Source organism: Pseudopipra pipra, chromosome 3, assembly GCF_036250125.1.
Source record: "Pseudopipra pipra isolate bDixPip1 chromosome 3, bDixPip1.hap1, whole genome shotgun sequence".
Lineage (NCBI taxonomy): Eukaryota > Metazoa > Chordata > Aves > Passeriformes > Pipridae > Pseudopipra > Pseudopipra pipra.
Window position 1 is genome coordinate 78379678 of NC_087551.1, and position 144179 is coordinate 78523856.

The 144179-nt window shown below is 36.3% G+C and overlaps 1 long non-coding RNA gene across 1 annotated transcript; it reads right to left on the minus strand.

The window, feature by feature from the left end:
- Positions 1-39040: 39040 nt before the first annotated feature.
- On the minus strand, positions 39041-98758 carry LOC135410603 (uncharacterized). The gene is made up of 2 exons (XR_010428773.1): positions 98671-98758; positions 39041-39392 (listed from the first exon to the last, which is right to left on the minus strand). It is a non-coding gene; the product is annotated as an uncharacterized LOC135410603 (long non-coding RNA).
- Between the last annotated feature and the right edge of the window lie 45421 nt (positions 98759-144179).

Genomic DNA, 144179 nt, shown 5'->3' on the forward strand with positions numbered 1-144179 from the left:
TGTGCCCTTATTAAATAGAGATCTTGCTATAGGTCTTACTATAGCATGTGGGACAGAATCACCCAGGGTGCATTGGTTTTCTTTTCTTTAGAGGTGTGAGTTGGAAGCTATTTTTTTCACAATGACCTACTGATTTCAAATGGCTATTTGACTTATTGTTCATTAACATTTCATATCTTCATTGATAAGGGAGATAAATACCTCCCTGGGCTAGTAATTGCCTATGGAGTTTAATGCCTTCAGATGAAAGAATCCAATACACTACTGACTGAGCAGATTAGAAGCTCTTTTAGGGATTTGGGATTAGTAGGGCTCCATAAATGATCTGAACCTAAGGTCAGTTCTACAAAGGGGCTTCATGCAAGTCTTTGCAATGTAAGCCTCTGGGTTTCTGGTACTGAAGGTGGCATCCAGACTCTGCATTAGATGCTTTTGTTACTTGTGTTATGCCTGAAGAAAGTTGGTACCTTACACTAGAAATCCTAAGAACCAGAACAGTGAGGAGTTCACTAAGACCTCCTGAAAGCTGGCAAGTGCAAAAGGCTGGAAAAGAGTGCTTGGTTGCACTACTCAAGGCAAAGCAGAATCTCCCTTGATGGCTCTGTTGGCCATAGCCCAAAACCTTCCCAAGCAGAATTCCTTCCTCACTACTTTTACGATTGGGAAAGTAGGGTATGACTGGTACTTTTGTACAATTGGCAACTGAATAGCACCAACAAATACCCTGAACATGGGAGGTCTGAGTTTGATATATACCTCTGCCTATGAATTTCCAAATATGCTTTCCCCATCTTCCTGAAAAGTGTTCTAGTTCCCAAGCCATTAGCCTCAAATGGTTTATGAAGGCATCACATTCCATGTACTGTGTCTTCCTTGTACAGAGCAAAAAGACTGCAGAAGAAAAGCAAGCCACGGGAGTGGCCAGTGAACATCTCGCAGGACTGAGACAGTTGGACAATAGCTGAGCTATGACTACCTGCCAGAGTAGGTGATACAACCAGCAAATTTGGCAAACACAGTAAATGTTTGGATGTTATGGGAGAAGGTTTCAAGGACATCAGCTAACACAATAGTTCTCTCAACAAAATAGAGTGCTATCTCTTGTTTAACAAAGAGATAGCCAACTAGTCTACTGTGCTATTTATATACCTGTTTTCCACCTTTTTCACTCCCTTCAACACCTTACTGTTTCATTAAGCCAGTTGATTCATCATTTGAGAGTGGAAAAGTACAGCTCACTGAGCACCCAGACAGTTTAATTTAATTTTCTCAGGTTTTTAGATGGGGGTTCAATTTGTTGTGACCCCTAGAAATTGAACCCAGCCCTTGCTGTTGCTAATCAAATCCTGGCAGTCTGTTACATCAGGGAGAAGAGTTTCAAATTGTAGTAGCATTAGTTTGTAGAAAAGTTTATTTTCTTAGACCTGACATGATAATGAACCTTCTCTTTGTCCATTTCAGCAGATAGAAAATTTGGTATTGGATATAAAGAGTTATGTAGTGAGGAAGGAAAAATGAGTCTACTTCCTTATTTAGTTATAGCATAGTAATCTCAGTTCAAGAAGGACAAAGTATGGAAGAGCTGACTTTCAGACATTAGGGCTTTGTCTGCACTTTCTAATTTTTGTTTGTTTTATTTGTTTATGTAATGCTATTTTGTGCTTGAAAAGTTAGAATTACTATTTTTCTCTTATCCAGGTATGGTTATCAATTTCTGTATGGAAAAGCCTTCATCTTCATGTCAGTAATTCAGATAGAAAGGTGATGAGTTATCCCTTATGACTGTTTCAGCATTCTGCTAAATTCATCAGGGTATGTATGATTTTGACCACAACAAATGCAATGTACAGACTTTATAGAAAAGTAAAATTCAGTTATCTAGTAGGGCAGAACTTGTGCTAAAAGTAAATACAAGTTGATACAAAATTAAAGAGCTGTGCACTTCAAACAGGGATCAAATTTTCTTTTGAATAGATATATTTAACCTGTGGAATTGATATTTCACAAAGTCAAACATTATTTATGACATAGATGATAGTTTACTGTATAAGATTTTTTTAAATATTAGTTATTCATTTTAATGATGTAAAATGTGTAGCTTTGTGAATAGAGTCAATATAACACTCATTAGTCTTCAAGCAGAAGTCTGGCAAAGTAAAAATTTTGCAGCGCCTTTCCAAATGGTTTTCTGATCTTTCACCTTTTCTTAACTGGCAAAATGTACTTTAAGGGTTTCATTTTTCTCTGAACTATGAATCTGCTGCCCAAGGCAAGAACGAACAAATGTATGGTCAAATCCAGTATAGCAAGTCTTATTTTCTTTGATAATGGCAACTTTGATCTGCCCAAGAAACCTATTCAGGGAAATGTTCCATGAGATTCCCGCTGGTGCTTTAATTGATTAAACAAAAAAACAGAAACAGAAAAATGCTTTGCACTGTCAAGATGCTCAAGAAGAGCTGGCAATGTGTGCTTGCAGCCCAGAAGGCGAACCATATCCTGGGCTGCCCCAAAAGAAGTGTGGCCAGCAGGTCAAAGGAAGGTGATTCTGCCCTTCTACTCTGTTCTCATGAGACCCCACCTGGAGTGCTGCATCCCAGTCTGGGGTTCTCAGCACAAGAAGGACACAGATTTGTTCGAGACAGTCCAGAGAAGGGACACAAAGGCGGCAGCACCTCTCCTATGAACACAGGCTAAGAGTTGGGATCAATCAGCCTGAATAAGAAAGGTTCCAGGGAGACCTTATAGTAACCTTTCAATACCTAAATGGGACCTACAAGGTAGCTGGAGAGTGACTTGTGACAAGAGCCTGTAGTGATGGGACAAGAGGGATTCAGCTTTAAACTGAAAGAGAGTAGGTTTAGAACCTACTTTCTTTCAGTTTAGAACAGTTCTGCTCATATATTTCTTCCCCTCACAAAAATTTCTGATATTGTAATAACTTAAAATCAAATGCAAACAATACAAATATATTCATCTGCTAACAAAATATGGTTACCTCAATAAATTACCATGTGTTAGAAAAAACTTTGGTTTATTAACAAATTGGCAATGAAAATACAGAATATGTCACCTTCCAAGCCCATTTGAAAGGGATAATTTCCTAAGACTACTAGACATTAGTGAGAGACTTCTCTGACATTGATCCCTGATTTTATTTTTTAAAAAATGTGGTTTGGTGTATTGTTTTAAAAAATGCCAATGATGGGGGAAATATCAGCAAAAAAAAACTTTATTGTTCCTACAATTTTATCTTTTTTTAATGACCAAAGACCATTTTTATGAGATCCATTAGCACTGAAGGCATTCTGCATACCTTTCAGAATTATACATCTGAAACCTGCAGCAGAGCAAGAACAGAATTTTAAGTTCTGAATGAAAAAACTTTCATGAATAACTATGTTTTCATTGTTTCTAATATTAAAGAGAAAAAAACCCAGTAAATTAGTTTTGGATTAGAAAAAATATTCTGTTAAACCAAAAAAAAAATGTCAATAGTAAGCAATATATTTGTTTATTTAAAATAGATAATTTTGAGCTTTTAGCTTATATGGGGTTTTTTTTCAATGTAGCAAAAGCTAAAGTAACTTAATCACATTTTTTAACTGAAAAATTAAAGCTATTTCAGAATGCCTTAAATTAGTTTTCAGGAAGATCTTTAAAAAGCCTCAAGTGAAACAATTTTGCAACTGACAAGAAATTATTAAATATTTCAATTCCAAAAGAGGAGAAAAAAAAAGAGGAATATTTACAACAGCACTTTAGAATAAAAGTCTAATTTTGTTGTTGTTGTTCTAAAAATGATCGCACATCATCTCTTCAAAAGATTAGTGCTTTATTAATTTCTGATATAGTTCTTGTAATGATTCCATTCAGCAACATAGAAATAGTGGTGCATGTCATCCAAGATTTATCAAATGATGTGAAATACTCAGTGATCAGTAGTGGACTTTCCTCTGTATTTGCTTAATATATAATGGTTTGCTACCTGTTTACACACTGCAAATGCACTGCAACTGCATCTCTTGAATTAAGAAGAGAAATTAAAGGTAGGTCTAGACTATATGTGTAGCCAACTGTAGCTACAGGATTGTTCCCATAATTAATGCCCCCAGATGAGGCTATCTTGCCTGAGATTTCAAAAACCTCCACAGAGTCCAAGCGTGATTAGATTGCAGAGATGAGTCAGGCTGCATGTGTTGGTACTTCAGATGGATTACTGGATTTATGGGACCAGTTTAGAATAAATCGCCTGTGCAAGATCTCTGTTGTGCCTTAACAGACTTAGGCTAACATCTCAGTTTCCAACAGTGGAAACTAAGGGGCACATTCAAAAAACCAGGTGCCAGTCCACTGGGAAGTGGCCTACATTGGAAATGGTCACAAACATACACACGTGCACACATGACTGGAATTGTCATTTCCCAGCTGAAACTGATAGCTTGTTGTGTGAGCGTTTCTCTCCTATGTCACACTCCTGGTGATGTCTGTGTTTGATTTCCATCCAGCAAGGCAGAAGATGAGAGACATTCACATCAGCAGGCTTCAGTACTCACTGTAGTCTGGTGGTATCCAGCTATTTGCGGCTTCCTCTGCCTTTCCTCTCTTCCAGTTCAATGGTTAGCAACTCAGCTTGTAGCATCCCTCATTTGAGAACAAACCATCTCACTTTACACTGGTGTGGATCATGTGAGAAACCTCAAACCAAACCCCACCAAGGGAGATGGAGACTTGCTTTCTCCAGTGAGAGGAAAGCTCACAATGGCTAGGGTCCCAGATGAACACATCATCTATTTGCCTTAGTTGGATGCTATGACAGATCTGTAACAAATCTTCAGCTTGTGCTGAGAATTCCTAGCATCTTTTTAGAAGAAGAACAGAGAAAAAGGTTTCTGCTGCAGAAAAACTGCATGTCTCCTTTTTTCTACTGCAGTTTTAAAACCTCATGTCTACTTTGTAAATAAATTCTGACAAGACATTATCTGTTACCATTTTGTTTTCCAGTCAGAAAACTGGTCTCACGTGTTAATCACATGTGTAGGACACTGCATATTTATTCACTCATTTTTTGTATTTTATTTTTTTCTGATCATCTGGAAAATATATTAAAGCCATTCTATGACACTATAGTGATATATATCGTTTGTGCAACTTCATTTTTCAATCAATGACAATTAAGACTAGAACTCTCACTCTGTTTAAAATGCATAGAAATTGTGAACACCTTGTTTCTAGGCTGATGCTGCACTTTAGTGTCCATGCAACATATATTCAACAAAGTGTTTTAGTTCTCAGATGAAATTGTCTGGCTGAGATTGGAGCTCAATTGCCCTTGTGTCAAAAGACAAACATAGTACAATTTTTCACACTTCTCTAAAAGAGACTTTATGTGAATAGCAAATCAGCTGCACAAAGACAATGAGTAACAGAATTTACTAGAAATTTTTAATCCAGAAATTAATTACAGCTCAGACCTTATAATGTTGAGAAACAGTTACTAGTGCCATAAAGGAATGAAAAAATAATTTAACTTGCACTGGTAGAATGACTTTTTATGTTCAGAATTCCTTTATTTCTGTATGAAATTTCAGTACACCATTTTCAGCTAATAGAGTAGCCCAGCATGTATCAGCACAGGGATGCACATACTAAAAGACAGCATGCATAGACGATCAGTAATTTGATCTTAATCCTTTTGCAATCCCAAATCTGCCCTGATGTTTACACTTTTTAAATGTCTCTATTTGCTAGAAAGATCTAGAACAGTGTCTTCAGTTTTGTTTTATATTTGTTTTTTTATAGAAATTTATTTGTGAAATAGCATCATGATATTGGACTGATGCTTGCACTAAAATATATATTCCACAACTCATGGACTTAAATGCTACTAGAATTACATTTAAAGAAATACTTGGGTTTATTACACAGAAAGGACTCTGTTCCTTTCTTTCGCTGACTGTGAAAATAGAAAATGTTCAGTTATTATCAGAGAACAATAACAAATAATGATTTATTAATTTGAAAATCAAAGTTATTTTAAAGAAAAAATTCAGGTCAAATCAGTCCAAATTTTCAAAGCTTTGCTGACTGCAAGAATCTTGCCAGACCTCTACTAGCTATGACTCCTGCAGGAAATACACATTTTTTAAATGGATGCAGTACAAGGATGCAGCACAGAGCAATATTTACTTCTTAACTTTCCTCCCAGTTTTGAGAATGACATTAGTGTGATTCAAGCTTGTCTTAAACTGAGCTGTCAGATGGCTTCTTGTATTGACTTCTTAAAAGCTAAATCTGGTGGGACACGGCACTGTTTCAAACCATTCTTGCCTAACTATTATCCGCTTGGTACTTTGACATTGGTTGGCCTTGACATTTTCATCAGGCTTCAATAAGAAGTCTTTCAGAGTACAGTTTGTATTTCTAAGATGATTTCTTAGAAGATAACACAAATTAACTATTTTGTCTTTCATGCATTCTGAATCTGTTCTGTGAAGCAGTTTTCTTGGTATAAAAGAAGCATAGGAGGAACAGGAAACTCCATTTGGATTGCCAGTAAAGACTCCATATGTTTTCTTGGTCCTGCAGGGGATTGATAAGATTATTTAAGAACAGATTGGTCAAACCAACCAACATCTTCCCAGTATCCATAATATTTCTGACAGCAGCCAATAGTAGATGCTCAGGAAAGAATATTAAAAAAATTCAGGGATTTTAGTGAATGTCCTCCAGAATATTCTGCCAGCAAATCACTACTTAGAAATTTCCTCAGCTAGAGGGGAGGTATTCTTCACCTCGTGAAAACATAATATTACAATCTGCCTCTCAGGCAGGGTAAATGAGGTTCCTGTTAATAAATCCCTCAGGATGAATTAGAGTGAAACAATACTGCATAACTGGGGTATATAAGAGGCAGATTTATTCTAAAAATATTTAATTGCAGCAATACCAATATTTGATTGAATCTTTGCTATAGAAATATAAAAATATAACAAAGAAAATTTATAAGAAAAAGAAAGAAGGAACCAACAAGAGTAGATGCTGGAAAGATGTCACCACCCATGGATCCAGTGATGAGACTTGACTGTTGGAATTTTTATGTCAGTGGTAGGAGTAATGGTCTCAGTCTTGATCCATTGAGGCTGGGGACCCATGAAACAAGGCGTTTGTTGGGTTATATACCTTCCAGTTAACATGGAAATGCCTAGATACCTCCCCAGAGAGGGAATTCTTATGTCTGATATAACTCTATGAGGTATGCAAAGTTTTCTGATGGAGTGTTCCCAAAAGAGTTGGGGGATTCTTTGGGGTCCTTGGTGTTCCATAGCTCCCTCTAGGGATATGACCACTGTTTGACCATTCTTCTTGCAGCTGTGTCTTATGGTGAAAAGGGAGAAGTTGGCATCAAAAAGCATTACTCCACTTCCATAGGATCTGCTTCTCACTAGTGGTTCCTTTAAGTTGGTTTGAAACAGCTTGTTTAAGACATCACATTCTCAAATGTCCTGGATGTTATCAATCATCGAGCAACCTAGACAATGGTTAGATTGTAACACGTAATTTTGTTTTCTGAGGACCTTGGTTTTGAACAAATAAAAGGCTTTTGTATCCGCACACCTTGTGGCAAGGAATTTTTAAGTTGAACTTCATTGTGTGTGAAGGATGACGTATAACATCTTGTTTATTTTAGACCTGGTCACCCTACTTTGTCTGCAAGGTCAGTCATCACTGCAAATATCTCTATTATATCATTCTTCTAGTTCTCTAAGATGAGTAGTCTGCATCTATTTGATCCTTTCCCTTAAGGAAACTGCTCTGTGAATTTGATTTCTTTAGTCACCTTCCATTGATTCCTCTTCATTTCTTCCATATTCCTCAGCTGTAAGGGATTGGAACTACACAGTGTGTAGGATATGGGAAAACTATGGGTTTATGCAATTAGATTAAATATTAAATTTAGATTAAAAATAAATATTTTATGCTTTGTTCCTTACTCCTTTTCCAGTAGTTCCTAAAAATTTTCCTCTTCTTACTGCTTCTGAACAAGGAGCTAGCATTTTTATAGAACAGACTAGTTCTGAATTTCAGGGGGTATGCAGAATTTATGACTGTTTATTCCCATGTTCATTAACTTAAACGTGTTTGTACTTAATTTTATGTGCTGTTTCCTGCTTACCCTCTATTACTTCTATGTTGATACCAATGATGCTTCCTTGTTGAGTCTAGTTACTTGACTTAGCTGTGCAAGGTAGTTATGCGGTTGCTAAAGAGAATGATAGTCTAAAATGAAGTTGACATCTCAGAAACGTCTGATTTTATTAAATAAACATAGACAATATATACACATATCTGACCTGTTGATTCTTTTACCACTCTTCCAGCTCCCTGCTTCTATTTCTTTTAAATGTTCAGAAATATCACAAGTACAAAATGAAGATATAAAAATGATATTCTGTGTTTCAAATGAATATGAGACTTGGAAATCAGTATACTTCATAACACTACCAGTCTTGGACATTTATTCTGCAGTTTCACAGATTTACTAAGAATTTACATCTAGGTTAACTTTTCCTGTGTGTGATATCTCATTTCTGTGCCTCCGAGCTTATGTGTAAAGATTATCAAATGTCAAATGCAAATGTAAAGTGGATCCACACTGTACAAAATAGTCCCTTACTGATATTGAGCTGACTATTCCCTTTAAATGTTAATGAAACTGCTGTAATTACCGAAATACCAAAACAGCCTAAGAGCTGGAGATCACAGCTGTAGCCCATTACTCATAAATTACTGGCACAGGCACGATCTTGGCAGAAACAGTTGTATAAGAACTTGTTCATCATGCTTCCTTTTAAAGTAAAGGATGGAGACCAAGTACAAAGAACACAGCCACAAAAGTGAGGGACTTCGTTCTACTAAAGAAGTATAAATCTTATCCCCAACCAGGCTCTCTATATTCCTGTCTGTGTGTCCTCCTCCCTGCTTTTTTTTTTAGAAAGACATGGAATCCAGATTATATCCTAAAAACTATTGAACATACAGTAAAACAGTAAAATAGAGTGAGCCTCTCCAGAATTTTTTTTAAATAAAGATCCACTTATTGCATTTTAATCTGAAATTTATAATTATGCTTGCTTTTTCTCTTTCTTTCCTTTTTTCTTTCTTTTCTTTTAACAGGAAAACTTACTATATACAAAAGTAGACAGGCAGGATGGGAGGAAAGTGAATTAAGTAAGGGGGAGAAGGGCAGCACTGTCACATTTTTTGTGGGATATTTTTTCGGCCAGCAAGCCTGTGGCACAGATGCAGTGAAAAGGAAAATAGAGTACTTGAATGAGGAAGTAACCTCAAGACAAAAATGTCTAAGGGCTATGCAAGCATAACTAGGCAGTAAAGAACCAGTGATATCTATACTATAGAAGGCTGGTGACACCTTGATTCTTTGATCTGTGAACTGTGTGACAGGCTTGCAAACGGATAGTTTATTATCTGGGAGGTGAATAGCAAAGTCCTGCAGCGTTTCACAGGGTTAATATGTATAAAAGAGCCATTTAGGAATAGAGCGTGGGAGGAGTTTCCTTCAGCATGCAAGGAAGTCGTACGTGCGTCTGTGTCTATATGTGTGTCTATGCGTGTGCTTGTGTGGAGCACTGCGCAGTACCCAGCTGGTCACATCAGCTGCAACTGGAAAGATGCGCACCGAAACTGACCATGGAATTGCCAAATATTTTTTAATTCACCTTCTGATGACATTTAAGGTGGCCCAAGCCCGATCGGGACCTTGCTCTTATATTCGCGGAGAATCGCAATTGTTATACTCCATTTAAATTCAGGAATAAGCATCTCATGACGCCATGCCCCACTGCATCGGAACTGTATGAGCAAGGCGGTCTTCCACAGAGAGGGAGAGACAGAGAGAAGGAGAGACTTACCAGGCTGAGAAGAAAAAGAGACATTATCTGGTTTTGATGTCTTTTATTTTATTTTTTTTTTTGTAAGAAATCTGCAACTTGAAGGTATTGGAGTGATATTTCTGTAAGCCTTGTCTCAACAGCAATAAATTCATCTGTATCAACAACAGAGCCAGATAATTCTGCTCTTGTTCTTGCAGGGATCTGTTGTTTCATGGATGACATAGGAATTTCCAAAGAGCAACAATCTTCTGTGTTACCTGACATTATATGAGCTTAGTCATCCAAGGCAGATAACTCATCTTTGAAAGGAGCTTGCATCTCACCTAAGCGTATTTAAGTGGGCAGTCTTTCTTCAGGTGCACACACTCGATTTCTTTTCTTTTAGTCATTTTTGAAAATATGTTTGGCATGCAATGTACTATTGATGTGTGGTTACTTTTTGTGGGTTTGGTTTGTTTGGGTTTTTTTCAAGAGGTCTCTTTTTTTGCACACAAATAAATGTGAAACTGCAAAACAGTAATTATTGATTCTGGGATAACAAAGTCCTTTGAAAGCATATTGGTATGTCATGAGTACAGGAGACTGCCTGCATTTTTTCATCGTCATTGCTCCACATCTGTGTAACTGTGGAACAGTCAAAAGCTAGTCATAGTATTTGGAAATAGAAGTGGTAAGAATATTGCTCGATAAATGAACATTAGCATGATAAAGCATTAAGGATTTGGGGTTTTTAAAATATATATAATTTCTGAGGCAAAAAATGAAGAGTTCATCATTTTGAACAGTTACAACTGGATACAAATATGTTTTGTAAAGAACAATACATTTACAATGGAGATCAGGGAAAAAAGATCTTATACTTTCGATATATGAAAATAAAACTATGAAATACTCAAGCTTACATTATTGAAACTAGTTTAGTGATTAAAAACTGAAATGAGAAAAAAATTAGAACAATGACTTGCTTGCCTGATATGGTAATTGGGTAATAAGATATATTTTACTGCAAATCAATTTCCTCATTCCACTTTAGAAGTACAATATAGCTCTGGCAAAGTAGCATCTTTACGGTCCTATGGATTGACATCACAAAGCTATAGTCTTCTTTTGAAATCTACGGAACTGTGATAAATCTTCATGGCTCTGTATTCTAAAAGAAAAAAGGATTAAAGAAAGATTTTCAAGAGTGGCTTATTACCTCCTCTACACTATTTGGAGATGAAAGGATTGCATTATGGTGGACTAGCAGTTATCAGTTTTTCATGGAATTAATAATTAAATAGAATTTATAGTAACGGGAAAATAGTGTTACGATATAAAGATTTAAACAATGAAAACCACTAGGGCTTAAAGATAGAATTTTAGGCTATGAGTATAAAATGTATGTATAGAAAATCTTCCTTTAAGATATATGTTTTCATAATTGTATTCTTTATCATCAACAGAGAGAACAATAGAAAAATGACCATCATAATAGAATTATCTTTTTTTCTTGATGAATAATGTCAAATGAGTTATAAAAGACAGTAACTGTCATGCACAGATGCAGACTGTGTTTTACCTGGATGAGTTGCCATTCTCTAAGAAGGGGTCTATGATTAGTATTGCTTTCCTTATAGCTCCAGGAGTCTTTATTTGGAATCTCACCTAGTAAATTTTTGAAAACTCATCTTTGGGAACAACAGTAGAAAGTAAGACCCAGCTAGGGACAGAGGCTGCTTGATGCAAAACAGTAAGTGTGCTTTGGTTTGCAAGGACCGGTGGACAAAAATCTGTGTGGTTTCTTTGATAAAATTGAGCAGGTCGGGAGTTCTCGCTTGTTCTCTCTTGCTTGTTTTTCAAGTTGCCTGGGAAATATTTTGCACATGCAGGCTTTGGGGAACATTCTACGAGGTGATAGAAACTACATGACTTTTGAGCATGTGAATGTTGATTCCCATCATGGCATCTGGCAATGAGTTGCCCCACTTATTTGATTTCCAAGGTGCAGTTCAGCAATGTATGAGGGTTTTTTGTGTTCTTGGATCTCTAGGCTGAACACAATTTTCTTTCTCCAAGTTTACTGAAAGTAAAAATTAACAATGAGGAAATATGCTCATCATCACTATAAATATTTTAAATCTAGCTTTTCTTAATATTCTAATCTTGTTTACCTTTGTAAAAGGCTGTGTTTAATGTGTTCTTAGAGTAAAAATTTAATTAAATGCTTTGATTAAACTACTGAGGTAGGAGGTTTTTATTTTGTTTTGTTTTTCTTTGTTTTGTTGCTGCTTTTTTTCCAGAATTCATAATTTAACCTTATTCTTCTCGTTTGGCACAAAGAGTGGATGTCAGCATCTATCATCCTCTCTTAGTGTATCCAAGACTAAAATTTCAAGCAGATACAATGAATTGTTAACAATAACCCCAAATTTTTTTCCATAGCAGAATACACAGGCTTCATTACCTAGGGATACTTTATACCTTCAAAAGTAGGCTAAAGTTAATCTGAGTTTAGCACTACTCGATAAAGCCACATCAAAGTTGGATGACAAATTCCTTTTATAAAGTCATTGAAAGTTAACATGAATTTTTGTGAGGTTCTATTGCTCTTACAGAAAAATAAACTTACAAATATGAAGAAGAATTTAATTACCACATGTAAATATGTATGGAGGTATAATGATTACAATGCATTGATTATACTATGTTTAGTTTAACAGTTTATTATTAATGTTCCCTATAAAGAAACTTGAAAATTAAAGTACATGGCACTAAGAACACAGTTGTCAAAGATTCGACTATAACAATTTTAAGATATTTTAACTAATTTTATAAACTTGCTGTCTCTTTCAGATACAGGTCTTGTATCTGAGGGTCCTGTAACAAATCATCCTCTCACATAAGGCTATGCTTCAGCATTATTTTCCTTCCTAAATTGGTGACATTAGCCTAAGAAAAAAAAGATTTACAGGGAGTTCAAAGGATTCCAAATAGGCGTGAAGAAAATGTCTGAAGAGACTTCAAGGTCTCTGTCAGGCCATGGAAATGAACAGATATTCCTTGATCTAAAAGTAAAGTCCAAACCATCCTCATACACTCAGTATTAAGCTCTGGTTCTTTATTATGCTTGTGAACTATCCACACATAAGAGAAGGCTGAGGTTTTTATCCAGATAGTCAATTTGTTCCAGTCCACATCTTTCTTTCAGCTGAAGAAACCTATTAATAGCTCAAACAGGAACTTTTCCAGTTGAAAACACATGTAACATTTTAGTAATCTAGATTTATGTCAGGTAGGTCATGAGCCTTTATTGTATTCCTGTGGTAAATAACATAAACAAGCAGAAAAGCTGTTGACCACTTGTAGTGAACTGGCTCCCCTATTTCAGTTTCAAGACAGTTTAAATGAAGCAAAAAGAAAAAGCTTGCATAGAGCTGTAGAAGCCACAATAAATTGATTTTTTCCACTGCTTTTGTTACCTCATGGAATTTCTACAATATGAGAGCCAAACTTAATTCCAGTTGAGATGTTTCCTTCTATTTTAAGGAGAAATTATACACTTACCACAAAATATCTCACACATATCCAAATTCTAAACACTTTGGGAAAACACTTTGGTTAAGTGACAAAATAAATATTTTTCTACTTCAATTTGTTGTTCATTTGTTTGCTGTAGGATTTTGTAATCCTCCAGCTCACTGAGTGGGCAGTTTATATAGAGCATTCTTGAACAGATTGCACTTTGCAAAGGATTATCTGTTTCATACCTGAAAGTACCACACATAGGCTTATAATTAAGAGCACAATTTGTGAAGCTAGGCCAGCAAAAAGCTTCTAAATCCCTGGCATCTGCAAGCTCGTGTGTCATACTTCCTCCAGTAGCGTGGGCAATACCTCCAATCCAACTTTTCTTCTTGAACTTTTCTATATAATTTGAGGCTATCTCAGGTGTCTAGATCTTGTTTTGCAGTACAGTTATATTCTCAGGACATATCTATATTGCAATCAGAAATTTGACACCTCCGTATATAAGCACACCTGTCGTAGCGTTTCTGTAGCTGACTCAAATGCCATGAGAAATGCTGCAGCATTTCAGAAGGGACTGTGCTCGTTCTTTCGAGCCACATGATATTTAAAAGATCAGCCCCACCTTTTTTACCTACTATTTATATTTGATTTAGAATTGCTGAATTTATGCATGTTTTGAACATATATGTGCAGTCACATTTGCACTTTCATTATGGCTTTAACCTGAGTTAAACAATCAGTAGAAATATGCACCTCCAACTGTCAGTTCATCCTATCCTGAAATATAGGAGACAAAGTATGAAACACCATCTGCAAGGACTTTTTTCCTCCAGTGACTGTAAGGTGAAGATGATTAGCACAGATGATTAGCTTAGACCAGCTGTCTTACTTCCAGTTGGATGAAGTTAGATAAGGTGAATTTCATCCTGAATGATTAATTTACTTCTTTGCTGAACTGAGTCTTGAAGTTGATAAAGCTATTTAGAAAAACTCTGATTTCCACTGGACAGACGGGGATAGTTTTGCCTCTGTTTACAAATGCACAGAGACATGATAGAGCAAAGTAAAACCATGGTCTCAAAAATACTCTTTTTTGGTGTTCCCTTAAGTGTTGCAACAGTGAATATGCTGTTTGTTGTGAATCCCAGTCAATGAGTCTGGCTCTCCTCCATTTAATACTGAGGAAACTTTAGAACCCCAAGTCAGGACTGAAAATTCCAAGTCCAGAGAAGGCACTTGGCTTTCAAGCACCACAGTGCTGAGCAACACAATTTCACACACCTTTTCTGAAGCCAAGCCCTGCAGCAATCACACCTTTCCCCCAAGTTGCAGCTGATGTGGGACTGGATCCATCCTTGGTACACTTGTTTTACTGTACTTCTCAAATGAGGATACCAAGTCATCACTGCTCCTAGTTTTATATTGTTTAAATGAAGATCCAGACACTGATTTCCTCTTGGCAGCAAAATCCTTTGGAAGAGCCTTCTGGGTCCTGAGCAGTTCGTCCAAGTGCTCCAACAACTGCCTGTGAACATTCCCCACCATCCTCCCACCTCTCAATGTCAGCTCTTTGGACTGCAGGTTAACTTTTAAGGAGGGACGGTTGGCACCCAGGCAAAAAGGAATCAAGTACAGATGCAGAGTGCAGAAAGACATCAAGGTTGTACAAAGAAATTTATTTGTCTGAACATATACCACCACCCCCAAGTATACATACACATGATCCAAAAACTGAACAAAAATCTGATACAACAGAGTGTTTTGTTGTAGAGTTAGCTTTTTTTTTTTCCTTTTTCTTTCCCCCATCCCTTCCCTCTGGGATAATATTGCTGGTATAGGAGGGCATATCTTTTATTCTCTTTCTTTGGAGAGAAAATCCCCAAAAAATGAAAATTTTGGAGTTTTTCTGGTGTGAGATTTCATTTTATGCATTCCCATTTAAAAAATATCTGTTTATTTTTACTGTGAAAACATTACTTTGCCTTAGTAAGTCAGGTATGATAGTCACCCCCAGTTCTAAAAATTATTTTTCACTATTTACAAAGGCTATTTTAAAAAGTTACTTGTAATTGGATTAGTGAAGCAGTTTAAGAGACTAAGCAGATATGTTATGTGGGAACAAAAATGTTTAATCTGGAATGATTTACAGGGAGACCCACATTTAATTTTTCTTCCAATGCAGTATTCCATAGTCCTAATCTTTGTACTCACGTATGTCAAAATAACAGAAGATAATCTTTCAAATTAATAGAAAAGAACAAAAATCCAAAATCCATCTCTGAATATTCTTACATGTGCTTGCAGGCATCTTATTTGCATGCATGTTAATGCATATGTTATGTGCGTGTGTGGCAATGACTATAAATGTTTCCAATGATGAAAGTTTACAAGGAATGTGACTCATATACATGAAATGTTGATTATGTGTATCTTTGTTAGCATCTATTTGTATGAGCTGCAATGTATGAATCAAAGCTCTTTAATCTACAGAGTTATTCCATACAACATGGATTTGTTGCCATAGCATTTATCATGCCAAGTCTAGCCCTAGTTCATTGCCGAATTAAATAATACATCTCCAAGCATCTATATATACAGCACAAATTTTGTAATATATTCCTTGGCAGAGAATCCATGTCAATATAGCAACCATTCTCACCCAACGAACCATGGAATGGTTTTTTTAATGTCTTCAGTTGTGTCTGGGATGCAGAGAGTAGTATACCTTTTGCCTCTTATGTATACATATTTTTTTAATTTTTGACTCCTTTTAGCTTAATTTAAAGCTTAATTGAAATGGCTTTTTCTATTGCTTCCTCGTATTTTTAGTAACTAAATAATAGGCATCATTTTCCTCATTCTCTTACATAATGTCTGTTCTCTTTGAGTCAAAATCTGAACTATATTTTTATAGGACCATCAAATGTTAAAGGAGGGTCAGCTCTGGGAAGTTAGATTCAAGCTGTCATTCTGCTTCAGATTTCTTATATGGACTTTGGCATGACCATAGAGTATCTAAGCATCTGTCCATGGCATTCATCTCCTGTAATTGGGCAGAAATGCACTATGCAACACCACTGGTGAGAACAGAGTTAAAATCAATCCTTCCCTAGAATTTAGGCATAAAAAGGAATAGAAGAAAAAGAAGCACAGTGAAGAAACAGTCAGGATGGTACTAACACAATATCTAGGTTTTAATGGTGTATTCTTTCATGCACATTTTAAGAGAAAACTGCAAATGCTTTGAAGTTTTGGATTAGAATTCAGTTCAGCAAAGTTTTGAGTCATGTTCTGTGTCATGTAAAAAAACTGGTAGTAAATTTATGTGAAGAATGACTAACAACTAGTGAGGGTTATGCATGCTATAGGTCTGAACTATTTCATAGAATCATAGAATCAAGTAGGTTGGAAAAAACCTCCAAGATCATTGACTTCAACCTTTGACCAAACACCACCATGTCAACTAAATCATAGCACTAAGTTCCATGTCCAGCTGTTTCTTGAACAATTCCAGGAATAGTGACTCGACTACTTCCCTGGGCAACCCATTCCAATTCTTAAACATTCTTTCATTGAAGGATGATGCTTGCTGATGTCCAGTTGAACCTCCCCTGGCACAGTTTGATGCCATCTCCTCTTGTCCTGTCACTAGTTGCCTGGAAGAAAAGACTGGCCCCCACCTTACTACAACCTCCTTCCAGGTAGTTGTTGAGAGTAATAAGGCCTCTCCTGAGCCTCCTTTTCTCCAGGCTAAGCAACCTCAGCTCCCTCAGCAGCTCCTTGCATCACCTACTCCCTAGATTCTTCACCAGCTTTGCTGGCCTTCTCTAGACCTGCTCTAACCCCTCAATGTCCTTCTTGTAGTGAAGGGGCCAGAAATGGATACATTACTCAAGATACAGCCTCACCAATGGCGAGTACAGAGAGACAATCACTTCCCCTGGTCCTGCTGTCCACACTATTTTTGATACAGGCCAACATGTCATTGGCCTTCTTGGCTACCTGGGCATGCTGCTGGCTCAAACAGTACTCCCAGGTCCTTTTCTGCCAGGCAGCTTTCCAGCCATTCTTCCTCAAGACCTGTATCACTGCATGTTGGGACCAAAGTGCAGGACCCAGCACTTCACCTTATTGAACTTGATACTGTTGGCCTTGGCCCATCGATCCAGTTTGTCCAGATTCCTCTGCAGTTTTCCTACCCTCCAGCAGGATGACGCTCCCATCCAACTTAGTGTTGTCTGTAAACTTACTGAGTACTTACTTGTACTGATTAAGGCAGAAACATACAATGTCTGAAGCAGAAAGTGGTTCTTGGGCTTGCAGGAATGCTTCTTGCTTTCGCCTCATAAATTCTGCCACTCTGCCATGACAGGTATCTGAATAATTTCTCAGACAGCTCTAATTTTTATTACTTATATCCGTCATTACCAACAGAAATGTGACAAGAGACCTGTACTGGTTTTGTAACAGATTATGACACAGATGACACAATTTTGTTTTAAACGGGGAGTTTATCTCAATAGTTGTTTTTCCATATGAGAAGTAACTTGCTGGAAGATGTGGTTGGGAAGGACAAGAATGCACAAAAAATGTCTTCAAATAGCACTGTAAAAAGTACTCCTTTTTATAAAGGAGTTCATTAAAGGTTCATTACACAGATTAAAGAGTTGTATTATCTAGCAGCAACACATGTGCTTTGTCAGAGGTTTAGAAAACTTTTTTTTGCTTGAGTGGCATTGAATAAGATTTATAAGAGGGGAATAGCATCTTCTGATTATAGCAGATGAGACAGCAACAGATATCAGTCTAGGACATAAATTCTGACAGGTGTAGTGGCTGAGCGATACTTGGAGCTGTTACATTAAACTGGGTTGTGTTCCCAGATGTAGCCTTGTCTGATCTCAGTCAATGTATTCTAAAAAAATACACATGAATGTGCACATGTAACATGAATGTTGTGGGCAACCACAGAATAATGGTTTTAAAGCGGACAAGAAGTAGTATAGACTTTATAGTCTACTAACTCAGTATGTTCTCCTATAAGCTGGAGCAGAGATGTTGGAAGTCAGGAAAGTAGCAGGAATCATACAGCAGCAATACTATTGACTTTTTACCTAATTTGTGTTTTAGGGATTCGTCTACATAAAGAGATTATTCTTACTACCTATAATTTCATCAAAATTGCCTCAAATTCTGTTTAAATTCTCCTCTTAAAATGTGAAAATGTTGATGTGTCTGTATAATTTGCTAAGAAATTTGCCTGCCTTCTTTGAAGAAACACAATCATTTGTCAAAACTTAATTCTTTATTGCTTTTATTTATCCTAGCTATCGTCTGTAAATCACAGAACACTGATTTATATGAGACTAAGCTAACAGTGATATAGCCCAATAACATTAAATTAAAAAAAGGAACAGAGCATGAAAGAAATACAGTTAATTGCATCAGATTATGTCATTAGGCAAAAAAGTGCAGGTTCAAACATCTCTTTGAGCCCAGAAAAGAAGACATGAAAATGCTGGCAAACTGAGAAAAATATGACAGAAATAAGATCTAAAATTATGCTGATGACACAGCTTTTTAATAAAGTTCTCTATTTCACAATATAGATTAATTTGTATTTCTTCCTGGACGTTCATTATAAACTTGTGTAATTCCTTCTTCCAACCTCATCCTATCATTTAAAGAGCAGCTTTCCAGCAGTCCAAAGAGAACAGTCATGCAGATATAATGACAGGAACAAAGTAGCAGATCTGAAATATCTCGTGCCAATCATTTGCATTACAGCTGCACAGTGTTTAGAACACTGTAAGCATTTATTTGCTAACATTATTGTGTGATAAATATAAACAAGAGAAATAAAGTTATTATTTAAATAAACTCACTTGTTTTGTTTTTTTTTAACAACAAGTGAGGGGAAAAGTTGTAGTATATGATTAAAATAAGACATTTTAATAAAACTCATCAAAGCTTCAGAGAGAATGAGGGAAAAACATTTTGACATTAACTCTAAACTCAGAGAAAATTTTTGGTTATGACTTCTGCTTCTCCTTTCAAATCACAAGGAATTAAACTTCTGTTCTTAAATACAAAATCGAAATTGAAAGCATCCAATAATTGGTTCATTAAGCTTACTAGGAAGAAGTGGTAAGCTTACTAGGAAGAAGTGAGAACTGTACTGATATGCATGCTAGTTTTATTTTGACTTTTGCATATTTGGTGAATTTTGTAACATGGTAAAATAAAAAGAAGAGGCAATAATTTTCTCCAATAAATCTTCATTGTAACTAGCTAGATAAAACAGGTGAGAAGATGGTCTTTTTGCTTACAAATGTGTTGGCGATGATGAGTAGACTCTGAATTTTCCTTACAAAGCATCATAAAGGTTTGGAATATAATGGCTTTCTTTGTACTACCATAGATGAACCCCAAGCTCATTTTGCCAGCCCATAAAAAATCAATATGTAGTATTTGTAGGATTACCACAATTTTTAATCTATCAGTTTAAAAAAAAAAAAATCAGACTTGCATAAGCTCAGTGTTCTGCAAATAGGATTCCTATTATATAATCAGTTTTAACTCATATCACAGTTTTGATTTTGTCTTTTAAACACATCTGTATTCTTCTTATATTTTTGTCTTGAAATAGTGAGTGTTCATCATATAGCCATGGAAACAAGAATATTGTGTTCTAGAGTCTTTAATAGTAATCTTTGTTAAGTTGAATTAAATTAATAGTTGTTTAACTTAAAAGATCCAAAAGCACTAAAATTCCACATACTGTGAGCCAGGAATTATTTTTTTATATTTTAAAGTGAAAGGTTTCTGAAGTGTCCTTTATATATGTATTGAGGTTGGGCATGGGGATTATACTCATTTATGTCTCAAGCTAAGATCAAAACCATCAATGCTTCTATGTGAAGATGTCAATGAGGAAATAAGCAATTAAAGTTTTAGACACATGAGGGGCTAATGGTCCAAGGTTCAGTAGCCAAGCGACAGCCATGCAGAGCAAACAACATGCCCTGTGATATTTTGTGTCCGTAGGAGATATGGGCAAATGAGTCAGGATGTATTTGCAGCAGGAATTAATACTTTATACTTAATCTACCAACACCACAGTTAGATTCCACCAAAAACAGTGGACAGGGTATCACATCAGATACCCATCAATGTGAGTCATAGGGGACTTTCCTTATATGGGTGTAGGATCTAGTTTGAGGTGAAGTATCAACCAGAGCAGTTTTACTTATTTATCTCAAGGATAATTTCAAAATTTAAATGAATAAATAATTAAAAACCTACTTGTTTTAATATCTGCTAAAATCTTAAGTCAGTGTTTCTCACTGAGGTCCTGAGCTATTTGTCTGTTGAAAAAGAAGAGGCGGCTCAAGATGCAGCAATATGATATTTCTATTGATAATATAGCAGTATAATTATTTGTCTTGGAAGGCAGGGATTAAGAATGAGGGTGGTAAAAAAGTATGTCAGGATTAGTGCATATAGGGAAAAATGGATTTTGAATTTTGAGCATGTATCAGTAATGGGATTATGCAAATGCATAACATTTGCAATCCTTCTGCATTTACTCTGTATTTCTAAAAAGTCAAAATTACATGGTTAAATGATAATATTTGCAATTTTTTTTATTCAGCATATTTTTATAATAGACTTGTGTATGCAGACAATAGTAACGAATAGTTTCTTTTTATTTTAAAAGAAAAAGTTGAACTAGACCTTGAAGGATATTGCCTTCTTTTTCTCCTTTTTTCTCTTCCTCATAGGAAAAATAAAGACCTATACTCACTTTCAAAATACATAAGAAAAATGTTATAACAGGCATTTAACTAAACCATTCTGAAGACCATTTTCCTGATATAAATATTTCATATGCAGATCATCTTCTATTTCTACAGACTATACATAATGACTAAAATTAATTGCAGTGATTTAAACCAGCACCTGCGTTTCTCTCATCTCGTAATATATAGAGAAATACATTCTCATGTTTTGATTTACTAATCCATAGTACCTGGTTTGAATGATCCCAACAAAGTTAATAAACTGTAAAACTAAAAGTATGTTATCAAACTTTTCATCATACACAGGAAGACATTTCATTGACTTTATCAAACTATTATTTAGAGTCAAGTGTCTATTTTTAAGATATATTTTATACTTTAAAAAAACCCTGAAATACCCTAAATTATTCTTCAGAAACTAATCTTCCAGTAAGCCTCTATTCTTGGCCTAGCATGAGTGAAAAAGGTTAATTTAGAATTTCACCTTACTTGGGAAGCCCTGTACTCCCTCCTAAAACAGATGGCCCCAGTCACCATTAAGCTCCCTTTACTGCCCATGATTCTGAGGCAGCACCTCTAGTGTCTCTTTCTCTTTTTTTCTGCACTTTAGTTTACTACTCAGTTTTTAGTTCATTGTGTTCTTTCTTTCCTTCTCTCTCTCTCATTCACTTTCTTCTTTTTTTTCACTTTCTCTCTTACTGTCTGCCTGTTTGACCACCCATTCTGTCTATCTCTCCCTCTCTTTTGATTTAATCTGTTTAATCATAGCAGATTATTTACTGAAATTAGTTCCTGGCACTGATTAGTTCTAAGATACAAGGTTCTCTTTTCATCTACTTAGAGGCCTAAAATTACTGAAAACTAGTTACTTAGTCTGCTGAAATCTATTCTGCCATGCTAAATGGAGAAGAAACTCTCCCAATATGCAACAGACACATATTTCAGAAAGCTCTTCAACAAACAGCTTCTTCTCAGCCTGTTGGAAACAGCTGAATCTCCTCAATCATAGAATCATAGAATGGTTTAGTTTAGACTGGTCATTAAAGATCACCTAGTTCCAACTCATCTGTTATGGACAGGTACACCTTCAACTAGACCACGTTGCTCAAAGCCCCATCAAACCTTGCCTTGAACACTTCCAGAGACAGGGCATCCGCGACTTCTCTGGGCAACCTCTTCCAGGGTCTCACCACTCTCACAGTAAAGAATTCCTTCCTATTATCTAGTCTAAACCTACTTTTTTTCACTAGTTTAAAGTTCAAAGCTGTTTGGAGCTGTTCTCCCTTGTCTTATTTGCTACATGCCCTTGTAAAAAGTCCCTCTACAGCTTTCTTGTAAGCCCCCTTTAGGTACTTGCTTTACCTTACCCTCTAGGAAGGCTGCAATAAGTCTAATATGTCAGTGGGGACTTTATCAGATCAGCCAAGCAGCTGTAGAGATTTCCTCTTGATTGAACTATTTATTTTGCACTCTAGTTTTCAAAAAACTAGTCAGTTTAAGCTCTGTCCTAACTCTAAGAAAACGGAATGCAAGGAATGTGTTACATCAAAGTTTGTATATAGTCTGCCTGTTCAGGCGGAAGAAACCTTTCAACAAAATAAGGCATCAATGAAATTTACTAAGATGTCTATTGCCAAAGAAATTTATATCGATGCCCACTTTGTAAGTGTAAGTCTTATTCAGTCTGATATAAGTTCTCAAGCGAGCTCTTCTACAGTATTTAATATCCTGGTCTGGCATAGCTTTACATTTATTGCTATGATAGTGTAGAAACCTGAGCCGTTATCCAGGGGACAATTAGTATAAACAGCAGCAACTAATCCATCATTTCTAACCTAACCTTCAGCAACTCCTGGCACCAATTAAATTACCTGTAGAACCAACATTTGAATCACAGTCAGGGTAACAGATAAGGATCAGTTCATTTAAAAGAAATAGGAGAGAGAAACACTAACACTCTCAATCAGCGCTGTGGAGTACATGTGCTTCAGTCATATGAGGGGGTAAAAGCAACACTGCCACAGAAATCCGTTATCTACACATCCAACCATGGAAACCATAAGCAAATCTGATCCTTATTGCAGCATCTCAATACCTGTTGTACATTTTCCTACACTGAGAGAGGTTAAGTGGTTTATTCAATGTATTGAAGAGAAATTGACTTTTTTTGGCTCTTTGAAGTACAACAATCTTTACTTGGTTGCTATATCTCCCTGACAACAGTAGGTTGAGAATCTGAGGAGGATCGTGTTGTAGTCCTCTATAGATCTTTGGTATCATACTGCCAAGGACCCAGCCTGGTACTTTCTGATGTACCTTGCTACTTTTCATTTATCTTTATTAGGAGTGGATCCTGGCAAATCTATGGATGATGAGTAAAAATTAGCTTCTCCAACAAATGCCAGAGCAAGAAATGTGAACAAGTGGCTTTCCCAGTTAAAAGTGAGCATTGAAAAGGGAGCAAGACATGCTTAGAAGATGTGAGCTCTTCTCTGATGAGGATTCCACACACTCCCTCTCTAAGGTTCTGGGCTGAATTATTTTGTGAGTGGAGCAATGACTCTTTATTTTCACACAGATGCTTATGCAATTATTTGGTTGATAGATGTTCTTCTTGCACACTTGGGAATATTTCATCTTCCTTTGGACATTAGACCAGACATGTGCTTTTCCATTTATCATTATTATTCCTGGAATTTTGAGAATGTTGGAAAGAAATTCAGAAAATACCATCACAGCAGTATGAGTTTAATATTCTCAATGCTTAGATCTGATGAAGCTGTTATTAGAAAAGCAGTCCTCCAGGTGAATTTTGCTCACCTACTTCTTCAGAACAATGACCAGGCGGCTTCCATAGAGAAAAAATGCTTTGGAGCCATTGATACTACTTGTTTGTGAAAAACATTCACAAAAAACTAACACTAAAAAAAAACCTTGCAGTGATAGGGAGTTAATAGGTCTTTGAGATATGAGACACCCTGCATTACCCATCACCTCTGCAACCCCCACCATCAGTTTTTGACCATGGTAATCAGTGGTAGTGAGTCTGGATTACCTATGGTTGTCATTTCATTGAGTCACTTTCTGAAGCAAACTGTCTGTGATTCCTTTTCCCTCCTGTGACAAAATTTCTGAAAAGGATTCTCACAGTTTTTCACCATTCAGACAACCTTTTTTTCCCCAAAGAAAACATTTCCATTTCAACAGTGTTACTGTTGGCCCATACAAACCCTCTTTTGCTGTGGTAATGGCTCTTATATGAACCTGAAAATTTCAGCTGCTCAAAAATCTTCTAATATTACCCTGAATTTCTTCTATATCAACCTTTTATGTTGACCAGTTTTTGAATCCTCTCATTCAATATTTTGTTGCTCAAGACGGCTATAGTCCTGAGCTAACCATGTAACAGTCCTTTCACTCAAGATGATAGAACAGAAAAACATTCTGACCTCATGAGTAGTTTGAGTCACCAAAGAGAGCACATAGATTTTGGTGTGTAACTGCTTTTAATAGTACCACATATGTCCATTCTTGTAAATAGCAATATGACTATATCTTGACTACTGTGATAGCATTGTAATACATCTGAAAAAGTTTTCCATCATGAAGATATTTAGAAATCCACTGTTGAGTTGGAAGTCCTCTCTTATTCCAAGCATTTGGATTAAAACTTTACAAATCAGTCACAATTCTATAAATGGTCTAGACTCTAGTTGCACCAATTTTGGTTCATAACTTACTTGCTAAAACAATACTTAGTTTGGGCGTATTATGAGAAAACAGTTTCAGTCTAGAAAAAAAAATCCCAGATATATAAAATGGTAAATATTTTGGGTAGTTGATACAGCTGAAGTGAAACTAAGTCTAATGGTTACTCATTTGCACTGGAACTACTTCAAATCTACAGAACTTCAAACTTTACAGACCTTTTTCCCCCCATTTTGCTGTAACTACTTATCATTACTTGGTCCAAATATTTAAATGATTGCAAATCTTATGACACTGATTTTTTCTTTCCAAACTGTAAGCACAGCTATAGATTGGTAGACTGGTGTTCAGGCTTGATTTCTGATCCAAAACCATTATCTTCAATGGCCTTTGGATCAGATCCTTAGAGATCTTCTTTTCAGTACCCTCTTGCCAGTAATCTGTACTGCATAATTAAGTGCAGTCTCAAAACTGGCCCCCATGTCCTCTGTTCATTATTCCTTTCAAAATTAATATGTTTCCATGCATGGCTACATTTGCTCTTTCTCTTTATCCCATTTTCTATCTAGCACCTTGTCTTATCTGTGGCTCCTTACCTAGTTGGTAATCTCTGATGTGGCACCTTGCCAAAATCCAAGTGTACTGTATCTAAAAAATTTTACTTCTCTGTCATGTTAGTGTTATTTTCAAAGAGTTCTAACAGGTTATTTAAGTATGGCTTTTCTTGACTGAAGAAATTCTGGCCATATTTAATGAACTATACTTTAACTGGTATTCTCCTACTAACCTCCATCAAGATTTTGTTTTCTCTAAAGCTCGTGTTAAAATATGTGACCTACACTTTCTTGATTTATCTCTTAAGATTCTGTCTTCTAATAATGTACTTATATTTGCCATTTCTCAGTCCTCAGAAATCTCTTTCATATCTAGTGAACTATTAAAACAGCATTTAAAGAGACACCAGCATCATATTTTCTTCTTTCATGAAAGGCATTTTAATGTGAAACATCCAAATGTGTGCATACCTTTGGTTCCTGTTGATTGTCTTACTACAGAAGAACTTGTAAAAATACTGTGTTAATAACTACACAAACATAAGTGTAGAATGAATATTTACAAGTTATCTAAATGAGCAAGGAAGGTTTAGGAGGAAGGAGAAAGGACATCCAAGTCTCAAGATACATCTGTCACAGATGAGCAACAGATTTGGGGATTCTCCATTGCATGGCAATTATTTCTAACCAGGTATAACCCTCCCATATACATATATTTTTTAAATCATTGTCTCTATCTGCTTTAGTTTCCCCCCTAAATAAATAAACTTTGCTTCAATAACTCTTTGGCTTTTTCATAGATAAACCCCCAAATCTATAACTGAATAAATATTCTGCCATTTCTTTCTTCCCATAATCTTCACTGGCAATATTTTAAAAGTTTGGACTCTTTTATATTTCAACTAGATTGGCTGCAGTAGACAGACAGAAATTCAACTCTCATTTGATTTTTTTTTCTTATAAAAGGAAATGTGGACTGGATAAAAGTTGGCATGAGATATTTTCACCTCTCTCATTGAATATTTTTGAGATTTCATTTTTCTGGTATACTGGCAATTATTCTCAAGCCTTATTTTAGTGACTGTTTGAACACAGCCCCAGCAGAAGAAAGTGAAAAAAACATAGGGAAAAAACTATTTTTCCAGGTCAGTACAGATTTCACCATTGGGCTGTTTCAACAGCAATTTTTATTCCTGCCTTTTTTTTTTTTTTTTAAGACAAATTCCATTCTGGAGCTTACAAAACTTTAACTTTCTAAAATGTTATCTTAAAAGTAGTATAAACCTTTCTTCCTATGTTTTCTCCAAATTATTAAGAAATTGTCTGAGAAACAGAAAATATTTCTGTGGTTGAAGCAAGAAAAAAAATTCAGAAAATAATTAAATTAACTCCTTATAGAAGTCATAATGGCAAAAATCAGCAGTTTTATAGATCTTTCCACCTTTAATTAAGTTGGGGAAAATGTGATATCATCAAAGGATGATAAAATTCTACAAAGCTTATGAGGAAACTGGATGGGGCACATCTAATTCTGCCTAGTGAAATCTGTGACCAAGCAGTGTCTGAGTATATTCAGAGTCTCCACCATCTCTAAACCTGAAATTGGTGCAGTAAGATAAAAAAGCAAGAGTATCGGACCTGACAATTTGGTTCACTAGGTGTGTTTTGAATAGGAGAAGCATTGGTAAAATCCAATCTGGCAGCTATTAAAGCCAAAGACGATAGCTAAGGATTTGGGAAAACCATGGATACACGCAGTATGAAACTAGGTGGTAGGGTTGTGAAAAGGAACAAGAGTTGAACAAAAATTATAAAACCATAAAACAGTGGTATAGTGTTTCCAGCACAGAGAATACTCAAGGATGTTTGTAAAACAGGATTCTTAAAAACTGCTCTCAAAAAGGCAACAGAATCTTTATGACTCAACTGTGAGGAAATGCAAGAAGTGTTAAAAAGACAAATTCTTAACAGATTATACACTAGAAGATGAGAAGGCCTTGATCAGAAAGACAGAGAAATTATGAAACAGGAAAAAAAAATCAAGAGACTGGAAAGTCTCCTTGAACATAGACTAGATATGCACTTGTGTTGTGCCCAGCTCAAAATGGAGCATTCCATAGGTCTTGACCATTATCATTTTGTTCACACTCTGTTCATGAACACTGCAGTTACTGAAACTCATATACAGGAAGGAAAATGCAATAGAACTGCCTTATTATGGTCATGAAAAGAGCTAGGATGAAGTCCAATTGCAGTGCAACGGATATTTGATTTGCATTTTTAAAGACAAACAGCATAGTATCATAAACAGGCAAAGCCATCCTGTGATTATCTCCTCAGATCAATATTTCTCATGCAGTGGAAGGAAGGTCCCTGCAGGAATCACAATGTAGTAACTGTTAACAACTGTTGACTATTTAAGAGAAACAGTCATCTGGAAATAATCAGCTGTAGAAGAGAGAGCAGAGAAGTCCAGCTGGTGACAGGTAGTCTTAAAAGTAAGTGGTTCCCTGGTATTATCAGAGAGGAAAGGAAATGTGCCTATCTGTCCTCTTAGCAAAATATCTCGCAAAGATGATGTGAAGTAGATACTTCATTGTTTCAGTGAACAGTTTTTGACAGGATATTCCAGTTCAGCACTTTGATTTTTTTTTATGAGCTTAAAGGTATAGTAGTCATTTGATTAATTACAGATATGTCTGTCTTTGCTGCTGTTGGCTGTATTTTGTACGGGTGGTAGTTTGGTCTAGGCCTTCCTTGGTGACCAGTTTGTAACCAAGGAAGTGCCCAGATTTACCCAGTATTCCCTACGGTTTTTACGTAAGCCAGGCTATAGGAAGAAAGGAGGAAAGGTCTTCGCTCTCTTTCCTTCCAGCGGCTTGGAGGTGCAGGTTCCCTGCTGTTGAGTCTGTCGTGTTTGGGGAGTGAGGCCTGGTGAGGCCTTGCCGACCTTGGGAGATGGAGGTTGCTGGCGGTCGTCCCAGTGTGACTTTCCGTTGTCCCAAGGAGAGCAGTAAGATAGTCTTTTGCTAATTCTTTTAGTTGCTAGATCTTGGGCTACTGATCGGGAGATATATATATATATTTTATTTTGGTTTTGTTCCTTTTTTTCCCTTCCCCCTTCCCTTTCTCTTTTCCTTGTGAAATTGTATATATATTTCAATTGTATATAACTGTAATATAAGTGTAAATATATTTATATATATTGCTTTAGCTGTCTCTCTCTCGTTTCAGTTTTCTTGTTTGTTTTTTTTTTTCCCCTTCTCCCTGAGGTTTGGTGGGGGGGACTTCTTGTGGTAAGGTTTGGAGACTTGGCAGGGAGCCAGCTTCAAACCATATCAGTATGCTCTGACATCCAGTTTTTAATGTATAAATAAGTAGACTTTGAACATCATTTGCACCATCTGTAATGTCACTGTGCATCTTTTCTCCCTTTTCTAGGAGTTCAGTAATTCAGTGTTTGGCATTACAGAGATTCAGGTAAAAGCTATAGATAGTACAAGGGTTTAGACATGTTTTACTGCTATTCTTTTCTCTGCTGTACATCTTTCAGCCTCCACTATTTAAACAGTGAGCTGTTCCCACACTGAGAAGTGGGAAGTTGTTACAATGATGCTGGTTTTTTTAACATTTATGGAAATCTTCTGTGGAGAAAAGGGGAAAAAATCCATTTCCTCAATGTTTCTCCACAGTTGCAACATTACTATAGTTTGTTTCATTGCCAACTGAGTTCTTGAGCTCTCTGGTATATTTAGATGTTCTCAACTCCCTAATTTTTGAGTATGTCCAGTTTTTAAACTATTTCCCATTAGATAAGTAGTATGAATCAATCATATAGCACATTAAATAGAACAGGACAAAATAAAAGAAGATAGTTAGGAGTCTATCCTGCAAAGAAAATGTTCCTGCGAAGAAAATATACCTACAAGATTATCCCATTGTCTTTGCAAATGTAATGCCACCAACATCATCACCTAGGTATTCAACCCAACTCAGCCTTACATGATTTCCTTAAGTCCTTCTAAATCTTTCTGGTCAAGTCAATTTTCATGGTAATAAAAATCTTTCTTTAAAGCCAGTACTTTAAGTGGTTACACCATTTATTCCATAATAAATTGTTTCTTGGAAAATGCTATTTACAAGCTGAGTTTCTATGCTCTGGGCAGACTGCCACCCTATTTTGGCTTGTTTCATAGGACTCTGCATGGAAATATGTCTATAAATTGGTATAAATCTCCTGTAAGAGTCTCCTACAGCTCTCCACCCAGAAATACAATCTATTTGCCCTCTTCAGCTTCTGAGAAACAGCACACCATTCAAATACTCGTAGAAAGTGTCCTTCATTCAGCAGAGATAATTAGTTTCAGTTACTTAAACTGAGCAACTATTTCCCTTCAAAGAGGATATTATATTTGCCTAATTGCATTTAAGTGCTAAACACTGTAAAGGATAATGTTTCCCAAGTATGGCATTTCTTTGGGTCTTTGCTAGTAGCAGGCTAGCTGCCTGTTACAAGGGTCAATAGAAAGCTACAGTTTGAGTAAATGATTAAAATTCACAGATCACTGAGCACAGACCTATTTTTTTCCCAAATGACTGTCAGTTAATCTTTCCCATACAATTCATATCCTTATCACATGCACTAAATAAGCATGAAAGGTAAATCGTTGGCATTACGTCATGTTATGAAACAATCAAGATTGAGCTGAGCTAAATGAGTAAGATACTAGTTTGCAGATTTCCATGAAAGACCTACTGAAACATCAATTCTACCAGGCTTTTTTTTCCCTTCCATTTTCCTATCTTACTTTTAGAGCCCTTTCCACTAGGTTGTTCCAGCAAAACATTCACAGTGCAGATGCTGTGGTTTCATTCCAGTCAGAATACAGATGTGCTACACAACTTTGCCTTTAATTTTTGGCTAAACAAACAGGCAAACAAACAGTAGATGAAACTAATGGAGAGCCTAATTATATCTATCCATTAAGCCCTAAATTTGCTTCCTTTCCAAATAGCAGGCACTGTCTTTAAATCCAAAAGGACTGATGGCAAGATACCAAGTTTAAAATTCTCCCACTGTCATAGGCTGTTTTACTAATTATCCAGATTCCAAGGCAATCATACAACTGAAATCATTCACCTCACGCCTGGAAACATAAGTCTTGTTCTTTTGATGAATATTTATAAGACAGTGTAAAGCAGTCTACTTTCTTTTCCCCTCAGGCAAGACAATTTGGAGTTCATCAATATGTATTACCAAGGACTTTTATAAAAGGCACTTCAAAGGAAATTCATCAGGCATTCCTTTTGTCTTGATTTCTGTTAGACTGATACTTCCTTTTGACAAGTATCAATAAATTATCCTCTGAAGGCTAGAAACTTGATGTCTTATTCAGAAACTTCCTCACACAGCAAAGTCTGGTCCTTAAGTTTCCAATGAAATTTTTAGCATCTAGCTTTTAATTTAAGGATAAAGGAGGACAGTGGAAGAAAATTAAGCATAAAATAATCAATGTATTTATAAGTGGTTCTATGACATATTTTGCTTTCACAGATGACAGGAATTTTCCAGTTAAGAATTTCCATGACCTACATTCCTTTTTACTTTTTCTATTTGACTTTTGACCATATTTGGAATTCCTTAAAAGAAAAATTGAGGTTTAGTCCCCAGTGCTTAGAATGAACAATAAGCAAATTAAAACCAGATTAGTGCAGATATGTGGTGTTGAATGACAGAATGTCTCTGTCCCAGTTGGTTATTACTTTTCCTCCTTTGGACATTGACACAAGGGCTCATATTTCTGGGAAAGGAGAGTGGGATCTTAAAGTGTAATAGAAAAAAAAAGAAAGCTTTTCTGATTAACATGCAATATAAATACTTTAATGTTGCATATTGTTCCCAAGGAAAAGTAAATATCACCTTTATGATTATGTATTTATTTCTTTACTTTGCTAAATATGCATGCACGAGAAAATCTATCATGGAACATACAAAAATGCATAAATTAGTATGTGATGATAAGGTAAGTACCAGCATTGTGCAGCGATGAGGAAAATAATGGGGATAAAAATCATAGTTTAACATTTTCCTCTTTTATCTTTTTTTAAATAAATGGGATTATTGCAAGAAAATTTTATGGATGTGTGCATGTGAATTGCAGTGTTAGATTTAAAAGTAAGGCTGATCTTTCCAAAAGTAAAAGTGAACTCTCCGATCATGTTGTACTGTAAGGAGCCCACATACCATGGTCAGGTTAGTCTCAGTTCCTTGGCAACAGAAACATCCTGAAGGGTTGGCCATTCAGGGCTTTAGTAAAGTGCATGTAGCAAGTGTCCACTTCTTCTACCATGCCTTGTGCTATACTAGTATCATTAACAAAACTATTTTGAACTATAATTTCTTGTCAGAACACAATCCACAACTGAAGTCTAATTTCTGTGTGCACTGGGGGAAATGAGGGACGATGGTCTTTGTTCTTCTAAAACACATATTTTGTGATGAGTACATCAAAAGGTTCTGTCTTTTTTTCAGTATTTCTGGAGGAATTTGTCAAAAATTAACTCTCCTCTATGGCTTTTAGATAGAAAAGTATAGTAAAATTAACTTGAGTACTGACAAAGATTAATTTATCATTTAGGTTGAACTTATTGGATCAAGATTCAAACTGCACAGAGGCTTTCTGAACTCCTCCCCAAACCCATACCTGAAAAACCAGCCAATTTTTCCTTGACAATAAAGACTTACAATACAAAGGAGGTATACACAGCAAAAGATGAGGAAGGAACAGCACAGAGTAGTTGTTTGTGGAGATGCCCTGAAAATGAACTGACAGACTTTTCATTACTGGATTTGAGTTCTCTTTAAAATTTTCTTTTAATCTTCTCAGAGTACAGAGAGACCTTTTAGATCTACAGTAGGTAGGTAATAAGAACTGTAACTGAATATGGAAAAACAAAGCATCAGAATGTATTTGCTGTCATGAGTGATATTATATGAGGTAGAAGTAATTTCTGTGTACCTAGAAAGTAAAGTAACTTGATAGAAGAAGGTGAACTCTAATGTCTGATACTTATCAATTGCTTAGCACTTAAACCAAAATAAAAAGTAACCAGCCATGGCACATGAGCAAGGTTTACTATACCAAATTGGTAAGCTGCTGTGCTTTGATCTCAGCTAAATTGTTTACCAAGGGAAATAGGGGGAAATTATCTTTCTCAATCTTTCCCTGAAAGAAAAAAACACATATTTTCCTCATAAATACATTCTTTGTGCCACATAAAGTGTTTAATGTTCAGACTTGAAAACCTGGTTATTGTGAACATCTAATTAGAATAACTCACTGTCTACATTATTGTGCTTAATGTGTTGCTCTGAATAAATATTTAATATGCTACCTCAGGTGTTCCCGTCTTGGGATTTTGATATCTGTTCCCTAATTACAGCAGACCAGTTGTAATACCGAAGTTTATGTCATGGCCAGTAAAACTTCTAAGGAGAAGTTGAACATGCATTTTAAAATATTCATTCAAGGTTAAACTGTCAACACTTGTGAAAATGCAGGATGAAAGCAGGTTACTATTGCCTCATGCTACTTCTGCTAAAAAAGTGCATATTAATATATGGAAGAAACAGCCCTAGGGTTCAGTTTATGACAGGCAACATTTCTTGCAAGCCTTGATTTAGAAAAAGAAAAAATCCAAAACAAAAACAAGTAATGCAAGACAGGGTAATGACATATGTCTGTCGGCCTCCAGACGTTTTATCTCCATGAACTTATGATGCTCCTGGCCTCGTGCTTTCAATTTCATACAAAGTTTTAAGATCAGCAACAAGAAACAGCATCCTTGAGTGACCCTTGAACAAAAACACATCTGAAGTCCTACATCCTGGAGCTCTCTTTCTCATGTAATTCTGTTTTGCCTGCTCTCTTTGGCATCATGACTTTTACAATCAATTTGACATATCCATCTACAGACATCAATGCAGAAAATTTCTGTTTCCTCACGGTTCTTTGTCTACCACAAGGGACATGCTTCAGTGCCTGACTCTAGGAGCTGTACCACTCCAGCCTGAGTAAAATTTTAAACCTATCTTGGCTGTGTCAGATATTTCTTTCTAATGAAATATTTTGGATTTTAAATCCTGTGTCAGAGACCCATCTCTGAACCTTGTGGGGTGGAGTTTGAGTGTTAAGTTCTCTTGGTATTTTCATTTGATGTGTTTACATCTTTCTGTTTAAGTGTACTGCAACTTCTAGGCTTTGATTCAACTTCGTCATCCACCATATATATATCTGAGCTCTGGCAGATGAACACAAAAAACATGAATGCAATGATGCTCAAGAAAGCTATCTTTGCAGCCTTTTGTGAGTTTGAGCTGAGTGTTTCATAAAGATGTTTGCAACAGAAAGAAAAGGACTAAGAAGGAAGTAGCATCTATGACTAAATCAGTCCCAAGTTAAAGATGAAAACTTGTCTTATTTATTTAATTTATAAAAGTCTTGTCCTGATATTTAGGACTTTCAGCAGAGTTCACATCAGCTGGTATAAATAACTTCTTCACCAAAGAAGGGGTTGCACAAGACCTGGCCACAAGCCCTAAAACCACTTGCACATGAAAATTTTTAGAAGATATATCCATAGTGCATACAGTTACAGATTTCTTGATTTTTACACTTGACATTATACATTTAAAAGTGTGCAAAGACATGAGGGATTCTGGGGCAAACACCCTTTTGAAACCTTTATCAACATGCCTTTTTAAGATCTGCAGATAGAAAAAGCAAATACGAGTCCTGAATTCAAGTTTTACAAATAAAAAATATTTCCTCATTAGTCGTGCCCAAGCTGAATATCGAAGAAAACAAAATTAAAAATAACAGAATTTGGAAAATAATTAGAGTAAAACTCTGCCTTACCATCCCAAAAGCTTTGTATTTTCTCTTCCTTTTTAGTTTATAGTTTAGAGCCTCTGCATCAACAGCTTGCACATCTGGAAATTAAAGAGTAGGAGGAGACAAAAATTAGTGACTGATTTCATACCACTTTTCCTTCCAATGGAACAGTCAAAAGCTCAAGAAATCAAAACAGAAAAAAAAATAAAAATCAAGGAATCTGAACTACCTGATCTAGGTAACTTATGCTGAATATGAGGGTACTTTTCCTTTGTATCAGATTTTAAAAGCTGAAGAGTGGCTGAACTGTTTTGTTTGCAAAATGAGATATTGTTTTCAGATTAGGTCAAGGGGGTTTTTATATTTGTGAAAATAATGAAATGAAAACAGATGAACTTGTGAGAGTGAGTGGCTGCAACCATTTATGACAGAGAGAGAAAGAGGTTAACTTTCTCTCTTGGAAGTTATGTCTTGAAAGCTTTCATAGTAATTTCTGCAAAATATATGAAAGCCTTCTTCCACCAGATTATAAAAGTTTGGCCAGCTCTCTAAACCATCAGTTTGTGATGTCTATCCTCCATCAGGACTGCACTCTTTCAGTCACTACTAATATGATGACCTAGTATTTAATTGCTAATAAATACTACTGATGGACAGCTATTCCCATCCCCTTTGCAAGACAGAGATACCTGCTGTGTTCTCATTCACACAAGGATGAGTTATCTCCTCAGAAGGGGAAGAAATGCTCTCCTCTCAGAGGTTTTTCTGCTCAGTGACAAAGGATTATGCTTTTCAGGTTTTAGCCATGTAATTCTAAGTAATGACTGATAAATATTCAAAATACACATGTATTAAGGTAAAGAAGTAATAAAAGGGAAGGTTCAAAGAGGATGGAACCAGGGTCCTTTCAGTGCTGCCCAAGTGACAGGACAAGAGGCAACGGGTACAAAGCGAAACACAAATTCCCTTTGAACATCAGAAAAAAAACTTTTTTAGTGTGAGGGTGACAAAGCACTGGTAATGGTTTCCCAGAGAAGTTCATCTTAAGAGATATTAAAGAAAAATGTCTAGGCACAGTCCTGGGCAACTGGGTCTAGGTGGACCCTGCTGGAGCAGCAGAGTTCAACCAGGTGATTTCCCTCCCAGCCTCAATCATTCTTTGTTTCTGTGAGTTGGTGAAGAAAAAACATATAAGAGAACAAAGAAACAAGGACAGCCTTAGAGTGGAAGGTTTTCTGTTCTGTTGTTAAATGTTTGTGAACCTGACATGGAAGGTTTTGTGTCAAATGTGTGTCAAGATCAAGAAGCATTTTTACTATATTTGATACTTCAGAGCAATTTTGTGAATAATTTTAACTTATGGGTTTGTGTATGTAAATGAAGTATCCATGTGGAAAAGGAATTGGCCTGCTCAACAGAAATAAGTTATACAAGATTTCAAAAAGAGAAGAAAACCATTCTGCTTTTATTTCTAGGATCTACATATCTCAGGGAATAAACTCCAAAACTATATTCTACTGTGCACTGTTTCAATAAATTTATTTTTTATATTACAGTATTAGGTATTGTTAGAAATCCCTAATAGCTCCTTAAGCAATGATCATCATGTGCTTTTACTTCCTCGGCAGTAGTTTCCTCTTTTAGTTCAGTTTTAGGTGCTTGGATTGCTTTTCACTCTTTTAATTCCTCCACCTCTCCCCAGTTCACATAGACACATGTCTAGGACATAACATCAGAAGAATAACAGTCAATGAAATATGCCTTTCATGTGCAACAAATTATGAGGTCCATGATGACCCCTTGGTTATTTAGGGACCTTATTCTGCTATATAAACCCAGGAAAGTTTTGTTTGCCAAAGAGCTACCCTCCTTGCCCTAGCTACTGCATCAATAAATCATATTTGTGCATCCTGAACCTTCCTTTTTTTGTTCCAGTTGAGGCTGCAGATATTTTAAATCCTGAACTGCAATGTGAGTTAGGGACCCAAGGAGAGCAAAGATATATCAGTCATTTTTCAGGTTGCTGAAAAGACAAGCTATAGTATTCTTTACTTGTGGCGGTCAAGCTCAGCCAAGGGAAGAAATAACCCGCTCATTTTTGGAGTCTGTTAGGATTGGACAGAATTTCACAAGGAAACAGAGATATGAGGTTTTGTTATCAGCAGTTACTGCTGCATATTTGGTGTTTGAACTTAACTCTTTAAAGGAAATCTGAGCTTATGGTCTGACATAGGATAATATAGAAAAGAGCATGTGAATAAACATTAGAAATAGAATAACACACAATTTAGCATATGAGTCACCAAAACTATATGCTATTGTAATTACAGAAAGTCAAATAGGAAAATCAAAGATAAAAATATTCAGAAAACAGAAATAAGCTACATTTGTCCCAAATAAGATGTTATAAATTCAGATTAATTGTAAACAAGCTTTTCAATGTCCAACAACACTCCACAGTGTTCTTCACACTGGTATGATCATACCAGGCTTGGGGTGGTCATGCTGGTACATGTGTAGTTGTATTAACTGCAAATGGGTTATATCCCATCTACAAACTGAACACAAACACAATCCACAGCAAACATTTAACTGTTCAGCAGTATACATTAAATAGGCTGATCATCTGACTACCTCCATTAGGGCAAATATCTCAAGAATCTGCCTTGGTATCGCTTTTGACATTAGTACAAGGCTTGCTGATGCTCAGAGTAAGAACCTCAGCTCAATGAATGCCTCAACATAAAATATCCACTTCATCAAAAATATCAATAATTCATACCATTATTAGCAGCACGGGACAAAGTGTATAATACTGCTATGCAAGCTGTGCAACATTTCTGAAAAACTGCAGAAAAGCCAAAGAAATCCTTGTTCCCTTCATGTCCATAGCTTAGCTACATTTCGTACTTAAGCAAAAAATCTCTGATGTATCTGAGCATTAAGCACTCTCCTACACGTTTTTTTTTTTAAATTACTGGAAAAAAAAAAAAAAAAAAAGAAAAGAAAAGATAACCAGAAAGAGTTCTAATTTTTTATATATAGATTAGCAAGTTTCCCAGTACAGGAAGGTGGAGGTTGAATGCTCTGTGATCATTGTAGAATTACTGGTGTAAAGGTAACATTACTGACTGTCAAGCTTTTGGGGTTTGACTGTGACATTTTATGTCTGTGAAAAAGACACAGATGGGGGAAAGCAAGCTCCCCCATTCCCACTCTACTCCCCTCCCCTTCCCCCCCCCCCCCAAAAAAAAGTGAGCTTTTTTAAGAGCTTTCTCCTGAGGTCATGAAGTGATGTACTATTTTAAAATTTCATTCACTGAGGATTTTTGCACTCTTAATCACATAGTCATGGCTTGTAGTATATCACCTGTCTCTGACCTGCAGATCAAAGATATCAGGAAGCCTGTTTTATATTTGCACTTATAACCTCTTGCTTTTTTGCATATTCTGACTAGATCTACTCTTTAAAAGACTCTGGATATGTGTTTTTAAGCAGACTACCATTGTCCAAATTTTTTAGGGAACTTCAGAATCAATTTCTTAGAATGTGCAGAATCTCTCCTTTCTCTTCTTTCATCTTGCCTTCTACATATACATAACTTTTTGTACTCATCTTGGATAGTTTTAGGCCTATTAGGTTTTGCTTTGCAGAGATGTAATAGAGTAAAATTTATCCTGTCACAGAGTAAAATTTATTTACTTCTCAACACTTTTATCTGTTGAATCTATAATAATTAATAGTGCAGTATAAAACAAATAGATCCATTTACATGCTTGGTACTAAGAGGAAAGCAAAGTTACTGTTACCCTAAATTGTGTGTTCTTTTATTCTTGGGGAGGGGGTTGTAGTGATTTTTTTGTTTTTAACTTTTCTTTATCATAGATATAGCAGGTAGACACAAGGACCACTGAGTTATCTTGAAAATACAGTTAAGCTTTCTGAAAAGAAAACTGTTATGTGATATATCTGGTGTATTAATTATAGACTAGCTCAATGATTGATTACACTGTGGAGTGGGAATTGCTCTCAACGCTCTCCTCTTTGAGAATAAACCACAAAGTTATCATTAGAGCACCTGCATTCTCATACAGGCATACAATGATACCATCACTGGTTTTAATCTTCCTGTAATTTTGGGAACGTGCTGTATGCTCTCCAAGGTGCAAGAAGGACATGTTGTACCCATTAACCTTTCCACACAAAGAGTGTTCATTGCATGCAGCAGTCTGACAGAGGCCCAGTCAACTACTGGATACGACTAAGCAAAAAAATGCATGTGTTTTGTACAGAATATGTTATCAACTAACAACTTGAAAGTCATCTTCCACATGGAGAGAACTTAAAGTGAACAAATTAAAGCTCATGTAGTAAATAAATCATCATGATAATGTCTGTTCCTGTTTGCTAAAGGAATATGGGAAGCAGGGAGAGTTAAACGTGAGGATTTTAAGGGTTGTCTGAGTGACAAATTCTATGAAGTAGGTAGATAAAAAGAAAATATCTTGTAGTGGTGAATTTTTCATTAGAAGTCAATAGATTCTGTAAAGCTGTCAAATGTTAACTAGCTTACCTTCTGCTCTTTGCAAAAAGGTTAATGGATACAGCACATTTGCTACTGTGACACTGAAAACAAAGCATGACAAATGGTATGCTCTTGTATTTGTTTTGTACTCTTTTTTAAATTCTTAATTATTATTTTATTTTAGGCCTGCTATACGTAGAAGTGGCTAGAGTATGAATAGATACTAGGGCTGCTTGAAAAGCCTTACCATGAAGCCATCACAAAGGCCAAGGAGACAGATTTTCCCAAGACTAGGTGTGCATGTAATACTGAAGGCTCTTGTCCTCTCTCCATTCTGTCCTTCTGAACTTGTGCAGATCCTGTTGTTTCTCTTCTGCCTTGTCCAATTATACTGGGGGCTTGCAGGTCAGAAACTCTCCCCAACAGTTTCATGCAGCAGGTAGCACAATGAAGCTTTGATTTTTGTTGAGGTTTCTAGGCACAACTGTAATACAAACAATAATAATATCATGAGTGTTGTGAGAAAAGCATGTATGCATGTTTAGCATATATAATTTTGATGTTGACGGGAAAAAGAAAATTAAAGACTTCAGCAGACATTCTTTTCCTTAATTATGTCAATTCCATTCAGTGTGTTAATCCTTTATCTGAAGTCAGGCTCAAATTTTGCCACACATTATGGAACCTTTTTCTGAACTCCTAAGATAGTATGCAATACAGTCTTGGTCAGAAAAGAGTAGGATTTTTAACATATGGCTGCCAAATCTGCTTTTTCTACACTCTATCACTGCTATATATTGGTCCATGAATGTCACTGGACCTAGGACTTCTAAGTGAATAAATTTAAGGACTGGATATTATCTGGCATTTTTACGAGATGCATGATCTCATTTAAGAATAGGACTATTTGTTCCTACAACACATACCCAATGTGAAAGCAATGAGATTGCAATCAGTCAAAGAAAAAAGTCCAAAGTGCCCAAGGAAACTGGACCAGCTAATAAGACTACTAGAAAGCTTCATAAAATTTTGTGAAAAATCACTGAAGATTGGTAGGTGGGGTCACTTGGGCATTTCTCACTTGCCTAAATCCATGAAGAAGTACTATTAATTACAGAATTTCTCTTTCATCTATTGCCTATTTGGGGAGTGATACACTCCAGTCAGATTGAAATATTTGGGGTTTTTTTAGGAATAGTTTGAGATAAAATTAATGACCTATGACTTTCAGGAAATAAGACTAAATGATCTTTTTTGTCCTGAAAATAGTAAGGTTAATCATCTTTTGCATCTTTTAAGCCTATGATTTAGGATGTATATTATCAATACTTCCAAGAAGAAAAATCTCAAGTCAGACTCTTAATTCAAAAACAGAGAAATTGACACAGAAAAGTGAGGCTCAACCATGCAAAATCTGCTTTGGGTTGGATTTTTTCCCCCTTTTCAAAGTACAAGAACCTTAATCAGGCACTAGGTGGCTGTTCGCATAAGCCTTAGAAATCTTTACAATCAGGCTTGATTTAAAAAGATAAATTCTTGAGGCTATGCAAACTTCAAAAATATCTTACAGATAGTATCTAATGATACAATGTTCTGTTAATTTAGTTGCAAGTATACATAACAGTTTTTAATAAAAACCAAGTGGGTTTAAAAATTGTGGAAAATTGAGATGGGAACCTGAATGCCATTAAATACTTTTAAGTGCTGTAAGGAATCTGAGTTTACTAAGCCATTAACAGTTTTGGTTTCTGTGGGGAACAAAAGGACATTTTATATGTTCAACTAGTGAAATATACTGTAAAGTTTAAAGAAAAACAATACCAAAAGAAACTCAATGCTTTCAAGAGTTAAAATGAAGCTTTGAATCCACCTGTATATGGAGAAGATTTTAATAAGGTTTGGCAATGCAATTGTATGTTGGAATTTCTTATTTTCTTAATTCAAGAAATAGGATTTTCTGAGAGTTTGCTATTATGCTCAGTCCATTCTCTGAAGAATCCACTGATTATAGGTAGAAATAATCAAACAAAACAACCTGAGAATATTGGAGAAATTAAATAGGATCATATACTTTCAGTGGAATTTTCTAGTAGTCTTCCCCTAGGATGAAAATGGAGAGAAGATTCCTGTGCTGGGAAGAAATAAAGCTGAAGGTGGAAGTCCAAGAACTAGGAAGCCAGAAAAATTGTGATGGAAAGCCTTAAAGCACTACATTGCTTGGCCATCCCTAGCAAAAACATTATTGAATTACTACTACAGAAAGGACCATTGTAGTAGGTTTATGCAACACTAGCATGGGAATTATTTTCCAGAGAATCTCTAAAGTCTACCAATTCCAGACTGTTATTTCACATTGAGGAAATGAACTACAACAAACAACTTTCAAAAAGCATGCATGTGAAAGCATGGAGCCAAGGCCACCAAGGGACAAATGTGATAATATTTTTTTTTTCCCTAAGATGAGAGAAATGTAGAACCCAAGCAACTACCATAAAAGGCACATGCAAAATAGAGGTTGCAGATACTTATTTGATTGTTCATCTTTACCCAGCAGCTTTAGACATACTTAAACAGTGTTTTTCACTTGCTAAATGTAGCCTATACATGCATTTCAGATCCCTTGGTATCCATTTTAAACAATAATGCTCATTTATAATGTGAAAGTCAGAAATTCCTCTGCAGTGTACTTATGCATCCTGGGATAAGAAATAAAGGGCATTGCGGCTTTTAGAGCTAAGATAGTGTCCATCTTCTCCTACTCTCCAAATTAAGTAGGTTCCTATAGACATCTATTGTTCCAACATTGTAAGATTCACTCGTATTGAAACTTCTTTGGGGTTTCTGTGACTCCTCTCCCAGGCAGCTATCAATAAGACAAGAGGGCACAATCTTAAGCTCTGCGGGGGGAGGTTTAGGTTGGTTATTAGGAAGAAATTCTTTACCAAGAGGGTAATCAGGCATTGGAATGGGCTGCCCAGGGAAGTGGTGGATTCTCCATCCCTGGAGGTTTTTAAGATGAGACTGGATGTGGCACTTAGTGCCATGGTCTGGTAACCACAGCGGTAGTGGATCCAGGTTTGGACTTGATGATCTCAGAAGTCTTTCCAACCCAGCTGATTCTATGAGTCTATGATTCTATGATTCTTCCTTCTTGGTTCAGCCTTCTTCCTTCCGAGTGTTTTTTCCTTGTGTCGCACCACTGCAGTTCTGCTTTCTGAGAAATGCAGTTAGGTTTCCCTCTCTTTGCCCCCTACACCCTTCCCACCTTAACTTGGCCACTCTGACAATTACCCAATCTATATGGTTGACATCTAATAATCTCCTAAGACTTCAATACAAACTGTAGTAAATAGTCTTTTTGAGTATCTGTACTCCAGGACTTTTTGTGTCTGCAGTGAGACAAAAAACAACAGTAAGCTGTTTTCTTCTCACATGATATAGTTTTTGTGCATTAGGTGCTTGCAAGCTCTTGAACAATTCTCATTAAAGGGCAGCAAATAAAAGATCAGTGGAAATAAGTTTTGCAGAAACAGGCATTATTCCAGAAACTAGTTTAAGGCTTAGAGTAATATAAAGATAACATATAAAGGCTGTGACCTTCATTCTTCATCTCCTTACAATTTGATAGCTTATTCCTTCAATTAAATCCTTCTGGCTGAAAAAGCTAACAATATCAACAACAAAAAGAAAGCTGGAAGAGGTGGTTTTTTTTAGACAACCCATAGAACAGGTCTCAGAGTTAAATTTAGGATAACAGATTTTTTTTCTTCAAAAGTAAAATTTGTTTTGTTTGATTTACTCTCAAAAGCTTTCAGCATGTACCAGCTCATGAAACCAGTTCATTAAACAGTTAAAAGCATATTAGAAAACAGTGTCACCTAAAGAATAGGAACACAAAGAGATATAACTTACAAGTATTGTCCATATCTGTCTGTAGCTTGCTTCTGTCCTGTGCCTTCTAACAGGCATCAAATACAGTTTCAGAAATGAATAGTCAAGTGCTTCAAATAAAGTAAATGTTACAGAAGGAGTAAGACAAGAACAAAGAGGAAACATGGGAATTCACATAGAAAAAAAGATAGGAATGTGCCTCCATTTCAAATCAAGGTTTCCTTGTGTCTAATTTCCCTCAGTAACATTCTGCAGTTGGGGTATTTTATTATCATCATTATAATTATTACTATTGTTTCTCCTTCAAAACTGAGACTCAATCTGAAAATAGCACAAGAGAGACTTCATGTACGCAACCAAGAGAAACTGAAGGCCTCACACTAGAATATAAATCAGCATGATAAGAACTTTTTCTTTTTTATTATTTTACCTTAAGACCTTAAAACTATACAACATTTGGGTAAATCAAGTAAGGCTATTATGATATTTGAGCATCATTCAAATGTATATCATTATTCTACATCTCTACCCACTGAGTTTTTCACTTGTGCACTTTTGGTCTTATTTATAAAAGCAGTATTGACTTGAAATTGGATAATAGCTTTTTACTGCTTTTATTGAGTTGGGGAAGTTTTCTTGTTTGCTTGTTTGTTTTTTGGTTTTGGTTTTGGTTTGGTTTTTTACTTAAGTCAGGAACAAAATCTTTTCCTTTTTTATGTGAATGGTGAGTATAACTATCTTATGACGCCAACTCCCTTTGATGAACCCTGTCCTTGATGTTACGGTAGCATGGCCTTTCTCATATGAACAAGTAGTGAGGAAATACAGATTATGGAAGAGACTTTGTCTCAGTTATGAATCAATAATGTAGTAGCTTATCTCCAGTAAATATTTCCTTTATTTTTGTACATCTCTCTTCTCTCTTTTTGATACCTTTGTTTCTCACTATTGCCTGTAAACTTTGTTATCAGTATGAGTAATTTCATATAAGTCCTTTTTTGATAACTGGTTAACATATTCATTTCTATCATGACTGTAGATCTAGCAACAGCAGTTATTCCTTAAAGAAAAAAAAAATAAAAAATAAAAATCAAAAAGCACAGCTTTTTCTGCCTAATCCAACATACTGAGTGGAAAAAATTGATTCAGTTAATATAATTGATCTATTAAACAACAAATGTACACGAATAAAACATATCCATTTTCCTGCTTGTAGACACTGATGTTTCATTGACATGGAAACTGTTGTTTTCAACAGTCTCATGACATTGTTTACAGGTGTTGCATAATGTTATTAACAAGAACAGTGTTGTTTATATATGCAGAATCACTGTGTGTAAAATAGTCTCATATCTATGTGTGCTTGTTCATGCAGTATGAGCCTACTTACTGCAGGCTACGGTATTTGATCAATAGCTATCAGCATTCAGCTGGCAATTTGATTTAGAAAATATAGCCTGAAAATAGCTCCATTTCACATATATTACTTTTGTGACTGCTGCTGTGATTGCTCAGCCAGAGTCCAGCTGCGGAAATGTTAAAACTATTCATCAGACATGAATATTCATCAGAGTGGTATTCTTATTTTCCTACACATCAGTGGGATGGCAGACACAACTGCTGGGTGAGAGGTGTGAATTAACCCTCCAACTGTCTTAAAAAGTAAAATCTCCCACGCACACATTGAGGCACATCAGGAAGCCCAGGGAATCATGCCTGTGCAGTTGAAAAGCAATACCTTCTGGGTTGTCCTAATGCAGCTATATTCAGTGTGCTTTTTGTCATATAAATAGATCCGTCTGAAAGAACATGGCAATCCAAAATAATTACAAAATCACAATTCACACTCCCCAATGCCTGAGCTCAGTTTAAAATCATGAAGGTTTTTTTAAAGGAATCATTTATACTTGCTTTTATAGACTCAAGTCTTTAGGGACTAAATGACAAATTAAAACATGCTGGTTTTAAATAGATGCTGAGACTGACAAGTAATCAGAGGATCTGGAGCTTCAAAAAAAGCCAGTAAAACACAAAGACTTGTAAAACTAAGCTAAAATGGTGAAAATGCTTTGCTAGAAATATTCACTTGTTTCAGCTGGATCGGGATTTGGATCCAACCACAAATAAAGGCATATTATCTCAAAAACCAATTCTGTAACCCTTACTAATTTCATGCCATATATCCCATTGAGTTCAAAAGATTACATAGGGTGATAACTGTGTATCTTGCATACTGCATTAAAACACAGGGTGAAGCTTTCTACTTCCAGCAGTGCAATTCCTGACACTGAATCACATATGACATTCTCGAGGCTGAGTCCTGGCACCAGACCCACAGTTGGCATAAGCCAGTACAACTGCATTGATTTTGGTGGAGCTACAGTATTTGACATCGACTAAAGATAAGGTCCATTAACTTTCTATTGTCTCTCGAGCATCTGCCTATAGCTTTGTCCTGATACATATTCATATGGTAATAGTGTTAATACAAAAGTCATTAGACTACAATAAAAATATTTCAAAGCTTGTCGGTCGATATGCAACAACAATAAGATCCACTCTGTGGCAGGAGTGCTGTGCACAGCCTACATGCCATTCCTGTCCTAGGTTTTTCTTCTATGCATGTTTTGTACAAGACTTTTCTTTAGGACAGATTTCAACTCCTATTGAACGTTTTTCTGAGGAGAAAAACAAACAAACAAGAAAGCAGACAAACAAACCATCCCTAAAGCATTTTCCTAGTGTCACATGGAATTAACACAAAAAAAGGTACTGCTTTAAAAACAATGTGCTTAAGGTAGTTCTTTGTCACTTACAGTTTTTGATTCAGATACGTGAATCTAATATTGAAGAAAAAATTCTTGTACCTGGTTCTATTAGCATGATTTTTCAGATGTCACCAAACTGAGCGAGAGTGTTGATCTGCTGGAGGGTAGGAGCACTCTACAGAGAGATCTGAACAGCCAGTGGCATGAGATTCAATAAGACGAAGTGCCCAGTCCTGCGCTTTGGTCACAACAACTCCATGTAGCACTACAGGGTAGTGCTACATTCTTGGGGTAGAATGGCTGGAAAATTCTCTGGTGGAAAAGGACTTGAGGGTGTTGGTCAACAACCTGCTGAACATGAGCCAGCAGTGTGCCCAGGTGGTCAAGAAGGCCAATGACATCCTGGACTGTATCAGCAATAGTGTGACCAACAGGACCAAGGCAGTGATCATCCCCCCATACTTGGTATTGGTGAGGCTGCATCTCGAATCCTGTGTTCTGGTTTGGGCCCTTCACTGCAAGAAGGACATTGAGGTGCTGGAGCATGTCCAGATAAGGGCAACAGAGCTGGGGAAGAGTTTGGAGCACAGATCTTATGAGGAGTGGTTGAGGAAGCTAGGGTTGTTTAGGCTGGAGAAAACGAAGCTCAGAGCTTCTCGCTCTCTACAGCTACCTGAAAGGAGGTTGTAGCCAGGTGGTGATCAGACTCTTTTCCCAAACAAGTGACAGGACAAGAGGAAACAACAGGGAATATATATCAAACAAGCTAAAAACTATGCACTATTGATAGTATTGTAGTTCAGGGAGAACCAGTAAGATTTTTGAAACTATAGAAGCACCATTTCCAAAAGAATTTTACTTACAGGGGATCATAAATAGTATTGAAAGCCAGAGGGACTTAGGCTAGATTGCTTTCAGTGGGAGTTAGTCATTCTGAAAATCTCATTAGAGTACCTGTCTACAGCTTTACACTTCTAACCTAAATTTTTTTAATATTTGACTGCTAAGTTTCTTTTCAAAATGAATTCTTATGCTCTAGAACTGCATAGACATAGATTGTTAAAAATATTTATTATCTTCCATTGATTTCAGAGGAAATGAGGTACCTAGACATCATTCAAAATTCTAACCACTATCAAGCTAATAACACCAAGATTATGGGTTTGATCCCTGTATGGGCCATTCACTTGAGTTGGACTTGGTGATCCTTGTGGATCCCCTCCAATTCAGAATATCCTATGAAATTTCCTGTGAAAGTTAAATTTGAAAAATATGGTTAGGTAACAAAAAGGATTTGTAACAACTGAGATTATATATCATGTTTCCCTGACCATTGTTCTTTTCACTTTGAAATGAATGCTGTATTGTGTTCAAAATTAAGCCACTGTTTCCTGTATTTGTGTACCAAAGAGACATATTGCACTAATTGGGAAGAAGAGAAATCAATGTTCAGACGTGCATGGAAGCTCAGAGTAGTGGGCTCTGCCATCTGCATAATGGCTCAGAATTCCATTGCAAATCCAATATGCAGTGACTATAACAGCTCAGAATCAGCATGCAGTGCCACTGCATGACACGCTGAGGAGCTCAGAGCAATAGGCTGTGCAATTGCATTCCTGGAGTTCACACACACATAGATGTTTCTCTCAATTTTTATTTAGAGTAGAAGAAGAAAAATGAGGAAATAAAAACGGATGAGGGTTCAATGTTCAAACATAATTCCAGGTCAGGGTTCATATTTTTATATGACCTGATCACTCATGAGCTGCATTAGTTTATGCAGAGTTTGGGATTGCTTGTTTATGCTGTTTCTGGGAGGATTTATTTTTAATATAGGGTTTCTGCAAAATGCTCTGTGGTCTCCTCAGTTTCTTTTGGAAAATAATAACTAGATTGAATGGAGCACTTTAGAAGATATTTCATTTCTTGGCTTTTAAAATCAATATTTTCCACACTGTCATGAATATTTTTTGTAGAAGCTTGGCAGCTATTTTTGTTCATTGTAATTGTGGCTATAGGTGAAGATGGAGTACCTTTCTCTCATTATTAAGAGCTTAGTAGCCCTGAGCCAAAGGCTGCAATTCTTCATGTCACCACTGTGGTGGCAAATAAGATTTTCCATTTAGTTTCTAGTAAACTCATTTGTCAAGGAGACTGTATTTCAAGTTTATATAGATTTAAGACAAACAAAACTTGATAGTTAAATATTTTTTGTTATAAATTGAATCAATCCATTAGCAAAGAATTAAACTAATTAACATTTCTGATAGGCTTTGTGTTAAGGTTTGTGAAGTTAATATAAAAGTTAAACCATATTTTCATTAATGACAATTTCAGCATGCCACCAGCACACTGTTATATACTGACTAAGTGTCACCCAATACTATGGATACGGTTTTCTCCACAGAATTTTCCTCCTTGTTTTATACTTTATGTTTTTAATTTTTGTATGTCTGGGCATGTGGGCACGCATGCAACAGTCAGGAGTGTGAATCATATGAAATCTGTCAAAAATGTTTAAAAAATTTTAACAGGAGAATTCTGTTGAAAAGAGAGATCTGTTCTCATGGTTTCCTTGTGGGATTTTTTTTCTTCTTTTTTTTCCCCCCTTCATTACCCTATATTTTCCCAGTGGTGGTTGAGAAGAAAAAGGTCGTGTTAGCAGATAAGAAAAGCTTACTCCCTCTTCATAGGACATGCCTTGTGTGCTTGGTGACTAACCCCCATCAATGGATTGTTTGCGCTAAGGGGCTCTGGATGAAGGTTCTAATCAATGCAAGTGTAGAAATCACTTTTGTACACACTATCTTAGCCAGTACCATTTTTCACCTGTTTTAGATTGTCCCAACTGAAACTCATAACTGCAGGTCTTAGCTGCAGGTTTGTGATTCGATGCAATTTAAAATTCAGTGAAAGCTTGAAACTGCAAATGACTCACAAAATGAAATTAGCTTAGCCTGTATATCATCTTGCACTCTGTGTTTTCTTCCCCCTTCTCTCACATCTATCTATTTCTGTTCATTTAGGGTTCTAGGGAAGCATTTGAAAATTTGAGATCGGACAGTACTTTCCACATCACAATACAAACACTTAGGGACTCCCAAAGGCTACTATGAGAATTAGGATTTCTGAACACCCAAAACTTTGATCAGGCATGCTAGAAAGTGATATGACATTATACAACCATCTTTATTCTACAATGCTTCTGTTGAGTGCAAACAATGAAAAAAGCTTCAAATTTTTTATAGTGGAGTTTATGGTTCTGAATAAAACTGGGTCATGTTCCATCATGATAAAGGCTACAGTAGGAATCATTTATCATGTCATAGCAGAGTGAAGCAGTTCATGACTTTCTATGTTCTTTTGAACACTTTCTGGCTGTGTTTTGTAGACAAATTTTCACCAATTTCCATTTTATACTTCCTTTTCCTGATCAAAGTGCTTTCAGTCTTTCAATATAATTATTGATTCAAATTAAGGAAAAAATGAAACTTATCAAAACTTTTCAGGTTGTGTGTATCTTATTGATTTCTCATTATCTTGACCACAGAAAGAATAAGAAAGTAAAACTCTAAGAGTTAATGTTTTCATTTTATGTTTTATTTAATTCTGCACATTTTTTCAAAAAATGTTCATATGGTAGACTGAGTATACTTTAATTGTTGTTTCTTCTTGGGAATTGAAATATTAATGACTAGACTTTTGAAAATCCACTTTGTCACTGTACAAGCATTTACAAAATTATTAGATTTCTATAGTAGAAAGGTATTGGATTTCCATCATTACTAAAAATGCTATTTTATTGAAAGAAGTAGTCTGAATAAATGAATTTTAGATGAAGAAATTATTTTGTTTTCAGGGTTTAATTGAATTTTAATTCAAAAATTGTATCTATCCTTATGTTGCTGCTGTAAAGCTTTTTGATCTGACAGAGTTAACATTTCTTTTCCCATTGCATAACGAACAAAACAACAAGAACAAACCAAAGTTTTACACATTCACATTCCTTTAGCAATCCATTTCTGAAACATTTTTAAAATGTCAGAAAATTCCCTAGATATTTTCTTGTAGCAAAAATTGCTGCTATTTTACAGTAGCAGTAAAATATCTCCTTTTTCAACTATTTCATTTATAACTTTCTATCCAATTATTTACAAACTCAAATACTTTAAAGCCAAGAATAATCTCTTAAGGGTTTCAAAAATCTTACCTAAACTCATTTTTTATTATAAAAATGAATGGAGAAATGTGTTCCAATCACCACACAATAATGTGAACATTGATTTATCAGTAGCTGTTTCTTATTTATACACATTTTAGTTACTATTTTGATTCAGTTACTCAGGTTAAATTCCTAGGTATTCACAGGTATTCACAGTGGCCACCTTTACTCCATGGGAAATTTCATAGATTTAATTGGTTTTGTGTATGTCGAAGAACCATTATTACTATTTTTATCAATACTAGCAATAGACTAATAGGGCTTTAGAAAGTACCTTTTGATAGACAAAAAGAATATGTACTCCCTTTCCAAAACTTTTAACCAAAAGAGGAATTAATCTCATCATATTCATATTCCTATGGGCCACTCATTTAAGAGTTGAATTGGATGATCCTTGTGGGTCCCTTCCAACTCAGAATATTCTGTGAATTTCTGTGAACTTCCACTGCATGATTAATTTTTTTTGACTGCAATTCTCCTGACCCTGAGATTGTCTCAGTTGGTTAGAGCATGGTGCTAATAACACCAGGGTTGTGGGTTTGATCCCTGTATGGGTCATTCACTTGATGATCCTGTGTGGGTCCCTTCCAATTCAGAATGTGATTCTCATTCCTGTTTCTTTCATGACTTAAAAATCTCCCTGAGAATCAAATGCTTGTTCCCGGCTAGTTAACTGAACACTAGATTTTTCCAGTGCTCACTGAGTGCATCTTTCTTTCCTGAGCCTGGTGGTGCCCAGGTACGGAGCATTCGTGCAGCTGGTAGGAAGTCAGACTTTGCCACCTTTATGGCTTTGCTTAGCAGGCTGCTGAGACATGGTGCCTCTTATATTCTCATAAAGGCTTTGTTCTCTGCAGATAAGGAACTGGTTTTACTACTGGACATGGATAAAGCAGTGTTTACCTGAAAGCACAAATTTCAAAGAAGAAGCAAATTTACAGTAGATAAGGTAGCTATATACGTTCCCAAGATTGTGTTTAGCGACAAGAATATTCTGCACCAGCTTTAGTATCTTGGTTAGTTTCTAATTCTCTTTTCTTCAGGTTAAAAACTTGACTGACTCCTTATCAAGCTGTGGTTTCATCACCAAAGAGGCTGCCTCCACATCTAACAATGCTAGCAACTCTTTCTTATGTCCAAGCATCACGTTGCAGCTCCATCAGGTTTGTGGGCTCAAGCATTGATACAGCCATACTGTAAACAAGATCACAAGTGCTGCCTAGCAGTCTTCATTGGCAGCCAAATAAGGCATTTTCTGAGAGAAGTGCAGATCTTCCCTGCTGACAATTAAGGAGAGGGATCTTTATAAGATATATGATTTTTGAAGCACATTCATTGATTCAACTAAATCCTTCTGCACAGTCATATGCTTATAAATGGATGCATTTGTAGCAAAAAATGCAATCATTGGCTAAGTATTGTCCCATTTATTTCAGCTGACGTGACACAACACGTACACCTGAAATTAGATGAGTGTTGAAGCTAGCTTAAATTTTTTCTCATCTTCTGAAGTTTCCTCATGATCCAATATTGACATAAAATACATGTTTTGATTTAAATGAGAATTTAAATTCTGAGTATTCCACTCTGAATCTCATCCAGAACACTAGATCACCATTAGCTACAAATCTTTGCACAAAAGACAAAAAATATATTGTTATAGCCATTTTTAAAATAATTTTGTCACCACAGTATTCTGCATATTCTAATAGTCTCTTTTTTGTAAGTGATATTAAATTTAAAACAGCTCTGGGAGCTTTCTTGATGAATTCTCAATGGTAGGTTCCATTAAGCAAAGATTGGTTTGCTTCTCTGAAAATGAACCAACAAAGTGTTCAAAGTGTTTTATACATATTCTTCATTGGAAATATGTTATTATTATAATGTGTTATTTGTATTTTTACTATTTTGAAAGGGTAGATCAGTTATCTAGTCTGCATACTGAATAATTCAAATAAGTGTTCTCTATTAAATATTTAATCTATTCAAAATTATACAGTCCCAATATATATCAGTTAAATGCATACATTTATGTAAGCCCACTTTTATTAAACCAAATTAAATATTGAATCAAATTTAATAATTAAACTAAATTACTTAATGGATCAATTTAACATATAACTTCAATTTATGCCACCATACTCAAATAACAGAGGAATAAATATTGAATGGGTTAAAAGTAATCATATTTATCTGCTGCTGGAGGTATTTCTTCTAAACTGAAGAACTGTGAGGTAGGTGCAGGTGAATATGAACAGACATGTACTTCTTTTTGCCACTGATCTTCTTAAAGAAGAAAACAGAAAATATCTGCCACGATAGGGGCCACTACAGGCAGAAAAAGACAGTAAAAAGAAAATGTAGTCTATATACACTTGGATTATAGGAATCTATTCTTGAATTATCTAAACCTAATTTACTAACAAAGAACTTTTTAGGGGTATTCTTTTTCTTTTCCAAGCTCATCTTCCCTTTCTTATTTCCAGCCTGAGCTATGCACCATTTTACATAAACCAAAATATTATTGATAATATTCTTTTATTATTCCTTTGGATTTGGTTAAAGGCAGCAGATTAAATCTTACGTATTTACTATCAGAGATGCTAGGAGTTCATTCGTACCTGGACATCATTTGGCAAAAATGATCTCATAAGATGTGATGTCCTGCAGGTTACTCAGCTAGACCCAGGGAAAAAACATTATCATTTGAATTGAGCACCCAAAAACCTAGTAGTTTGGTGTATGACACTACTTTCAAACTAACTGCATCTTCTTTATGAAATATTTCTCCATAGTCCATTTCAAATTGTAGTTCAGCAAGGAATTGACCTTTTATTATTTACCTGCTGTGACAATTATATGTATATGACAAGTATATGAGTCTAATAGCTTCACTCATTCCACAGATATACCATATCAGTCAAAGCCAGAGATGAACAGCCACATAGGATTGATTCAGATCGCCAGTACTTGGACTTTGATAGATAAAGACATACTGGCTTGTCATCATTTAGCCAACCTTGTAAAATAACTTATTCAAACTAAATATATCCTACATAAAAATGACAGGTAATAAAGAGCATCAGTTACAAGAAAGATGGACGAAACAGAGCTAAAATTGAATTGTCTCAGCAATGGGAGCATTAAAAAAAAATTAACATTGGTATCATACCTCTGGGGCAAACAGATAGGAGAGAACAAAATGAAGGGAACAAAACTTCCTTGCTCTAATCAGCAACTGCTAAAACAAAGTAATATATGGAAATCAATGCAGAAAGAAACGATCGGTTTTGGCATCGTGAGTTTAATGACCAAACAGAATAAACTTCTTTAAAGGCAGGAAGTTCATGCAAATACTTTCATGATCCAGATTCTTGTGAGATCTATCCACAGAAAACCTCTCTGTGACACATATTTCCTGAATCTGATGTTCTGCAACTTTTCCGCAGCAAGAAAATCAGAGAAGAAAGTGCTTGAGAGAAGACCGGTAGCCTAACGATTTACCATATTTCTTTAAAATATGTAGTAATCCCACCTAAAGGTGTTTGTTCTAGTTTTGTAGTAAGAAAGCAAATGACCAGCAATTTGCAACTGTGGCGTTCTCTGATGCCTTCAGTCTGACTATGTTTTTGCAGTGCCAAAAGACAACTTTATTCAATGGGATTGAATATTCTGAAAAAAAAATAAAATCTAGGAAACAAAGTTGTTTCAGTTATTATTATAGATTAACACGTTTGTACCTTCTGATATTTTTTGTTTCATTAGACAGACTATAAGATTCTTAAATTAATTTGAGAAATTTAACTTAAATGAAAAAATAAGGAAATGCTTCCTTAGTCTCAGTGCGGGCCCTGGCTGAATCTCAGCTGCACAATGAGGAGATATGGGACCCTTCAGCTCAGAGTTTGTCTAAAGAAAAACGGAGTGAGCAGCTCGCTAGTGACTCACTTTAAGGGATATTTACTTCATGGAAGAGGGGATAAAATAATATACTGTGGGAAGTAAAAAATCAACTGTGCACAGCAATTTTTTGAAAATAATGTAATACAACTTCTTTTAACTTCTTCATTTTCTGAAAGTAACATATCAGAAACACACATCTGCAGGCTTCAGCAAATATTTGCATTTAATATCTGAAGTCCATAAGTGAAACTAAATCAGCAGAATTTGATGGTGCTCTACCCTCAGTGCATCTTCATCTCTCTCCTCTTAAGCTGTACAAACCAGGAGGAAGAGACAACCATCATCATTATTCTTTTGTAAACAGAATTATGGTACAGTATTGATATTTCTCACTTTGGATTTTGAAAACAAACAAATTTTCTCTACATATTTTATTAATGATGCAACAGGACAAGAAACCACCATTTTTTGGACTGGCATATTGGAGTTTTTTTTATATTTTTGCACACTAACAAAACAAATATGTGACTTGTTCATCTAAGTCATAGTCTCATGAGATTTTGAACACATTTTCTTTATGATGTGAATGCCTCCACCTCACAGAACTGAGCTTTTGGAGAGTACAAGCTGAGAAGAGGCAGGATTCCTTTTTCTGCATGTAGCTTGCAGGTGTTCAAGGAGCTCCCCATTTGCCTTTTTAAACAAGTCTTACAATTAAATACTGTGTAGAAGCAGCATTATTTTGACAGATTTTTGCATCCAAAAATTAGAACAAATCCAAATGCTAGGAAGAGACATAAAAAACCCGAGACTAGCCCTTAAATGCCAGTTGCTCACATCTTTTTTCATTCTGCCATAGCAACGCTTTGCTTTCAAACAGTGCAAAATTTGAAAGCTTTTACATTACATTCTCCTTATTGTTATATCTTCATTAATGACTTGGATGCAGGATTTGAAGGAATACTTTAGTAAGTTTGATGACAGCTTTAAATTGGGAGGAGCTGTTGACTCCTTTGAAGGCGGGGAGGCCCTGCAAAGAGACCTCAACAAATTAGAGGGCTGGGCAATCATCAACTATATGAATTTTAAAAGGGAAAGTACTGTATTCTGCACCCAGGATGGGACAACCATAGGTGTACATACAGACTGGAGAATGAGATGCTGGAAAGCAGTGCTGTGGAAAGAGACTAGGGGTCTTGGTCAATGGCAAGTTGAATATGAGTCAGCAGTGCCCTGGGAGCCAGGATGGCCAACCGTGTCCTGGGGGGTGTTGGCTAAAGATCAGGAGAAAAAAACTCACAAGGCAAATTTAGTATAGATAAGATAGAGAGCAGGTCTTAAATAAAGGCTGCCTGGCACAAGGAGTACAAAGATGTGTGCCCTTGTCCTGTGGTTCTACAATTTTATGGTATTATCCACCCAATCCGAGAACTATCCACCCCCCCAGATCCTTCCCAAATCTGCCCCCTGACATGCCTCCCCTGAATTGAGTTGGAGGTCCTAAGAGCCTTTCTTCCTTATCTTCCTCTTCTCCATGGCACATGCTGTCTTTGGACCTTCTCCAAGGTTCTAGTCTTGAAGGTTGCTTTGACTATGGTGGTATTTTTTTGTTCAGGTCTGGGGTGCAAGTGTTCTTAAACAGAAGGTGTTTACTCTAGTCCTGCCTTGAAAGGAGCCTAAACAAGCCTAAAGAATTTAGAAAATTTGATATGAAATAGGGGAATAGGATTTGGTGAGTGTTAACTACTATTCTAAAGTCTGACAGACTATACAGCTATACTAAAAGTCCATATTTAATACACAACTATATTAGAATCTACAAAAAGTTAAAAATCCTAACAATCCTTAGACATCAGGGACATCAGGCAAAGCATCACCAGCCAGTTGAGGGAGGGGATTGTCCCACTCTGCTCTGCACTGGTGTGGCTTCACCTGGAATATTGTGTACAATTTTGGGCACTACAATATAAAAAAGATATTCAGATATTAGAAAGCATCCAAAGAAGGGTCATGAGGAGGGTGAAGGACCTTGAGGAGAAGCCATATGAGGAGTGGTTGAGGTCACTTAGTCTGTTCAGCCTGGAGAAGAGGAGACTGAGGGGAGACCTCACTGCAGTCTTCAACATCTTCACAAGGGGAAGTGCAGAGGTAGGTACCAATCTCTTCACTCTTGTGATCTGTGACAAGACTCAAGGAAATGGTATGAAGCTGAGTCAGGGGAGGTTTAGGCTGGATACCAGGAAAAAGCTTTTCACCAAGAGCACGGTAAAGCGCTGGAACAGCCTCCCTAGGGAAGTGGTCACAGCACCAAACCTGTCAGAGTTCAAGAAGCATTTGGACAATGCTCTCAGGCACATGGTGTGATTCTTGGGGTGTCCTGCATAGGGCCAGGAGTTGGACTCAATCCCAATGTATTCCTTCCAATTCAGCATATTCTATGTTTCTGTATTATATCATGTCAGTTTTGCTCAGAGGTACGATGACACTAGGACTGTGACTCTTTTCAGTCCCTTCCCTTCCTTGAAAACCTCTCCTGCTCTGGAATCTAGTCTGGAAGACATAGAGTTTTATAAAAGGATTCAGGCACCTCATCTTGCGTACCTTGATCTCGGTAGTTTACTCAGGAATGTAAGAAAATTCAGGCTCTTTTTTCTTCCTTCATGTGGGGTCATATAGTGTGTGTTACAGTCCAGTCCTTGTAGAACTGAGAGATCAGAATGTGTAGCTCAAATCAGAGAAATTAAAATTAGTAATATACCAGGATCAGATCATTAATGGGCATATCCATATTTTATATATGGATATATTTTTTTTTTTTTAACTGAGCACAGATAAATATGTGTGCAGTCTTTTAGTGGAATGGATGAGAGCATAGGAAATGAAAATATTTTAATATAAAATTGTATTTCAATATATTGTGTTTTCACAGTAATAGGAACATAAAAAAGGGGAAATGTTAAAACAAACAAAAAACAGCTCCTCTTCCTAACTTTAATTGCCTAACTTTAGGAGAATTGTCAAGTAAACCAAGAAACTGGGGTGTCAAAATGAGTTAGTGGGATCCTGAAGACCTGCACTTGTTGCTGAACCCACAGTATTACATCATTTTAAGCGCAGGTGCTAAGCTTCATTAGAACAGCTCATTTTTATTTACTCATTTTTATTCTCTTCTCTTTCCACTAAAGCCAGCATTTTATCACTCCTCTTGTCTGGATGACTGTTTTCAAGCCAAGTAGGGAATTACTGCATTTAATTTTGCAGAAGCAATTGGAATGATGATTATCAAAGGTTATCTGGGAAAGGAAACATTATGAAATAGATTTCTGCCAACTCCTACACTTTTTTGCAGGTGCAGAGGGATGTGACTAGCTCCCTCACGCAGACCTCAGTGCTGCTCTGAGCTGTCACCAATTCCTTCTATCTCTGAGATTTCTTGAGTGTGTGAGATGCCTAAGAAGAGGTTGCCTAGAAAGAAGGTAACAAGAACAGCTTCATCTTTTATATTTGCATCTGTCAAATTGCTGAGGAGAGAAGCATACTCAGTTGAAGAGAGATGAGCTAATCTCCCAATATATATTATCTTTTGGATAGCTATGAGTATGACTCATATTTGACTATTTCAAAGCAGACAGCAATCAGACATCGACCAGCTTTATTCAGGCTGCTATTCATTTCTTAATTTCACTAGGTTTAAGCCAAGTCAAGAAGTCAGATTTAGAGCCTGATTAAGGTATCTACCCACAGATTAATACAACTGCTAACTGTAATGCAAGGTATCTCACAATATAGTTAATAAAGTCAGTGCAGAAAGCAGAGATGAGAGAGCAATTCAGCTCACCTTAAAGTGAAATTAAACACCTCCTTTATGAGATTTAGCTGCCTAAAAATAAGATTATGGAGTCACTTTATATGCTTTGTGTTTCCCCAACCTACACAGATTCCAGCTTCCAATTGAGACTTTTTGAGTGTAAACCCCTGTGCCACCATGGACATTAGCTTGTCTATGGGTGATATTCATCAGTCTGTGCAGACACAGTGTGTAAAACTGGGCATCTGAAAAGCTACTAAACTTTTGTGTTTAGATGGTTCCTGCCCAGTTAGCTGAAAAACTCCCTAAGTTTAGTAAATCTCTGTAGGTTATAATGGGAATTTCAGAAGCATGACCTTATTTTAGCTGAATACTATAATGGCATTCAGTATCATTTGATAAGCCCAAGAACATCTTAAACACAAGTAAAATCTTGAGATGTGACAAAGACTTGTCAAAGATGTGCTCTTTTCAGGCCAAGCAGAAAGTCTCAAATGTCTAAGTGGACAGTAAAGGCCTACATGCAGACAATCAAATCAAGCTCTCACTCATGCATACACATCTGCATGTGGTCTCCTTTTGTTCAAATACCTTCGGGTAGAGTCCACTGTCTGGTTTCACTGAACAGAAAGATTTTCAGATTGAAGATCACATTACCTAGCCTTCAAAGTTTAGTCCATTTCGTATGTGATAGACTATGTCCTAAAATCTGCATGAATTTAAGTAGCATTTTGTCATTTATGACATCCAAATGTCTCTCCATTACAAAGAAACTCTGTCAGTCTGACTATTACCATTGATTCTTGTTAGACAGAGTCAGTTCCTTTGAAGAGGTCCTAGAAAGGAGACAATTCTGACTGCGTGTTTCCTGCCTCAACTAAAGAGTAGTGCTTTGTTGGTTTCCCTTGCTGTCCTACTGTGATATCACAATGTAATCTTCAGCCAAGTGAAGACAGAATTTTTGAAAAATCATCACTGTCCTCATAAACAGCTGATTGTTCATCTTCCTGAACATGTTAGCTCTTTCACAGTTTCAGTGACAAGTCTTCCCTAAATAATACTGTAAGGTCGTCAACTTACTTAAGAACTTGAAACCTCTTAAATAATATTTTTCCTGTAATTATGTCCCTTTTTGATTTATGATGGGAAGGAGAAAATGCATCTTTCAAAGCTCAAACTGCAAATTATATTTCTGCTGCTACATACCTAGAGAGAGGATACCTACTGTACTTATAGTTTCAAAAGTGTAAAACCTACAATATTTGAGTTGTTAATGTAAATTTGATATTCCAGCCTAGTGAGAGAAATTTTTGCAGCACTAAAAGGTCTCAAACTGGATTAACATGCCTGTAGCCCACAGAGGCACCATAATCATTTTTGGCTTCATTAAACATTTTTGATATGTATGGGCAAACAAATTAAATTATGACATATAATACATATATTTGCAACTCCATAAAGTTTATTGTTTCGTTAGCAGGTGATTCAAAGGGTTATTTCACAAATCCAGCCAAAATACGGAGAAGAAAGTAATCCAACAAAGTCTCAAAAAGGCTGCTTCTCAGACAAAAAGCAAAAGAAGGTTGAGATACATATAAGCAGCTCTTGGGAAATACTTCCAAAGACAATTTACTCACATGCTATTTTTTTTTTCAAAACACAGCTGTTGGTGAGGGGAATCTGTGAAGAGGTGGACTGATAGGAGTTATATTTTGAGATGAGTGTGTTTATTCCCAACGAATGCAGAATAACTGCAAATACATGTGGAGAGTCCTGTCTCCCTGAGGATGAGCTTCCATGGCCGAGGGTCAGACAAGACATGCTGCTGTGCCTTGCTGCCAGCCAGACCAGGGTCGGGGTCCCCAGGAGCTTTCTGCAGCAATACCACCCACACCACCTTCAGTTTAACACTTTCTCCAGAATTAAAATGGAGGAGAAAACAACTCAGTCTGGTCAAACTTAAATTAAAGATCCTTCATAGGATCAGACAGGCTCACAAGTTCTCCTTGTTGTCTACAGATAATTATTTGTTCTGTTGCTCTGATTTTCATTTTCCTGCTCTCTCAGAGAAATAATCAGATTCTCTCACTGGACACAGGTGTTAGCTAAATACTGATTTAATTTTCACAAGATTGGCTACTGTTCTTTCTTCCTCTGCTGCTCTGTTATACACTGTGGGAAGGAGGAAAAAGAGAGTTAAACCTACCATTCTCAGTCTGAAGGAGTGGTCCGTACCCTGATGCCCTCTCCAGAAAATAATCTGAGAACAAGTAATCCTAGAAAATAAAGCTACTGTCAATGCAACCTCCATGCAATTCACAGAGAGGGCCTCAAGTTGCTGCTGGAGTGATGAGGCCAGTTATAAGGGTCAAGCTTAGTCCCACCTTTAAACTGGGATACTGCTATGTCTTAGTCACACATTATAAGATTGGGCCTCTGACAAATGCAGGAGTAGGTTTTTTAATAAAAAAAACAAAAACAAAAACAAACAAACAAACAAACAAAAAAAACCAGACAGAAACTGAGCTACAAGTAACTACATTTAAAATTATATTGAGTACCATATAATATTCAGTAATTAAAACATTCATCCAGGTGTAGTGGGTTGACCCTGGCTAGATGCCAGGCACCTACCAAAGCTGTTCTATCACTTCTCTCTGAAACTGGACAGAGGAGAGAAAATATAATGAAGGGTTCACGGGTTGAGATAAGGTCTGGGAGCAATTGTTCATCAAATACCGTGATGGGCAAAACAGACTCAAATTGGGGATATTAATTGAATCTATTACTAAAAAATCAGAGCAGGATAATGAGAAATAAAATGAATCCTAAAAACCCCTTCCTTCCATCCCTCCCTCCTTCCCAAGCTCTAACTCTTCCTCCCCAAGCAGTGTAGGGAGATGAGGAGTGGAGGTTATGATCAGATCATCACAGGTTGTTTCTGATGCTTCTCAGGGAGAGAAGTCCTTCCCCACTCCAGCGTGGGGTCCCTCTCACATGCAACAGTGCCTCTGCTGGACATGGAGAAAGCTTCCAGCAGCTTCTCATAGAAACTGCCACTGTACCCCCACCCATAACCTGGTCATACAAACACAATACACCAGGGAGCTGAAGATATGAATTACATTTCCTCCCCAGTTTTAGAAGTTCAGATGCACAGCTCTTCAGCATGAAACACTGAAATGTACTTCACAGAGAATGACCTGGAAATTTCTATTTTAGTTGAGTGTGAAATACTCACTTTTCACCATACAGAATCTTGAATCACAAAAACAAATGTAATGGCTCTTCATGCAGAGGATAAGGCAGGGACCAATATGTTCTGTGGGCAACAAATACCATGTCATGCGTCTCCATTTGTAAATGTTACTTCATTAATGCCTTTGTCTCCAAGACAGAAATTCATCTTGTTTAACTTTACCCTTCTAAAAATTGTTTACTCTATGTAGTCAATCAGAGGCAATGGCATTTACAAAGAGTGATGAATCTACTTACTGATTCCGTAGGTGCCTATTCTTCCTTTTGACTACATAGTTCAACACCATCCTTGGACTGGCCATGCAGAGATGGGATTCAGTGGCTTAAAAAAAAGCATGTGATTCCACTTGTGACTCCTAAAGCATTGCAGGAACTTGCACCCAGCTGATACTACACAAGATGTAAGACAGATAGCAGAGAGAGGAAGATCAGGCGAGATACTCCACCTGAAACTAGATGCCCAGTTGAGCAACTTAGACCCATTTCTAATTTCTAGACAGCTAAAGATGGTTGAATCAAGCCCAACTCTAAAGATCTAAATTATTTTCGCAACACTATATCAACAAGAAGTTAACTTTACCTGTCTACAGCAGCATCAGCAAGGCAAGAGGTATAAATAAAAATTGTGTTCTCTTCCAAGAACAGAGTATAATGAAAATTTACTTCAAAGATGTAAGTTCAAAGATGTTGTATCATTCCGGCTACCCACACTGTTTTTGTAGCCTGACTTGCCCCTCAATGCTTCCCATTCATGGTGGAAGCAGGTAGGATTGTACTTTTAACTTTCTATGTGGTATGTTCTGTCCAAGTCTAATACCACAAGCACTGCAAAGAGCCATGCAGAAATTCAGGAGTTAGTTAGGCCCACTGACTTTCTGGTTTTGGGTTACCTAATGGTGTTTCTAACATTTCCAGATGTATGCTTTGTATGAGGAGTAGTGTTTTTTCTGTGGTGACGTTGGTTAATTATCTAAAATAAAATAAATTTATTTTATTTTCTAAGAATGACTAGTGCACTAGAAGAGCTTCTGCTACATAAGACCTGCTACTGAACCTCAACAGGCAATTCAGAGATAACTAAAACCAGCCAGAAATAATTCTACAGGTCTTAAATGTGATTCTGAATTTTGAACTACTTTCCTTCAACATGATCACTTCAGCCTCTTATCCATGCTACTATTCATACTTTGACCTTTAGGTACATGCTTTATTTTTCTTTTTAGCAGTAAATTGATGAATCCATCTACCCGTTGTTGGATTTGTTGCCCACCAATTCTGAACAGTAAATTTCTTTGCCTACCCACTAAAAATTCAAATAATAAGATGCATCATATGCTTTTTTTTAAAGTTAAGGCAAATTTTTTGCAGGTATTCTTCAAAAACCAAATCAACAAAACTGCAGCATAGCAACAAAATAGCGTGTCTATAGTTTGCAGTGTAGAAGGAAAACAGCCTCCCGAAGATATGTAGCATAATAAAAAGTACAAAGTAATAAATATATAAAGACTATAAAAAAAATAGTGAAATGTTAGTGTGATGTTACGTAACAGCTCATAGTAAGTAAAATCAAAAATGACCATAGTAATAGAAATCACGTTTTTAAAGGTCAAAATTTTCTATGAGATTAATGCATAGCCATATTCTTCAGTCTTTTCTCATCTTAGGACTCATGAATTCCAGTTGGGAGTACACCTTAATCAAGACTAAACAATACTGCCATAATATTTTAGAATTATCACAGACAAATCCTATAGACATAATTGGTCTTTGTAAGGCAAGAGGAGAGGCATTCAAAGTCCTTATCAGAACTGCTTTTCTACAGTTCTCTGAATTCAGATATTAAAAAGACTAGCTTTTGCCAATTAACTGGAAATACAGTGATTTCCAATATTCTGATATGAATCTTACGTTAGGCAGGACTTTTTCTAAGACAGTCAAGAGTTTGCACACTTCATTTCCCAAAAGATAGTGGGTTTGCACAAGAGATATGATGAGCTATGGCAATATAAAGATATATAAAACTAGAAACCGGGAGTATGTCAGAGCCTTTTGTAATGTATGCATTTCAGACATCCTTATCACATTTACATGAGCTAGAAATGAGACACTGAAGACAAGGCTTTTTAAACATTTTTATTTATTTATTTATTTTTATTCTAAGCTTCTTCAGTTAAGTTACCTCTTACAGATAGCGAATTTTGAATATATCTTTAAGAAGGAAACTAACAAAATGTGTAATTATATATTGCAAATTGACTTGTGATGGCAAATTTAAAGAATATGAATCTTCTGGCAACAATTTTGCCTGAGTAATTTATCTGGTAGTTCAGTGCTCACTTTCAATGGTAGAGATCACCAGTGAAACATTAAAGATTATTATGTGGACTGTTTTGCCATGAGATGCTCCTGCAATAAAATAAAACAATTTTAAGAGGAATAATGCTGATTTAGAATCCAATTGAGGCAAGCATCCTCAGATCTCGCATATTGCAGGCCCCCAAACGTATCAGGGTGTCCTTTGTAAATAATGTGTTAGCATGTTTGGCATACTTGTGAATTTACAACCTATTAAATCAAGCTGTAAACCCGGTGCCTGTTCTCAGCAGTAGATTTGACAATGAATGCAATGTATCTGAAAGGGAAAAGAATGAATTCCCTTTACCCTGGCTGTTGAAGCTACACAAGGACACTGGGTATTTGCGTGGGCGTGGCTGAAGGATCAGGAAGCAAAGCCTTGCATAGAAATGAATGTTTTGATTTACCAAAATATTCCCTTTGCCTTCAGTAAGGAGTTCAATACCTTGCAAAAGAAGGGGAGGTCAGCATTTAACTGTCAAAACCTCACCTTTTAAGTTTAATGTGCCTGTTAGGTGACTGAATTAGCTGACCTTCAAATCTTTCCCTATACATAGATATTTGAGTCACCTTGGATCTATCCTGTAGATACTTATGATAACAACCATAAAATCTCACACAGGAAGAAACAACATCTTATATTTCCACCCATTATTCTTCATTCACATCTGTCATCCTCAGTCTCTCAGCCTTTAGGATATCACTATCCATCTATGCACTTCTCAGGATACTTTTTTTGGGTGATGAATTAAGCTCTCTGACCAGAAGGGTACAGTGTCATGTTGCTGTTTAAAATAAAGATTGTCTTGATGAGGTGTAGTTTGTCTCAGAGACAGAAAGAAATCACTGTTCAATTTCATAGAAGGGCACTATGCCAGTGGGAATATCTTCAGGGAAGGTGAAAATATGTGTCTTTCAGCTTTTTAAATCCAAGCCACTAGTTATTGCTGCTGGATTGGTTAAACAGGTCATGAAACCAAGTGTCCTTGCCTGTAACAAGCAGGCATGGTAAATGTTTTACAGGTTCATGCACCTTCACTTGTTATGAACTTTTATTTCTTGATCTTTGACAACTACACAAAGTTTTAGTTTACTAAATAACAAGAAAAAAACTGCAGGAAACATCTTCAATTTCTTTTTTCTTTAACTGTCTCAAAAATCCCAATAATAGTTTTTGCATTTGAATCAAGTTTCTTGACAGACATATGGTCATAACAGAGAAATCATTCTAGTCAGTAAAGCCCTAAGCTAAGCCAAAAATAATTTGATCATTTGTAAATCATTGTCACTCAAATGTTTTCTCAATATGGCTTAATTATAATTCAACACAATGTTAAGCTTCTGGGAAAAGACCTCCATTAAAAGGTACTTCCTGGGAAAAGTGGGAAATCGAGAGCTCTCAGCTAGCATTGCACTTTATTATTCACGTATAATTCTTCTGCACCACTGAACATCTGCTAATAAATTTGATTCAAGTTTTCATGATAGCTTTTGCCCTCATCATTCAATCTCTGCATGAGCTTGTATCTGATGAGAATTGATGTTATTTACTTATTGCTGAGAATTCTTATCCTATTAAAAATTTATCCCATAAAGTCATCAGGTAAATTAAAGTGTTTATAAAGAGCCCCTATCCCCAATTCTAAAAATAAAATAATAATCTTGATTTAGAACAGAATTTCTGTATATCCCTGAAGCTAACTGACAGATGGTCACCTTGGCTGTATGCTGCAGTAGTGCAACCTTATATTTATTAAGTGTTTCTGATGGAGAAGGTGATCAAGAGCATCAGAAGCTATTACTTCTAACTCCAAGTTTTGTCAATCTCCTTTTCCTTTGTGCCTCCACATTTATAGATAAGCTAAATCCAGACCAAATATAAAAGTTCTTTTGAACAAGTACAGATCTGTCATATTGATTTGGTGTATGACTTTGTTCCATATGCTATAGCTATTTTCCATATGTTTGGACCACGGAATTATGGGTTCAGGTTTCCTAAGTTCATTCTGAGATCTTCCTCTGAATCAGTGTTTACCCTTTAAAGGAGTCACTAGGCTTATCAAAAATGCTTACCAATGTTTCTATTTAAGCCAAGCATTTATTATTGAAGAATAATAATCATAGAGCCTTAATCATAGAATCATAGAATATGCAGAGTTTGAAGGGACCCACATGGATTATTGAGTCCAACTCCAGGCCCTATGCAGGACACCCTAAGAATCACCAAGTGCTTGAGAGTGTTGTCTAAATGTTTCTTGTACTCTGTCAGGCTTGGTGTTATGACCATTTCCCTGGAGAGCCTGTTCCAGTGCCCAACCATCCTCTGGGTGACAAACATTCCTTGATATATAACCTTAACCTCCCTCAACTTGACTTTGTGCCATTTTCTTGAGTCCTGTCACTAGTTATGAGAGTGAAGAGATCAGTACTTTCCCCTCTGCTTCCCCTCAAGAGGAAGTTGTAAACTGCAAAGAGGCCTCCCCTCAGTCTCCTATTTTCCAGGCGGAACAAACCAAGTGCCCTCAGCTGCTCCTCATAAAGCTTTCCCTCCAGACCCTTATTGCATTCTTCTTCTCATAAATGCAGTAAAACTAACTCATTTTGTATAGTTATGTGACATAAAACTTTTGAATCTCTCAGAAAGGCTTAGTAGAAAGGTCTGAATATAAAATCAGACTTCCAGGATTGTACACAATAAAAGGGACTATTACTAAACCTAAACTAAACAACTAAAGTAGTCAACTAACAGTAAATGCTAAAATTGTCCCCAAATATTTATTGTACAGAACATCAGCATACATAGGAAAGGGTAGACAGTGTCAACTGGGTTCTGCTTACCCAAAAGTGCATCAGGAACGGTTAGGCACGGATACTACAGGGCTAGCTGAAGTGGTCATACACTGACCAGTGACTCAGCCAGAACGAAAATTCCAAGCCAAGAAGAGAGGGGATGTTTTCATCCTCTTTGCAGCTTCTCTTTCCTTTCCCAAGGTAAAAAAATTGTGCAAGAATCGCAAACAGCCCTTTCCTTTCGTCCTGATCAATTTATTTTATGGATACTCTAGCTTTCATTATAAGACCATTCAGAAACCTGGAATATATTACCTAAAATAATCACGTACCATTGCTGGAGCTACAGTACTTACTGTGTCATGAGGAAGGAAAGGTTAATTATTGGCCTGCACCACTGTCCCAAATTTTACTATCTGAAGCAGTGCTGAAAAGGTAATACATGAATTGCAGTATGATTTAGCATATTTCATTTCTGGGCTTATTAAGTTTCTTTTTCTATTTTCATTTTCAGTTGCTTAGGCTTTCTTTTGCACACCTCTTTTATTCTCTTTTTAGATTATATTGCAACACAGACACTTTTGAAACACACAAAAGAAAAAAGTCCATTGCATTGGTAATTACTCTATCCCCTACTGTCTCTGAGACAGGTCATTTAGCCATCCTGTCCAGTATACATCTCTACACGTGCAATTTTATTTTTCTTAGTAGCACATTGCAATAGTTATTATATTATACCCCTCCTTGGGATTACACTGCTACAGCAATATTATTAAGTTCATTTGGTTGGTTGACTTGACCCTAAAATTGTTGTATTCTCAAAATTACTGCTAGGAGAAAAGATCTGCAAACATTTGAGGTTTTGTTTATTGCTGCTGTTTAATTATGTATTTGAGATCATAGCACATTCTACTTAATAATAACTAGCCAGATCAGAAATTAAGAATCTATCTAATGTGAATCTATTTGTACTTTGTGTCCACAGCAACCCCACTGATCCTAGAATCAGCTTTTATTAATAGATTGTAGGCATCATATGACCTTTTATATAATGTGAGTATTGCTGCAGATATTGCATAAGAGGTCTGGATATAGTCTTTTTATGAAATTTCTTCATTTGCAGTTTAAACTAACTGTTTTATTTTTTGTACCATACTATGCCTTTCTGGTACATAAATACCTCACACTGGTTTGATAACCTGTAAATTAAGCATCAACGTAATTAACCAGTCCACATTCAATGCTGGCTCCATTAGGTTTTACAATTAGAGGATATCCACAGATCTTATTCACCCAAATTTTTTCCAGATCTGGAGCAATTCATAAGCTGCAGATGAATTCATAAGGTTTCATAGTTGGACTTCACCAAATGAAATTGCATCTAAAAGGACAGATCTCTAGTGGGTTTGATTTCCTACTGCCTTACTCCTAAAGGCAATTACACTGATGCAAAGCACAAACATTAATAAATCAGAATAATAGCATTTTATACCCACTTTGGACTTGGCTACATCTTTAACTATACAAAATAATGAGTATTCAGATTCTTTCTTCTTTCTTTGATATAGGTAAAAGAATACAGTGAGAAGACTGATCTTCTTAACAAAAGCTTTATAGCATCTTTACACTTAGTGATGCACTCAGTTTATTGGAAAATTAAATTCTGCTGTATCGTGTCAAAATGGAAGAAAGGCTGAGGGTCTGTAAATAATTACACCCACATGAAAAAAAATTCATATATTTAGCATCAGAAGGTTTTCCTCCAAGATATCTATGGTGATGTTCACAGCCAGTTTCTGGCTGTTCTGCACTATTTCCGTGGCACAGGGCATTGAATTGATGGAATACAATTTGTCCTGACTAGTGCAAAGAGTTAAATGCTTTCTAGAATGACCCTTTTCTCAAATGCAGACTGTTTATTTAAATTTGTCAAAAAGTGATAATGGAGGACTTGCGAAGGAACAGTCCCTTTTATTTACACGTCTGGCATTCTGGAAATCAGTTACTAGTAACTATAAGCAATTATGATAAAAATACCATTTAGGAAAGTTTCTAGCAGTAATGATAATGAAGCAATGAAATAGCTTGTCTGGGGACATTGTGGATTCTCCACTACTGGAGGTCTTTAAGAATAGGTTAGGCAAACATCTGTCTGGAATATCAGCACAGACACATCTTTAGCAGGGAAGTAAAATCATAACAAAGTGCCTTTGCTTAAGGTCACAGCCTGCCCCAAAACAAGCAAAAATAGAGGTTGTAATGCCACTGTACAAAATGAGACCAGCTACATGAACTCTCTACAGGTCACTGACAATATCTCCACATGCAACAATTTTTCTCTGACATGTAGAAATGGTTAAGCAATGACAGTAGCTTCATGGGTATGCACTTTATGTAGTGTGAAGGGTTTTTTTGCAACATGCTGTAGTCCTTGATCTGCACAGGGATTTGGGGAGGCACAGTACTGCCACTCAAGTAACAAAGGAGGATGGTTGTGCTCTTACTTCTCTGCCTCTGTTTTGAAGAGCATCCCAGCTTGCTGCCCTGCCTGTCACACTAAGTACTGCTTCCAGGTTTTAGTCCTAAAAATGATCATTTTTATAAATATGCAAGAGCACTTTTACAACGGCAGTAATCCAGCAAAGTATTCATATGAATAATTAAACTGAAACTACAGTTGTCAGAAGCATGAGCAAAGTATATGTTGTTCACTATTACCTGTGCATTTTCTGTTCACCTACTGGGCTACTCTAATTTGACAAAACACAGTGGGATCTTGACTCTATCCGCTTCTAGGATCAACCCAGAAGAGCCTCCTGGTGCACACTGTGGGCAGACATCATAACATTGACAACATTACTCAGTAGCAAAGAGAGGGAGGCTAGGAGTGATTTCTGAAAGGCTGAGTGTGGTGCTAGTGTGCAGGAGGGGATGTCCTTTTCAACTGCAGACTACAGCCATAAATTTTCTTCTGGACACAAGCTGAATCTTTTTGGGTTTTTTCCTGCTCAACACAAGCCTAGAGAAGGCAACTCAGAGTGGGCAAATTAGGCTCTGGATGGGGAGGAGTCCCCCTCTACTGCCTGCAGAAGATGCCTAAGCAACGTTCAGCCTCATTAAGCCCAAAGCGCTGTGTAGTTTTACAAAGAGTTTAGATTTTTTTTTTAATAGTCACTGCTTCACATTTCTGCTCTTGCACCACCATTCCTTTCCTGAGCCGTCTTGTATTCACATAGGTGCATGGGGTACCAGGTTAATAGGACGATGCAAATTAAAATTAACTTTTTTGTTTAGAGCTGGTCAGTTTTAACAGATCATTATCTGCCCACCAAAGATCATAACAAATATTTACTTCATCAAAAGTGGAAATGCCTGTAAAGACCCATTGGCAAAAAGGGGGAGAATGTGTGAAATATGTGAAGTTACAAAATTTTCCTCCTTGGATCCATTCCAAAATTCCAGTTACTGTCCCTTATGCCCCATATATCTGCTTTCTTCATGGTTTTTAATCCCTAATGAAATTGCCTCGGTCAAATGCCTGTAATTCAGACTCTTTGCATCAGACCAAGAAGCTTAATTCTCATAAACCAGTGAATCTCAGTTGCACTGAACTTTCACTGAACACATTGCAGTTGTAAAAATGATGTGAGAGAAGAATTAGGCTCTTTCCTAAAGTACTGATTTATTTATTGTGTACAAATTTTAAGGCATTTATTATTTATAGATACGGACATGCAAAATATCCTCTTTCTGTCTGTTTTTGCAGAAATTGGGACCATGTTGTTATTTGCTTGTTCAAATATAATCTGTGATTGCTTTCAACAAATAATACAAAAGAGATAACTTAGAAATTTTTTCTCAGTTTATTTAACATGAAGAGGTTCATTCCCTTTGACTCATGCTTTGCAAGCATTTTCCCTAATCTTATCTGATACTGTTGATTTAATTGAGAAAAGTCACTCTAAACTAATGACATTTGCATCTTTTGTAAAAAAAACTGAAATAATGTAATTAAGACTATGAAAAGTAAAATAAAAACAACAACAAAATAATCACAAAAGCAAAACCAGCAGAAAAATTTTTGAATGCCCAAGCAGAACAAAGGCACGTACAAGTCTGCAATTAAAAAATGCCACAGTTAACATATAGGTAGGTGACCTGTAGATGATCTAATTTTAAAGAAATTACGTTATGGTAGCTTGATGGGCGGGATTGTGGAAATAAAGGAAAGAGGGAAAGAAAGAAAGCTGTTCTAACTCCCAAAGGTTTATTCATAATGAAATAATTTTACACCACTCTTATCTAAAACATTAAAAATGGGTCATGGGCTTAGTGGAATATCACTGAAGAGGATGTAAAATGTGCTGAAATCTATTTCTGTATCATTAATGCTACAAATAAGGAAAAAAATCACCTTCATATGAAGGTGTTTGCAGCACATTATGATATAAACCAGGGAAAAACTGAGGAGTCAGTGGGGGTCATTCCATTGCCTGTGCTGTCCACAGGCAATGGATCAAGCCTCTAAAGTTGAAGCCACTGACAGCTCTCTGACTTTACTCATCAGCAAAGTTACATCTTTTGAATCGTCAGAGTTAATGCCAACAGTGATTGCTGCTGTGCTGTCACCTGTACAAGCCAGTAGCTCTTCTTGGAGGGAGAAGAAAGAACTCCTACTTAGATTAGATTAAAGTCACTGTGCAAAGGAATTGGTATGAACAGCTTCAAGATACACAAACCTTTATCTGCCTTTGTAAACTACAGGACTTTTGAATGGCATTAGATTGTTGAATAGTGAGACAGAACACAGACCTACTGGTTTTCTTTTCATGCAAAGGCCTAAGAAAAAGCTTTTCCTATCCAAACAGAACCACAAGAAAAGATGCAGAGTAGTTTTTGTGTCATCTATATATAAGATTTATCCTCCAATCTTCAATATGTTATAAGAAAGGAAATGTGACCTTTTTCTGAGCACAGAGTGAAGATGACAACATGATTTCTCTCAGTTAGAAAACATTTTTTGTTATAATATGGAACTAATGCCAACAGTCTAGGCAGCTTATCCCCACTGAAATCCAGGGTACAGTTGTCATCAAGGGACTGAAGGAAAAGAAAAGCATGAAAATATTCTCCTACCTAAAGTAGCATGATAGAAAACAAGGAAGCTCCTTTAATCATCTTATTGTATTTACTCTTTGCAATTAATTTCCCCAGAACCACGTCTGTTGTTGCTAAAAACGGTAACTATGCACAAGAATAGAATAATTGAGAAGGAATAATTTAGCTATGTTTAAAAGAAAAATCAGTGAATTTTTCAACTTCAAAATTTCACTTTCAGTTCAATTCCATTTCTAAGAATATGTTATATCCCAACAAACTTATTTTTTTATTAGTAAGACTCGAACAGTAAACATATTTTGTTTACCTGAGTAGAGCAAGAGTTGAAGTCCCAGCGTGGGAAAATCCTACTCTTTATTCATTTTTTGTTGTTATGATGTCCTTATCTCTGTTAAGGACAAAGTCTTAGTCCTTGTGTACCCATGAAAGGGTTAAGGAGACGTCAGTGTTTCTACAGTGTGCACATACTGTAGTCCTTTGAAGGTTTGACACCCTTTCATGCCCTAGTACATATTGTAGAGCAGATATACAGCAAAAGGGCAGACATATATACACAAAGAGCAATATGCCCTTAGTCATTTTACTAAGTTGGTTGTTGACAGCAGCAACAGAGACCTAGAAGAAAAACGGCCACATCAAGTGATCATTTTCAGAAACATTTCAGTGTGCAGTGATGACTAGTTCTCCGCCTGGATTCTGCCTGATTGCATATACAGGGTCAGGTAGTCACCATATGTTCTGCTAACAAACACTGTGCAATCACTCAGGTAGATTACAGAAGAAAAGAAAAACAGGAGCTTTTATATAGAGAGAAGAATCATCAACAAATTCTCCTAAAGAAAAAAGAAAATATTTCCTTATTTTCTTCACTTATTTATTTCTTCTATTCTGATTTAGCTGTATTTCTTACCCTTGAAAGAAATACTTTCTCAAATTGCTATTCTGAAATGCCAGTAAAAATTGTAGATTTTTCAAACATTAAAAGCTATTACTTTGATTAGGATGCTGCTTTTAGTTATATTCTACTTAGAATGGCAGTTCTAAGAAGCCTTGACTGGCAACACAGAGAAACATCTTCCCCATCTAAAAATTGCATTATGTTATTTGTCTTTACAGAATATTGTAAACTTCATTAAAGCACCAGATTTTGCTGTTGCCTAGATTGCAGAGGACCATAGTGATTCAATTGTTTTATCTTATAATCACAGAATCACAGAATGGGTAAGGTTGGAAGGGACCACAGTGGGTCATCTCGTCCAACGTCCCTGCTCAAGCAGGGTCATCCTGGAGCACGTTACACATGCAATTTGGCATGTTCTCAGAGAAGCAATTAGCCCACTCAAGGGCATTATGAGAAACATAAAAACAGAGTTATGCATCATCCCAAGTGGCACATGTTTACCAGTCTTTAAATAGCTTTGTCTGGGAGTAAAGGTTAGACAGTTTCCCTTTTGATTGCCTTTATCATCTGGTTGTGCTGCTCCGTCTGATCAAACAGTGTATATCTTTTTAATTTCAAGCTTTAATTTCATAATCCCCTGATATTTCTTCAAAAATCTCAGATAGGCTGCTTCAAAAACTTGTTTTCACAGAAAGTCATGCCTGTCCTCTTCTGTTCTTTCTGCTTCTATTATTATTAAGTCTATGTTCTAAAATCTAGTCCGTTATTGATGAACTCACTTTCCTATGCTGCACTGTTTATCCATGCTATACTGATATTGCTTATGTATCCATGGAACCTTCTAACTTTGTTTAATTTACCTGTTTGGGATTTTACATTTGTACTGAATCCTGACCTGGAAACAGAACTGTAACTGGTATCATTACATTTCAGAACACTTAGACAAAAAAGTGCACTAGCGCAGGTGCATGTTAGGCAGCATCTGCATTAGCAAATAGCATAGCACAGCATGTTATGGACTAATCTGTGGAATGAGATAGTTGTTGACAAAAACCCAACATCCATACTATGTATGTTCTATGGCAGGGGGATTACTTCAGACGAGGTCTCATATGGCTAGTATCAGGTTAATGTCCATTTGTGGCTGGAGTGTGTTAACCTGATCCATACCTTCTTCACATCTTTCAGTTTAGCTTCATATGAAAATTAAAACAAACAAACAAACAAACAAACAAACAAAACCAAAAAAACAAAACCAAAAACAACAACAACAAACAAAAACAAGAGTTCAAGAGTTCATGCCCTCTGAGATCACCCCACAATAAATGGAACTGACTGGAGAACATCCAAATCTGAAATGCTGGCAAAGAACTAGAGTGTCATAAGGTATTTCTTATTTTACCATTTTTGTTAATTTTAATAGTGGAAGTGAAAATTATTTTAAGACTATTTCATGTGCTACTTCAAAACAACCACATGTATGGTTGGTCTGCAAATGTCAGCAAAGGCACTACCAATTTGTTTTGAAATAATTTTAATGTTGCACAGTCAGGCAAGTTGTTGCAAAACCCACAGAGAGTCCTGTAACAGCCAATTAAAGATTTTTTCAAAATTCTGCCTGCAGCAAAATCATCTTTCTGGCCATTTGAATCTTATTACATCTCATGCATCTAAGTATCTCAAAGGGAAACACTAAAAATAAAGATGATATCAGATTAGTATTAAGAATCAGCAGTGGTCTTTAACGTCAAGAAGAGTATCATCAGAGATATGAGCAATGGGTATTTTATTTTTTCAAGGTTTGCATCTACATGAATTACCCTATAGAACTCTGAGCATACTTTTTAACAATTCAGGCCCTCATTCAACTACAATTTACGGACATTTTTCACTCTACATTTCTGAATATTCCCATAAGGCTGCTTCAGATGATTCACATCACAACTATTTAATATATCAGAACTATTAATATATCAGAATATATGTTTTTCCCCTTAATTTTCTATTATGCTTTTTTCAAGATAGCTCAATAGATTATTTCTTTTAAAATATACCATAACCAAAGCAAAGTAGTTTTTAATTGTAGCTGAATAAAGGGTCCCTAATATAGCTAATAGCCAGCATTCATCACAAAACAAGTATGTGACTGACTACACTGAAAAGCAGACTGCAGCTGTAAGCTGTATGCAGAACATTGGGGGACTTCAGATAGTGTAAAGAAAGAGAATAGGATACAACTCCTGATGACTGTCTCCACCACTTACGGAACTCCCACCAAAAACACTAGAGTGAGCTGGTAATTAAATAGGGTAAGTCTGATAATAACTAAAATAAGAACCAGTGAAATATTTTGAATTTTATGATAAAATAAAGTAAATAATAAAATGGGCCTAATTTCCGGAAGTGTTTCAGAGACCTTCTGTTTTAATTTGGTATACATCATAGTGAGTACTGAGAATCCTTTACTGAATAAAAATGGAAACTTCAACCTTATACCATTTCATTCGCATGGGGGTTATAAACTGTGCTGCTATAAAAGCTGATGATTCACAATAATCCTGTGACAAGTTTCATCAGAACAATCATAAGTAATCATGTGTTGTGAATAATGCAGCTGCAGGTTGATTTGGTGCAAATCCGTGAGTACATTTCAACATGCTTGGACACAAGGAGTCGATGCTTTACGAATCTGTACAACAGAGTGTCTTGATTTTCTATAAGTTAACCTTATTCAGACAACACTATTCAATGTACACGTACACCCAGCAATAACATCAGAACATTTAACACCAGTATAAGACTCAAAAATCCTTTTATGACACAAAACTATGTTGGTTTTTCATTGAGCATTTTTTATGATATTTACTGACAAGAAAAAAATCCTTGAGGCAAGATATATATTAAGAAAGAAGGTAAACCATGCAGAATAGAGATTAATTAGAAACAAATAATCTCTAAGAGGACACTCATGCCCCTCAAATATCTGAACAATTGGTTTAAACAATCGGCTAAGGCCAAATGTCTTCAATGTTTGAAAATATAAGAAAACAGCTAAGCACTCCTTCTATGTCGCAGAGCTGGAGTTATAGGTTAAGTTTAACTCTAGGCTTGTCATACAATTGTAGAATCATTAAGGCAGGAAAACACTTTTATGATCATCAAGTTCAACTGTTAACTCAGCGCTGCCAAATCCATAACTAAACCATTTCCCTAAGCACTAAAAAAACCACACCTTTGTCCGCTTGAGGTTCTATGATCAAGAGGGTTCAATCTAGAAGAGGACACTGTTTTATCATCAAGTTTGTCTGTGCCTGGTTTAGGAAAAAAAAAATTAGTTGGTAGAGACTGATGAGGTAGGTCTGCTGGATATGCTCAGTTAAATTCAAGTCTCAGCATGATACTAGTCCAGGATTTGAGCTCAGATTTTCAGAGGCTTTGGATGAGATTTAATTCCTGAAGTGGGGTAGGCACCAGAAGAGCTAGTGAGCTGCATTTAAGTCTAGGCCAAATATGATATGATGAGTCAGGGTTAGCGTGATCAATAGCAACAGCCTCTGCATTGAGGACTGAGGCCAGCAGGAGTTACTGTACTGTGTTTAAAGCCAGCTAGGATGGGATTTGACCAAGACTATAACATTTTTAATACTGTGGGAAATTTACACTGCAGTGTCTTAATCTGTTAAGGATAAAATTTAATGATTGTAAGGCCTATAGACAGGTTTCTATGAGTATTAGTCACAGTTTAAATAAGACCTTGGAGAGTTCCAAAATTAGAAATTGAATATTAAAAATACATGAAATCAATTCTTTCCTGTTCTTGTCACAGGGATTATGAAAAAGATGAGATTAAAATCTAATGTTTATTTTCTTATTATTGTCTGTTTTTCTGTAGGGTTTTCCATTTTGGCTAGGAATGGACCAAAGATTTTTCAAGGTATAATTCTTCCTCTCTCAAACACACACACACACACACACATATACACAAAATAATAATTAAAAAAAAAATTAAGACATCACGTCCTAAAAGAAAAGAGAATGAGGAGGTCAGAAAGCAAATCACTTACAGAGCTGCAAACAGAACTAATTTTCAAGACTCCCAATTGGGTGTCATGGTCTTCACTTTCTGCTTCTCTTTTACCAGTCCTAGAGGCAAAGGAAGAAAAATTACATAAAGGACCCTAGTTACATCTTACCCCCTTGGAAAGTAGAATAATTTAGTTTGCAAATTTCAATTATGTCTCATTTTTTCACATTTGTTCAGCATTCTTGCCTAAAAAAACTTGATTATTTTTAGTACAATAGAAGTTCCATAAGCTTTCTATAACTTTTTTTTTCACTGTATATAACAGATCCTTTAAATATTAGATATATATTTCATCTGGGTAAGTCTATTACCACCAACAAGATATTAGCATACTTTGTACAATTCATTCCTAAGGCCCAATTTACAAAAATGAGACCTATTTGCAAGGTGCAAAGTCTGACAAGAAAACTATGATGATTATTATTGGTTGTTCTTTGACATATTACTGTTATTAAGACAGATCTGGGTAATATTTTTCAAACATAGATCTGGGGTTCAATTTCTTATAACTTTGCTAAATTTAAACCCATGATGCTGAAATTTGCTGTGGCAGAGCTGTGGCTCATGGCAGACAAGAAAATTCCTCAAATATGAGCAAGTAAAGGATGACAACTTATCTCCCTACCTCTACTATCACTTACTCCATCATTTGAAATTTGATTAACGAATTTTCAATATTTTTTAATTTTTCAGTCCATGCACTATTCTTTATTTAAAACATAGATACTACTATTCCACAGTATTACAAGAACATGTGAACCTGCAGCTGTCTAGGAAGTCCTAAAATAGCATACTGATGATTACCTTAAGAACAAGTTCATGTGTCTGCACAGGTAGAATCTGAGTAAAGGCCACTGATTAATGCACGGTACTCTGAGCACCAGATAAGGAAGAAGTCCCATGGAAAAAGTAGCATGTGATCACTTTAATTACAGTGATAGGAAATTAACAGACCTCAAGTAAAGTTGCAAAGGCAGCCAGCTTTCCTCAATATTGAATAGTTCTTGTAAAGCAGTTCCCTCCAGGTGTGATGGTCCCTGCAAAGAGAAATGCCATATATGGATGAAGAACTCCAGGAGATGGAGGGGAAATCCATTGCTGTGAGTAGTATTTTTGCTGCTTTTTCCCCTTGAACAACACAAAATCAGTGAGTCATCATTACAAAGCAGTGTTTTCCTCTTGCACTCTGACAGAAAGGTGCAGAGATGCCTTGGTAGGGTGCTAAGAAGTTCCCTGCTGAGTTCTTCTTCTGTCATACTTGACTTTACTTCCTGTCATTCTACACTAGAAAGATTTCTTAAACAGACAAGGACAACATCTCAATGAAATGCTCATGATCAGTCATGAGTAATTTCAGAAAATATCTCCAATACAGTATTTGAATAGACATAAATAAGAAACAGTTATGACTGAATTTCAGTCTGAAGTCTCCTCATACTCCTCAGTGTCAGTTTCAGCAGCAGAAAAATGAGATTATGCTGAATTACAGCGTAGCCATTCAGGATTTCCCAGCCATCAAATCATTCTGTCAAAGTGCAGAACAATGAACCTTCATAACAAATCCAAGCTCACTCCACCAACTGCCATTTTAGTGATTCCATCACTAAAAACTAGTCTAACACTATTGCTTGTAACAGCCCCCTGCAACCTGGCACCCTCTAATATAATCCCACTACTAGTGCCCGCAGAAAAGAAGAGTGCGTCATATAACTGTGTATGGACTGTGATAAATAATGTGCATTTACTCTTGTGCAAGGCTCAGGATGCCAAAGGGATTTTGATTTGAGTTTTTAGAGCAAGATATCACAGTCCAATTGGAAGCAAACAACTTTCAGCATGTCTGAATATAAGACTGTGTACACGTGGCAATTACTTTGGGTTGAACAAAAGCAGACATGAATATTCTTATGAGAATAAGTCAGTACTATTATTCTCTGACATATAACTGTACACTTTGGGAATATAAAAAAAATGAGACAGTAAAGAACTGAAGTTCAATTTAAAAAAAAAAAACAATCAAAAGCAAAGAGACTGAAGAAAAAACAAGAAGGTATGAAAAATTATACTTTAGAATGAAACAAAACTGAAAATGGAGCAAAAAATATAGGAGTGTGCTCATTATAAGGTCAGCAACACCCAAAATAAAAGCTAGATCGAGAAATAGGGAGAAAATTCAGGAGGAGATATCTTTCAGGCAAGTACATTTGTGTATCTTATGGTATATATAAAAACTAGTGACAGATTTGGATAACTGACCGGCCAAGTCAGTTTGGATAACAGACCACTTTATCATCTTGATAGAAATACTACCTCTGGCTAACACAGTATGGTGAGAAGCACTCTGAATTGTAAAACAAGAAATGGATAAAAATTAGACCAGAATTTCTAGAAATTCTGAACATGTTTCTAGGTAGATTCAAATGGGGAGAAGAGCTGTTCTGATTTCATGTTATAGAATTTTACAAAACTCTGGGCTTTCTTCAGGAAGAACCATATTTTCCGTATGGTCATTTATCTTGTTGATATTGTTTCTTATTCATGGTAGATCAGTCAAACGTTTTAAACATAAGAAAAAAAAATAAAATAAATAGTGATATATAAAATAGTAGTAGCACTAACATAAAATAGAAATAAAGTTATTTCATAATTAAGAAGACACTATCCATGGTCACGACAGGTGAACTAGCTCCTGTGGATGCACTTATATCTGTTTTAGGGAAAGTATCAGAAAAACACAACAGATGTAAAGAAAATAAGATGACTGTGTAAAGGAATATCTGTGTACTGCTGTGTTTTTAACCAACAAGTAAGATATATGTAGCAAAGGAGAGCATTTTGATCTGTTCAGATTATTGTTCCTCTTGCCAGAGACAGTTTCTATCATAAGCAACATCTTTAGAGAGTTGATGGGATTTTTACCTCCATATAGAGTTTTCTCTTTCCCATCTGTAAAAAAGCACATTAAAAATAAAATAAAACACATCAGTTCTGAAGCTGCACACTAAATAACAGGCTAAATGGCTTTAATTTAGGTGACAAATTGGTATAATAATGCAATGTCACCCTCTGAGACTGCCTCACCGAACAACTGACCTCTTGAAAAAGGAGAAGTTATAATCACTTTTTTCTTTGGAAATCTCTCAAAACTTGTATTGAACTTTATTCCTTTTTCTTTTTTGCTCTTAGCATGTTGGTAGAGCAACAATGAACCCTACATCATATCTCTCACTACTAAGAAATCTCTAACATTGTTTACATCAGTGAAAAAAAGGCTGAATGTGTGAATTTGCTGATGCTTCTGAATCTTAAATGTTTTTTAATATTGTGAATGCAATCAGAAGAAAATGGACTCTGGTGCCCTCCATTCCAATAACTGTTACCTGAATTTTACCGTTGGTACTCGTTTTAATTGCAATTACTTTTTTTTAAATCAATGAATGAGACATACATGAATTAAAAAACAATGTAATGGCTGATTGAATGAACCTAGCTGAACCCAGAACACCTTTCCAAGAGGACTGGGCCAACCACCTCTTTTGTGGTGTTTTTAGCAGACTGTTCTTGCTTTTGGCTGCAGTGGACAAGGTATAATGAGAATAAAGAGTATCCTGTAAAAATGAAAGCAAGATCCCATCTGAATTACAAGCTAGTATGTCAAAAGCTAATATCAGTGGCTACTACTTTTCTTTTAAAGGAGTTGAATTTAGGCATTGGCTGGAAATAAAGGCATGCACATTACTTTCAAAATTGGATGTGATGTAATTACATTTTATCCCACTTTCAATTCTCTGCTATTAGTTTTAGGTAAAAGGTTTTGAATTTCTATTCTTACACTGCTGCTCTCTACCACTGAAATGGTCATGTTTTTAAGTAAATATGGATGCACAGAAAATCAGGAAAAGCTAAAAATAATTTATCCGGCGCTTCAGTACTCTCTGACATACCCATGAAGAAATTCTCTTTGGAGATGAACACTGATGATATCACTATTAATTTTCAAAGGAATTTGACATAACATTGATGTATGTAAATGCTTTTTCATGTCCTTCCTTTCTAGACAGTGCTTTTATCATGAGCCTATGAGGAAAAAGTTTCACCACCAGCGTTGACAGAGTTGCCAGGAAACCTTGAATCCCATGTAGGTGTCTCTCAGCCTCACTTAATCCACAGGAGCTCTGAGATGCCTTATGCTCTCTGACTTGTTCAGAAATTGGTTTTAGGCAGGGAATTTATTGAGATCTGCCTCATTTAGTATCGACAAAGAACTTAGTATCTTGCAAAGAACTATATGCCATACTATTCTGATTAACTTTGTGCATCACTCTGCTTTTCTTTTTTTTTTTTTTTTTACACATGAGGATGTGATCTGGTCCATGAAGATTAGCAAAGCTTGCAAGAATAAATCCCAGCATACCCTATTCTGTTACAAAATCTATACACATAAACCAGTAGAGGCTGGTCCTCCACATTTTACCCCCTACTGACTGTATCAATAGAGAGTTCACCCCCAGTGTGTAAAAGAAAAATGATGCTATCATTGCAAAAGGCAAATTTATAAGAGGTAAAGACATGCTATTTGCAGACTTTCTGAAACCTTACTTGAGCGCTATGTGGTTTACAGGTTTTCAGGTTTGGGCTAGTTTGGGGTTTTTTTTCATTTTCACTTATGACTTTGAACTAAGAAAGAAAAATCTTCTAAGTAAATGGCAAGAAAAAATGCTTAAGGCACTGTTTTTCATTGACAAAAATATTTTTTTTGTAAATCTTTGTTAGGGGTCTTCCTTGTGAAGAGTGTGTACAAGTCTGCTTTTATAATATAATGTCTTTACTTTGGCAAAATCACTAGTTTTCAAGAAAAAAATTAGGATTAGTTTACCTTTAATGTCAGCACTGGGAAAAAAATTAAGAAGTGGGTAGAGATTACCACTTTTAATATGTTTTCCCTTTGGTGTCAATTATTTCAAATCCATGTTTCAGATATTTCTCTAAAAGTGTGGTAGTCATTTAGACCATGAATACCCTTAAAGAGATCAAAGACTACCAGAAGATTGATACATGCTTCAAAAATATATTCTTTTTCTTTCACTTAGTCTTCACAGATTCTTAAAGCAAAAGTGTCAGCAGAGCCCACTACTGGTATAAAAAGTAAATGCTTTTGTGTCTTTAACTCTTTGGATTTTAGATTTGAGCAGAATCACTGCGATGTAGAATAAACTACCTACAGGTAGAGAAGCCTGACAATATAGATATCCATCCTATTTTTAGACAAAAAATGTAAACTTAATAATATACTGAAATTATATTTGGCTCACCAGTGGGGATAAAAGAAGTTGTTTAAGCTCTGGGCTCTGATGAGATCTGAGATTTGGTTCTGAGCCTTCAGAAAACCCAAATCCTTGGAGATTAGTCTTCTTATGACAAAAATCCCTCCTGTCTTAGTGCGGAATAAGCACAGCAATGGTCAAAACTCCAGCAAGTAACATTGTCATCAACATTAGCAGTTTTCAGATTGATATATTTTAATTGTGATGCTCAGCATTCTCTGATTCTGAAGTCTACTAACTGTGTGTTTGAATGCTTCAAAAGCAGTAGTCACTTTTAAAGACCTAGTTGCATTTTCTATGCACCAGCTACATGCTGGCTGCCTGCAGCTGATGCTGCACGTGAGTAAAAGTTGTGTCACTATCGAGGACTTTACAGCCCAGTGCATAGATGAAATAGTTTAGGTACATAATATGCAAAATGATGATACGTCTGTATGCTACAGAAATGTTTCAGACAGAGAAGCAGAAAAGAAAGGTAGCATGGTTGAAATGTCCTCATACAGGATTAAACAGCTGAGAAGAGGTTGCTTGACAGAGGAAGAAAGAGAACGAATCCAGTAAGCCTCAAGATGTACTGCACATGGAAAAGATACTACTAAGTGCTGCAAAAGTAAGAATGTGCAGACCTTAAGAGATCTTTAAATCCTTGTAATCCTGTTTTCTCAGAAAATTTTAAATAGGAGTTATAAACAGCAAAAATTACTGTAAAATACTTCATTTAATAGCTTAAAATATATTTTATAGATCAGTGGTAGGTAAGTTTAAGGTTTTCTTTTTTTTAATCTATCACTGCAGTAGTTGAATGGAACAGATGATACTCAATCTTACCCTGAAACTGCCTATTACTTCCAAAGGGGATAATGCAACATATTCTATTTCCTTCTTTCACAAACACCTTTGATACATGTAATTTTTGCTGCAGTTACTGCAAGATTCAAGAATCTGTGTAGTGAGAACATCCTTCATTTCTGATACACTGGACCAGCTGCTGTGTATTGCTGCACCCAGTCTCACAAAATCCTCTTGACCCAGCATTTATGGAAGCCTGATCATACACAGAATTGTTGTTCCACAAGAAACCCCAGCATTTTAAAACATTATCGGATTTAGGAGAGGAAGTTTGTAGAATCACAGAAGATAAGTGATATACTATACTGATAGTCATATGGCTGTGGAACCAATCAAGGATCTGGTAATAACAGACAAGGATTGTTGGTAACAACACGCCATGAGAAAGAACAAGATGTGGCTTGTTCGTGTGACGCAAGCACAGGAATGAGGCTGAGAAGTGGGCAAGGACTGTAGCAGGAATCAAGATCACCAAAGACCCCTGACACATTTCCAGAAAGGTCTGAAAGAACAGACTGTGCATGATAATTAATTTGCACAGGAAGTGAGAGCAGGGAAAACCTATCTGTAAAAAGGTACCCCCAACAAGTCCATGTGCACAGCCCAGGACCCTGGACATCCTATCAACTGGATCTGTGCTGGAGCCAAGACTCTTTGTCTTTTTCTCCCTTTCTCTCTTTCTTTCTTTCTCTTCTTTAATGCATCTTTCTTTCTCTCTTCCTTTTCATCTTACCCCTTTATCCAAAACCCACTGCTGTGTGCTTAAATAGTAGGACTAGCGTACCTATTTCTATGCCAAATGTGTAATTTACTAATAAAATTTTTGAGATTTTGTGGACCCTCAGACTTTTATCTTTCCTTTCGACCACAAGCATTTACAAATCTTGGGCCCATTTCCTTTAAGAGTGGGACATTACAACATTTAACTGTGAAATTTCCCAGAATCTCTAGCTATTCAAGGAAAGAGGATAAATAGCATTTTCATACTCCTTAGTCAATCATATGAAAACACAGGTAGGCTCTGAGTTGACAATGGGATATTCCACACTAAATAATACCATGCTTTAGAGATACAAATGGGGAATGAGAGAATGGGATAGGGGGTAGTAGGGGTGGAGGAGGTTCTTTTGCAAGGTAGTAGTTGCTTGAAGGCTGGATGGGCATAAGTCTGCTTGTGGTAGGCGGTAAGTAATTGCCTTTGCATCTGTGCATTGTTTTTTTTCTTTCTTCCCTTCACTTATTAAACTGTCTTTATATTTACCCATGAGTTTTTTGCTTTGGTTCTCCCAATTCTTTCTGCAAGGAGGGGAAGTGAGTTAGCAGCTGTATGGGTGCTTATCTGCTGGTCAGTGTCAACCCACACCAATAAGTCACTCAAAGCTAGCATGATGAAGCTTTTCAGAGATCCAGTTAACTGAGATTTCCATGATCTGAAGCAAAAAGCTTAATGTTGTTTGTGGCTTGCTATATAACACCAAAGTGCCAAAGACTACAACACACCTACTACTCAATCTGACCAAATTCTAGTGCCTTCCTGGCTGTGCCAAAATTCTTCCAATCTGAAAGCTAATGCCCAACAAGAACTAAAATAAACTTGACTTCCAGTGTCTGAGATTTATGCACAGGTAATTTAAGGAAGTATTTTCCCCAAAGTAAATTTTCCACAGACACTTGTTCTTTTAAGGACCTGCAAAACAGGTGTGAATTGTCTTCCTCAACCAACTCAATTGGAAATATCTGAAATCTTGCTTCTATAGCAATGCAGTTGTTCAGATCCTGCTTCTGTTCTTATCTTGAAGCTTTTTGCTGTCACCTTGTGAAAAGACACTCACTAGAGAGTCAGGATATGAGAGCTTTCGAGAGACTGCAATAGCAACAGGATTAAACCATGATTAACTTCCGTAGGATACAGGTCAAACCTTGCATAAAGACTTAGAAATGGACCTGTGTTTGTTCTATAAATCTAACATGCTACAACTCAGCCTTCTTATTGCCATGGACAGAATACTAATTCATATGTCTTATTCTCAGTGAGCTAAAATATTTATGAATCACATGTTAGTATGAACATTCAAACACACTAATACAGATAAAAAGACTACAGCTGCAAGCAGCTACATTATCATGTACCTGTCAACTTCTGAGCAGTTGAAGATGTTTCATTAGTTACATATTTTTATATTTTGTCCTTGTACTGAATGTTCAAAGATATTTTCTCTATTTAAATCCTCACTTGAAAAATGATCTGAAAATGATCAGTTGGAAAGATTACTACCATAACCTGTTATTCCTTAGTCAAATGTATAGACTCAGGTAAATTACTTGCCTCCTTGGATTTGTCACTGTGCCTGACAACTTGGTCATATATCTAGTTGTGATTGTGCATTGATTTAAATGATGAAAAAACTATATAAATCTAAGATAAGCATGGAAAATCTTACTGTTTCAACACCCTTCTTTATAATAAATTGTTATATATCTTATACTTGTTGGATCTGAAATTCTAATGATCGGGACAGGTCAATAGTGCAAAACATGAGTCTAAATGAAATGTCTGTTCTCTGAGTACTGAACGAGATGAGATCTTGAAAAGCATCATGCAGCAGAAGGTAGAGGAATTATTTGTACTAATATTTGCTGTTGGAGCTTATGTTGCCTCTTCCTTTTCCTAAAATGAACATGTTCGTTTCTTAATGCCTATGCAGAATATAGCCCACAAACCCACTCCTCAGCATGGCTACTAGGACTAGCTTCTGAACACCACAATAAAACACATATAAAGAAAGGAGAAGGTCAGTTGGGTGGATAGTTTAAACAAACTATATAGGTGTGTTGGATAGTGGCTTTATTTTCTTTCTTTAATTTTTTTTTTAATTTTAGAGATAGATTTTTTTGGTGTAATACAATAAATTAAGACAAGAAAATTTGCATTTTCCTGACTCTGTAGATGTTCCTCAGTGCTGTTATGTTATTCCTATCTTGTTTCTATTCTCTGCAAAAACATAGCTTACCAATTACAAGTAAGTTTGATCGAACTGAAGCTAATGAGCTTCCAGCTGACTCTCACATAGTTGGGAAGACTCACTTGAAGCACTGTTTTTGTTGCAGACAACATGGCAAAAAAAGATAAAACTATCAAATTGATCTTCACTGTTGACATTTTACTTGTGAGATGATTTAAAATATCTATCTAATATTATAAATAGATTGCTAATCTGGAATAATTTAGACTTATATGGATCTAGAAAACAGTTTGCCATCAATGACAGCTATGTTCCCAACATTGCTGGTCTGGCAGCTTGTGGCAGTGCATACCATTGCAGTAGACAGGCATAATTATTTAATACATTATTCATTCTTTCTGTGAATCAAAACCAAGAACCTTATCTCTCATTCTCCAAAACACAAGGGACTTTAAAAGACGCTTGTTTAGCAAGTAATATTAGCACTTTCTGTTTGCCAGTCCTTGGAAAGGAATATGTCCAGTCACTTGTACCCACAAAGCACATGTTAAGAAAAACGCTAAGAGATCACTTCAGGTACCATATTCAGTCAGCCCTTGATATGTTTAAACTGAAATAGAGTAGGTTTGTATTAGATATTAGGAAGAAATTCTTTACTGTGAGGGTGGTGATGCACTGGAACAGGTTGCCCAGAGAAGTGACAGCCGCATCCCTGGAAATGTTCAAGGCCAGGCTGGATGGGGTTTTGAGAAACCTGGTCTAGTGGAAGGTGTCCCTGCCCATGGCAAGGGGGCTAGAAGCAGATGATCTTTAAGATCCCTTCCAACCCAAACCATTCTATGATTCTGTGATTCTATGATAATAAGATTACCAACAAAGGTGCTATAGTGGTGCTGTTTTTTCCTGTTAACAAGTTGAAATGAACCTAAGAAATTATTTGTTGTAATCACCAAACCACTGGGAGGTGACAATAAAACCTGTCTTCTGAGCAGATGATATACCATGCTTGACAGAGGGATGAACGTTTCCTATAGTGTTGTTTCCAAGCACAGGGACCACATAATACTGTATTTGTCTCTACAAAAACAAAACAAAACAAAACAAAAAAATTAATCATTTTAGATTTATTTTTGCTGCTATTGAAAATACTAAGGACAACACTGAGGGAGTGACCATCTTACACACCTTCAGCATCTAACTACTATTTTTCTTTCTTTAGATGCAGCAATGGTAAACTTTGCTTCCAAATCTGAAACCTATAAAAAAACAGCAGCCCTGAAAATTCTTTCTTGAGTCCCCAGGCTACACTATCTGATACTAAAGCTGCTTGAAATTGTTTGCCAGAGATGAGAGCTGTAGTTGTGTTGATGATCCTTGCCTTCTAAAGCTTTTCAAGATAACAGTCAAGTTCAACTTTTTCTAAGTCTGTCTGAACTTTGGGTATAATCTCTTTAAAGCTCCAACTAAGCTCACCAAGCTTTGCAGGGTTTTCCTTCCCACAACATTTTTTTTCCTCACATGTGAAAACCTTCAACAGCCTACCAAGGAGGCTGTGAAGAGCTCTTTTTACTTCAGGTTCTCCTCTGACAGAAAAAAGAGACAGAGAGCTCCACAAACCATTAAAAGGAAAAAAAGTACGCAAGCTTGAAAAATGTTTTGAACATTTCCTACTGCAAGCTTCAGCTATGCCACCCTGGCAGATTTTGCTCAGTTTTGCCATGCATAGGTCTGAATGGACTGATCCATGAGGGCATTAGTATTCCACTTAAACAAGTAAATTCAAACCTAGATCACTGTTTTGAATTGCCTCTGACATCTAGGTCCAGCAGTATGGTTTTAACTCACCTTCATGTTTTAAAATGTAAGCTGAGGTGAAAAAAAGATCTATGTCTTCTCTGTACTGTCATGGTTTTAAAGCATGTTTCTATCCAGAAGAAAATCAGTACACATCTGGATACAATATCTGAACAGTGGTAGATAGTTGCTCCCATTTGGGAGTTACGCCAGTCAGTGCTGTAGGCTGTGCTTCAGACCCAGCACAGATGCCCCAAGAACCTCAAAAGTGTGAAGCCTAGTATCATTGTATTCTGGAACCATCACTACTACTTCTCTAGTCTGAACTAAGGATAAAGGTATCAATTCAATTTTAAAAGTGGTAAGGTACTGGCAACAGCTGAGGCTCAGGAGAGAGAGGTCTTACAGTTCATATTAACTGGCCAGGAAAAATATGGAAATTTGGCTTTTCCGTGCTTCTGTCCAAGCCATAATGGCAATAAGAATCTGATATGTTTCCTAATTGAATTAATGCTTGGAAACTGAAAGAGAAGTCATGTGTAAATGGTACAGGTGACTTCAAGACATGTCTTTCTGTGTAACTGGAGTAGAAGAAACAGGTAAAGTCAGAAAGTGGTCAGGTATTGAACATGCCTTTGGTATAGAATGAAGCTGAATTGTCATATATGTGTGCAATATGGATACTGCAATGGGGTTTTTAAGGTTTTTTTCAGTTATATTTTTCAGTATCCTTGAAGAATTGATGAAAAATGGATGAATGCATTTGGACTTTCTCAGCCACAGGTCCAGTTTTACACTGTTCAGTAGAATTGCCAGGTGTATGTCATGAGTTCCATATGGAAAGCAGATTTTCAGTGTTGAAAGCATGACTGAATGTTTAAGTTCTTTCAGTCATGAAACACCTTATACATTTACACTAGAAAAACATTGCTTCTATTTTTAAAGAACTAACTAGGGCAAAATCTGAATCCTCTTTTAACTTCCATCCCTTTAATTCTCCATACTTTTATATTTTTTGACATGTGGATGAAATAGAAAAATACAAAGACAAACACAATGAGAAGAAACATCCCTTTGTATCACAAAGAATTCTTGAGCAAGGTATGCACCACACACATATTACTAGCTGTGCCCATAATTGATAAACCAGTCTTAATGCAGTCAATTCTAATTGATATGAAACTCTTTAATAGAACCATTCCATGCCAGATAATATTTGTTTCATTGGACTCAAATAATAAACGGAGGAATGGCACTTCTCTTACCTCCATCACTTTATGTTTCTGTATAAATCTCTCCTACTGAAAATCTCTGCTACTCATTGTTTACAAATATTATAAATACATCCTCAGATAGTGTTCAAACATATATAGCTTTTTTCATTCATAAAGAAATTATGCTTTAAATATACTTTTTTTCTGTAGAGTATAACCTAAACATGGCTCAAACTCACCATTTCATTTGCAGGAGGCCTCAATGCCAGAAAAATAGTACTATTATCTAGAAGATGTATACAATATTGCAATGTATGCTTGTCTCCCAACTCTTAAGAAAAATTGAACAAACAAAAAGAGCTGTCCTAAGGAAATATTTCTAACACAATGATAGTAGCGTTCAGATTTACTCTAGACAACATGGATCACAAAACCATACTAAAATATTTGCTTTTTAGTAAAAGATTTTTCACTTGTAATGATATATATTCCTTATACTTGTTTTTTTCATATTAATGTTATGTGTTTTTTGAAATGTAAGGAGAGTTTATGATATTCATAAGTGTTCTAGAGGCAAAACAAATGATGCTAAAAAACGCTTTATATGAATTTAAAAAGGATAATAAATTAAAACTAGCCTTACTTTCCAATGACCTTCACCTTTACCTTAACAAGGTAATGTCAAAGAAAATTACTAAAATTCAACAAGGAATTTGAGGGATGTACCCAGTCAGAACAAAACAAAAAAAAACATGGAAAGGGTTTCTGAAGATTTTAACCCACAATAGTTTAAAATTTTATCTTCTGGTTTTCTTTTTAGCCATTAACTGTTCATTAAGGCCAGAACTTGAAACAGATTGAGACAAAATGCTAGTTCATTGCTGTGCTGAGAGATAGTCCACTGATTTATGGATATAAGCTGTGAAATTTGACTTTTGAACATGAGAGGAAGACAGCACATATCTATGTTCTTCTGAGGCCCTGTGTTCAATCAAAAAGGATTGTAATTATACTTATGTCAACAGAATTATAGTAACAAACCACTATGCTAGAGACATAGTTTACTTTGGAAATGTTCTTTTGTGGATTGAGCTAACATAAATTTATTGGGAAATAAATAAACAACCATTAGACACATAAGAAGAATATTTTGATTATAAAACCATATTTATACAGGTGTTTTTACTAATGTGACTATACCAAAAATTAGTAACAGGAAAAAACATATTAAGCGATTCTAATATATTAACATGGATTAGAAAATCTCTGCTCTAGACCAAGCCTGATGTGACATATTTCATTTTAAACTTTGATACAAAAGTAAAAAAAAATTGTAGCGATGATAATTTGGGATATCCAAAGAAGCTTACACTGTAACTTGGGAGATAACTCACATTTACAGAAACATGGCTGTGCTAAATTGTTATATGACTTTCCTAATTATTTTTATGTCTACTGGCAAAAAAGTTTTTACTTTTTTGTTTGCTTGTTTAATTTCATCTACCTTAAGATATTGTTTTAGTCATAAGAAAGGTAAGTATGACAAATGTTTCCATAACAAAAGAAGACCTTAATTTTTTAAGTAGGGAGTTTTTTATATTGGTTAGAACCTCTATATATGTTACTGAAATTTATTTTACAACAGCATTTTTCTTTTTTTTTCTTGCATGAGGTAGCATAGTTGTTGTTTCCTTATTAGCATGCTTTTGGTTTGCATTTTTTTAGAAACAAGCAGACAATAATGATTAAATTAGAAATACTGACAGAAATAATGAAAAGTGAAGGAAAAGTGCAACCTGGTATATTGCTAATCTCTTAAAAATGGATAATTTTATTTAAGAAAACAAACAAGCAAACAAACAAAGCATCTAGTTGCATTTCAAATTCTAAATATATTACATGATCTGGCCTGAAGGAGACTTTACAATCCAGAAAGGACTCTTTCAGACTCATTTATTGATGAGGGAAGCCTGAAACACGTACATTTGTACATAGATTCATATATATAAAAATATTACTTTCTTTTCCCAAAATTCTACTTCAGAAAGGCTTATAGGTGTGAGATTTTCCATGAATACCAAAGAGGAACATTAAATTAATAAAGTGGAAATGCAAATCTGATTAACAGAATTATCTTTTGTATAACACATTTATATTTTGAAACAGCTTGCTACAAGATCAGCAACCCAGCAAAATTCAGGAATAATTTGAATCTTATGTAAATAATAAGAATATCTTCTTCTAAGACACAGTGCTAAAAGATAGTTGAGAAAAGCCTCCATCAATACTATAATGCAATCTATCTCCCATCTTCAACCTTAAACTCTAGACAAATCATATAGAATCTTTCCCAGATTGTATTAGCAAGAGTAGGAAGACATCTGAAGACAATTCATTCAAGGAAGAGAAGAAGATCATACTATAAAAGATTGAACTAAAAAACATCCCTGAAACACACCACACAATTTGCTCAGAGATTGTGATTAAGGGCTGAGAAGTGCTGAGTGACTGTGGTGGTAATGTGATTATTGATAAAAGTGACTTTGATGCAAAAGGAACTCTAAAAATGATACTGCATAGATTTTCAGATAGTCAAGTCTGTTCATGTTCTCCTTTGTAACATCATTTCAGAGTTCACAGTAGTGTTTAAATGTTTCCCATTCTAGGCTTTAAGTTGTCATGCAGGGGCAAAAGCATATTCAGCATATTCAGTAGCATTCCAAATTATATTGCTAGCAGAAAACACTTCAGTGAAAGAAAACTGAACTGTATGTCAAAACATATATGTTGTGGAAACCAGGAAAAAGGTACAAGTTCTGACTGGGCCACATCTAGTCATGCCTAACCACAAAATCAACAAAGAAGCAGCAGGACCAAGCATGTGGAAGAAAATAAATATCTGGACTTGTTCTAAGATGCATGACTCAAAGACAAGGGCAAATTGAATCCAACAATGACCACTGGAGCTAGGACCAGAGAAAAAAAGAACAATGTTAGGCTTCTCTCCAGAAAATGTCATAAACCAGCCAAAATACATTAATTTTTAATGTTACAGGAATGGCTAATCTGTAATTAAAGACTAGGACTGCCTAAACAGAAGAATATGGAGCACGAAAGCCTTGACAAAATAATGCAAGGTCAGAGACTAGTGGTTCTATTAGCACAACAAAAGAGCAAGTATCAAAGCAATCTCTGGAACAATTGCAGCAACTAAGTCGCTAAGTGTCAAAAAGGGACAGCCATGCAAAGCAGAGAAAAAAAGACCAGGTTTATGCAGAAAAGAAAACCCAAAATTTCTCTATCACACTGCTGATCAGAAGCATAGCTGATACATGCTCAGCAACATAAGGGAATTCATTCCTGAAAATAAATTTTCTATTAGTGCTGAATGCATGATGTAAAGGAAAGAAAAAATTAAAAGGACTTCAAAGGCAAATCCATTCCACAGACCAAATCCATATCTGTCTGTGTATGATATTGATGAAAGCTAAATGGAAATGGGGTGATTTGATATGCCGCTGTTGGGATTAGTTCTGATGGCAACACAGTGCTGCCCTGTAACATTAACTGTGTTGCAGCACAATCCAGCTTCCACGTGGTCTACAAGGATCTTGCCTTTCACTTAAATGGGAAATGCATCATCTTCTTAATCAGAAAGGAAAGGTGGGGAGAGATGCCAACCTAAATAGTGAAGGGCATTCATTGCCATTGCTTTCAGCCTAGGCCAGTACATGGAGAAGTTGCATTGCCACAGTATCAATTTGAGATGGAAATTGTGACTCAGTGAGTCACAGACTATAACTATCTCCCAGCTTCTTCAAAAAGAACAAGCCTCAGTCTGCACCCAAATCACTGTATCCCCCTTGCCATATTTTATGCCATGAAGCACTCTAGAGGTGGAAAGACACTTTGTGTATTCCCCACTCCTGCACTCCCCAGTCACCAGAGTGAAGAAATATGTCTCTGTGGAGACATATCTCTTCTAAATACAGTTGGCTGTGGCATGCCATGTCAAAAGGGTATCAGCACAGATCCCAGCAGGCTGAATAAGTCATGACCTGACCACAAGTCTTACTCTTTTCTCTGTATGCATGTGATAGAGAAATAGCTCTAAGAAAAATATGACAGAAGCAAATCAGTATAATAAAAGCAGTGGCTACCTTCTTAACTAATGTGACCCAGGTTCTTTCAAGAAAATAATGATTCACAATAGCTATACCTTTAATTCTTTGATGCTGTTTTCCTGCTGAAAAGGGTTTCAAAGCATTTCATCTGCCTAGTGAAAAAGAGAGACTGCTGACCTTTCCATTTACAATAACCACTGAGAGTGATTCACCTCACCTAAGCTCGGCCCCATACAGAATAGGCCTCTAACTCAGCATATTCATTTTGTGTCCTTCTTAGAAAATACTGCCTGTATCGAACATTTATTTCAGGATGCGCTGTGTCATTTCTTCATATTGAAGAACTACATGTATATGTTGTTGGCATAATTCATTCTCCTTATGTCTTTGTGTCCTTTATGAAAAATCCTAATTATAAGATGCTGTCTTAATCCCTTTTTTCTTCCTGAGGCTTAGTGTGTTTTGATTATAATGAAATCCATGTTAATTGACCACTCAAAGACTGGGTCTATACTTCAGTCACAAACTTACATATCTCAGCTATTTTTAAAATAGCCAGTCTGGTGTAGTAGCAGTTTAATCAAGATAGTATGGAGCTTAGTGCAGGATAAGCATTTCTCCTCTGTACAGACAGTACAATTGTTATTCTTACAGCGAAATAACATCTGAAGCTGTCCTTTAAGGTATGGTATTGTAATTGGAACTCAGAGCTTTTTAAGGACATAGTAAGAATAATATAAAACAAAAAGTGTGAAAAATATTTCTCAAATTATGTATAAGCTCAGGATGTCACTAAACCTCATTAAATAAAAACTGGAAGATGCCTTTTTTGGAAAGCTGTTAGGAATCCCAATTTATGCCTAATATTTATACTACCCATTTTAGTGATAGTACAGGAAAATACAATTATAGAAGAAAGTAACAAAACTATGTATGGAGGTTTTCTAGTCCATTCCCCCAACTTTAGCAACTATAGTATTTTAGAATGGCAATATTAAAATCCTCAAGATACTTTCTAGTTGTCCCCTCTCTTATGTAGAGGCAATGATGTTCAGCATGAGATCTGTTTTCTGTAGTCTAGAAGAAAAGGAAAAATAGCACTTGTCAGATTCCATAAAAACTGTGCTTTAAAACATCTGTCCAGTGTAAATACATGTGAAATAACATTTGAATCATTTTCAAATATCTGAGACAGAAATTCTTCAACACATCAAGGTTCTATAAAATAGCAAAAATATCCATGGAGATTAAATCTCATTTGTTAGAACCCAGAAGGTCAGACTTCACCCAGCTTCATTTAGCCAAGCCATTGATCTATCTTTCCATTTATTAAATAAAAAGAAAGCTTTCACATTCACTGTATTTTACTGGAGTCTAGTGTATGCATTTACTCAAAATAGAGCTATCTCCATGACTATGCGAAATGGGGAGCTCCAAAGTATATATTAATTGGTATTGGAGTTCAAAGCATTTTAATCAACTTACTAAAGATAGGTCTTACTGTCTCTGGATCTGGTCTAAAGATTAAATACTAGCAATGTGATTTTGCTCTGAAGAGGCTTCTGATGTCCTTTTAAAGCATATGGTCATTTCACATTAGATACTTGTTTCACTGTAATTATTTTTTTTCTTTAATTTGAATAAAAGTTTATTAAAAAAAAGATTGGAATGAATGATGAGACTTTCCATAGCCATTTATTTGCCTACAGCACCACTTTTTAGAATTTTCATAATGCAGAAAATGTGATTAGAATAATTTACTGCTCTTTGTGAATAATAAATTATAGAATAATTTCTTATTCACACATCTCTTACAGAATAAGTTTATTTGGTTGTATTGCATTTCATGATATTATGAAGGTATTAGAACTTTTATGGGTTAAAAGTAAGGGTTCCTGAAGTTTGCTTCAGTACATTTGGTCACATTTAGTACAAGTTTAGTTTAGTACACAGCTATGTTTAGTACATGTTTAATTAGCTTGGATCTGGATCCTGCTGGATTCCTGGCAATAGTTCCGATGTCTTCTTGGAGAATCTGTTATACGTCTTGTTTATACTTCCTCAGGTTTTATGTTAATTTTCTTCATTTGCTAATATTTAGTCTTGCATAAGATGCCTGATAGCAAAGGGAAACTTTATTATCTTTTGGCACTTAATATTAAGTCCTACATTCCTAAAATCCATTAAGAACCCAATTTTACTGCCCAAATTGCATATTCTACCAGAAAACCAGCCCTTCTCTGTTTGTAAACAGCAGGTCTAGCAGGGCCCCACCCCTGGGAAACTTGCTTACCAGCTGTCTAAGGTTATCTTCCATACACTCCAGGAACCTCCTAGACAGCCTCCTGTCTGCTGTGTTGTTTCCTGCAGACATCTGGCAGGTTAAGTCTCCCACAAGAACAAGGGCTGGTGATCTCCCCTAAAACACATTTTGCTTTTGTATGAAATTCTTTTACACTCTTTGCCATGACAAAACTCCCCCCAAAAATATTGTTACTTTTTAAACTGTGATTCCTAGTGCAATTACTTTGTGGTACGACATATGACTCAGATATGCTCAGCCATCACAGTTGCAGCAGCCACCAGAGCTCAACTGTGTGACAGGCAGGATACTGCATGAGTCCATGTAGCCCCTCTAACACCACATTTTGGAGCTTACCTGCTCCGTGATAGACAGTCAAGCAGGTGCCAAAAAGGGACTGGATCTCTAACAATCATATCTGGGAAAGAAGTGCTGCCCCCGATACAAAATTTTTTAACTAACTAAATAATCCAAGATAAACCTCAAGTTATAGTTTGGTTGATCTCAAGAGCAGCAGCCCATCACTGAACAAAAAGCTTCAGAAGTAACAGGCAGACTATGGGCAGATTTGACATTAAAGTTTCATTTTATTTCTCGTCCAGGATAAAACAGAGAATCTATCTATCAATAATATTTTTTTTATTAACTCCTTTCTTTGTTCCTTTGGAAAATAATTATTGAGGTATTAATATTCCAAGTCTTTAAGCTCCTAAGAATATTTGAGATTAAATGGTCACAAGCCAAATACCAAAACAGTTGTATTCACCTACAGAAGCACACACATATATGTGCTCTGCTTCCATTTCCCCTGTCCTTTATCATTTGAGATAAACGAGCTTCATTTCTCATGAAAAAAACCCAGACCTTCTGCTTCTTCACCCCATTTTCCACTTCAGGGTTTTCTTTTCATTTTGTATTGCTGCTCACTAACTTAGCAGGACAATTGCCCCTCAGTGCAATATGCACATACTATCCTTTCATTAAGGAGCTGCAGTCGAAGATTAGAATGAGAAAAAACCCACATGACTATGGAATGGATTATCTAGTATTATACCATTAGTATTTCTCCAATGACATTTGCAGATGAACTTTTTAAGTGAAAATTACATGTTAATTAAAAATGTGGTTTATTCTAATAAAAATTTTTAAATGTGATCACATTTTTCCATACCATTTCCGATGTTGCACTTTTTTCAGTCACTTTTATTAGATTTTATAGTTTTTGTTTTCTTCATTTTTTAATCTCTTTATTGAATTTACACGATTAAATAGATTTGCTTTTAGTGTTCAATCTTGATGACTTATTCAAAATTACATTTTTGTACTGTTTTCACAAATGTTGCAAACCAGCTGACTCCAGCCAAGTCTTTTTCAATTAGCATCAGGGTCAGCTTTTCCTTCCCTACATAACTTGATCACACAGCTAATATAAAAGCACAGAGAGAGTGGGGAAGGAGGGCTGGGAGAGGTAGCTTCTTTTACAGTGAGTAATTCTGATCACACAGCATTTTGACCTATTTTTATTTAACTTGGTAGGAATTTTGCTACTGATTTCAGTGTCTGTTGGTCCAGAGTCTATTACAGAGATTTTTGGTGGGATTTTTTTTTAAAAGCCCACATTATATTATTTAGAATGGAAATCAAGAGAAGTCACTTTTAGAGTAAATAAAATAGTGAGCTGTGGAAATGCACATATTTAACCTTTGAAATATCTTTGAAAACCATTATGCTATTCTCACCAGTATCACCTTCAAAGGGCTTACTGTAATAGGAGTTCTTTCTATTTCTTTTTATTTGATTGGAAATTGAAGAAATCAGTGCCATTAAAAGGACACTTGAGTTTTGATAGTAAAGGAACTATGGGATTTCTGCCCATTTGATAACAGGTTAAATATAAAATGTATACTAAGCCTCAAATTACCACCAGACAGTCATTTCCACATGTGACATGGGAATTCTTCAAGTTCTTTTATCCAATATTCTAAATGCTTATGATTAGTTCATATAAAAATCACTAATTGTTTTTCCCTGTATACATCAGTACAGAATTCAAAGGCACTTAGTCACTAATTCTGCTGCTAAAAAACAAAGCAAAAATGCCCTAAGTATATGGCATAACAATTTATGTGATCTAACTGCAGGTGATCTGATTATTGTCTGCACTGTGTATAATACTACAATTGTACAGCATGTGTATATGTTTATCCATGCACGTTCATATGTAGTTTGTCTGTGCAGTAGCCATGCACACAGCAGTTTCCACTTAGTTAGGGATTCACCACCCTGAAAGGACCAAGCACAATTGCAACATCTATTTCAAATCAAACAGCCTCACAAACATTAGGCCCTTGGGCTGCACTGCTCGGCAGAGCAGGTGTGTAGTCTCACCTTCAGACAGGAAATGTGAAGATGATCCTGATCCTCAAAGGGAAATGAAAAATCATTTCCCCTCCAAATACTGATACACTTTAGGGTTTAACCAAAACAAAACATGTACACCAATGAGGTTACACGGCTTCTATGAAAAAGCCTGATCTCTTGTCACTATGTGTATCATCATACTCTACCATTCCCTATTGGGAGGATGTAGGAAAGATAGAGCCAAACTCTTTCCAGCAATTCACAGTGAAAGGATGAGAAGCAATAGATACTCAATATAAGGAAAAGAATTTACAATGAGGGTGGTCAAACCATGGACCAGAGAGAGGTCTAGATGTTGCAACTAATTGATGTAAAATAATGTAATGATAAAAAGCTGATGCAAATGATAAAGCATTTCTGAAGTTCTTGCCATGGTGTGTAAGAACTGCTGCAAAGAATAATTTTGGAAGTATCTCTGCAGATGGCTCATATTTTCAAAAATAACTAGGTCCTTAAATTCCTCAGGGATCTAATTCCACCTCCCTTTTACTTCCAGAAGTTCCTTCACTTCCAGGAGTTCTCTGCCAAATTCAGGATAATGCGTCAAGATCGAAGTACATAACAAACAGCTTGGATTGCACAAGCATTGCCTCTCTTGTTGTCTGATGGAATAACAAGAGCATGTCTCTGAGAAATGAGCCATTTCCTTTTGCCCATTTGAACTGAAAAGACACTATGTTGAACTGCACACTGAATCTTCTAGTATGCATATCATACATTCAAATGAATTAACCACACACATCTAGATAGATCTAGATTTAGGAGACAGAAAGAGTGGGATGGAGGCATAGTTCAGCTCAAGACTTGTGGGCACACTACTTCTTTGTGACTTTCCTTCAAGGGAATTCTCAGGGCTCAGTCCTGTGGAGCGCTGAGTTACCTCACCCACCACTAACATCAAAGGGATTCAGGGGCACTCAGTGCCTCATGGAATAGAACTTCAACCTGTCGACGCATTTAAACTCCAGACACTTATTTTTAATAAATAAAATAACATTCCCTTCTATGCTCTTCCCGTTCACCAGCATTTTTCTCCTTTCAGGCCTGATTTAGAAAAGTGCTAAGTAAAGCAAACACTTACTCCTTTCCTTTTCCATCACCAATTATCACTGACAGACATAGAGCCAAATGGCACAGAGGATTTCTTTGACACATGGGTGGTCGTCAGGGTACAGTTCTGAAACACAGTGCTAAATTCATCACTGTATAACAGCAGTAACAGAAGAAAAGCAGAGGGAGGGCAGAGTTATTTTCTAACATTTTTCTAACATTTTTCAGACTTAGAAGTATGTTTTTGTTCAAGAACTCAATTCCTGCTTTATAAAATGTGGCATCTATCTCTGCCAGCAGAATAATGGCCTTAACTTATGCATACTAGTCGCTGAACTTCTATGGTGGGATGAAAGCAATATCAGAACTGAGTTACTCAACCCCCACCACCACCCAAGCTGGTTGAAATGTCATAGCGAGATTCAATCCAACAAGAAAAGATGTTTGTGAGATTTCCAGCTCAGTTCTCCTGGCCAAGGAATAGCCTCCTTTCCAAGGAACAATATAGACAGAGATTCTTCAAAAGACAGTATAGACCCTTTCTTTCTGTGGTACTTTAATTTGGATGAAAAGCTCTTGTTTGACAATACAGGACAAAAAGGGATAGTTAGAGCACACCTTACCACCGCAGTGAAGCCTAGTACACCATGTGTCACTTTGTAGTCCATGTGCCAAGTTGGATGAGTAAGTCAAAAGGAAGCACCTAAAATGAGAGCATTGAAAGTGAGCTTCATCTCACCTAATATGAGACAGATAATGCTGAGGTCGCTGTTACAATTCTCTCTACAGTCATTAGGAAGAAATAGGAACTTTTAAGAGTTATTTTTCAGCTGTACAATTTAAAGGGTTTCTTTTAGGATGGGATGAGTTACTTTTTTCCATGGACTATGAAAGTGGCTTTGACAAACAATTAATTAATGAGTCCAAGAGTCCTCTGTTTGTTGCAGCCCTATGACTTCTCTCCTCTGCATATTGAACAGTGGATTCAATTGCGCTCTCTGTTATCCGTGTTCCAGTCCAATAGTGAAATAATTTGGGCCAGGAAATGGCTTCTATGGTGAGTCCGTGCAGAAAAAAAAGGACAGTGGAGTGCATATATGTATGTTCTCCTGTTAATAAATACTAATGCTGAGCATCTAGGGAACAGGGCAGTGATAAACAGTAAATAAAACTAATTTTAGTTTCTGAAATGTTCTTTATTATAAGGGAGAAAAGTTTGTTATTTCAATAAAGATGTCAGCTACTTTGATGGCATTACTTTTTAATAACAACATGTTGCTGGGTACAGCATTACATTAAAATCTATGGTCATATTAGAATTAGGTAATTGCAAGGGTCTGAGTCAATGGAGAAAACAGAGTGTTCTTATATTGAAAAAGTTCCCCCCCACATCACTTGTGCATTAGCAGACAGGGTCGGAGGTAGAGGAGCTCATTGCTTGCAGAAGGCTGGAAACAGTTACAACATTCCCACTGCCAGAATACTTTATTAATATTCCTTGTCTTACAGCCTGGCAAGTGAAAAACTAGAGACCTGTCATCAATTAGAATGGTGATGATGAGCCAGCCTAAAATAGGCCAATGAACAGGGTAAGTGCCCCTGTGGTTTGTCAATTACCTGAATCATTTGCAGTAGTTTTAGTGTCATCTGCAATGAATACAAATAGAAAGCACATGATGTCTGGAATGCAGCATGTTTAAGATCAGCTTTGGTGTTAACAGAGGAGGGGAAACAACCGACATGTTTTAACAGAAATATTGCGGAAGAGGAGCTCTCATTCACATCTCTCTCCCCACCTTCACACATGTTAAATAGACTCCATTCTCTCTGGCGGCCCTGTGCTTTTTATATAGGGTGAAACTTGGTGGAGAAAAGTGCAGTTCTGCTGACCCTGTAGTCTGCATTACAGTGTCACTGACCAAGGTCACTGACCAAGGTCACTGGTCCTTGTCAGTGACTCACCCAGAATGACCAGGGAAATGGGCCAGCAGGACTGAAGGTGAAGGTCACTACAGGGGACCTCAGCTCACAAAGGCTTTTCTCTTCCCAAAAAAATTCCATTGTAGACAGAAGATGACAACAAGTAGAAAAAAAGGAGACAGTAAGGCAACACAGTACTCCTGAATTCAGCCAAATTATAAAGAATAATTAAACAAAAATGAAAAAAAAAAATCAAATAAAAGAGGTTGATCTTTTAATGTGTGTTTGTTCAAAAGCTTCCTAGAAACTTCTGTGGTAAATTCCATGAGAAATATTTTACACTGTCTCAGAAAAGATTATACTCTTGTAACAATGAAATTTTATTCTTTATAGAGAAAACAGCTGGACTACCACTCATTTGGTAAATATGTAGATTGATTGCTGTTTTGTTGGTCTTTTATACTTCTCCTTTTCTTTATGTTCTTCCACCCTCCTCCTTTTCTTTATATCCTTCCCTGCCACCTCTCCTTTAATGGCTTCAGAAATCACTATGAAGTTGCAATGACTTGACATTCATAATTATGTATCTAGCCATATTGACATTTTTTCTTATTTAAAAGAATGCATGACTATCTATTGGCATCTCTTCTAGTTGTCTGCTGTTCTTAGAAGATATTTTGAAATATGTATTTTATGTGGCCTGATGAGCTCCTGAATTTTCAGTAAAATCACTGAACACAATAAATATTTAGAGTACTACAAAGGGACTTGTAAGTCTGGAATCTCCTCCCTTTCTCTTGGTTTTCATATAACCCTGGAGCCTAATCTACTACAAACATCTAATCTTCCTTAAGAAATTAACAATGTAGGTGCCTAGAGTCCGGTCACTTAACATGTCTGGCCTCACCATTGCCTAAGCAGTTAGACTGGGATAGAAGAAATGGTTACCTAATTTTCTTCTACACACTCAGCAAATGCATAGTATGCTCCAGCAAAATTGGCCTCCCTACAAAAAGTAGATAATTTAGAAGAATTAACACAGAAGCTCAACTCATCTACAGGAAAAGCACAAACTTCATTAGTCTCTCCAGGACATGTATCACAAACAACAGGCTAGGAGGTCTTGATCGCTAAAATGAAGCATCTATTAGACCTAAAATGGGAGCAGAGATCATTGTTTTGAAAGGACCACTTTAAGACAGTGCTAAAACATCAATTGACTTTATTCTGCCTACCAATAACAGTGACTACATCTTCTATAAAGAAAAAAATTTTTAAATACTTAAGTTCTTCCAAATTTCTTACAACTTTAGAATGTACAAAACATTCAAAAGAAGTCTACAATCATTGGAAACTATTCCCTAAAAAAATCTCAAAATCCTTAATTCCTGTATAGAGATAATATAGAAACATGGTGTAGAATTTTGGTTACTTAATTACTTAGTGCACATACTGTCACCATGCTACTAACATTAAATGGGCTGATTCACTTCACAGAATATCCAGTATTGTTAATAAATTCCACAGTGACTGTTTTATTATGCTAATTGATAATCTAGTGTGCTTCAAAGATTAAAGAAAAATGAAATTAAAGCTACAAAATCAAAGGGTAACAACTTTATAATGCCTCTTTAATTTAGTGAGATACAATTAAAGTCATACAGAGATAGAATTGGCTATGAATACCAAAATGAATGTAATCAACAGAGTAAATGTTACAGAGCAGGGCTGCATAAGAGCAAAAAGAAATGGCAATAAACTTCAGTGCCACTGAGCTGTGCCACTGGGCAGGCACACCGAAGATCCCAAGCCTTAGAGTTCTTGAGGATATCCAGCCACAAAGAAAGCTGTGATGAATGTTTATGAAATCACAAGTAGATAATATTGGAACGGTCTGATTTTATAGGCATGCAAAAAGCACTAGAAATGCAATGTGGACTCTAATTACAGTGGAAGCTTGACAGTGCACAGGAAAAATGCTCCATTGATTGGAATAATTTGAGTTGAACATACTGCAATTTGTAAAACATTCAGTGCTGGCAACCTACATTTAAAAAATGGTTTCATTTAGGCTGCAGTCTGTGGAGAAGCTGGCTTAATATCGTGTTATGTTTTTGAAGTTGATAGAGACCTTGTAGTATAACCTTCCAATTCATACTATTGTAGGCCAGTAATTCAATAGTTCTTCTATACCGGGCTACTTATAAAAAAAGCATCTTTTCATATACCAGATCCCCTGACATCTTCTTACTGGTTGCATTCTGTCTCCAGAATCTCTATCTCTATTTAAGCGCATATCATAAATTCAAATTAATTTTGTGGACTGCTGGGATCAATAATGCTGTATTAGGCCTTTTCAGTGGAGAATGTTATTGACAATCCAACTCGGATGTTAGAAATTTGAAGGTGTTACCTTCTAGGGGCCTTGTGGCTATGGTGATAAATGAACCAGGCATGGTCTATGTCATATATGATATTTATATTTATCACAAAAATCATTAGCCTTTTATTACCCCTAGAAGTAACATGTATGGATCCAGAAAAAAATAACTCTTGAGGTATCTTCAATAAGCTTATTCTATGAAGAGAAAGTAGGAGTCCAGTTCTTCTGGCTGTCAACACAACATATTTTTGAAATTATGAATTCCCAGCCAAAGAACAATTTGTAAAGTTGTCTGTATCCCAGCCGGGGCTGGGAGGGGGCCAGAGGCCCCAAGGGGCTCAGAGCCCCTACCTCGTGGCTCTACAAACATGGCCACCTCTCCTCAACAACAAACTACAACTCATCTCTTCCGGTGAGCTTGTGATATGTTTACATTTTTGCAGGAGCACCCATTGGACAGAACTTCAAAACTTCCAGGGGTTTCCACCCCTTGGGGTCTACCACTTTTCTTTAGCCTCTGGGGAAAAACAAAGTCCAAACCACTACAATTTATTCCACTGTCATTCATTATTGAACTCTGGTGGATTTTAAGGACAAGTGAGAGGAAAGTTTGCAAAGATGTTAAATTTCGGCACACTATAATCATTTATGTATTTGATTTTTTTCATTTTTTTTCTTTCAGAATTTTAGATAGACACATTCACCCAGGGCATTATACTCAATGAATTAGCTAGAAGAAAAAAAAAAAGTAATTTCATGCAAGAGGAACATTAATAGTGTACGGTCAATATTTCTGAGAATTTATGACTGACACATTTATTTGAGGTTGTTAAGGAACTTTCAGTCTGACTAATAAGTCCTTAGAGAGTCATAATGTAAGCCTGATGGATTGATTACAGTAGGTAATTCCTTGTTTCCCAAACATTTAGCTAAAAATTCCTTGTGCTCTTCCTACTCAGTTCTTTATAAAATACATTATATTGTTTTAATCTCTGTAAATAAGTTAAACTAAACATGTCTCTATATATGTTACATTTTCACGAAATATTGTCGAGAGTAAGTCTCCCATATATACAATTTCTTTTACAGTAATTTTTTACAGAAGTACAAGTGCTGATTTAACTGGCCATAAAAAGAGAACTTTTATTCACATCATCTGGTTTGTATGCTATGCTCTGAGCGGCAAATGTTTTTGCTTGAAACAGCATTGGTTCATCTAAACCATCCCCTGCCTGTGTTACTACAGTTTATATTGCACCATTTAATTGAAAACTAAGTAGCCAAATGAAAGTATTTTGCAGTATCCAGCATTCCTCCCAAAAGAACAGTGATAAAATACATTGTAGGAACTCCTACAAGCTGACAATAGACATTTAGCAAACCACATTTCAAAGAAGAGGGAAATGAAAGGATTTCAATCATGTTATAAACTACAAAACTCATGTTTGCTGTAAGTTCTGATGTCCACACCTCCTTCTTTCCCTGCATCTCTCTCCAACCCCTTCCCTTCCTGCATCACAAATCATTTATTTCCTCAAAGTTTTAATGCCAATTTCAGTATATTGGATTACAGGTGGGATACCTTCATTGCTACAACTTGTAGTGTGAACATCATTATGTTTATGTCTAAGTGTTTTTACAAGCCCAATTTTAAATTTGGTATATTCCAAAAATGTATAATTCATGTAGTTAACATTAAAAGGATGCAAACTTATGTATACTACCTCACATATTTATAAAAATGTATTCTGTGATCTGTTTTTCACTTAGATAGGTATCAGTATCTTGAAATAAGAAAATTAGTAAATAAATTAAACTATTTCTCTTCTTTATTATATTATTTTTTTTCATTAACATAAATTATTTTTGGACCATACTGAACACTCCTATGTCAGAGAAACTTTAATTTTTAGTTCATTCATAAAAAATTACCCAGATAGTTTAGTTATTTCTTCATTTCCCTTTTGATTTAAACACCACCTAAAAGAATATCTGTCTACATCCTTGAATAGCAGACATAAGTTTTAAAGCAAAATAAAACAAAGTTATGTAATAAATACAAATAGCAGTGGCACCCTTTCTCCAAGTGTGATCACACCTCAGGCAAATCAGGAACTGGCAGACTCAACATGGATTATAATTCTACTCCACACTGCATTCTACTCTAAATAACACTCCATCTCCCAAAAGACAAGTTTTGCAGTAAGTTCCATAATGAATGACTGGAGACCAGAGGAGAGAAAGAATGCTTTCTCATGAAAGGAACTTGAAATTCATCCTTTTTCATAGCCAGTAAAAAATGCATACAAGGGTCATGTTTCAACCCCCATCTTGGGCTGAGCATCACAACCCTGGTGCAATAAAAAGTGCTAACATAGAAGAGCAACATAATGTGATCTTCAATAAATCATTACCCCATAAAACTACTTTTCTCAAGGATCTGAGCAAATAGTTTGATGCTAGACCAGTCATTTAATAATTTCATATCAGGAAAAGAAAATATGCTGCTGATACATATGTACCTATATATAAGACACAACATAAAGAATACAGACTGAAAAGAATGTAGGTATTTGCAAGGAAGTGACTCAGTGGAACATAAATTTATGGAAAATGAAACATGAGAGATGACTCCAGTACAATAGAAATGGATAATGTACATTTGATGTGGTTCCTCATTTCAGACAAGTTGTGACTGGTAAATGAAAATCTACGAAAAAAATCACAGTAAAACTGGACATGTCAAGGATCAATACCTCTGAAAGAAGTCCAGTGACATAGGAAAGTCAACTAGGAAAGATGAAATCACAATACAGTAGTGATTCCAAGTCCACATCTGTCACTGCTAATGTCTATGCTCAACATCCTATCACATCAGAAAGCCTATCTTTGAGTTACTGTTCTAGACCTAGAAGAACTTGGATGAAACTATTGTGTACTATATTTATTATCTACTCTATCGTATCTTCATATATCCATTAAGATTATGGCTGGGAAAATGTAGGGGAAATCTGCAAGGATGCACTAAAGGAAGACAGAAGAAAATATTTAATTAAATGATAATCTGTGGATTAAATATATTACCTAACAAGCATCTTGTAATTTTTATTGTCCCATGCTCAGCAGAAAATGAATTTGTTCATTCTAGATTGAATTTGCAGTCTGTATGTAACAACTCACATTAACTCTGATTAATGTTATTTAGTTTTCAGATATGATCCTTCTCTTGTTTATATCTTTTTTAAAAAGTTCCAGCAACTATAAGTTAAGCAAGATAGAATATTGCAAGCCAAAGACCAAAAGCCCTCCAAGACAATTGAAAACCGATTACTAAACTCTAGATCTAGAAATAAGGTTTTCATTTAGAAATTAAATTCTTTTATTCATACAATTTGATTTATATCTTTTCCCCCTGAGTTCCATGATGACAGTTGTTATTTGTCAATATCTGCTAAAGTGGTCACCTATAAAGTTAGGTAAAGTATAACTTGAAGCTTACATTTGAAGTCATGGGCCCTTGGTGAATATGATGGATATGAAAGAACATAGTTTAACAATCTGCACATGCAGCTTTGGGAAATAAAATTCATGGTCTTAATAACTGCCCTGAGACAGGGCTTAGAAAAATATTTTGTGCTCCAAAATTAGCCATCTTCCAAAACTATAAAGAGGAATGTTTGTTCCTGCATTTATTCACATAGAACTATAAAAAATGTGTATTTCTAATGAAACTTTCAGTGTTGGCATATATTTTAGAGGACATGAAGTTCACTGAGCACTGCACAGTCACTATCGTAGCAAATGTTTCTGCTGTAGGTCTTTGATGGGAAGGAATGCTGAATGAACACCTTCAGATATCCTGACGTCAGGGATAGACTTGATAGCTTACCTTCCTTTATAACTCTTCTGTCTCATCCGTCCTCTCTACTTCAGTTCACTTGGTCTTTGAACCTTGCTCTGTAATATATCATGCCACATTTTTCAAACTGTATTATGTGTTAAAAAAAGCACAATCAAACCACCAGATGACGCTGTCTGGTACTCTGTTCCCAAGGTTTCTCTTCACAGCCTTCCCCTCTGCTTTCTTTCATGGCTACATTTATTATTTCCACTTCTGCTGTTCTTGTGAAACAGCAGAATAATGTTGTCCGAACCACAGAGAGAGCCAGATTTTCTTCCTGCCCCACTCTCATATATATATAGGCTTTCATGACATGTTTCAGTCAAAACAGTCACTGACAGTCATTTGTCTACCTCATGAACTACCACAAGGCAGTCAGGACCTTCCAATGAAAAATCTTATAAGAAAACTGTCTATTTATCCACTGATAAAACCTACTTAAATGTTTATATATATGTGTTGATAGATGGAATAGATGACTAAATGTTGTTGTGATCAATGGAGAGATCTCCGTTCATCTACTCAATGACCATTTGAGACTAGTCAGAGATTCTGCTGATCCATCAGTGTAAATTCAAGTCAGTTCCTTGCATGGAGGCTTTTGCTGCTGCCTGAGATCTCACAGGTTATCCTGTTAGACAGCCAGCTGTTTCTATACTAACTTGAGTATCCCCTGAAGATACTGTGCAGCATCTGGCAGCTCTGAGCAGAAGTCCTCCTTTGTGGAGTCTCAGATGGCATAGACACAAGTGCACAGGTGAATACTCCAGGTTTCACTGAACATATGGATAGTGACCATAAGGAAATCTAGAAAACTATCTCATGTGCAGACACTTGAATGTTGAAGTTAATAGGTTAGGTGATTAAAAGCTCATCTTCACTCACGTAAAGTTGCTCAGAGGTGCAATGGCAGCTGAGTGAACCTGAATAACCAGTGAGAGGAACAAGCCCCTGATCTATTGCCTCATAAGGCATCGCAGGAGGGTGTCAGCCCCATGGGGAGGGAATGAGACCAGAGCGCTGGATAGGTTCCCTAGACAACCTTACAGACTAAGGGTAGATACTGCCTTTAGAAGTATGAGATTTCTTATGGTATGCAGGGGAACAGCATCTTGGGATTGCACATGAATTATAGGATGTTTAAGGGAGGAACCAAAGGCAGGGAAAGAATGGAATAAGGTGGACTGGGGAGGAACAAGGGTGAGAAAATAGAAGGTTAAAGTGATAAACCAGGCAAACAAGCACATAAACAGGTTGGTTAGTACACATGCCGGGTCATGCCCTGCATCTGATCTGCAGTCTGTCCTGTCTTCTCATTAAACTGCATTTCTAACTATTTTCTTGAATGAGGGTACTCTCTATTTTGTGCCAGCTATTGGTGCAGGGACTGTGGGTCATAATGTGGTCAAGATGTCAGAAACTGGAGAGACCACAATGTGTACACCTTGTGTGAGTGTATATGTTGATGTGTCATCACTAGCAAGGATAAAGCTGAACTAGCTGTTGAGTAGGATAGAAGCTTGGTAATCAGAGCAGCTGTAAATCTGGGTGAGAAATTGGAGAGACTAAAGAGCCTGAGCACTTCCAACTGAAGGGACCAGGAGGTCCAATTCAGCATCTGCGAAGGATGTAAGGTCTGACAGTTGACTACTGGTAGCCAGAAAGCCCTTTTGCATGTGTGTGTCTGTACATGAAACAGCTGGGATACCAAGGGATCTAGTTGCCAGCTACTGGTTAAATTTGTAGCATAAGGCCAGCTGCTGGGAGGATCCATGGTGCATGTGTCTGTGCGTATGTGTGTAAGCCTGAACTGGAGCTGTGGGTCTTGGGGATTCAGGTATCTACATGCCAGGACCTTGAATGAGAAAGCAAGGATCCAGGGCCAGCTACTGGAAAGATCTGGGAGTATAAGGTCAGCAAGTGAACGCATAATGTATATGTATATACATGTTTATATTTCCCACTATCAGACCTTCATCTGGAACAGCAAGCAAGGGCAACAGGATCAGACTATTTGAATTTAGATCCTCAGTCATTGCTGGAAGAGTGATTTTATTCTTGATCTCAGTAGGTGGTGTTCAGAGCTGAAACTGACTGCAACTCCTTTCAGTAAAAGCCATTTTCTTTCCTTAAAATTGACAAACATAGTTTCTGTTAACCAAGTGAGTTTCTGTATCATTGAAGGACTATGAAAACATAATGTCCCCTATGTCTTCAAAGTCATGGATGTTTCCTAGCTTAGCTATATTCTTCTGCATGAATCCTATAAAATTTCTTAGATGAAAGCTTTCAATACACCTACAACAATGCCCCTTTGACCCTTGACAGGCAAAGTTCACATAGCTTCCCAGTGATACCCATATTTTCAGGCATTCTTGGATGATCCTTGCAACTGCAGGAAAAAGATCAGGAGTATGGCTTTCTGTTTATAATTCAGGTACTATCATGTTCACATGCATGTTAATCCCACAGTCAACTTACATTTCTCAAACTTCTCCTTAAAAACTTGTATTTGTACCAACTTGCTCACATGCTTTTACAAAAGCTTCTTCATATAAACAGTTCCAAAAAACTTGGAGTAGGAAAGGGAGACCTAGCTAGGGACCCTCTGCCCCCTACAAGATATCAGTGTGATACATTGTCCACCTTAAGCAGTCAGTCTCTAGCTTCCAGAAAATACCTCCTTTTCTGTTAAATCCCTTGAGTTATGGGACTGACGCTTTCTTTACATTTAAGAGTGGTCAAAATAATAATTGAAAATTCTACCACTTTGTAACTTCGATTATTCATATTAATCCAAAAGAAAACAGATACATAACACTATGGAACTCTTTCTTAACATATTTGAGTTATTTAATTTTCCTGTATCTTACCTAAAGCAAAGGCTATAGCACTGACCTTATGAGCTTTCAGAAATCTGTCCATATCTTTTATCTGACAGTTCAAGCTTCTCCATTCAACATTATGGTACCAGATACCAAGAATTTCATATAGGGTAGTAAAGGATATTCAACTTCCTCACAATAGAAATACACTATCTTCCATCTCCTACAGCAGACAGAAGCTTTCTTACTAGAAGATTTCAGTTGAATGATCAGTCTTTCTGATAATCTGAGGCAAGAGCTTTGAAAATAAAAGCCTAAAGTAAGCCACATAAATCCATATTTAGGACTCTACTTGATTTCTTTCAGATTGTTTCAGAATCAAAGATGGCATCAGCTGGAGAGCCAGAGACCATCCAGCACTACTGAAAGCCAGGCAGGTGTCTGAATAGGACCTTATATTTATCTGTTCCTGAAATTTTATTCTTGAAGGGTTTGGCCCACCATTCAAGTTGTTTCTTTGTGAGGAAAGAAGTAGGAGATTGGAATAAAAAAAAAAAAAAAAAAAAAAAAAAAAAGAAGATCTCTTAATTTCTGAAAGTTTTTGGCTAGCCTTTCTGATGCGCGACTCATTGCTGGCTGGGAAGGGAATGAGCTTGTATAATGAATAATAAACTCTGCTAAAGCTCAGATCTGTTATGCAAATAAACATATTAAGTGAATGCATTTTCCATGCAGCATAGCTTCTGCCAGGAGATTTGTTGAAAACATTGTTTTGCCATTGACAAAGGCAATGTGCCAAATTCAAGCCTGGTGTGAGTGGGCGCAAGTCTACTGGTTTCAGTGGCATTGTGCCCACTCACACCAGGTCTGTAATTGGCCTATTGTGCTTCAAAGGCTTTTATTATGCAAGATGTGCCAAAGTGCAGATAAACAAATTCTCTAACTATAGAAGAGCTTTTTCAGGGTCAACACTAATTTTCAGTTCACTAAGCAGGCATAAACTCCATCTGGTTGAGTTCACTCTGTGACTGTACCAAATTTCTAACCTACAGAATGAAAATTCTTGGGTACCCTCAATTCCCTCTCTGCAGAACTGCTAAAATGAGCCAGCCTTGAAGGCATCAGCTTCAGAAATTGTATCTCATTAAAGGATGGGAAACTGGATGGATTCAATAAAAATTGCCCTGACCTTACTTCTGACTTCATCCCAGGCAAAAATCTCTTTCAAGTTTCAGAAATATTTTATTTACTCTTTCTCTCCATAAGTTATGTCAAATGTCAAACAAAAAAAGCTAAGCATACAAAAGAGTATACATTGGATTGTTTTTGTGAGATCTTTAACCTTGGTTTATGGTTACAAATATGTAAATAACTATTTCAATTTTGTGTGATCTGCACACAGATTAAGTCATACCTCAGAATCTTTTAAGGTATACCCATGCAATTTCAGAGAGAAGATGTTTCTGAACTCAAAATTTCTTTTATTTCAAATGCACCAAGCACTAAGGACTATCTGATAACAGTCACATAAAGAGATGACAACAAACATCAAATTTGGCAAAGAGTTACTAAGGTGAGCAATACAATATTTGTCCTGAGATAGTCCTAACAACTCAGTGGCATTCTGTGATCATTAGAGCAATCTGAGTATCTAAATGATTAAAATTAACAGTGACTAAGAGATTTAGATTCCAGAGAGAGAGAACCAAAGATTAATGTGAGAATTAACAGAGCTGTATGCAGTCTAAGAAAGAAATCGGATATGATACAATTTCTTATTTAAGTTGACTTTAACATTTCTGGAACATAAACATGAACATGACTGCATAAGATCAGGTCACCTATTGCCTGGGGAAAACAGATCGAATTTTACTGCCTTGATTTTAAGAGATCTAAATTCTGATCTGTCTTCATTCAGGCATAAGAAATCCTGGGGCAATTTTTCTCACATACAAATTACTGACTTTCATTAACATTTTCATCATAATTTGAGTTTGCTTTCCCATTGCAGCTACCTTTTTTTTACATTAGAAGTGCATCTGTTATATATATGAGCAGCTTCTATGGCACAAACTTTAAAAATCAGTTTCTTGCTGTACAAGTACGTCATAACAGCAAATAGTGCAATTAAATCAAAGCTGCAATAATCTGCAGCTCCACTGACAGATATCTACACATAACTTCAATGTGACTTATGTGCAAAGATAATGAATTCTATAATGCAAATTTACACATGGGGTCAAATAAGGAACTTCTCTGTATTTGACAGTACATTGGATATTAGGTATTTGTCACAAAATAAATAATTCATCTTGCATAGCTACTTGCTATGTAAATGATAGTCTATGTATATTAAAGCATTTAGCACTTAGAATAAAATGGACAGCTGGGGCCAAATGAATATCTCTCAGGACACATTACCATTAGAGCTCCCCTGTGAGTTTTTAACTCTTTTCATTTCTGAGTGCTGTCATGAGAATATTAATTGAATAAGGCACAGAATTCATTCTAATGCAGGCAGACCCACACACACAAAAATTAGTGGGAAATAATGTAAAGCAGTACATTAATCTCAGATTCTACTTCTCACTACTTTTAATGTTTCTCAAATCCCTGGTGTAATTTGGATCTGATTCAATTTAGGAAAAAACAAAGGTTAAATATTTTCAAAATATCAAGCAGATGACAACCAAAAATAATTTAAATATGTTTAACACTAGCTGGGATTTGGGTAGAATTTGAAGCCCAAAACTACCTCTAAATTCCACATGAATTTAGGACTATCATTGAACACATCCTCTCATTCCAGTCCTCTGATAGATTCTTCTCCTATTGACTCAGTGAACTGAGATTCCTTTCCTGCTTACTCAATCCAAAGTGAACTTTAAACAGAAGACTCACACACCAAAGAGTATCCATGCAAGCGGACGGGTTAAGGGTAATCCTCCATACCCTATGGAGAGGGTAAACTGGAGTCCTACTCAGTATTGCACAAACCTCCTCTAAAGAAAAAAGTGACAGAGGCTGTTTTAACTTTCTGTGCCCTGTTAGAAACACCACGAAAATCAAATTGTCTCTCAGACCTGTAGCTGTGAATCCAAGGAAACTCCACTGAACTCAGTACAGTTGCTTGAGACTTATATCCTGCTTTAATCTCAGCATCTCTACTCCACTGGAACTGCTTGAATATACACAGGACTTACAGCATTCTGTGGTTACTTTAAACATGGTATAAAACAGACTGGACCTGATTTACTGATTTAGCTGTTACATACATTTCAATTATCTTTTCCTCAATGGTTTTCAAGATGATTATATGATAACCCTGCCAACAACCTACCTTTCTCTAGGGCTAATTTAGTGGTTATAGATCAGATTATATAGAAATATGATCTAATGTACAGAGAAGTCATTTAAAAACTAATCATAGCATCTGTGATCATCACTGCTGTATCAGTGCATAATCTAAGCTACAGTCAAATAGATTATAAACCTGAATAGTGAAGAAAGACGGATAAAATATTATGTTTTAATCATTCAATAAATGTGTCTATTCCCAAATTGAACTCCTAAACCCCAAGCCAGCACAAACTGCTACTTTTTAATACTGCATACCAACATTTATTTCAACTTCAGTTTATTTTATAATGATATCAGTTATCATAAAATGAGTTCCCTGTTGAATTCAGCTTTGAATTAAAGTGATGAAATTGTAAGAGTTAGACCTGTACGTGGCCTGGATTTTCAGTATCCTGGTTCAATACAAAATATGTTAACATAACCAACGTTTGATCTCAACACATTCACATCCAATTCTGTAGAAGAAAAGAAAGTTGAAGATAGTATTAGCTTTGCAAAGATATTTTTTTTTGTTTTTCTAAATGAGAAATTGCAGGTTCTGCTATAAATACAAAGAAAAATCAATACCCTTCAAAGTCCTGGCCATTTGAGCTTCTTCTCATAGGTCGAAGACACCGAGGCAGCAATACTCTCATTGATAAATACATCTAGTATAGTGTAAACTTGGACAAAATGGAGTTTGGACCTCAGGTAGCACCCAGGGAAAATGCTGGGCAGCATAAGGCTCGGCCCAGGAATCTGGTTTTATTCAGGTCAGGCAAAAACCAAGTGAGTTGTTTCTGGGGCGCTCTTGATTCTACAGCCAACACAGGTGGATGCCCTTAGCTACTGGCTGGTTTGCTTTATTCAGGACTGTAAATAGTTTGCCACATTTTAAGGCAGAAAGGAAAGCTACGAGTGTCTGTGAGCATGGAGAGTATGAAGATTCTCTTTGGGTCTGGTTGGGGCCATCTAAACATAAATTTACTTGATCATTTCAATATTATAGACTTCCTCATTGCTTTAAAAATGTCTGTCTACAACCTGATAATGCCTCCACAGTCAGCAGTGTAAAAAGAAGACCTTAAACCTTTTCTGCAATAACTCTAGTCCTGGTGGATTCAAACTCTCATTGGTTTTGCTCTCAAAGTCACATTTGTAATATGGTGACAGCTGGCTCAGTGCTTTTTCATGTCATTAAAATCCAATATCTTAAAAGAGTATGTTTTGCAAAGCCAAGACACCATTTCAAGCACAGCAAAAAAAAAAAAATAGTGTACTAAAATCTCATTTGGAGGGCTTTTCTCTCTGAAATAATGTTTCTTTCACAGCAGTAACTGAAGGACACTAGTATGTAGCATGAAGTGGGTATGTTGTTACCATGTGCAAGACAGTTTGAACCTCCAGCTGTGGAAATTGGTAAAGAAGGTAAGAATATTTTTCAGCACAGTGAAGGTGAAGTTTTGTTTAAATTGATGGGGCACAAAGGGGATTGTGAATCCCCCTTTGAGACCACCAGCTGTAGCATACATATGCAGTACCCATTCCAGTGCCACGTGCATCACAAGCGATGACTCTCCTTGCAGTTGAGAGCTGGATTTGGCTCTCTTGGTGGCATGAGAACTGAGACAGTTGTCAAGAATGCCTTGTCCACTGGGTTAGTGGGAGATTGGTTTAATGCTGATATTTCTCTCTCCCCTATGCTTCTTCATTAGCAGAATTCACAACTTGTTTGCAGATAGAAAGCTACATCATCTCGCTCATGAGCTACTATCTCCCCTGCATCTCCCTCTGAGATTGCCCTTTCTCTGTGTGCTCGTCATATCCTCAAGGTCAAAAAGTGTGCAAGAAACATAATGTTTTTCCAGCTGTTTTTCTCAAAAAGTTTATTCTCTGAAGATCCCATTGTTAAAGACTGCACAATAATAGTAGTTACATGCAGAGGATGAGTATTTCATGCACCATACTGAGTTTTCAAATCTTTCTTTATTTCAACTTTGGACAGAGATATTGCTTTGAGAAGAAAAATTCTGAAATTAATAAATGGAAACTGATTTTTATCAATCAAAAATTCCACTTTTATTAAAATTTTTATTAAATTATAAATTTTATTATAATTTTTATTAAATTATTCCTGCAATATTATTTTGAATTTTCTCAAAATACAGTAATAATAGAACAGAAGCTTAATCATTTCAAAGGAGAAAATAAGCAATCTTGCCTTAAGAAAGTCAAAACGCAGGTTTTGTTTTTGCCAAAGTAAAATAGCAATGGGATGTCCATACACCTACTAACCATTTCAATTTCAGAGAAATGGTATTTGCAAGTGGAAATTTCTTCCATCTTTTCTCCTGACCACTGGTAAACAGATATCACTTTCACAGCACAAGGAAGGAAACCAAAAAGCACAAAATTAATATGTGATTTGCATTTGTTTTACTTGTGTACATTTTATCTATTCCTGGTCCAAAGACCACTGAATTTAACAGAGGGATTCCCTTGAACTCTGCACACCTTTAATTTTCGAGCAAATGTTGAGACAAGCACAAAACAGTCTATGTGTTTATGTGCTTCCCCATATCACACTCCTTCTGTGAACCTGCATGCTAATCCACAAGTCAGCCATCCTGAGGTCTCTGCTGAAGAACAATTAGCGTATTGTCATGTGCAAAACTTTGACAAAAATATTCCATAACCCATTTTTGCCTGTGTAGGAATTTGAGTTGCTGACCCCAAGAGCGTGTAGCATCAATCTGCTTCTTGTGTAATACACTCTTTTCCTTTCCTTCTTGTTTTGATTACTTCTGAAGTCTAGTTTGTTATTGTTCATTATTTATAATTGTTTTATTATTTGTTATTCATTTCTTAGTTTGCTCTTGTTATTTGTCTTTCTTCTTTGCTATTGCTTTATTTGTTTGCATTCTGTTTCTGCAATATTTTTCCTTTTGCTATTATTTTCTTTATTAGTTGGAGTGAAATTTTATCTCTGCTTATCATGTAGCTTGTTTTTATTTCATTATTTCTTGTGTTTGTGTTACACAGCCACCACGGCTCAGCCTCACAAAGTCTTCTAAAGGCAACTCTTATCAATACAGCACCACTGAACCTCACAGATAATGCTTTATTAAATGTTACGCTGAAGCTGAAATCTTACACACTAGGTATCATAAAATCATTACCAGCTTGAATATTTTTGAGGATCAAGATGACAATGATAAGAGCAATGTCCCAACAGGGGACTTGCCACTTATTACTTAATCCACAAGCCCCCTACAGGTGTGTTTTGGTGTCACTGAATGCCCACCCAAGGGTTGTATGAAAGCCCGAAGCTAAGACACATCAATGGTTCTGTAAAGGTCTTGTAACACAGTCTAAGCTGTATAGGTTTTTTTAAGGGACTTTATGTTATTAATAAAAAGTTAATGGGAAGTAAAAGCATTGCGTGAAAAATGTGTGCATAAAAGCCTTACTTTCTTTATGACTCTCTCATGTAAAACTGCCCAGGAAGTAACATCCCATACTGTTTTCTCTTTTTAAAAAGTATATATGAGTGATCTCTCATCTCTTCTTTATCTTTGGAATATTTAGATACGTAATATAAAAAGGATTTGTAAAACAAATAGTTGTCCCCACACTCTGGATTTCTTCAATCAGAGCAAATGCAATGTTATTCATTTCATAATCTGAACTATATTTCAGATATGAAAGGCTAAAGTAAGTTAATATTTTCCTTAGCAAAGCTATCAAGCAGACAAACACCATAAAAATATTATATGGTCTTTCCTTCTCCTTGTGTTAGTGTAGGTCTTTGATCCTCAGATCCAGTTTTAGAGCCTTAAAGGACTGAAAAGATCTACCATTTCTTTAGTTATATTGGGCATTTTCATGAACTGTGTAATGTCTCTACTGAGATGGTCAAGATTTTCAGGAAGATTATGTCTCCCTTTTGAATTATTAATAATGTTTTGAAGGTCTGTGTTCTACTACAAGTCTGTATTTCCCTCCAGAGTTCTTAGGGATTATTTATTGGAACAGCTGGGGGATGGTTTTTCCTATTTTGTATTTTCTTCTTCTCTTTTTTTTCTCACCATTTGGACCCTAGCATAAACAGGCCAAGTCCAGCACTCTCTAATCAGATTAGTGTTACAGGAACAAGGACTTAGTATGTTATATCTGAGGTTCAGGGAAGAGAGAGATCCCCACTGTGAATCTAATGTTTATTAAAGAGTAGGGGAATAGTAGGGATCTTCGTTGTCTGTCATTCTTACCATGGACATGCAAATGACAAAGCCCTCAAGTCAACACTGCATTACATCACCTAAAGAAGCAGAAGTTGAATGCTAGCCCTGACTGAATTCCCACAAATAACAGCAGGACCAGGTGTTTAGCCACTACCATATGGAAGGTGTTACATTCCAGGGACTGAAATTGCTCAGAAGATGTACCTTTGCACCAGGTAACTCCATTACACCATTCTGTAAACCGGATTTAGAATCATAAAGGCCTTACTTCAGATACTTCGGATGCTGTGAATTAGTGTGTCTGATAGGACCAAATCTCTAAATTTGAGGTATCTTTCCCCTCCAATACAAACAAACCTTAGAGTCTGCAGCAAGAAGCTTCATCAAGTCAGGTGTTTACGGAACCTTCCCTCTAGCTCAGTTTGCCTAAATGAGGTAAAAATTCTCTTTACGGTACCCACAGGCAAATACATCAAGTACACATTATAAAATAATGATGCTTAATAATTTCACTGACACTGAAGCAAAGAGAACTATATTGACAACACAGACTAACAGGGAGATCTCACCAGTTTCAGATTACACTTCTGTGACTGTTTCTCTATGTAATTGCTTTTATTTTTCACTCTCTTTAATGTTAAATTCTGCGGGCTTTGCAAATGGTCAAATATTACCCACCCTCATTGCTGTAAAACCAATGCAAAAAGGATTCTATTATTTTTAGCTAAATAATTTAATTTTAAGAATTATATACTCACATACATCATATGCCACAGAAAATTGAGAGAGGAAGTAGTAGATATAAACCCTCCTCTTTCCTTCCAGTAGCATGAGGTAAATTGCACGATAAATCAATTTTTATGGGTGCTGTTGACTTGCAACATTTGCTGCTTTTAAAAATTAATATCTGAAATAATGAACATCCTCAAAAACTCTCTAAACAGCCAGCTTGATTAATTCCCTGAAATGAAAAGCTGTTGACAAGTGCAATATTCTCAGCTGAACTTTTCTGTAGCCTGATCAGACTACAATCTAAACCAATTCCAGTAACACAAGTTTGCTTGCTTTGGTTTTAATTTGTGGAAAACAAACAAACTTAAGTCCCATATTGTGCTTCACCTAGACATGCAAACACACAGATCTATAAAATATTCCTTCCTGTAAAATAAAATGAAATTTAATTTTTGTGCAAATATTATTGTGAAGGCATAATAGCACTGCACAGTGCAACTGGCATCACTTCATATTAATATTGCATTATTGTCAAACTGATAAGAAATTCCTAGGTATAAGGAAATGTGCACTGCATCTTGAGCATTTTCTAGATAGAGGTCCTCATGTCAAGGTGATGTAATCAGAAATACCTCCTTCAAATGAAACATAGATACACAGCTTCACATGAGTGTTTCCATTTACCCCCCTCTCTGGGTCTCACTATTCACAGTCCTTTAACATAGGAGTTAATCAGGAAAAAGTGATAACCATTTCTCTTTCTTTATTCTTAGAGATGGAATTAAATAATGCTGTTGTCTACAATAGGAAATATTTGTGATATATTTTTGGTTAGGATAAAAAAATAAGAAATCAACAATGGGTTGGTTAAGCATGAGGGCATTTGTTTAAATTTTAAAATGTCATCATCATGGCCAGGCTTCGCGAACGAAGATTTGGGAAGGGCTCTACCCACATTTGTTACAAGCGCGCTGGTGGCTAAAAAGGCCAATACAAGATCGACAAGTCTGGTTGCAAAAGGCACAGCAGAAGGACTCCTTAGGTGGTACATTCTGCAAGACACGATTCTTTCTGCGTTGTCTTTTCTCCTCAAGAGTGATCCTGTGTGCACTTGTGCCGGTTTAAAGGTAAACCAGCAGGGGAAATGAACCCAACACAAAAGAGATTATAAATCAGAATAACAATTTAATAAAATGATACAATAAGTATGATTATACAGACAAACAATTGGTTTTAACCCACAAAACCCAAATGTATAACCCAGCACCCTGGGGCATGAACAGAGTGGTGTTCTTTGGGCCCCCTGAGTCCAAAGTAAAAGGAGAGGGAAAAACCTGTTGGTGAGAGTGCTGTTGCAGTCCGGTCGAGAGTGGTGGTTGCAGTCTGGTTGAAAAGTGGTGGTTGCAGTCCAGTTGAGAGTGGTGGTTGCAGTCTGGTTGAGAGTGGTGGTCTGCAGTCTGGTTAAGAGTGGTGATCTGCAGTCTTCCTCTGGATCCCACAAGTGGTTAAAAAAGTCCCAAGACCCCCAAGATTATATATCCTCCAGTTCAGGCAGGAATGCCCAGTACCTCCCTCAGGGCAGGGAGTTCCACAGTGGGTATGAGGACAGGAGCATCCTCTTATCTCGCAGGCCTCTTAACACCCAGTTTATAGCCTGAGGAGTCAGGCTGCTCTGGGCAGATGGTGTAAATGGTCTATCAACAACAGTTTCTGGGAAATGGCATGGAAGGCTATAGAATACACAGTTTTGGGTTACACCCATCCAGTGATGAACTGGTCCCAGCTGTTCTAACTAGGACAGCATTCTCAAAAGAAGCAGCAGCGTTATAGATGGTGTGTCTCCAGACCTCCCGATTGGAGGCCAGAGTAGACCAGTTATGGTGATCAATATGGCCAAGGCTGAGATGTTGTTTCAGGGAGTCCTTGTATCTTCTCTTTGGGGCTCCTCTCTTGCGGCAGCCAGTGGCAAGTTCACCATAAAGCAGGATCTTAGGGAGGCGGTGGTCCTTCATCCTGGAGATGTGCCTTGCCCAACGCAGCTGTGTTCTCAGCAACATGGCCTCAATACTCGTAACTGCTGCTTGTTCTAGAACAGATGTATTAGTCACATAATCTGACCAGTGGATGTTTAGGATTGTATGGAGGCAGCGTTGATGGGAGCGTTCTAGGAGACGCAGGTGGTGGCAGTAAATGACTCATGATTCGGTTCCATATAAGAGAGTAGACAGCACAATGGCTCTGTAAACATTGATCTTTGTACTTTTTCTTCAATAATCAAGACAGATGCCTGAAGTCATGAAGGCTGCCTTAGATGTTCAGATGATCCAGGTGACTCCATTCTGCATCACACAGAATGGACATAGAATCTTCATGTTCAGTGAATAAATGTCATAGTCGTTCATCCATATACAATCTCTGCTACCTAAAGATCCTTTAACATCAGTATTTGTGAGAAACTTCTGCATGGAAAATAAGCAAAACATATTTTCCATCTGAATGTAATCAATTTGATGTTCCTTCTTATTTTTCATAACATAAAGGTCTCTCCCTACACACTTATGGAAGTTTTTTCTCCTTTATTGAAGAGTATTCTCTGCTGATTAACAATTACATTGTTACTGTGAGAGAAAACCGTGGAGGCGTGTCCTGTTCAGACATTGAAGTAAATAAAACTATATATGAATGTGTGAAGACTGAAGGAAACCTTCGTAAAAATTTCAGTTGGCAGATGGGGACATCATCTATGTTGCTGTTGAAGACTTCCAAGAAAATAAATATTACTTTCTTGATAATCATGTTAGATAACTTCTCTATCAGAGCTCTTGCAACTGTTAAGTGTCTGGGGGGTTTATAGATTAACAAGATGTCAAGGCTGGTCTTTACTGTAGTCTTACAAAACAAAGGGAAACACTCAAGGGAGTCTGCTTCAACTGAATTCATTAAATTTCTCAAATATGCAGTGGAATCACAGAGAGTTATTTAATAAAACCACGCAATCTGTTTGTCAGATATGTCAAAAATAAATTAATTTACACAAAGTAGACATTTCCACTACAGCATGCAGACCATTTTTAGGATAAGACTTTCAAAGGCACACACAGTCCATGAAAATAAGGTATCAGAGGACAAAGGAATATGTAGCAGGGTGAGATGGGCTTAGAAATATGATTCTGGAAAAAAATCATAAGCTCATCAGGAATAAAGAAGCACAAAAACAAACTTTACATAACAGTGTAGACAAAGTGAGAAATGTGAAAGTCTGCTCTTAGCTCAGCTCTAATCAAGTATACCTCATCATTCAAATAAAATTACATTGTGTCCCCAGAGGACTAAGACATCTTGTTGAATGATGAGGAACATCAAGGTCTTTAGCACGTATCAAGATATTCTTGATAAGTGCTAAATTCTGGCTCTGTTTAGTCAAAGATGAAGACTGAGGGTTTATCAAGTTCTCAAAGACATCCTGCTTACAAACCAGCAAGAGGCTTCACAGAGTAGTGTGCTTGTCAGTGCTTCTGGCCTTGACTGGAGAAAGGAACAGCTTATGTCACGCATGGTAACTTCCTGTCAGATGTAAACTAATTAGAATAGTAGAGATTGAACCCCTAGTACATAGCTGGTCTCATCCTCTTCTCAGGAACCTCTGCAGTCATGATTGTTCTCTTCTTTTATATCTCCATTGTGCCTGAGTAATACAGTCAAAACTTAATCTGATGCTATGTGTACATATGTAAAGGCTGTGTAAACACCTTCTCTTAAGCTCACCGAAGCTGTATTAAATATGTGCATTTACAACCCAGAATTAGTCTGAGCATTTGCTTAGGTTATGAAACACTGATTTTCGGGGTCCAGGGAGGGGAGCAGGGAAAACTGAGATCTCAAAATCAGACCAAAAGGCAAAGCATTGAAATTGGCATTGTATAAATTAAGGTACATGAGTAGCAGTGCCAGGAAAGCATGTCACTGAGCAGAATAATAGCATATTACAAAGTCAAATAACAATGCCAATAGGAAGGCAGGAGATAAGAGTCAAATAAGAAACATCTACTTATTCACAATTCAGTCTTAAAATTTTGTTTCCTGACTCAAAATAAACAGCTATAAAACATTAAGTCCAGAATTATTGATAACTAAAGATGGATGGGCACTTCATCTTTTCATGATTAATTATGGACAGATTTGAGCACCAGGATACAGCTCTGAGAAGCTGCTTGGGCCATGAGGGAAGAAAATATACCCAAAAATGCCCAGCTGTCAGCTTCGCTGGAGGCATTTCTCTCAGGGAACCAACTTAAGGCAAAGCAACATGAGGATGCAAGCAACACTAAGGAGGCTAAAAGACTGTCTGCTTCACATCTTAATTGCTTGAGCTATTAAACAAACACATCTGGTGTTGATGTCTCTGGAATATTGTATTTTTGTGTATCACATATGCCTCTGTGTTAATGCTTTTATGAGCTGCTCGCTTTGGGCTTGGAGAGTTAGGCTGCTAGCTTTTTCTTTTTTTTTTATCTTCTAATGAAAAACTTATTTGCACTTATCTGGTGACTTCATTATTTTTTTTACTCTCGGCCTTTTGGGGCTTGCCAACTGCATGGTCTATCCATTCGTCTTCCACCACATCTGTTTCTCCTGTTTGTTCAAGAGAAATTAGCAAAATTAAATAAAGACAAATTCCACTCTGGCAGGCATGAATTTGTTAGAGTGAGTTAAAGGAGACAAGTTTGCGCAATTTCTTTACTAAGTCAAGTAATTGTTAAAAGAAATGCTTCTTCTTATTTGCTCAACAATGCTTTTATACATTTTGAGCTTTAAGAAGGATTGATTTGATAAAAGTATCCTTGGAGGATTGTGACCTTGAGTTGCCTTTTGTGGAAAAATTTGCTGGGTCTAACTTAAAAAAAATGCAAATGGAGACTATGGAGAATTCATATTTGCAAGGGGAAAAATTTGTGCAGAGAGAATAAGCATTATTAATAATTTTTTTCAAAGTGTTAGGGGCTACGAAAGGCATTTCCACTTGGCTTCCTGAAAATTTCCTACACTCCCTAGCCTCTAAAGATGTAAAGTAACTTTTAAAATTACACGTACCATATAGGGGGTGAGATTGATAATTACTTAGAGGTCAAGTATAGAGGTAAAGCCACAATACTATGTTGCTATTCAGTAACACAAAAATGCCAAATTGCAGAAGGTATCTTGTCTAATACTTTGGTCATTTTCTGTGAAATAACCCATAAGGACCATAAGAACTGTGGTAATCCAGTTCTCTCAAGAATGGCCTAGTTGTTTATTCCATGTGAATGGGAAACATTTCTTGCATTCCCATAAAAATATATTGTGTTATCCTATCCAAATTTCATCTGCTACATAGGCTAAATACACTTCAATGATGTTTTGTCAACAATAGAGCCTGCAATGTTTTCTCTGAATACAGAATGTTTTCCTGAGTAAACATGTCTATAAATAACTTATATGAATCTTTTGTTCCACTTCACAGTAATACGGTTAAAATAGTAACTCAAGATTCTTGAAAGTCAATATTATATGTTCCTGTACTCTCAATATATTTCTTGTAAATATTTTAGTGGGTTTATTTAGTTATTTTTCCTTCTGCAAAGTCGCTATAAAAGTAACTTACATAAGAAGGTTATTGTAGTTTTAAGGTTTTTCGTGGATTGTTTATTTCTAATATAGTTAAAGTATGGATTATTTATTATGGGATTAATCACTAGATTCAGACTAACAATCTAATTTTGGGATACTGAGTTTTCAGAGTGGAGTGATTTACCTCAACTACCATCCAAGCTTTCCTGCTCTTTATTCTACACTGACAACATTTGCAACGTTAGAGGTTTCGCTGCATTTGTATCTATGAAAATTTCATTTTCGCCTTGTTTAAATGGAAAACAAAGTTCAGCTGGCAATGAATATAATTTACACTGCCAGATTATTCTATCATATTCATTCATGCAGTGGCATTTGATAACATTTGCATTATTCGCAATGGGGTTATGTCAGTGCTAATGAAAGGCAAAAGCAAATATTTAGTCCTTTATTAGTTTGAAAGCTAACATACAGCATAAAATTCTAAGTCTAAATTTCTAGACTCATTCTATAACAAGGTAATTTTTCAGCTATCCCTGTCCCCAGGACTCCCAAGGAGAGTGCCTGGTATAATTGTACTTCTTGTTTACAGAAAGGAGCAAGTGAAAACTAAGATAAAATAGTTATAATAACAAACAGTTATTATCACTACAGTTTTTGCCTGTACAAACACAGCAGTCTAACAGAATCTGTAATGTCATCTACCTGAGTCAACTCTTTTCAGCATCTGGAGATATGTAAATACATGGAATTAGCAGCTACCTTTTTTGGGTTTATCCTATGAGCACCTGCCTTAATGAGCTCAGTATCTCTGATGCCCGGTTATGAGAATTAGCTAAAAGTATACTGTTTGGATTTGGATACTCACCCTTGTATTTTAACACCATTTGCAGAATACTTCATTTTGGCAAGGCTTGCTGTAAACTGTGTGTGTCTTCTCCAAATCAGTGTCATTCTTCATGGTTTTCCTCTAAAATCTACAAAACTGGTGAAAAAGTCTTCAATGTTTATAAAATTAATGTAAGTCAACCACTTATAAACTTCCCTGCTACAGGTATTCTGAAGGCTAACAAAAAGATATCCATTTCTTCCTTTGTACTAGTTTTCATTTGTGTAAAGAATTAAGAAAGTATTGAATTGTGGAAGTGAAAATAAAGAGAGAAATTATGAATATGAATAATTCTGGCCATTATATTTTGCATAACTAAAAATCAACAAATACATAGTCACACAATCAATTCCAGTGGCAGTGAGATAGTCTTTTTGAATGAAAAACTCTTTAGTTCAGATCCATTATATACCATGGACAACAGAAGTCATAGAAAATATTGCTGATACGTGGTATTTTGAGATAATTAGAAATTTGTTCGTGAGGTGTCCAAAATTCTTGTAATATAATGACGTGTTAATTTTAACAGTAAGTGAATTGAAAGAAAAAATAACATAAAATAGCATATTCCAAGAATATTTTCTATCATTTCACAGCAGTACACGCATGGATGAAATGTGGTCATAGGAAATACAAGAGGACTGACAAACTCAGGAAGCAACGTAGTTCATCAATTTCTTCTGCAGTAGAATCAAAACTATATTTAGCCAGTTTTCAAGAACAAGCTGTGAGAAGGATTTCTACCTTCTGCATAGAACCCATCTTGAGAGATCACTTACATACATCAACAGGCCACTCTTGTTTTTATCACCACTTTCAATATATTTGAAGGTATCTTTCTTCTCTCTACAAGAGATATGATCTTTCCTTTCAACTATTTCTCAAAGAATATATTTTTAAGTCTCTGTTCATTCTGATGGCTGGGTTTTGTTTGGGTTTTGGGGGTGTCTTTAAGAGCTTCTGTTTTACCGATATTACTTTCTTAAAATATAGTATCCAAAGTAGAATAGAAAATAAAACAGACTGAATAAGCATTAAAGGAAATATAAAAATTACCTTATATGTTTTATATATTACACTTTGGTAATTAAATACCTAGATGAAGTTTATCTATTTTTGCAACAAGGTCATAACATCAACTGTCTATGTATTTCATTGCACTGTGCATTTTATGTAGGTTAATTTTGCAGTTTTACAATAGAAATATGGCTCTTAATGGTACTACCTCACACTGGTCTTCAGGTAATTGCTTTTGATATACTTTGGGTGGTTCTGTTTTCATTAGGACTATCTCCAATTTCATTTCCATTCTTAGAAGTCGCTACTTTATACAATGTTCATCTAAATGCAATTATTTGGGATCCACAAGGAAATATATTCCCTACTTTGCTGACCTAGTTGGTAAACAAAAGTACTGGATAGCATCACACTGAAATAGCCTCCAACAAAGAAGATTCTGTTCTATTTCAGTAACAAATCATTTACTAATTTCTTCTGAATTATATTTTCTTTCTTTCAATATTAGAATATTTTGACCATGTCAAAAATCTTACTAATATACTACATATGTGTCCATCTCACTCTTCAGGAGTGAATGTAGTGGGGTTTGAGCACATTAGTTCTTAGGAAAATCAAGTCTGCCTTCTCTGGGCTTCCACAAAATGATTGTTTAAAAATGTATCATATCTTTGTTGGTGGCAAACTTAGACTGACTTGTCTATAGTTTCTCTCTAATTTTTCCTTTTTTTTCTTCATAAAATAGTACTGTATTTGTCCTTCTCCAGTCTTTTCGGTGTCTGTTTGTCCTAGAATTCTAGAACATAATTATTAGTGGTTCAAAGACAGTTCTTTCATCACATCCTGACAACTTGGCCACATCTCAGTTATTTAATATTCTTTAACCTGTCCTTTCTGTGTTCTACCTATTCCCCTACCTTTTGTTAAAATTAATCATGTTAAAAATTAGCTGTTATAATTTAAGATGTAAAAATCACCTCTGTGTTCATGTAAATACTGTATGAAAGGAAGCTAGACTTTGGGGCTTTAAGGTAATTTAATTCAACAAAAAGGTCATACTGACAGCTGCAACAACCAAAAACCAATCCCGATACAGATACAGGTAGTGTAAGCTTCCTTATTCACCTATTAGATCAATATACAGTGAGAGGACGAGTTAAAAGGGCCATTCAGGCTTACAGGTCTGCAAAAGCTTTGATTTCTCCAAAATGTTGTTAAAGTGCACTAGAGGAGTTATTGCTTTTTTCAGCATGGATATTCTGTCCTGAAAAACTGGTTTAAAATTATCAATTTCTGTGATATTTGCAACCCAAAGTAGTAACAAATATTAACTGCCACCAAGGGCTGTGTTTCAAATGGCACTTTTGATATAAAAATCATTTTAGAACAATGAACTATTTGCCAGGAATATATTAATCTTCTCTATCATCTTCTTACAGAAAGTCCCAAAATAAATGCAGTTGTATTGCTTTATCTCTCTTTTTTAATCTTTCAGTTATCATGTGGCCTCTGATGTCTGACTGTAAAGTACCATGCAGCCAGAGGAAGCCAACGTGATTTGTCCTTTTATTATAGTCTTTTATGTAAATTATTACTTTGCTTTTAAAGGAGGAGCATCACTCCTCTAATGAACCCAGCAGTACACTGCAACCCAACTCCAAACCTGCCAGTATATATACTCAGAGGTTCTTCCATGAAATCCTACTGTTAAAAGTTAATCTTAACTGTTAAGAGACTCAACCACCATACAATAGGTAATTTTCTTTGTAGTTTACTATGAGGAGGACCTAATCAACAGCATCAGAAGTAAATGCCACTGGACAACACACACAACAATCTGTTATTTTGGGGGTAAGAAAGGACCTAATGCATCCTTTGATCTAGTTCTTCTCTGGAGAGGGGGGAGTCTCTGAAAAAGTTAATGGGATTCATGCTTTATCTTTGCAGGTCATCTTCAATTTATCACTATCGAATCAAATCTTTTGGGAGCACCATCGTTAACCTCCACTAGGTTAGGTACATCCATCAAGTCCTCATTCCGTTTATCATTATTATCAGGGAAGTCATCATTCTTCAAACCACTGTAACTACTAACTTCCTACACATTAGGACATAAACCCCAAATTATCCATAAAAATCAGAAAAGATTCAACATCCACAGGTCTGCACAGAGGATATAGATGAGTAGCTTGTGACTTTACATTGTTTTGAAATATCATCTGTAGTAGTATATTTAGTATGTCTAGATAAGAAATCTACACTAGATAAATGCCAAACTTCCCTTGAATAAAAATACTAGCTTCTCTTCCATTTTTTAACTCTCCCCTTTAAAGAATGCTTTAATGAAATTTCATGCATTTGAAAGACTTTATGAGTAACAGCAGCCATGTCATCTATTCTCCACTCAGGAGTGCCAATAACTCCTTTTAATGTCAGGGAATGTTATGTGCATGTATTTATAATAGAAAGTACTCCCATATATAGATTAAAGGATTTCATAGAAACTGCAGGTCTATATACTCCTTTTCTGTAATTAATATTCCTTAAGATAGAAAACAAACAGCCTGGATGTCAACAACTACTGGGAACAGAATAGACTCAGCCAAACAAAAAATAAAAATACTATCATCTTTTGACCAAATTGCTTAATCTCATTTCTCCCATATTTCAGCATTCACATTAATTTATTTTCAAACAATGAAATTCTTAAGTGTCTGCTACTTAAGGGTCAAGAATTTCATGTCATACAATCTGTTACACCATTGTAATTCGCTAATTTAAACACTGCAGGTATAATGGCATAGCAGTTTAGTATTAGGTGCAAAGAATGACTATAGCCTACAGATGAGAACAAAGCACTCAAAAACATAAATGAGGCAAAGTTTAGGGTATTCATGATTGGAACCACATAGATCCAGTCATAGAATTAATTTATCTTCCTATTATGGTTTGAGACTATCTATGTGCTCCTTTCCCTGGGGATGCTTTATTATTGTCTGCCCCAGTGGAGAGTTTGTTGATAGCTTAAAATTCATTAACAGGAGGGAAGAAGAAGTATTCTCCCCATACAATGTATTTTGAAAAACACAAGAGGCACAAGCTGCTGAAAACCACATCAAGAAAGCAGAGACTGGGAACAGAAGGTGTGCTAGGAGGGCATCGAGAAGATCCAAAAAGCTTTGAGGTGGGCAACATCACAGTTTTTTGAGGAGTAGACACACAGTAAATTGGGGACTGCTTCTCAGGAGACCAGTAAGAGTTCTTCCTGTAGAGAGGATGTTCTGGTCGACCTGTGCACTTCATTAGGTTACTATAATTTTCACACCAGTGGCCAGTGTCAAAAGTGTAAGAATGTACAAATCCTTTGTAGTGGAAAAGTTAATGTGTTCACAACTCCATTACACTATATTTATAGTGGGAAAGGAAAGTAATATGTGCAAATGGAAACTGAAAAAAAGGATTCATCATTTATTCAGGGGCTTCTTCAAGACTCCAGTCTGCCTCAAGTGGATTTGAGAGAAGACAAACTCCTAGACTGGCTCAGAGATACAACCTTTCCCTGACTCATTCACTCACTTAATTGACAGGACATAGCCAGGTGTACTCCAGCAGAGGTACTAAAGACAGAAAGAAAAGGGAGTACACTCCTTCATATCAGCACTAAGTGGTGAGAAAAGTCAGCCTCTGTGGACTTGAAAGCCCTGGGGACTTCTATTTCCTAACCTGCGAGCTGGTGTTCCCCATTTCAAGGTCCGGCTAGTGGCAGGGTTTAGTGCATGCACCAAAGATTCAAATACACACACAGAGAATATAAAAACACACAACAAGACAAGTAGAAGTGCAAGTCTTTCCTGTTGCCCCCATTGACACAATCAGCACTTATACAATGGAGAACACCACAGAAAGCCTCACCTTACTCCTCTATTCCAGACAATAGAGACTAAAGCTCATGAGGGCAACAAGCTTCATTCACATATACTCAGTATATGTCCATATAGACAACGTTGAAAGAGGAAAATTCTATGGGAAAGATTTTTCTGTGTTTGATTCTAAGAGATTCTCAATATCACCTTAATAAAAATTGCCCTCCAGAACAGTGGGTTTTAGCCCAATGCACCAACATGATTACTCACAGTTCTACGCTCCTTATTCAGCAAAAAATATAAAACAACACAAAGACTAATATTTCACAGATCATTTCTTTGTTTCCTTCACCTTATGCAAATATGAGGTAACTAATCAGTTTCTAACATTTTCCTTCTTGTCCCAGCCTCTGTCCTAGTATTTCAGTTATTGGTGGTGCTACTGATTCTGAAGGCTACCACAGCCTGACTTATTTCAAATATCATTCCCCTCACTTTCTCTCACTCCTATTTATTTTTTCATCTTTTCTCTCTGGAAAAGGTGATTTGTTTAAGACATTCTCTTTTGATTTTATTGAAACAAACTGAAACCACATTAAATATAAGGAAAAATATTTTATTTAGAAATATTTTGAAAGAAAATATTCCCTTCCACATGTAAAGTTCAATAGTCATTAACTTTGGTTGAAATATTTTTGATTTCTTAAAAAACAACTCATGGTTGCTTACTTGAAATTTACTTTAATTTGAAATGCAATTTTAACTGAAATAACTTTTTCTTTCCATTTTTGTTTGTTTGTTCATTTGCTTGCGGTTTTTTTGATTGTTTGTTTGATTGTTTTGGTGTTGGGTTTTTTGATTGGGTTTTTTTTTTTGCAAAGTGTCCATCTCCATATACAACAAAAAAAAAAAAAATTTCACTATTATGTTTTAGGTATTAATTCTTTTAAAATCTCACAGGCTATAACAAATTTGGATAATTCAGTTCTGAAAGTGTAGTATTATGCTGATTCCTAATGGGAAATTCTTGAAAAACACAAATTGTAGCATATCTGTGACTAGTAATATTTCTCAAGAAAACAGTTCCTACACAAGCTTTAAAAAAATTTAACCCTTTAAAACACTAGATAAGTCAACATTTATTTTCATGGTAAGATTGTATTGAAGTAAGATTGCAATGAGTATACGTTACTGAATAAAATGCCTTTCCATTTTTTCTGTTTTGACATAATATATTTTTATTTAAGAGTTAAATATGAGGACAAATAAATTACTATCAATTCCTTGTTGTCACTTCCATTTCTGTTAATGGATTGTATCGTTAACTTCTGTTATATCCTATCAAGTTGCTTTGCTTTTAAATGTATCACATTTCCCACAGTGATATAAGTAGCAATTAATGAAATAAAGTGTCTCTACATGTTTCCATTTCAAGAAAAAAATCTATAAAAAAATCTAAAAAATTCTCTTTCAAAAAAAAAGAGAAAAGAATGTTCACAAATACAAAATTGAAGGTCTTGTCTCGTTTTCCTCTCCACAGTGCGCAAAGAAGTTCAGGAAGGAAATGTGGGTTTCCAGAGAGGAGGGAACTTTCTTCTAATGCAGTAAGAGAAAGAGATAATCACTTGGGGGGGAGTTAAAACTCATGTCAGGGAAAGATGGGGTAGGAAGAAAGGAACATCTCAGCTGTCATTAACATTTCTAGCACTCTCCTGGAACAAGCTGGTCCTCTCTCGGTTTGATTTTTCCTTTGCCTAGGAGAGTTCTGCCTCTTGTTCTGCCACTGAAGCAAAATTTAATTTTGTCTTTCTCACTACACAGCAAAGAAGGCTTGAGACAGCTCTGACTCCTTTAGCAGCACTTAGACAGCCCCTATTAACTTAAATTTCCAGTAGAAGAGTTTCAGAAAGTTCGTTCTTGAAATTATGACCAACTCTTCTAGCATGATGGATCATCCACCATGAAGTCCATCATAAATAATCTATGGTTTTTCTCCATTACTATGAAATGGCTTATGGCAATTATTGTTGGTTCCAAGGGCCATAATAATTATTAGTCAACAATAAACTACTGTCTTATTCACTAAGCACCCAAACTCTTTTAGAGATGTATATCTAGACTTGCTGATGAGATGTTACCAACCTCATCACTACTGTGGTCACTGTCTAGTTAAAGACATTATTTCACCAAATAAAGGTGAAAAATAAAGAATATATTTTTTTTAAGGTCTAGGTCATGATCAGTCTGCCTACTCATGACCTAATGGTCTAATTCTGTAGGCTGTGGGTACATGTACACTCTGTAGTCTGCTTTTGTTCATTACAAATATATGACATAAAATAATCCCAAAACACTGAAAGACTAAGTATATAAAACTGACTACTATTCTTTATGATAGACTGGAAATAAATGTGGAACTTATAGTTAGGCTCTTTTGAAGTGTCTCACTCTTTTTTCTCACCTACTTGTTCTACAGATCAACTCTGGATTCAAGATCATAAAACTGATGAGTTTCTATTAGTTAAAAAAGGCACAAATAAACTTTAGATGAAAATATTTGTAAGGGAAAAGAAGAATCTCTATCCAGATCAGGATGTTAGCATTATCTCAAAGCGTTTAATTTCAGCCCAAACCTAAATTTAAGGAGCCCATTTCACTTCCAGTTATATTCAGAATGCTGAAAGTGAGCTGTCTAGTAGCAGAGACTGTAGCAAAACATACCTTATTCTGGAAAAGCCAGTTCTTAACAGTCAGCCAGTGTTTTGAACTCATTGTGTAAAAGGCACTGAAACTATAGTCAAATTACTCGGATAAAATGACATGGTGAAATATTTAAATATGAAGATTATCCTGCCCTTATTTCATATAATGCTTGGTAGACTGCACTCAAATTAAAATGGGGTGAAATGGGCATGAAGCCATAAGAATTTGAATTACTGCCTTGCAAAAGGTATTGTATAACCATTAAGAGTAACTGGTTTAAATAACCAAATTGACAAGGTAAGGTTAGAGGACTGGCCTTTCTCACAAAGACTTTCTTAAAAGTGGGCAGATTGGAAGGTCAGCACTTAAACATTATAGTAATGGATATCAGGAAAAAACTAAAATTTAAAAACTAAGTTTCTGAAATGATAAGAGATGGATTGACCTGGAATACAGATGGCAAAAGGGAATGGTGTTATCACATTATATATATATATATATGTGTGTGTGTGTGTGTGTGTGTGTGTATAACTTATCACACTAGTGTTGACGGACAAACCACATGCAGTTAGAGTTTTCAATTTCCTTTGTGTGCAATGTTATGCTATATTAAGTGATACAGGATTTTTTTACTCTTAAATAAAGATTTATTCTTTAGACTTTGGGCTGTGGTCCAAGAATTTGGCAAAATCAACTCATGAGATATTGTACTGGTGTAAGTTTCCAATTATATAAATGTAATTTTCTAGTTGCAGCCAGCTATGTTCATGACATTTTGTACTGAAACAGTTTGCCTTTACCTTTCTCTATCCCAAAATACACACCTTTGTAGTTTACAAAAAGCAAAAGTGGATAGTCCCTAACTTTTAAATTTTGTATTTGTAGATACAAAATTGCTTTACTAAACCTGAAAACATGAAAACAATAAAACTGAAAAGCCCTATCAATCTTACTATTGACATTGTTTGCCATACAAAAACAGAATCTCTGTTGCATTGAGTTTTCCAGGTAAAGTTACTCAAAAATAATTGCATCTTATTTATAGAGCTGTGTCTTCCTGAATGTCAGCCTAGTTCCAGCACCATGATAGGTATTTTTTATGCATATATATTTGATTATAGATTCCAAAGCTTCTAAGTCCTCCAGGCAAGTCCTACTCATCAGAGCCCAAAGCTGTGATTTCTATGGGACTCTCCACTGCTGGAGAACCCCTCTAGCTAACCAAGTCCGGCTGCTTTTCATCCCTTTTGCATCACTCATGAAAAATAAAGATACCAGAACATTTGTAAATCTGATTTTTGTTCAGTTGCTGCTACCTGTCTTGGCTTCCATGTTAACCTGTGCCAATGAATTTCATTAGCTGCACATTATAAAACTACATTATATTTCAGCATTTCTCTTGCTGTTCTATCTGCAGCTGTTCTATGTCTCTTCTTGTTCTGTCTACAGCTGGGACTACATTCACTTTCTCGGGTTGTTGGTGAGTTTTACAACAAAGCAAACCACAGTATTGTCCCTCCTCTCTTCTTTCACTGTTGACTTACCAGTTATGGCTTTTGGTATTTTACTTCAGGTCTTAGTTTGCTATAAGGCCTTTGGCAAGTGTTTCAGCAGATGTAGCTAAAGGGTGGCATGTAGTGTATGTGTCCTGTCACCACCAATAGATTTGTATTCCTGGTGTTAAGGAAAACAAAAAATATTTAGAAATGCTTTCATTCTGTGAGTATTGCATTTTCTGAACTGAAGTGAACTTTTAGGTCAGCTAACACAGATAAATATCCTTCCGTTACTGAAATACAAACACATAATCCATTTGATTATTGGGAATCAGTACCAAAGACTATCAGGTATTAGTAACTCTTGATCACAACTGAATCAGGGTAGATTGAGATCTCTAAGTCACTGTCAAAAATCTCTCAACCATAATGTTGCCTTTGACCTAAGTATTGAAGCCTTCCAGAACATGTCCACCATCTCATTTAAAAGAAGAAAAAAACAAACAAACAAACAAACAAGCAAACAAACCAACTTTTTTTAGCACATAAAGTTTCTCAATAAAAACCTGATCTAATAATACCATGTAGCAGATTCCACAGCCCATAAGCAGTCCTGTTGATGAGGTCCAAATATGAGGTTTACACATGACTGCTTACACATAATCAAAAGCCAAGCTTGCCTTGGAAAGTGGAGAGGATGACATTTTGATTGTATGAGGGCTCTAATTTTTCATAAACTTGACAGATAGGAAAAGAGAGATATGAAAAATGGAAGTTAGGCTGATATGGCAACATCTGGAATACAGGGAGAGTTAGCAGCCTTTGGATGAGATTTCCACCTCAAATAAAAGTAAGAGCTGAATAAATCAAATACACACTGTTTAAAACTAGCAGGGGCACAGTAATCTTTTCCTTCCACAGCTTACTTGTCCTTTATGTATGTGAATTAAACAACCTCAGGCGATATGAAGAAACTGTGAGATAACCACCAAAAAATCCCCTAACCTTTCCAGATTCAGTAAGGTAGTTTTTGATAAGGGGTCTCCAGCTAGATATATATAAACAAGCAGCAAATATTGCCTCCAGCACTACATAATTGTTCTGACTAGCTGTACACTTACTCATTCCTCACAACTCCAGGGCCTTCTTTTATATGTGAAATTTAGTACAACAACATTAGTGCTGTTTTGCACTTCAGGAATCAAGGAGCAAACTTTTCTAATCAAGGAATTATGCCTCCAAGCTGAGGTCAAAGAGTCTATGGGAGGAGTGCAAATGAATAAAAGTTTACTGATACCATGGACAGCATTAACTACTCTGGCTGCTTGGGCATGGAAGTCAGAAGTCAGTAATTTTATACAAATCTCAATCACCCTCTGATCCCAGATTACAGCTAAACATAGCTAAGGTAAAATATCTCAAAGGAACAGTGATCTCAAAACCATTTCACCATATCAGCACAGTTGTCTCAGTTGTGTAGTCTTTCCATCCTTTCTCCTTAAAACACTTGCATGGAGGACTGCTCTAAAAAGTAGATAAGTAATCACAACCTCCCTAACTTTTTCAGTCAGTATCAACAACATTCCACAGTAATTACAAAGGTAAAAGCTGGTGCAGGATCTATTTTTTTTTTTTTGACAGCTCTCTACATTATAGTCCCTCATGAGGTGTTGAGGTCCCCAGGTAGCAGAGACCAATGTACAGCCTGGAATCTATTCATGTGGACTCCCCATCTCATATCTGAAGCAGTACAGTTGCCTCTGGGCAAGGCTTACTCCTTCAAGCGTACCATCGCTGTCATTTTTAGCTTCTGGTGTTGCACTTTGGAATATTTTACTTATTAGCATAAATGAAAATGGTTCATATCTGTTTGCAGCTAAAATTTGTATCTAAATGTAAATATGTCCTAAACCTAGCTGGTATCCATAGAGATATGGATATCTCTATGCAGAAAGAACTGTTTTGTCAGCTAGTCTGGTAAACCCTTGTATCTCATCCAGTTACCCTTTGCATATCTGAGGGTTGGTAGATAATCCATACTGTCAGGAAACATAGTGCAGCTAAACTGATTATGTGCATACTTGCCTGCAGTTATATGCACTACACAGTGGAATCAGACAGAAACAGAAGAACTAGGTAGTGGTTTTGCAAATCCCTTTTTTTCTGAAATGAATTCACTTAAAATTGTCATATTAAAATTTCATTAAAATTATTATTTCTCACACACTGAAAATATGGTAGATCATGTATTATCATGGTGACAATCATCATCAAAAAAGCTGGGACTCTTTGGCCTGATCAGCAAAACAATTACTCAGCCTCTAGAGGAAGCAGAACACAGTAGGGCACCCTAATGTTCCTATTGTTCTTAGATACATTCTTTGCTCAACCTCTTTCCTGATGAGACACAGTTTAAACCAGTATGAGCATTTGAATTAGCTGTAGGATTAGTGCATTTTTGCAGTAGTAGTATTTTAATGGTAGCATCTGGTACCTTATAATGAAGAATATTTTGTGATTTTTCTTTAGATTTATATAATTCCAGAATTATTCTTTTCATTTGGCAGAAAAGCTCCAGATACGTTTTCATCTGACTACCAATAAAAAATTAAAAATCTGAAAGGATAAAGTTTGCTTTCTTCTCATTTACATAGAAGAATCCATCAAATAAAGGCCAGGTGCTTCTTGTGTTGACCAAGAAAAAACACATTGTTTATTTTGTATGTATATGTGGGACTGGGGATCCGGGGGTGACTTTAACTGAAATGTTTCACATCATTAGTCAATATTGTGCTCTTTTGCCTTTAGGGATCCTTGGAAAAAATTAAATCAATTGAATTATTTCATTTAGAAAAGCACCTGCTGCGCCAAAAAATACTTTTCATCAAATATTTATTAATGCAGTACCTAATTGTTGCCGTCCTATTGGCATGATACATACGATAGCTCCAGAGGCTAATGCGTTGGTTACAGCTTAACATGTCAGAATTGTTCATGGTAGAAAACACCTATGGAGGCTTCAACATGAAAGCAAAAGTCCTGGGGGGATGCTCAGGGGATTGTTAATGGGCTATAATACTTCTGCCGTTCATACTGCGTTTTTAAACCAGCCTAAGGTGATAATCACAAAAAGGTGTTGCCACCTACTGACTGCTCAATAGGGTGCATGAAAAGAATTTGGCCCGCCCAGTGCAGTTTCAGCTGTGTGGCTACCTCTGTAGCAGCCAGGAACCAGGGCACCCACAGCTACCTGCAAAGTGTCAGAAAGGCCAAGATCTGCATGGCAGTCTGTGGTCACTCCAGAACAGGCAGCACATCAGTGGGCTGTTAGAATGTCCCTACTGTAGCTGCTTAAGCTGACCTCCCCACTGTCAGAGCAAAATTTCCCCATCTATCTTTGTAAATGTTGATCAGCACTCACGCCAAGAAGCAATGAAGAAAAGAAAGAAGGGAGGAGTAAACAATAATCACTAATGAAAACAAGGGTGTTACATTTGAAGTTTGTCCAGAACACTAAATGAAGAAATGATAGGGCAGTCTTAGGCACCAAGACTTACTTATCTGTATCATTAAATTGCAGAACAGATTCTGGTATACTTTTGCTGGTAGGAAGGAGCTTTCTCTCACTAGGCAATGTTCTGGCATTAAATGTGATCCAAAGCCCACAACAGTGGGCTTTGAATATGAACACCTGATTTTAGGTTCTGAGAAAGTATTTATTGATATTGACACATGAAACCTATTTCTTTGGGTGTAAGCACAAGAATATGCCATGGTACTCTCTAATCTTGTAGGACAGTAATACTCTTTTAATCTCCATAGATATTAGCAATGACATAATTAATACCTACAGCAAATAAGTGTAAATTTTTGTACATTCTTTTCTGTCCATCTTACATAATGCTATACAGACTAAAGTTTTCAAATGTGTTTAAGTGATAGTAACAGTTCTGAAGGTGTTTGCCTGATCTTCTGGATAAGGATAAGGAGTGTGTGCTGTGAAAGCTTTCAAAATATCCGTGCTAGACAAGCTTTGTTTAAAAAAAAAATGACCCAGAAAGAATTGATCATATTTCATTTGATGTTTTTCTCTTTTTCTGAATGTTTATTTTGTACACATGCTCATATAAAATAAAATTCAAAAGATATTTATTATGAAACTTAAAGTTTAATTCTTCATTAATTTCCACAGAGGAATACCTGCATACTTATTTCACACAAAGAAAAAAAATTATTAAATCACCTTTCAGAGGGTAGAAGGGATAAATACAGAGAGCTAAAAAAGATAAGGTAGGGTGGAGGGAATCTAAAAAAAGTCAGAGAACAAATATGTATTTATAGATACCTCAAAGGGTTGTAATGTGAGCAGAAAAATGAAACCATAATCTTAAATTACTTAATTCACTGCATGTCACTGCCATGTCTCTAACAAATAGTACCTAAACATTCATTGAATATAACTTTGCTATAGTTCTCTGAGTACTCTTTAAAATAACTCTAACAGAATTAGACTAACAATTGAGGAAAAAAAGGGTTCATTTGCCCTGATACTATCAAAAGCATTCAGCTCTGAATATCCAAATCAAATTTAACTTTAATATTATTCATATATGTACTGGGCTAGCTAAATGGAGAGAACATGGTGAAATTACCAGGCATGCACCTTTGCTCACTTCAGGAATTGGAGCTTAATCAGTGTTACTAATTAAGATCTCAGTGTTTTGCATACACTACATAATGGAATTTTCCTTCCAACTGCAATTTGTAAATAAACATTATCTCCATAATAGTGATCTCATCTTCAGTTAGGAAAGAATCATAGGAACACTGACTTGTGATGTAACACCTTGTAGTCCCCAGAGAAATAGGTGTTATCAGAGACAAATTTACCTTAAGATGGGATGACCTTTAATGCTTGTTGAATTGTTTACTATCTGTCCCCACTCGATCACAGAAACAGAGACTCTTAGGCTATATTCACTTACCTAATGTAGACATCTGAGAACACAGCTGCGTTGGGCAGGACACGTTTCCAGGATGAAGGACCACCGCCTCCCTAAGATCTTGCTTTATGGTGAACTTGCCATTGGCTGCCGCATGAGAGGAGCCCCGAAGAGAAGATACAAGGACTCCCTGAAACAACATCTCAGCCTTGGCCATATTGATCAACATAACTGGTCTACTCTGGCCTCCAATCAGGAGGTCTGGAGACACACCATCTATAACGCTGCTGATGCCTTTGAGAAAGCACGCAGGATCACTCTCGAGGAGAAAAGACAACACAGAAAGAATCGTGTCTTGCAGAATATACCACCTAAGGAGTCTTTCTGCTGTGCGTTTTGCAACCAGACGTGCCTATCTCGTATTGGCCTTTTTAGCCACCAACGCGCTTGTGACAAACGTGGGTAAAGCCCTTCCCAAATCTTTGTTCACGAAGCCTAGCCATGAATGAATGTAGACATCTAGAGCACAAATCAACTGCTCACTCACATCTGGTATCTAGAGCAATTGCACTGCAAGTGTCCTATTTGATCCAGTCTCTAACTGCTCCCCAGGAAGGGCACAGATGTGCAACAGGTTCTATATCATATGTGACAGCCCTGCAGTGACATCCTAGATATCCAGAAACATTTTCAGATGACACTAGAAGCTGGCATGTGCACAAAGACCTACTCAATTCATCTGATTAAACAGCTCTTAATACTTTAAGATGAGCTGAAGAGCTTTCTGGAACTACAGACTAGATCATGGACTTCCTTCACTACCCTAAACTTAGACTTTAAGTATTCTAATGCTGACAAGGCATCTGAACATGCTCATTCTTCCTTTGCATTCATTCCAACCTCTTAGATAAAGCAAACACTACCCATTAACCTCCTCAGGATACCATGTTTACAGGGTAATATTGGGGTCTTCTGAACATTTTTTAAGAGCAGCTGTATGTGCCCAGGCTCTCAGAAGGATTCCAGCTCCTCGGCACTGACTGGGCTGAGGGACATCCCAGGCTGTCATAATCAGGATATCAGAGGTTGCAGACAGAAATATCTCTGTGCTTAATGCTTCACATGGGCCAACTCCCCAAGTCAATACACAGATCTCTGAACCACTATTCCAAACCACCTAATTCTTCTCTCAAACTGCACAGCAAGCCTAAGAACCTAGCTCTGGGATCTGGATTCCTCTCCAGGACACTGGCATAGGTAGGCATCTTATTTCTAGATTAGAATAGAAGAGGCAACTTCCTGATTTATTTATTTTTAACTGCAGAAGAGTGTAGAAAGTAAGCATTAATTTTTCTTGCTAAAAAATAGAACTATAAATGCAATACCAGATGTACTTTTTTCACAATTTTGCAGTCACTAGAATAAAGGATCAATTTATGCAATTTCTACAAGTTTGCCAACCCTAGATCTGTAACCAGCAAATATTCATGAATGCATGACTGATTACAACTTTATTGTCACAATATCCTTTGCATGTTTTCACCAATGTGAATAATTTTTTTCCCCTCAAGTACTAAGTGGACAGGTATCAGAGCCTGGTACTGTTTAATTTACTGGGACAGGTATATCCAGAGGACCAGTGGGAACTGGAGTAAGAAGTGCCTTTGCTGCATCAGAGTGTGAACTGTGAGCCCAGTATTACTTTTCTACCAATGGCAGCAGGAGGTATTACAGAACAGCCTTGACCATTTTCTATAGCCTAAATCCCTTGTATTCTTCAGTATCCAAAATTGTTTTATTGGCTTTTATTACCATTTTTGAGCTGCCTTGAGACTGTTTGTAGACATTTTCCTTTTCAGAATAACGCTCTCCAATCTAGTTTTTGTTTGTTTTTATTAATTCCCTCATTTTTACATTGTTCCATGTCTTAAATATTCAATAATCATGTCAATATTTTGTGCTAGATTTATTTGGTACACTCTCTCCTAAGACAGTTTTGAACCAAATTCCTTAGTGATCACTACTACGGAGCAGCTCTTCCATTTATTCTTCTTGAATCAGGTCCTGTGATTCAAGATACAGAACTGTACCTTTTCTTGTGTCTGAATCAGGATGTTTCAGAAAGTAGTAATTTATTGCATTCATCTTGTCCTGATGAGGCATTGATCCAGTCAATATGTAGGTTGTTTAAATGACCACCTATGCTAAAGCTGCAGCTACTGTAACCTTATTTAACATATACTGATCGCTATCATGCTGCAGTACAAGAACAGCACTATGTTTTTACTGTTGGAATATGGGATTTCCATCTGCCAGTATTTTCCTATAGTCCCACAGTATTTTATGCTGTAACACCTTATATTATCTTTCTTGTACTGTGTCCATACATCTCAGTCTGTCATCCCTGGAAAGTTAACACCAACATCTCCTACGAAGTTCCACAAAGTCCCTGAGACATTTAAATCACTAATGTCATTTGATGCCAAGCATTTATTTCCTCATCTTATTCTTAGGATTCCAGATTGGTGTAGAAGCACTCACAAGTTTTGCCCTTCCACTGTCACTCAATACCACACGTGCCAGTCAACTGGCACTGAAGGAGGTCTCATTTGCCTTCCATGTTTGTTATGATTGTGCTGTTTATTTCCCTCCTCATCCTTTCAGAGACACATTGAACATTATTGTGTCCCCCCTCATCCCCGTTTTACTAAAATAAAAACAAAAAAACTTCACCTTGAACTGTGCATTTCTACATAGACTTTTCTACACTGAATTTAAAGAATTTGTACTTTAGATAGTACAGAGTACTGTAGATTGGGCATTGTTTTAAAATCCTTAATAAAAACTTTCACAGAAAGCACTTTAGTTCAATGTTACTTTTATGTCTTGTATTACACCTATAAAAAAAAAAGAAAACTATTTTGTTCAGCTTCAATTGAATTTGAATAGCAAGAGAACAGCAAGAATGACTAAGGCCTGAATTCTGCCACTCCTGTTGAATGAGCTTTTCTATTTATTACTCATATTAAAATCAGTGGGTCTACTCCCCTGACTCCCTATCCCCTCCCAAAAAAAAAATACACCTCAAACTCAATATATATTTTTAATTTAATCTTGCTCCAGACAGGAAAAATTAAAAATATGAGCTGAAGGGTGAAAATTTCAATAACAACTACAAAATTCAATGAAAGGCAGTATAGTTCTTCAAGGAGAATCTCCCTTTTTTAAAGAAAAAAAACCTATTTCCCAAGCCCTCCAGCATATTAAGTACACTGGTCCTGGAACCTGTTAAAATTTTGAGTACTGATCTCTAATAAGTAATGTGTTGGGAGTTGAAACTGAGCTATTTCATGTTCAAAGACCTGAGAGAACTGACACGGATGAACATTAATTCTTGCACACACACAAATACTTACAATTTCTTTGTTCTTACTATTCTCTATACTGACAGACATTTAGCCCTTGGGGTCCACTATTATGTGCAGAGTGAGCGGTTTAGCTTTGTTTCCATTAGTATGAGAGACAAGAGAGTGACACTGTGCAGAAAAGCAAGGCAATACTGAGGTGGATGTTCAAAATAAATCCAATTTCAAAAGCCTGTGCTGTTGAAATGGAAAAGTCTCTGTATGTGTGTGTGCTGGCAAGTGTGTATTCCCTTGCAGTATGAGGTAAAAGGCATTTCAAGTGCTCCCTGAATGACAATGAAGTATTGGAAAGCAATGACATTCTAATCATTGCTGCAAATGTCAGTGCAAGAAGCCCGTGGGTTGTGGGTCTCCAGTGCACAAGTTAACAGCTTTACAGTAAAATCACCAGGGATCAATTAAAAGAAAACTGTTACTAACCTTCATGCATCCTATTGCCGAAATGTCTGGGAAAAAAAGGTCTAATTATAGTCCTAACCTTTCCCAATGGGCCATGAATGAGCTTCCCAATGGGCCATGAATGAGCTTCCAAATATGGCACGGAATAAGAAGTTAAAAAAAGGCATGGTGTGCTATTTTCACATGTTTACAGTTTCTTATGCAAGGCACTCAATAACGCAGCCAGTAACCAAATAAACTGGGTTTAAATTAATGTATACACTGCAATGCTAACTAATGAGTTAGTAAGATCTTAAAAATAAAAATAAAACCAAAAATGGAATGCAATAGGAATTCAGGTTTGCTAAGAAATGGAAACCAAAGTCAACCTAAAAAGTAAGAACAAGTATTAGATATAAAAGCACAAATTGCATGGAACTATTGTGCTAATAACTTTTGTGGGACTTTTTGAATATCAGTTTTACTCAGTTTCATGTTTCATTTTAGCAACATTTTGAGCCAATGTGAAAAAAAGGAGGAGGGAAGTGATTGAAGATTTTTCCAGTAAATGAGGACATTACAAGATTTTTACACAGTAGATGTCTGAAGAAGTGTGGGGGAGGAGGGGGGGGAAGAGGGGGAGGTGGGGCCGAAAATCCCTGATTTGCTTTCAGCTGTTTGCAACCTCACAAAAAAAAAAAAAAAAATGGCAGCCAGGAAAGATCACAGAAAAGGAAGTACATGCTCTTCCTCTGGCCAAGCATTTTGAAGCTGATTTTCATCCAGACTAAGCTTTTCCCATTCCAGAGGGACAAACGTGGCTGGATCTCTCAGCCTTGCACAACCATGTGCAAATGGACTGATGAAAAACAGACACAGTAATGAAATGCATAATGACAATAAACCACTACATGCTGTTACCATACAAGACCTACTTTAATTCTCCTTCTGGTATGTCTCTTTCCTTGCCTTGACCAGCCTCTGTGGTATCTCTCTTTCACCTGAGCAGCAAGATGACCTAATGGAGGGCTACAAGAGGGACACTTTTCTAATTCTCTGGTCCAGAAAGGTTGGGAGTTGAGAAGAGCAGCTTCCATATGTAGGTTTAAGCTCCAGTCCTTCTCTATTAACTTCATGAGACAAAGTTCAGTTATGAGAGGGAAAAAAAAAAGGGGGGGGGGAAAGAATAAAAAGACTATATCCTCTTGGGATCTCAAAGACTTTTACCTCAGGTGCTGGCACATTGACTTGTTTTTGTGAAGCTATGAGTTTATTCTTAAACAGTATTGACAGGAAACAGCAGATGGCCAAATTGCTTGCAAATGCTTTTATATTACGGTTTATATTCACCAAGACACTTCCACACTGACATGAGCAATGTCATTTTCTAGTAATGTTTAGAATTAGTCCCTTGGGTCACCAATTCCCAGGCATTACCAGATGATAACTCTGAAACCGTGATTACTTAAATATTTTTCAAATCCTGGAGTACTCTTATAAGGATACAATTTGCAGCCATGGGAGCCTTGTTACAGTGTTGCTATCCATACAAATATCACTAGAGTTGTGTTTTTTGTCTCCATCATATACCCCCTGGTAAAAGAGTTGATAACTGGAATGGAAAAAATTGCTTTAGGCTGAAGCATATTTTATAAGATCTTCATCAAATGTGGTTTCTCATTTCCCTTTAAAAGAAAAAGACATTATTAAAAGAAAACAGGTATATTTAAACTAAAGCACATCATTCTGAATTTCTTATCAATTGCTTTAGAATATTTTGACCTTGCAAAACAGAAGAACAGACCCTTTGACACTACACAACTATCAAAATATATATAAGGCAATTAGATATTCAAAAGCCGCTAACATTCAATTGTCTCCCACTCCTCCTTAAAACTTCGCTGCTGTTAATACCACAGATTGTATAGATTCACACTGAGTATTTTATTTGCAAATCAGAAACTCTTTTCACTCATCTTCCTATGTAATTCTTAACTAAATCTGAATATTATCCTATTCGTACTTGTCTGAAAATATATAACTTCAGTAAGTCCTAAATACGCAAGGCAACATGCAAATAAAACCCCACAAGTATATATTTATTTGTAAGATATTGCCTTAAACTTTTTACATTAATAATGGCATTTTCCAATATTAATTCTGCAGGTTTTGTGACTTCATCTTTAGCGGTGATCTTGAAATCTATTCAGTAAACTTCTGGAAATCCTAATTACTTCAGTGCTTTAGACTTAACATGCACAGAGTAATACATTTACTGAATCAAGGCCCAAATCAGAATGTTTCATATAAACAAAAAGAAAGAGAAATGTGTTAACGACAAAAAGAATCATACATTAAATAAGCTGCTTGTAACCAGTAACAGCATGAATAGTGATATCAGAATATTTGATAGAATATATAGGACACCATAAAGTCAAAGTCTGAACATGGACAATATCTATAAATAAAA